At 40.2% G+C, this 110,427-nt stretch overlaps 1 protein-coding gene across 6 annotated transcripts; it reads left to right on the forward strand.

Annotated features, from left to right (window-relative positions):
* The first annotated feature begins 32,956 nt into the window (after window positions 1–32,956).
* On the forward strand, window positions 32,957–88,890 carry PLEKHA1 (pleckstrin homology domain containing A1). Of its 6 annotated transcripts, none has more exons than XM_063101910.1 (13): window positions 32,957–33,066; window positions 49,203–49,363; window positions 52,733–52,789; window positions 55,054–55,099; window positions 60,363–60,460; window positions 70,159–70,284; window positions 73,567–73,710; window positions 75,251–75,319; window positions 81,449–81,513; window positions 82,022–82,085; window positions 83,730–83,819; window positions 85,081–85,121; window positions 86,448–86,749. In XM_063101910.1, the coding sequence occupies exons 2-13, from the start codon at window positions 49,223–49,225 to the stop codon at window positions 86,656–86,658; spliced, it is 1,152 nt and encodes a 383-aa protein (XP_062957980.1). In that variant the 5' UTR covers window positions 32,957–33,066; window positions 49,203–49,222; the 3' UTR covers window positions 86,659–86,749. The 6 variants fall into 6 exon arrangements, with proteins under 6 accessions (XP_062957980.1, XP_062957975.1, XP_062957978.1 ...); XM_063101908.1 differs by lacking the exon at window positions 85,081–85,121 and adding an exon at window positions 41,524–41,610 and having other exon boundaries at window positions 32,960–33,066; window positions 86,448–88,890; XM_063101909.1 differs by lacking the exons at window positions 32,957–33,066; window positions 85,081–85,121 and adding exons at window positions 33,118–33,208; window positions 41,524–41,610 and having other exon boundaries at window positions 86,448–88,890.
* The last annotated feature ends 21,537 nt before the right edge of the window (window positions 88,891–110,427 follow it).

The following is a 110,427-nucleotide window of genomic DNA, read 5'->3' on the forward strand; positions in this document are numbered from 1 at the left end:
CCTACGCTCAGGGTCTCACAAGACTACAGTTGAGTGACAGCGAGCTGTGTTCTCATCTGAACACACGACTGAGGAGAATACATGTCCAAGCCCACTCAGGTTGTTGGCAGATGTGTTCTCTCCCAGCTGCATGACTGAGGGCCTCAGCTGCTACTGGCTGTTGGGAGAAGCCGCCTAGGTCCTAGTGGTCCCCTGCAGTTCTGGGCCATGTGGCTCTATCTACAGACATTTCAAAACATGGCTGTTTGCTTGTTCAAGGCCAGCAGAGAATCACGCTAGTGTGCTAAGACAGCTCTTATACAACTTAACATATCATGGTAGTGACATCTCATCACCTCTGCCTGACTCTCTGGGCTGGAAGTAAGTCACATGTTGTGCTCACACACAAGGGAGAGGATTACGCAATGGATCACCTTAGGGTGTGTCCACCAGAGCGTGTTACCCATTGTCTTTGGAAAGGTGATGTAGAGGTAACCCTGCTGTGCAGACAATGAGGAGGGTAAGTTTAGTGTAACCTCAGAGTTGAACACAGGCTGGGGGATCCACCTTCCCAGCAGAAGAAGCTGCTGTTCTGTGCAGGGTGACCTGGGAGAAAGAAAGGCAGGGGGAAGGTGTAAAGGTGGCCTGCTAGAAGAAGGGGGCAGAGAAACTGGGCATTGGGAACCTGTTGGCAGGTTCATCTCGCCCTCCTGCCAGCCCTGTTGCCCAGGCTCTGTCCAGCTTGCTTCTGGCCAGGTCCAGTCAATGGGAAGCAGCAAGGGGAGCCTGGAAGACAGAGAATGAGAGAGGCCAGGTCATTCCCCATCTCTGGGCATGGAGGGCATTTTCCAGCAGTGGCTCCAGCTTGCTTCAGCCCCTCCTCTGCCACCCCAGCTCACACCAGCAGAGGCTGCCAAAGTGCCAGTGTCCCTCAAAGGGCCTGCTACCACCACCTCATCCCTGTGTCCCTCCGGCCCTCAGGGCGGTGCAGACTCCCTTCACTGCCAGTCTCTGGGCTGCCCCCTCTCCCGGCTGGCTTCTCGAATCTTGCTTCATCTGTGTAGCCAGTTCTCTGCATTGTATTCATTCTGTTTGAAACGCCTAGAGTAGTTTATGTTTTCCAGGCAAGTCCCTGATATACAGGGTTCTGATGAGTTGGCAGATGTGGGTAGATGGTTGGAAAACACGGCCTCAATAATCTCTCCCATCCCTGCAGGGCCAGGGCTAGGGTGAGCCAGGTGGGGTGCTTGCTCAGGCACAAAATCTAAAGGACACCAAAATACTCATTAATCCAGATAGGTTGCATTTTGATGCAATATTTAAAAAAATTAAAGTCAATGCAAAAAAAAAAAAAAAATCCATAATGTAGCTAAATGAATTGTCACAAGGTAAACACAACCCGATCACCAGCACCCAGGTCAAAAGCTTTCAGTGCCCCGGAGGCCCCCGGGCACCCCTCCCAGTCACCCCCCCCAGTGAACACAGCCCTGACGTCCTCACCAGAAGCCAGTCTGGCCATTTAGTGTGAATATTTTATAAACAGAACCACACAGCATGCCTCCTGCATGTCTGCGTGCAGCTATTCAGCATCAGCTTTAAGAGGTTCATCCACTTTTCATAGGCAGCTTAGTTTATTTTCAAATTAGCACGATAGTTTCATGTCCTAAGAAACTAAATGTTACCTCTGTACAATACGTTGTCAGAGAAAAGTGAGAATATACAAAGAATAAGATAAAATGGACTGGGACTGCTGTCACTGAGAAGGCAGGTGGCCCTCTGGGATGACCTTTGGGTTCGCTTATAGTTTTCTTTCCATTCAAAACAGGATAATGCAACACACGCTCCTTAGAACCTGATTTTTTTTTTCTTTCAAGAGTTGAACAGGACAGTCTCTTTAATAGGGAGCACAGTATGTGAGGAGGAAGGGATGATGGATTTGCCTCACTTCCAAACTGACTAGTTCTGTAGTGTCAGAAAAGTCACTTGTCACCTACCTTCCATGAACATCGCTTCCTTGTCCACAAAAAGGGCATAAGCCCCCTGCATCCTGCATGTGACCAACCCTGATGGACCAGCCCTTGTGCAGATGCTGTGGATTGACTGTTCCCCCAAAACTCACTGGAAACTCAGTCTCCATTGTAACAGTGTTAAGAGTGTGGGAAATCCTATTATGATCATTGGAGGATGGGGGCCTTGAAGAGGTGATTAGATTGTGAGGACTGTACCCTTGTGAATGAACTAATCCGTTGATGGTTCAATGGGTGGTCATGGGCATGGTTATGATGGCATTATAAGGAGAATGAGTAAGAAGATTAGCTTTCTCTTGCTCTTGCAATTCTTACCACGTGACACCCTGATTGCCATGGGGCTCTATAGAGTTCCCACTAAGAACAAGGCCCTCATCAGATACACCTACTGGACTGTGGACTTCCCTAGCTCTGAACTGTAAGAAATAAATTCTATTTCTTTATAAATTACCCAGTTTGGGGCATTCTGTTATATGCAACAGAAAGGGACTAATGCAGCAGACATCTAGGGGCTTGGCATTACTGGCTCTAGAGAAAGTGCAGACTTGTGACATTTGACCACAGTTCTATAGGGTACCAGAGATGACAAGAAGTAAAAGCTCTGAAAAGCAAGTCTGCAGATAGACGTCTAAGAGGGAAGAGCCTGTTTGAAAGCATTGCCGAGACATGAGCAATCATCCACTTTCTACGGGAAACAACTATTAGTATATTTGGAGTATGCAAACACACCCCAGGAGTCTGCAAGAGTGGGAGAAACTTGTAAGACAGCAACGGCAAAAACATATCCCTAAGGCGAACAGTGAAGCCATGAGGGGTCCAAAAACCAGGGAGGTAAGAGGAAGGTGTCCAGAGGGACCAGGTGAGGGCCTGAAGGAGGGGGCTGCATCCCCTGCGTCCTGACCCAGCAACAGGAAGGCACAAGCATCAGTGGGACTTGGGGTGACAGGGAGAGGGGCCCTTTGACAATGACATTTCCACTCTTCATTGTACAGAGGGGGAAACCGGCCCAGAAAGCTGGAATAGCAATTCTGGTAGGAAACTGCTTACTAAGCATCTCTGCCCCGTTAAGTACGTGACACATGCACCGTCTCCCTGAATTCGTACAACCCCCTATGAGGTAGGTGAGTTTTCCATGTCTGATGAGAGGACACTGAGCTCCAGAGCGAGCAAGGTCCTTCCTCGTCCAAAGCCCCTCGGAGTGGCAGAGCGGGGCAGCCGACTCAGGCCTGGTCATGGGCCCATCCATTTCCATTTCTCTCCACAGCTTTCTATGAAGAGGTGAAATGTTTTAGGTGGCTTAATTCACGTATTTATTGAACACCTACTATCCGCTTGACAGACATGTGTGCTGAGCATCTGCTGTGTGCCAGCCCATGCTGTGCAGGGTGCTGTTATGTATAAAATGTCATTTGATTCCGACGGGGGTGTTGGGAAGGGGTGAGGTGGTCTCACGGAGGTGGTGGCACACAAATGGGCTGGAGGCTGGGCAGTGTCCTTGCAAGGGGGATTAGAGACAAACAGACCACGGGTGATGCTCAGATAGCTGAGAGCAGGCTCTGTTTCCAGAATCACAAGGATCACATGTAAACGCCGTCTGAGGGACACCCAGGAATCTGCAATGGGTCACACCCAGAAACGACTCCGGTCTGAAAGCACCCACGCCACAGCAGGGCTCCCCACTCTGCTCCACGCACCCAATCGTTCTTCTTACTGAGAGCTGAAAAAAACCCAGACAATGGTAACAAACCTGTGAATCTATTTTATCACATTGGCTGATGTTTAAAAAAACAAAACAAATTTCCTAGAATATGCAATAACCAGAACCTTAACAATGAGGCACCTCCTATGGTGAACCATTTGCTGTGATTCAGTGTCCACCCCTTTCCACTAGGGGGCATGATCTGCCTCAAAAAATGGGAACCAGAATTTTAGTGGCAGAAATTTTCAACCTAAAAAATTCACTTTGCAGCACTGAGTTTTCCTTGCTTAGTGGTTGAAAGTGAGTTTTTGTACCTCCCTAGTGAGGCTGTGTTCAAACATCCATACTGTGCACATCTCAAAATCTCTGAACTTACAAGTGTAAGTCTTGAGACAAAAATTCCTGAGAGGATCTTACAAGCAAGAACTTCTTAGACTAGAACTTTAAAACTCATGGTCACCATGCCTGAAGCAGCGGCCGTGACCTCTGGTCAACATGACATCTTAAATGCCACATCCGAAACCTTCTCTCTGTTTGCCTCTCCCGCCATCCACCTTTGGCCTCACCTCTCAGGCCCTCCCCTCCAACCAAGATGGCCCAGGATTCTCAACAACTCTTTTGGGTTCTAGAGTCAGACTGACCTGGGTTTGATTCTTGGCCCTGCCCATTACTAGCTGTGTGGCCTTAGGCAAGTCATCTATCCTCTCTGAACCTCAGAGTCTGATCTAAAATTGGCAATAAAATGGTGGTAAGCATTAAATATGTTGATGTGTGATTTGTAAAGCACCTAATGCATAGTAGGTGCTTAATGCAATTTATTCCTTTTCTTCCCTCATTGCTTGGCATAGTTTAGTACTTGTGAAGGTCAAAATGCATGCTGTGTGACCTTGGGCAAGTCCTTTTCCTTCTCTGGGCCTGCTTCCCCTTATGCAAAATAAAAAGATTGAACTGGATTGAGCTAGACTGGCTCTCTGCAGTTTTTTCCAGCTGCAATCATCAGGTTCTCTGATCTGAGTGGGGAAGGATGGAAGTGAGCGTTTGAGCCTGTGCACCGCGAGAAGGAGGTTCTGGGGAATGAGCTGTGTCTTATTTTCCCGTGAGCTCGTAAGAATGAGAATGAATTAGAAAGAGTAAGAGAGACTTTCCCCTCTCCCCTCTTTAGAGGGTCTTGCATGCCGTGGACCGCTGAGTCTTGAGTAGCAGGGAGGAGAGAGGAAGTGCTTGCTCTTGTCAGCTTAGGGTGAGAAGGGGAAGGGCTGGGGCTTGCTGAGCTGTTGGGTGAGCTCCCCAGGGATGGGGTGGGAGACGTCCCAGGCCCCATTATGGTGGAGTTTGGTTCCCAGGCCCTGGGGCCTTGAGAGCTGGGGGGTAGAGAAGGAGGTTCTCCTAGAGGAGACAGAGATGGGAGAAACCTCTGTGAGGGAGACCTGGGGGCAGTGCCAGCCAACATAACTTTCTATGATGATAGAAATGTCATATACCCAACCTGTCCAATGTGGTAGCCACTAGCTGTGTGTGGCCTTTGAGCACGCGAAATGTGGCTACTGTGACTGAGAAGTGAGTTTTTAATTTTATTTCATCTTCACTTGTTTAAATTCAAAGAGCCATAAGTGCAAGTAGAAGGAGCAGAGCAACAGCAGTGTCCACTTGGAGCAAGGACAGCTTCTTCCTGATTCTGGGACGCTTCAGGTCCTGAGCCTCTTGGTCTGTCCCCAGGGCTGGGACAAATGGGGCATCCATGGCCAGCCATGGCTGAGGCTCAGCCTGTGGCCACCCCCGAACTTTGCCTGGACTGCTGGGTGAAGGCCACCCCCTTCCCAGGGGCAGAGAGATGCTGTGCTGGGGAAGAGGTGGGTCCCAGTGCCAGGGAAGCAGAACTCTGCTCTGTATTGGGGTGCCATAGTTACCCTTCTCCTTCCACTTGCACTGACACTTTTTAAATTTAAATAAATTAAAATTAAATAAAATTTAAAACAATTTCCCAGTCACACTACTCACATTTCAAGTGTTCAGTGGCCACACATGGCTAGTGGCTACTATATGGGCAGGACAGATCTAGGACAAAAGGTTCCCATTGCTTTTCCTTGTGACGTTGTGCTTTGTCAACTTGAGCTTTGTGACTTTGAATGAGTCCTGTGACTTTTGTGCCTTCATCCCTTGACTCCATTTGTTCCTCAGGTTTACAGTGAGCTACTGCTGTGGGCCAGGCTTTGGGTTGGGGTTGCAAAGGTGAACAAAACACCCAGTCCCTGCCATCATGCAGCCTTTGGATTCCCAGCCTCTGAAGCTGTAAGAAATAAATTTCATTTCGTTATACATTACACAGCTTCCGGTATTCTGTTATAAGCAACAGAAAGAGAAGTCCACAGTCCAGGGGACTCATCTCGTGAGGGCCTTCTTCCAGGTTGGAACTCTCTAGAGAGTCCCATAGTGACCAGGGTGTCCCATGTCAAGAATGGGAAGAGCAAGAGAGCTAACCCGCCCACTTGCTCGCCTTATGAAGTCCTCAGAACCACGCCCGTGACAACCATTGCACCATCCACCCACGACTCCATGAATGAATCAATCCATTCATCAGGGCACAGTCCTCACGATCCAATCACCTCTTAAAGGCCCCACCTTCCACCACTGTATTGGGGGTTAAGTTCCAACATGAACTTGGGGAACATTCGAACCACAGCATTATATAATTCCATTTAGAACAAATGTCCAGAGGAGGGAAATGTACAGAGACAGAAAGTAGATTTGTGGTTGCTTAGAGCTGGGAGGGGAGGAATGGGGATACAGGAGGGTGAGAGCTCAAGGGCACAGTGCTTCTGTTTGAGGTGATGACAATGTTCTAAAACTGACTGATGATGATGGCTGCACAACTGTGCATACACTGAAAACCACTGACCCATGCCCTTAAATGGGTGGATGAATCGTATGCTATATGAATTCTATCTCAAGCTGTTGAGGGTGGAAAAAAAGCGTGGGGGTAACTGGGGGCTCGGGAGAAGATTTCAAGCGCAGACAACCACATGTGCAGGGGAGCCTGGCGTCTCCAAAAAACGTGGAAGAAGCCTGAGTGGCCAGAGCCCATGGTGCAAGCCGAAGAGGCCCGGGATGAGGGTGGCGCGGGCCTTCCGGGCCCCGGAGCTGCCTGAGGGATTTTGGTCTCTTTCTTGAGAGCAGTGAGGAGTGTTCAAGAGTTTTAAGCCTGGGTCTGCCCTGACGAAACTTACATTTTGAAAAAGTCGTTCTGGGAGACGTATGGCAAAAGGCACAGGGCAGGCATAGCAGGTGCGAGCAGAGTTCAGAGGCTTTGGTGGTGGCCGGGGCGGAGGCGAGGGGGCTGGGGCAAGGGTAACAGCCATGGAGAGGGTGTGAAAGGGACAGCCTGGGCTCAGTTCCTGCTTTGTCCAAAGGCAGGGAGGATCTCTTAAGTCCCCTGCATGCTCCCCTAACTTGCTCTGGTCCCTGAGTTACCACCCAGGAATGTGACTGTGGCCACTCAGGAGGCAGAAAGCTCCTCTGCTGTCACAGATTGCATGCACTCCTCCAGAAGTGGTGGCACCAGTTTGTTTAAAGGTAAATATTCCCAAAGGACACTGGCGGGTGGCAGTATAAATTGATGCCACGTTTCTGAGGTTGGCGTAGCAGCATCCAGTTTTAGAAAAGGGCTTAAGATGCTAACTCCTATAGTAGGTCGTGATAATAATGGCCCATGAATCACACCTCCCTGTGCCCACGCCCCTGACTTTGCTGCTTCACCCAGCAACAGATGGAGTCTATTTCTACACCCTCTTGAACCTGGGCAGGCCCTGGGACTGGCTTTGGCCAATAGAATGTGGCAGAAGTAACATCGTGTGAGTTCAGGAGTCTGGAGCTCAAGGGGCTTTGCAGCTTCTGCTCTGGCCCTCTTGGAGCCCTGGATCACATGATACAGCAGCCCAGGTAGCCTGCTGGAGGCCAAGAGGACACCTAGAGCAGAACCAAGGGCCTCAGCTAACCTCCAGCACCAACTGCCAGACATGCAAGTGAGGCCGTCTGGAACCTTCTAGCCTACCTGACCCTCCAGTGGAATGTAGCCTCATGAGTGACTCCAGAGGAAACCCTGCAAAGGATTTCTCCCGCCAACCCTCAGCATCAAGAATCATAAGAAATAATTTTTGTTTTAGCTACTGCTGTTTAGGGGCAGTTTATCACCCAGCAAGAGATAACTGAAATACTATATACACCCTTTTGATAAGACAAATCCACTTTAGGAGATTATACTAATGATAACAAAATCCAGAAAATAGTCAGTGACTTAGCTACAAAGGTGTTCCTTACAGCATTGCTTATAATACAAAACACCAGCACCATCTCAGACGCCCAACAGTAGGAATTAGATGAATAGGGTATATCTGTATACTAAGCAATCATTAAAAAGTTATTGTTGAAGCACTCTAGTGGCAAGATTTTCAGAATATGCTGTTAATTGGAAAAACGAAACAATTTTTAAAAGTATGAAATATGGTCATGTTAAAATATACATATTTGAAATATATTTTAAAATGAAATTGATGGGTCCAAAGGCAGGTGCAACTTCAATTTGATATTTTAAATTGTTCTGTAGGGACCATTAATGTTCCCCTCAGCAGGGAGGGGCCTTCCCACCAACCACCTGCAGCCAAGGCCCCTCAACAGACATATGTGAGAGGCAGGTCAATCCACTCTCTGCACTGACATGAGTTAACGCAAAGGTACCTTCAGCTTTTATTTCATTTAATAGGATTTCCTGGTTTCCTGGTCACCCAGAGACCTCTTTCCCTGACGCATCTCTCCGCCAGCCAAAGGGGACTAGGCTGTTCCTGGACTCACTTAGGACAGGGGAACTTCGGTGCAGCACCACGAACAACAAGCAGGAGGTTGGGTGAGACTGCAACTGGGAGCAGGGGGCTGTCAGGTTTCTTCCCCAAGCGCCCTAGAAAGGGTTCAGTGAGTCTCAAACACAGTGATTAACTTCTCTTTAATCCGCGCATCACTGAACAGCACGGCCAACTGCTGGTGGCTTGGCTTCCACAGCAGGCTCTGGTGAGTCACTCGATGTCTTACTGTGGCTGAGCGTGTTTTAAGTGGCAGGTGCAACTGTTCACTGTGTGCCCTTGAGGTGCCCAGGAAATGCATAGTGCTTGTCACCATCCAACACAAGCTAAATATTGAATCAACAATGCCTTAGTTAAGACAAGCAAGTATTGCTCAGAGGGTCTTTTCTCTGTTGGTTCAGTGCCAAAGTACTAAGTCCCCATTTCTTTTCCTTGCTGTCTGTTGGATGAGAGATGAGGGTCCCTGGGATGTGGGGAATCTCCTTAAGTAACATGAAATTTATTAACTCGTGGGTTATCAAGCAAAATCATTGACTGAACTGCAGGTGAACGTGCTGTGTGAGCAGCCCTTAGACTGCCATAAAGCCTGGGGACAGAGAGAGAGAAGGGACCCAGCTGTGGCCTGCTTAGCTCTTTTCTTCTAATGTGGGTCACTCCTTGAACTAGGACAGTCTGCAGGTGTTCCTTCTGTGCTCAGACAAACACTCAACTCAACCCTTGGAAGAAAGAGGTGGGAACAAAGGCCTGCTCGGGCATGTCCGAGGAGCAGAAACCACGAGGGAAAAGCTGCAGCCTTTTTCATGTTGCAAATACCGTTTCCTCCTCATCCTCTCTCATGTCATCTGTTACAATGAGGTAGGATTGTACAGATCTAGATTCTGCCCTTGTTTCCCTACCACTTCCTAGCTGGGTGACTTTTGGCAAATTGCTTAACTTTTCTGAGCCTCAATTTCTGGTCCTCGCAGAGCCATGGTGAGGAGGAAACAAAGTGACATGTGGGGGCATGGACTAGGCAGAAGAGTGGCCCCAAAGATATCTGTGTCCTAATCCCTGGAGCCTGTGAGTGTTACCTTATATGGCATATGGGACTCTGCAAATGTGATTATTTATCTTTAGTTGGGGAGACCTTCCTGGATTATCCAGGTCGGCCTAATACACTCACAGGGGTCTTTGTAAAAGGGAGGTGGGAGATCAGAGAGGCAAAAGGCTACAGAAGCAGAGACTGGAGTGATGCGGCCACAACCTGGGGACCGTGTGCAGTGCCTAGAAGCTGGAAGAGGCAAGGAACAGATTCTCTCCTAGAGTCTTCAGAAGGAACCAGCCCTGCCAACACCTTGACTTTGGCCCAGTGAAACTAATTTCAGACTTCTGGCCTCTAGAACTGCAAGAGGATAAATGTGTGTTGTTTGAGGTAATTTGTCACAGCAGCTGCAGGAGAGGAATACAGGCTGATTTATAAAGTCCTGAGAAAATGGAAGGATTTGTTGTAATGTAGCCAGAGCCAGGTGAGGCCCAAAGGGGTGAATGAGTGTGCCTGGTGAGCCAGCAGGTGTCAGCCAGCAGGTGTCAGCCAGCAGGAGTCAGCCAGCAGGTGTCAGGCAGCAGGAGTCAGCCAGCAGATGCTATTTGCATGAGCTGATTCACAGGGAGAGAGGGCGGGGCCTCCAAGGAGGTCTGTGAGCAGTTGCGTGGCTGGGAGCTCTTTGCTGCCTAGCCCTGCCTGGTCCCCCAGACTGGAGCCTGAGCCCAGTGAGGAGAGGCTTGGTAGACATTGTTTTCCAAAGGACTCCGACAGCCTCCTGTGTACAAGCTGCGCTGCTGCAGGGCCCAGGTGACAAGATGGGACACAGAAGGGGACAGGGAAATTTGCCCCATTTCTGCACACAACACAGCCTAGCTACAGCCTGGTAGACACTGCCTGGCATATTCTGGCACCCTGAGGCCACATATCAAGACGGCTGGCAGACCTCAACCTTGGTCACTGCCCAGGTGGCATGGAGAAACATCACCCTGCAGACAGCAGGCATCACCCAGAGATTTGAGCCAAAGACATGAAGTTCCCGTGCAGCTCCCCATTGCAGGGAAGTAAGCACAAGCCACTGGCATTTGGACTAATGTGCACTGCTGTCCACCCACTGATGAGGCCACTGCAGGGTCTGCCTGTTAGCGTCCACCAAAGTTACTTCTGGGACACCTGTTCCCTAACAGATCACTGACCTGGGTTTGCAGCAGAGGCGTCACCGTGCCTTACTTTTTGCAAAGCCTGGCTTATTCCCAGGAACTCCTGTATGATTCTCTGGGAAGAATACTTTCCAGTTCTAATCAGTCCTCTTCCTCTGCAACACTTATTCTGAGTCCACCTGGACACCCATCAAATGTGGTAGCAAGTGGGATGCCAGATGCCACTAGGCTTCTCATTCTGACTCTGTCTCTCTGCTCTCATATTTTTTCCTGCCACTTGCCACTCTCTGGGCTGATCTTGGCCATCCCGGCCTGTTCATTACGGCTCCTTGAGAGCGGTGGCTTTGCCTCCTTCACTGCAGAACGTCTGTCACTTACGCTGCTGCACCGCACACAGTGGCACTCAAACTCAGCTAATTAATTAGCTGATGCCTCATGGCAATGACGGAGAGCTGAGGACAGGAGTTTGGAAGTTGAGAGACACACACCACACATCTCCAGTCCACTGCTCCCTGGGCTGGAAGATCTCGGAGACTAGCCAAGTGGAAAAGGCACAGGGAGCCACAGAGTGATTTTTCTACCTTGATGGCCCGAGGGAGGGTTCATGGAAAGCTCTGGAAGAGCCAACCTGGCTCTCCTGCCACAGGATAGTTGACTCTTCCCTGGGGGTGCTGGAGGGACTGGGGGAGGAAGAGGGAGGTGGGAGCCAGAGGCCTTTCTCCTCTGGGGTCTTTTCCTTCTTTCTTCCCCCTCCATGGCCTTGTTTCGTAGCATCATTATAGATGGCACGTTCCCGTCCCTTCTCAAGCCTGGCTATGCCAGTCAAGCATTAAGGATACTTTGGAGAGTTCCTCCTGGTCGCCCGATCCTAGGAAAATCTCACGAAAGGATCTTAGTGTCGCTGTAAGTTTTCCTATAAACCTTTGTCAGAATGGTACATCTTGAGTCATCTAGAATTTCAAAATTTGTAGAACCAAGTGGGGAGAGGAAGGGAGGAGAGAGGCAAGAGAGAGGGGGACAGAAAAAGACAGGGAATCTCTTCATTTATATAAGGTTGTCTCCTTCTGGAAGCCAGTCTTCAAAATCCCAAATGCTTTTTATCTCTGAGTCTCTCAAAGACCTTCAGAGTCAATGCTTGTGTGTGGTGGGAACCAATATTCCTCCCAACCCATTGCAGACTGACACTTCTATGAAATACAGTGAAAAATGAGTGACTGGAAAAACAAGGACTTACAAAATACAACCTTACTGATCATGCATTTATAGAAACATCAATATCTATAAATGATTAAATGTTTATTCTCTCTTTCTGCAACTATCCCATGGAGGACGGATAATGGACATTTGTGCACTGGTACCAGTCCGTGGAGCACACTTGGAGTACGTAGTATATAGATCAATGGACAGTTGCCTTGCTTGCTTGTTTAAGGCTAGAATCCTGAAAGTGTTCTTTATTCTTTAGTATATGAATCTACAGTCAAAGTCTTTCTCAGTAGACAAAGGAAAAGAAAAGCAGCTCTGACGGTTTACTGTTCATTCTGGTCTTGCTATGGGGAAAAGAGAGCTCCCTCCAACAGATGGAGGGTCACCATCTCCCTGGTGGGAGACAGAGGGGACCACGCTGGGTTGTCCAGGACTGCCAAGAATGGCAGGGGCCTCACTCATGCTTTGAGGGGAGACCAGAGGTGCGGTTGGTTCAGAGACTGTGGATGTGGCCCTGTTCCCTCCATCTGTCCTGGCAGGGAAGCTGGCCCCATGGCAGGAGTCTTTACTGCCACGTTAGCTCTGAGGATCAGGATGGATATTTCCACCATGATTTCAAAGTCATGGAGTATCCTAAATTTATAACGTGGTTATGGGTAGTTAGGATGGCTTGAGTGTTTACTATGTGGTAGGCTGTCAAGGGATCACCTCCAGCTACCTTGTTAGGTTGTTTGCATTGTTAATGTCATCACTTGACAGGTAAGGTACTCCAGAGGGCCCTGCCAAGGAGGTGCAGCTGTGAGCGCAGCGCTGGGGTTTGAACAGGACCGGCTGGCTTCAGAGTGCCCTTATCTGCTCCATCGAGCCACCTCCCAGATCCATAAAAGGGGCTATTAATGACTCTTTGGGGAAAGATTCTCTGGCACAGGACTCCCCAGAGTCAAAGGCCACCTTTGTGCGTTGAAAGTATGTTAGGGCAAGAATTTGGCCACACAAATAATGTCATTTAGAGCAATGGTTCTCAAAGTTGAGCCAGCATTGGCCTCGCGTGGAGGGCTTGTTATGACACAGGCTGCTGGGCCCCCACCCTGGTCATTCTGACTCAGTAGGTCTGGGGTGAGGCAGGAGAACTTGCATTTGGCAAAGCAGCAGGTGGTGCTGAGGCTGCTGGCCCCTGGCTCATACTTTGGGAGCCCCTGGTGTAGAGACAGGCAGGACTGCGTGCTGGGACATTCCCTGTGAGGCTGGCTGGGGAGGCAGGAGGCCTGATGTGTCTCTTCTGTCTACTCCAGGGACCTTCCCACCATCCCTTTCTGTTTGACAGCTTGAAGTTTGTTCTAAGGGACTAGATTTAAATTCAGTACAGCCAGACCCGGTGAGCTTTGGGGCACTACAGACGGTTCAAGAGCAGATGCTCTGATACTTCCTTGGACTTAGTGTCTAGCCCAGGGCCGGGCACACAGTAGGTGTCTGCTAAATGCCCAGGTAGGTACTGTTGGGTTAGGAACTCCTTGAATCTTTGGGAGGGAGGAAGAGCCCATAATACCTTTCCTCTTCCCCGTATCATCTTATCTTCAGAATTGGGGATGTGCTGACCCAGCCCTCAAATGACAAGGGAAGGCAACTGGAAAACGAGATTCCACAGGGAAATGGAAATGTTATGCATGGTCTGAGCCGGCTCCCAAGTGCAGGCAATGTTGTTGAAATCATCTCTGTTTTTTCTTCAAAGTCATCTGTATTTTGCCCTCCAGATCATCATATGCACATTTGTTTTAATATCAAGAATTATGCTTGTCTCTCACCTTTCAAGTGTGATCATGTTCTGAGCAGGTCTCCTTTACTGTGTGTTCTTGATCTATCCCAGGTACCACCTGGGATCCTTGGTGGGCAGTGATGCTCTTAGTAGTTTCAGAAGCTCGGTACCAGAGGGTTCTCCTCCAGAGTCTCTGATCTGGGTGCTGCTGGCCTCACTGAGAGCTTGTGGGGCTGAGGGAGCCACTGCTGCTGAGTTACAAGCACACTCACCGGACACATTTGGTTTCTGCTTTGCTCCACGGGGCCCATGGGCCATTTTCCAGCTGCATCTTCCACTGCATGTGACCAGAAATATTTTCTGGTGTCTCACATTCCCAAAAGTAACCCAACCACAACTGCAGGACATGGGGAAAGGGAGTAGCCATCGCATGAATGAAAGAGTGAGACGCTTGTAACAACAACAACAATAATAATGTCACTTTTGTTTACATAAAAATAGCTGAGATTCATTGACTTCACTCTGATAGGCCCCATGCATACGTGCCTTAGGTACATCATTTCGTTTAATTCTTAAATAACCCCATGAGGTTCCAGGTTCTGCTTTTATCTTCATTTTACAAATGAGGAAAAGGAGGCTCAGAGAGGCTAAGAAGTAGTCCCTAGTCACACAGCTTAGCAGCAACAGAGCCAGGATTTTAGCCTGGGACCGCCAGACTCTGGAGCTGTCACCTGCTGCCTTGCTGGAGACAAAGGCCCACCCTGTTGTCATCCTGCTGAAACTGAGTTTGGGGCTGGCTTCAAACAAGGTAAGAGATATTGTGAGGACAGTTGGGAACTTTGGAAGGTCAGTGTCTTCCCGGGGATTGACGAAATTAATAAAAAGCTGCAGCCCACGGCCAATGTTTAAATCTGTCCTGGCTGTCATTTGCTCCATCATTACAAGGGCAAAAACCCATTATCTTCCTGATAGTCTGAAGTTGGTTGATGTATTTAAAAGACATTCTTGGTAAATTAAAGGACACTTTTGCACTCTCTTCCTGTATCAAAAGCCCATGGAGACAGTGCAGAAGGGCACTTTTGTCAAAAGGAAAAGGGAACGTGATACACTTGAGGTAGGACTATGCCTGCAGAAAGCAGGAGATGCCTGCTGAGGAACCCTCAGAAAAGAGTCTTTTATCTGCCGCTGGTCTGTCCCACTGCCTGGAATCCCCCATTAGAAATCTATTCTTTTGGGTTAAGACACTATTGTTTCTAGAAGTCTTCTGTTTCTAGCTCTTCTTGACAGAAAGAACTGTGTCTTATTTGGCTAACGTATCTTTGGGCCACCGAGCTCTCTCCCTAACTTCTCTCTCGCTGTGTAGCCTTTAGTGACAGATGTGCCAGGGGTGGGCAAGGCAGAGGAGAGGGTAAATGTTTGGTTCTCTTCCCTAAATTGCTCCTGACCTAACAGCAGAGACAAGACATGGACTTCAATAATTGCAATTCAAGGAGGTGAAGAGTGTAAACGAAGTAACATGAGGCTTCAGGGACAGATGAGTCTCAGCTAGTTGAGGAAATGATCCAAGCATGGAATTAAGTACAATTTTAGAGCAAGAACTACAAAAAAAGCAATATCTTTGAGGTATCCAGAGGGAGGAAGGAGGTGAGCATGATGGCATCCTCTCCCTTTATGACTGAGTCACCGTCTGGGGACCTGGCCCTGGCCTTCCCTTGCTGACAAGCAAAGGTCTCACCCCAGGAGCCCTATTACCTCTGGGTTGGTGTCTGTCACTTTGCAGACAGGAGGAAGCAGAAGATCCGGAGGAGATCTGTGGTTCCCGTGCTTGCTTAGATAGCAACTTGATACACAAGTCTTAGGTGGTCTGCAACGAGGAGAAGCACTCAGAAGCTGTGCTGAAGAGAGCACTTGACCTCTTGGAGACCAGGCCAGGAGACAGTGGAGACAGGTGGGCTTTTTATTGGTGACTGGCTAAGGAAGGACGACAGATACCCTTAACTTGCGATGACGTCCCTGAGTTGTGATGGGAAGTGAGGATGTTGGCGGTGGATCTGGACATAAGAATTTGGAGGATGAGACTGGAATTTAAAGAGTCCCAACAGCTTAGTGATAAGGCCAGAAGCAGAGCTGATACAGTCCCACCAGGCCTAGTTGCCCCAGCATGTGCCTGCCTGGACAAGATGTCAGGGTTATTCCCCAGGACCCCATGGGGATGGTTGAACACAGCCCTGGGGTGTGTTCTGGAGACCATGGCTAAGGGGTTCTGAAGAGACTTGCAAAGGGCATTAAGGTTTGGAAACTTAAACCTGTCATTCAAGGTTAAAGAGAGGGTCTTCTCAGTCTTGGGGTGTGTAAGGCGCGGTGGGTGTCTGTCAATACTAGATTTTTTTCAGCATGTGAAAGGTTTTCTCTTTGAGAATCAATGATCTTCCATTTCTACTCAGGACCCAGCAGGCTTCACTGAGTTCAAAGGGCAGAGAGAGGACTTTGAGTTAGAACCAGAGATAAACTTTCCTTTGCTGTTTATCATCAGAGAATGCTGACAAGCACCAGAAGGCATAGCAAAAGCAGAATTTAAAAATAACTACAATTAACTTAGTCCCATAGAGGTGCATAGTTCTATACATTTGAAAAGTCCTTTTTGCATAATATCTCACATTTTAAAAATTAGACTGAATTCTCATTATTAAGGCCCTATATGAGGTGAGAATTAGAAAGGAACAACTGCCCTAGGATTCTACGAAGTTAAGAATTTCCAGTTTGCTAGGTAAGCTCTAAGGAATAGTATATGGAGACCCCTCTCTTTCTACCTTTTGAGAATTCCTGGGAATGAACAAGCACAGACTCCAGGTATGAGAAGTCTCTGGATTTCCAGTATTCTCTGATCCCTTCTGAGTCCTTCCCTTAAATGCCTCTGTCACAAGCAAAGCAGCTTGGAGACCAGCCACCACTGTGGAGTTCAGGTTAAAGGTAATTCCAAGTGGCTCAGATCTCCACCCAGCTTGTGTGCACACCTGAACCCAGATTATTGTGAAGAGGAAGGGGAATTTGAAGGAGAAAAGAGAAGGAGAGGGAACTACAGGGTTAACACGATCTTCAGGTGCTGGTAAAGGTAGGGAATATGGGCACTTTGGGTCTAGTGTAAATCCACCACCTTTCTGGAAAATCAAAAGCCTTCAACTTGCTTACCCATTGGCTTGTGTTCTACAATATGCAATTTATTACTAGAATGAAGTACACACAGATATGCAATATCACATTATCTATTAAGGAAAATGTTGGAGATAACCAAATTATTCATTAATAGGGGACTAATCAAGCAAATCACAGGACATCCATTCAATTGAACTTGATAAGGTGGATCTGTATGTATTGAAAGGAAAAAAAATGTACAGGTCATGTTGCTGAGTTACAAAACAAAAAGTACATGGATGTAGTTCTTACGATTCCTCCCACTAAGTACAGCTAAATACCCTGGACATTATATATAAAACAAACTTATGAAAACTATGCAAGGTGGAGAGAAGGCAGCAAATTGGCTAGAGAGCTCAGGACCCGAGGAACGACATGATAATGAATTTCCTGATTTTCTTTTTGCTTTCTATGTTCTAGATGTACAATGGAGAATTTGGCAACCTGGAAATACCACTGGGTGTAGACAAAGAAAGCCTCCAGAAAAGCTTGCTCTTTAAAGCCCAAGGACCAAGAAAGGGTAGCCCAGCAACACAGAAAAGTCTTACACAGTAACCACTCTACTCCTGCCAAACACCACAGAAAAAATTGTAGCCCCACTTCCACTCAAGTCAGCGAAGCTGAATGGAAAGCCTAGACTTCCATCCTCACCCAGCTGTAATGAGGTACTCCAGTTCCACACCCTGCCCCCTCTCCCATTGGGGTGTTGTCAGAGCAGGCCAAGTAAGAAGATAAGACTTGCAGTAACAAGTTCCCCACTGTCCCATCCCATGGTGTTGGTGGAGAACACCCAAGGAGCTTGAACTTCTATTGCCATCCAGAGACTCTGAGGTGCCCCCTCCTTACTGGGAGGTATCAGAGGAGGGTAGTGGAAAGTTAGGGCTTTCAATGCTCAGCAGTTACAAAGCCACCACCCACAGTGTCAGTGGAGGCAATGTGGGGAGCAAAATGAGCAGCCCTGCCCCTCACAGCCAGGGTGGTATCAGCCAAGTCCTAGCAAAGAGCTAAAACTTCCACCCCTGTCCAGCAATAACAAGGAGTCCTCCTCTCTGGGTGTCAATGGAGGCCAAGCAGAGAACCTGGAATTCCTCCCTTACCTAGCAGTAACAGGGTGGCTCTTTGCCCCCCTCCAGAGTGGTGTCACAGAAGGCCTGCTAAAACACAAGAGTTAAGTAAGATCTAGAGTTTCATAATATTATACCCAAATGTCAAGGTTTCAATAAAAAGTCATTCATACCGAGAACCAAAAAGATCTCAACTTGAATGAAAAGACAATCAACAGACACCAACACTAAGATGGCACAAATTTACAATTATCTGACAAATATTTTAAAGCAGTCATCCTAAAAAGGCTTCAACAAGCAATTTCAAACATGCTTGAAACAAATGAAAAAAATAGAATTTCTCAGCATAGAAATAGAAGTCTCAGCAAATAAATAAAAGATTCAAAGAACCAAATGGAAATTTGAGAGCCAAAAAACACAGTAACCAAAATAAAAAACTCAATGAATGGGTTCAATGGCAAAATGGACAGGATAGAGAAAAGAATTGTGACCTTGAATATAGAAACATAAAAATTACCCAATCTGAACAAACAGAGGAAATAGACTGGAAAAATAAGTAAATAAATAAATAGAGCTTAAGGGACCCATGGAACTATAACAAAAAAATTGTGTCACCAAAGCCCAAGGAGAAGACAAAGAAGGTGGGGCAGAAAGTCATTCAAAGAAATAATGGCTAAAAGTGTCCCAAATTTGGCAAACAATGTAAACCTACAGATTCAAGAAGCTTACTGAACCACAAATGGGATAAACTCAGAGTAATCCATGTCAAGAATAATCACAGCCAATTTCTGAAAATTAAAGACAAGTAAAATATCTTGAAAACAGCCAGAAAGAAATGAGGCATTATCTGTGAGGGGAAAAATCAAACAAAAAACAAAACCAAAAAATAAACCCAAACCAAACCAAACCAAACAAAAACAAAAACTATTTGAAGAACAGCAGATTTTCCATCAGAAACCATGGAGACCAGAAGGAAGTGGCACAACATTTTTTTCAAGTGCTGAGAAAAAGAACCATCAACCTAGAATTCTGTATCCAGTGAAAATATCTTTCAAGAATGAAGAGGAAATCAAGAAATTCTCAGTTGAAGAGAAACTAAGAGGATTTGTTGCCTGCAGACATACTCTAAAAGAATGGCTAAAGGGACTTCTCTAAACACAAAGAAATGATAAAAGAAGGAATGTTGGATATCATTACTCCTCTGTAGCTAATATAAAAAAGAATGACAAGACCAAATGCTGGTGAAGTTGTGAAGAAACTGGATCTCTCATATATTGCTGATGCAAATGCAAAACGGTACAGCCACTCTCGAAAATGATTTCACAGTTCCTTAAAAACTAAATATGCACTTACCACGTGACCCAGTGATTTCACTCTTGGGTGTTTATCACCATGAAATGAAGGCTATGTCCTCACAAAAATCTGATTCTTTATAACTGCTTTATTTGTAATAGTCCCAAACTAGAAACAGCTATAATGTCCCTCAATAAGTGAATGATTAAAAACACATCCATACCATGGACTGCTATTCAGCAATAAAAAAGAATAAACTCTTAATACACACAATGACTTGGATGTATCTCAAGGTCAATCCCCAAAGGTCACATACTGTATGATTTCAGGTATGTATCATTCTCAAAATGTCAAAATTAGAAATTTAGAACAAATTAGCAGTCACCAGGGGTTAAGAATCTTGGGGGGTGGTGGTGGTGGTGGTGTTTGTGACTATAAAAGGGTAACAAGAGAGATCTTTGTGGTGCTAGAATAGTTCCATATCTTGATTGTGGTGGTAGTTACATGAATCTACAAGAATAACAAAATGGCATAGAGCTATACACACACTACCAATGTCAATTTCTTGGTTTTGTTATTGTACTATAATTGTGTAAGATGTGGCCATTGGGCAAAACTAGGTGAAGGGTACAGGCAGCCTGCCTGTACTATCTTTGCAATTTCCTATGGATCTTTAATTAAAAAGAAAAAGTACTTTAAAAAAGAAGTATGTAGAACGTTATCTCATCTTGTAAAATTACTTAGTTTTATCAATAGGTGAATGTATCTTTGTAGAGAGGTATTGCAGTGGATCGAATTGTGTCCCCCCAAAGTTTAATGTGTTGGGGGCTTGGTCCCCACTGTGACAGTGTTAAGAGAGTGGGAAATCTTATTATGGTAATTAAAGGTGGGGCCTTGAAGAGGTGATTGGACTGTGAAGACTATGCCTGGTGAATGGATTGATCCATTCACTGAGTAATAAGCTGATAGATTAATGGTGGTAATGGGTGTGGTACTGAGGTTCTGAGGGCTTTAAAAGAAGAACACACGAGGAGCTTTCTCTCTCTGCTCCACCCTACCATTTTCTGCCATGTGAGATCCCTGTGTTGCTGTAAAGCCACCACCAAAGAAGAGCATCATCAGATGTGTCCCCTAGACTTTGGACTTCCCAGGCTCTGAAACTATAAGCAATAAATATCATTTCATACAAATTACTCAGTTCCAGGTGTTTTGTTATAAGCAACAGAAATGGAATAATACAGGTATCTTAAAGAATTTTCACCAAATTTTTGAGTGATTATTACTGAAAGATGGCATTTAGGAGTGCTTTTTCACTTTCTTCTTCATATTTTATGTATTGCTTCAGTTATTTTAAATTTAAAATCTAAAATAGATAGAAGGGCCCTGATAGATTCTGGGAAGAGAAAGGGAACATGGAAAGAAGGACACATCCCATTTTGCCTTGGTCTGGGGTGGTGGCGGCAGTGTGGACTATGGTTAACTGTATGGATTTGAGGCCCAGGGATTTAGCCCCAGGAGGAATACTTGCTACCTTTCTTGTGGTGACAGCCTCTGAGGAGCCCAATACAGCAGAAATTGCTTCTCTGATCATTGATCAGAGGCCTGGGCAATTAACCTACCTCATTCCCTCACTCTTGAGGATGCTTCCAAATTCAGTCAATTTCAAATTCCCACTTAAGTCAGCAATTTTTAAATTTAGTTTTAACCCCAAATAGAAAAGAGACAATAGACATCCTTCTGTTTCTTTGGACTGGTGGATATTAATTCTCCCAATTATTAATAATAGTAATACAATCAGAATTTTTTGAGCCCAGGTGTGCTAAGCAGTGATAACAACTCTTAGTACATTTAGAAAGATCCTTTCTAAGCAAGTAAATTAGATAAACACATGCAGATTCAATGACATTATTTTTGGTTTTGATGAGCAAGGATTTGTTCTGATTTTCCCATTGGGGAATTTGTGCATGCAGGATTATAATATCAAAATGAACCGGGGTTTGGATATATATGTGTTTCTGTTAAGCTTAGCACTCTTTTGTGTCTGTTGAGACAGTCATGGTTGGCATGGCAGAAAATGCAAGGCCTTGCATCCTGGCTCTTCCACTTCCTAGATTCATGAGCTTCACTTTCCTCATCTGTAAAATGGGACACATACCTGGCAGGGTTGCAGTAAGCTCTAAGTGAGACAACACATGTATAGCAGGGTCTAAATCAGGGACTTGCCCACGTGGCAGTCTGGCTTCTTCCCACTTGTCTATGTGTCCATCAACAAAGAGGAGATGACTAGTTCAGAGTATCTTCATTGTCTTAAAGAAGTGGTAAAAGAAGTCTAGGTGCAAAAATACAAAAGGGTCTGTAGGAGAGAGTCAGGCAACAGGTGCAGGCAGACAGCTGGCAGAACTGACTGATTTTGCAATGAAGCTTTAATTTAACTAGAGGTTGGTCTCAGCTTTATCCTGAGAGCCTGTAGAAAAGGATGGGGGCATTGAGAAACCTGGGCTCTTGCCCATACTCTGCTTTCCTCTCTGGCCTGGGGCATGCCTTTTCCTGCAGAGGGGCCTCTTTATCTGTGTAAAGGTGCAAAGAGGGGCTAGTACTGCCTGGCTGTGTCCCAGTGTGGTCATGAGAAAGGGGCCAGCACTTGTAAATAGCTCCTCAGTGGGGAGTCTTTGCAGATGGGTCCTTGTTCCCTGCTCCAGGGGGATGCTGTGACTGACAGGGCCATCTCCTGACCCACAGGCTTACAATCAGCAGAAAGAGAGCCATGCCCCATCTCCAGATTCCCTCTCTTGGGTTCTAACCTGCCTCCCTGGCTTGCTGATGGCAGCTGCATCTTCTCTAATGAGGCAGATGATGCCCCCGCTTCCCCAGAAGAAGGTTGATGTCTGCCAAAGACACAGCCCCACTTCAGGCTGGGAAAGAACCTGGGCTGATCTCTTCTGGCAGCTCAGAGTGGGCACCTTCTCTAGTCCTCATAGCCCCAGAGTGTTGCCTTTGTTTCCAACATAGGCCCAAATGCACTTTCAAAGGAGCCCAAAGCTGCTTCTCTTCAGGAACTTTGTCCCTGGTGGGGACATCTGTCTGCCATTAAGAAAGGGCTTTCGAAGTAACTAGTGCTTTGCTCATACCACAAAGGTTAGGCGGAAGGGGGTTGGTCTTTGGGGCACAGGAGAACAGTCACTTACCACCATGTCTGTCCTGTCATTCATTTAGTGATTCACTCTCTCTATTCATTGTTCATTCATTCAGGCGTTCATTTGCTCCTTGAGGTTACTGAACTATCAGTTTGGTCATCCATTCATTGACTCATTCATTTATTCAGTTAGACATTCATTTGTTCACCAATCCACTCACTCACTCACCCATCTGTCCATCTACCCTCTCATCCACTTGCTGCCCCCAGCCCCAATCATCCTTTCATTTGGTCACTCAGTAGTTAAATGAACCAGGCAATCACGGATGCACACATACTGCAATGTCCAAAGCACTGTCTTCTGGCAGTGAGGAGGGAACGGCATTGACATCCATTGGCAAGTGACTATGTGCCAGGTATGATTGCTGATCTCTTGACATACTTGATTTTCACATTAATCCCAGAGGCAGGTATTAAGTTCTCCACCTACTTAGGAGGAAAGTAAGCCCAAAGAGACTGTCCTTTCTAGAGACAGTCAACCAGTTGGAGATAGAGCCAGGGTCCACCCCAGGTCTTCCTGGCTCTTCAGCCCGTTCCTTTCCCAGTGTTTGTTTAACGTCACTATTTATGGAGTGCTTTCACATTCCCTTGGTACGTACCACAATTCTGGGATCCATGTCATACTGCCCCTCCATGCGAATGAGGAAAGTGTGGCTCAGAGAGGTTGATGAGGTGCTGGAGACCACACGTTGCTAAGGAGACAATCTGAACTTGAACTCAGATCTTCTGATTGCAACGTTTTGTTCCTTTCACGGCATTGTGCGCTCAAAGAACTAGCCACATAGGGCAGCAAGTTGTGAGTGGCTGTGTTCACTGGGTGTGTGGGAAGCATGCTGGTTGTGGGCAGGGAGTGATGATCATGTGCTGTGGGCCAGGGAAGGATTTCTGGAAGACGCAGAGCCAAGCCCTGCTTGAAAGACAGCAGAGCTTTGCCAGGCGGAGAGCACCCCAAATACAGCAGAGATGTGGACTCTCTTTGGGGGCTTGGCTAGAGCAAAACACCTGTTTTGGGCAAAGGATGATCAGGCTGGAATGTAGGTGGGACTTCCCTTCCAGAAAAGAGTGCTCAGAGTCCAGAGGACTTATCCAACCCATGAATCTGGTCATGTCTCTCTTACTTAAAACCCTTCAAGGTCCCCTCTCTATTTCCCCAGGATACAGCCCATACCCTTTGCCTGCCTTACAGGGCCCTCCGTCCCTGCCATTCTGCCTGTGCACCCACCCTGCTCCCCGCAGTCCTGCCCACAGGGCACCCTCTCTAGGGCACCCTCTCTCTGACATGTCTGTGTAGGTGATTGGATGCACGGGCTTCTCTCAGCAATGACTCAGGGAGCAACTTTTGTTTCAAGGAACTGTATGGGCAGGCCCGCCACTCCCTGGCTGGCCTCCTGCATCCAAAACAAACAATCTGATGGGCGGCATGTGGGCACCAGAATGAAGTGGAGGAGGGCATTTCAGGATAAGCAGGAGAGCTTCCAGAGAAAAGCCTGTTTGCTGTTAGGAAGTGAAGATGAAGAACTCAAGAACGGGCTGGTTAGGGTGAGGGTGTGTGCTTTGTCTAATGGCCCAGTTGACAGCATCATAAAAGCCACTTACTGAGCACTTTCTGTGTGCTAAGCCCCATCTTCATAACCTCTACACAGCAGAGGGATCATTTGCCCAGTGAGGAAACCAAGGCTCAGAACACTTCAGTGAGTGGCTCAAAGTTACACAAGCCAGCAAGTGGGAGTTTGAACTCAGGTCTGTCTGGCACCAACAGCGTCCCTTTGCACAGCATCATTGGTCAAAAAACCTAGATCACAGAGCTGTGACCACTTAGGTCTTTGTAAAAGATCATCATTTTCATATTTTAAAAGCAGTTTTCCTAATGATGCTGATTATCTCTTTATGACAAAAAGCATAAATGGATGGAAAACTGTTGATCCAGAACAGTGGGCTGAGTATTGCTGTTGCGTTGCTATATTAGATGGAGGGCCATATTGATGGACTTAATTGACTTAAGTGAAAGACAAGACAGAGATCAGAGAAAAGGAATCCTGCAATGAATTCCGGAATGGCCTCCTCTGACCAGCTTCCTGGGCAGCTTCATATGCTCCACTGTTGTGTGGGGGGAGGTGTTGACAATGAAGGGATCAGGGCCACGTGGGAGTGCCCAGGATGGAGTTCAAGGTCATGCCAGGATTCCAGTCCCCAGTCACTTGTAGCTGGGCTCATGATGTCCCACTTAAGGGCTCCATTCTCCCAGGCTCCTGAGCCCATTTCCACAGCGCTCATGTGGGGTTCAGCATGTGATGCTGAGCCTGGAGGTTTGGATGGAAGTCACCTGGGGCTACTACCAGGAGTGAGCCCTGGGCAGCCGCACATGATGCTTGTGCTGAGTCCACTGGACTTCCTGTTGGGCTGTCTTTCGTGGCCTCTAGTCCCTTTCCAAGCCTGGAATTTGCCTAGTTTCTGCCAGCCTCTCTTCCCAAAGCTAGATTTGTCCCCAGACTTAGCCACTCTCCCTGGCAGGGGGCCTGTCTCCCAGAAACAGGCCACTACTCCTGGACTCTTCCTATATTATGAGTGCTGCACTAGGGATGGAGGCTGCGGAGATAATTCAGATGTGACACCTGCTCTTGAAGAAAGCAGAGTCCCTTGACTGTGTAGTATAGACACTACTATAATTTAAAAATGGGGAGCAGTGGGGTTACCGATGAGAGAGAACCTTTCTCCCTGGAGGCTCTGAAAGATTTCTCAGAGATAATGAGTTTTGACTGGGGTCTTGCTGTTTGCCTCTCAGTGGAGGCAGATTTTGATTGTGGGAGGTTGGGGGTAGGATAGGGCTGGAGGGAAAAGCCATGCTGGGCAGAGGAAGCAACATGAAAAAGACATGGGGGGAACCATCCAAACATGCATCAGCAGGTAAGTGGACAAACCGTGGTATATCCATACAATGGAATACTACTTAGCAATAAAAAAGAATGAACCACCAATACATGTAACGATATGGATGGATCTCAAGATACTTAGGGTGAGTGAAAGAAGCTACACATAAAAGAGTATATACTGTATAATTCCATTTACAGAAAGTTCTAGAAAATGCAAGCTAATCTATAGTAACAGCAGACCAGTGGTGGCAGTTGAGGTGGGGGAGTTGGGAGGGAGGGATGATAAAGGGGCAGAGGATACTTTTGGGGGTGATAGATGTGTTCATTACCTTGATCGTGGTGATGTTTTCACTGGTGTATTTATGGGTCAAAACTTGGGAAATTGTATTTACATATGTGCAGTTTATTGAATATCAATTATATGCCCATAAAGCTGTTTTGTTCTTGTTTGTTTGTTAAAGACACAGGAGGCTGGAGTAGCCTGGGTGTGGGAACCCCAGGAAGTTGAGTTAGACTGGAGCAAAGAGGCTGAAGAGAATTGTGGGAAGGAGTTTGGATTTTATGCCAAGGCAACTGGGAGCCACTGCAAGCTTTTAAACAAGGTGGTAGATCAGGTTTGAATGTGAAAAAGATTGCTCTGGAAGGAGGCTGGTCAGGAGTCCAGGCACAGACGGAAGGCCTGGACTACTTTATGAATAGTGAGGCAGAGAGGATTGAATGGGTTTAAAAGATGCCTAGGAGTCAGGATTGGCAGGACTTGGCATATCACTGGATATGGGGAAGGAGGACAGGAAGGAGTCAAAGGTGGTGATTAGGCTTATGTTTGGGTGACTAGAAAATGGAATGACTGAGATGACAATACACAAGGAGTGTGGCTCTGGGGGATGATGATGTCTTTTGTGACACTGACTGCTATCATTGTGGTTCTCCAGGTACTAGCAACAGCTGGGAGCTTTCCCTGAGACCACCTACCTGCTCTTCCTGGAGCCAACCTGAAGGGCTTTGCCTATTCCTTTTGCTCCTTTCCTGGGCTGAGATGCTAAAGTCATACCCACCTTCTGGCCTAGATCTGTCCTCATTCTGACAGGAAGGCAGACAAATACCAAGCATTCAGTGAGAGGTGTCATGAGAAAGGTCCTGGACCAGGAGAGGGGCCCTGAGTTTGTCTTTGGCTCTTTCTTCCTCTCATGTTCATTTTTCCTGTCTACAAACTGAGGCAGATAAGATCCTTGGGTCTCAGCCCTGGCTGTGCTTTAGAATCAGCTGAGTACCTTTTAAAACTACCGATGCCACAATGAGATTCCATTGCATATCCACGAGGAAGGCTACAATTAAAAGGTTGACAATATCAAGAACTGGTGAGAATATGGAGCAACTGGAACTCTCACACTGCTGGTGGGGGTGAAATTGGTGTACCGTTTTGGGAAACAGTTTTGCTGTTTCTTATAAAGTTAAATGTACTTTTACTATATGACCTAGCAACTCCCCTCGATACTCAAGAGAAAGGAGTACAAATGTCCACTAAAGACTTGCATAGGAAGGTTCATAACAACGTTAGTCAAACAGCCCAAAACTGGAAACACAAATGTCCATCAACAGGAAAACAGATAAATTGTGCTTTGTTTACAAAATGGAATATTACACAGCAATACAACACACAATGACATAGATAAATTTCACAGACACAGTGTTAAACAAAAGTAGTTAGACCCCCAAAAGTCTATAAATACTGTATAATTACAGTTATATGATAGAAGTTCAATAACGGACAAAACTAGTCAACAGTGACAGAAATCAGAATAGTGGTTACTTCTGGCTGGCATAGGAAGCCATTTGGGGTATCAGAAACATATCTTGCTCTGGGTGGTGGATGCAAGTTTCTTGAGCTTTATACGTAAAAGTTGTAGATTTTACTATGTTTAAATTATGCCTCCAAACAAAATAAAAAGGAAGGAAAAATAATAGTGATGCCAGCTCCTTTTGACCAGAGATTCTGATTGATCTGGGGTAGGGTTTTGTCCTAAGAATTTTTTTTGAAGCACTCCCAGTGATTCCAATGAGCACCAGAGCCTGAGACTCACTGGAGCGAACGATCTCCCCTCTCCAAGGTTCCAGGACTTGGTGCAGAAGCCAGCTGCCAGGCTTATCGTGCAACGTGCAGGCTGCACTGTCGGATAAGGAAATAGGTGCAAAGCTCTTTTATCTGAAGGAAGTCTTGCATGCAGCACTGCTGCTGAAGTCTCCAGCCCGGGGGCAGTCTGGCTGTGTCGCCATGCCACTTCTGAGAGCCAGCCGCCGCGTGTGCACCTGCCCCGGCTGCTCTTGGCTGGCGCCCAGGAGTGGCGTCCCTTCTCAGCCCCTCGAAAGCCCCGCTGAGGAGGCAGGAAAGCCGTGATTCCAATAAACCGCAGTGGGACTGGGCGAATAATTGTGAATGGGATTGATGCTTGAGACTTCTGGTTCTCACAGCTGCGGAGGTGGGGGGAGGGGGAGCGGGGATCGCCCTGGGATTTCTGAGAATTGTTCTTCGCTGACTGCAGCTTCCATTGTGGGCTCTGATTACAGCTTTTGTTTCGCCATCAAGTGCAGTTATTAAATGCCAGTCGGGAACAAAGAGGTGTTTACATGCCGGGGGTCGGTGAAGGCATGCTATTTTTAGAGTTGCCCCTGCTGTCAGTTTGGGGGTGGGGCGGCGGTGGGGGGAGGGGGCAACCTAGGAGCCTTTAGGTGAAAATGAAGTGTTTCTGGAGGAGCCGGTGACAGTGAAAATGACGACGCCATCAGAGTCCTGCTCTAGGCGACCTACCTCAATTTATTTTTATGTTTATTTATTTTTGTGACCTTATGAGAGGGGGTGGAGTGCACTTGGGGAAACAAATCCAAGCCCCCCCCTTACATCCCCGACTTACATCCCACGTCAGGCACCCTTTACTTCCCCAGAATGAGAACCACATGGCCCTGCTGTCCAGCTATACCAAATTCCCCCAGATCTTAGACCACAATTCCATCCCAGTCATCTGGCATATTTGTGAGGCCCACAGCAAAGAAATTCTAGAACCTACCCACTGCCCAGGCAAGAGATTCTGAATGTGTTATTGCCTTGGTCAGGCCCGCTCCAGAATTGGGCTAAACCAAATAATGCAATGGCTGACATTGATGGAGCAGAAGTATGTGCCAGAGCTTTACAGTCAGTTTCATTAAGACTCATGATGAGGCTCATGACGTAGGAAATATTATCATCTCCATGTTACAGATGAGGAGATGCTGCTCAGAGAAATAAGGTAAGGAGCCCACGGTGACTCAGCTAGTCATGATGCAGACGAACCCCAAAGCCCTGGCTCCTTGCCCTCCTTTTTTTTGGGGGGGGGGCATGACATCCATGGTGGAAGCTGTGATGTCTGTGCTTCTCTTCTCTTGGGGATCAGAGCATGACACACGCTCAGCCCTCCGGAACACTGGAGGCATTGGTTCTCATTGTTGAATGTAAATAAACTCTCCTGGCAAATGGCAGGATAGATGAGAGAAAGTGGTGGCCTTTGACTTAAGGAGGAACGTGGCTAGGGTTGGACAGGTGAGTGGCAGGGGTCTGAGGGGGGATTCCCACAGGCTGAGGAGCTCATGAAGCCCAAGATGGAATAGTTACCAGATCCTCTTCCAGCTTTGTCTTTGATAGAGCCTTCACTTTCTAGAATGTTCTCCACCCCAGCACAGCAATTAGCAACCCAGCTGTGGCCCTGGATTCAGAAAAACCTTGACTTCAGAAAACCTTGCTTTTTCAAGTTTTCATACCACATTGGAGCAAGAGTCCACATGTTTGGGTGATAACAGGCATTCTGTGCTCTGCAATTTAGGGCTTACCAGCATCCCAGACCTGACACGTGGTCAGGGTAAGTATGACCTAACCAGGGTGTCTGATGGGGCTGGAACCTCACCAGACCCCAGAGATCATAGGGTTGTGGGGGACCTTCAGGGCTCTGGTGGCATTAGTTAACTTTACATCATGTTCAATCCAGATATTCAGTGTCAGGCTCCATTTATCATTGCCTGACAATCCTGTGGCAGGAAAGACCTGATTCTGCTCCCTACAGATCTTGGAGGCAACCATCTCCCCCAACTTCCATTTTTTTTTTTTCTTTTCCTTTGTGAGCCTGGAATTCCAAACGGTTGCTGACCTGCTTGGAAATCCTACTCTTGCACCTCAGTAAGCAGGAAACATGGACAATTCTTCACAGCTCCTTCCTGAAAGATTGTGCCCCACCCTGAGATGCAAGAATTAGCTCCAGAAGGAGACTCCAGTCACCTGATTTGTAATCTGGGAGGGTCACTAAATCCTGGCCTGCTTTGGGTAATTCCCGAGAATCACCCTTCCTATCTCTTGGTTGTTGCCAAGTGTGTGGGAGGGCCAGAGAACCAGTCCCCTGACTCCTCAACCACAAAAGCAAACCCACTGACTCCTTGCCCAGGTTCTGGTTCCATTTTTACAGTGAAAACTGGGGAGGAACTGTTTTTCACTCTGTGCTACCCAGTTTCTGGAGGGAACAGAAAAGGAACAAAGCTGGGTTTAGGGAGTGTTTGGTTCATGTTTAATTCTTGTCAATCTTGGTTCTGATTTCAAGCTGGAACAGGAGTTTCCTTCTGGAATTGCTCCCACTGATTGACCTCTGATTCTGACTTCATCCATAAAGGGGGCTTGTGACAGTTGTCATTCAACAAATATTTCTGTTCTGGGCACTAATGATGCAAAAATGAACAAAACAGATAAAATTCTTGTCTGTATAGAACAAAACATAAAATTTCTGTCCATGAGATTACATTCTAATGGGACATACAGAAAATAAACAAATAAGTGACTGTGGGAAAGTGATCATTGATAAGGAGAAGAAAATAAAGCAGGGAAGGGAGCTATTAAGTACCCGTGAGGGGAGGGGAAGTCAAATATTGGAGAGGTGAACAGCACTCAGTAACTTTGTGGGCCTTTGGATAAATCGCATGACTTCTCTCTACACTGCTCTACTTTCTGTTGCCAAAGGGGCTGAAGTCTGTCTGGATGATGCAAGGCCCAGCGCTAAGCATGTAGAAAAGACTCAAGAAACATTTTTGAATGAAACATCAAAGTACTTTACATGTTCAGAGCATGACAATGATGTTTTAAAGGTAATTTGCAGATCCTTAAATTCAGATGACTCCTTTTTTCTTCATATGACAAGTATCTATGGAATATTCCAGCATTCTTCAGTGCCTTCAGTGGGTCCTGAGTGTTCTTGGTTTGCTCCCAGGCTATAACTTCAACAGGGGAATATTCCACATACTTCCTATTTTTTTTTTTTTAATAACACTGACAACACTGTTGTGTAATAAACCTCTCCATTCCTCCTCTCCCCACCCCCCCAAAAAAGGACAGAGGAAATGCAGAGAGGTTTTTTTTTTTTTTTTTTAAGTTTCTGAGTTTACTGCCTGATCAGGAGCTATCAAGTTCTGGTTATACACAACTTCAAAGTAGCCCTGGAACTAATTTGCTGTGTGTTTTTGGGCAAATTGGGTCACTTCTCTGGCTTTCTTCATGTATGTAAATATGGCTCTCAATGCCAAACAACCTTTGGGATTTGTTATGCAAAAAAAGAGCAATTTTAAACCATTCAGTCAATGATGTTAAATGGTAATAACAATGAGGAGAAAGATTCCCTCTAAGTGAGAGGCTCTTTGCCTCAGTGGTCTGATCTCAGGGCTAGGGTTTTCAAATCAAATAAAAGATGCTAAATTTGAATTTAAATTTCAGATAAATAAGGAAGTCTTTTAAGTTTAAGTATGTCTTAAATATTCCTTCTGGGATCTTTCAGGATTTTAGAGCTGGAAAGCTAGAGACTTCTTTCAGACCTTCTAGCCAGGGAAAGCAAGCTCAAATGCCTAGAAGGATCAGACAGGTGGCATCCGGATTTTTATGTGAAAACTCTTTTTAAATGCCAATCACGCATTCAGTTAAATCAACAAAACCCCGCTGTGTGTACCAAAGAAAGAAATCTGCTCTGGCCACTTTATAAACTATGATGAGACCAAATCCTTTTTCAGCCATTATACAGATGAGGAAATGAGGACCTCAAAGAAACAGGTGTCAATAAAGCTGCACAGATAAGGTTTCTCAAAAGATAATAGAATTATCACCTTGGATGAAAGGCAATTCACAGGAGCATTCAATGCAGTTTGCAAAGTGTTTTCACCTTCATCAGCTTATCACACTTGAACTCAGAACATTCCATAAGGTGGGCAGGGTAAATTATACCCATTTACAGCTGGGGTCACTGAGCATCAGAAAGGCAAAGTGTCATCCTCTGCCTAAAGTCATATGGGTAAGTCTCTACAGGTAAGTCTAGCACTGTTTTTTATTATGCCTCTGATTCAGATGAGATAATAGGTAAGCTTTCTTTAGGATCTTGATAGAGACAAACTCAAAATCTGATTTTATGCTCATAAACAGAAGCAAGTCAGATGGCCAGGCTAAGTGCCCAGACTTTTAATTCTGTTCACAAATTAAGAAGGGGTTAAGTTGTCAGGATTCCTGCCATGTAACCAGTCTCACTGGCATTTATTTTACCTTGTGTTTTCTGTACTAGCAGTTGTACAGCTTGTCCTACCTCTGGACATTGATTTGTCTCATGTCCATCTTCACATAGGAAGGATATTCTGAAAGGTGTTGATAAAGATTTTGAAGGGGGAAAGATGTGATCTAAGGCTGTGCTGGGAGAGGAAAAGAAGAAGGACAAAAAAAGGAACAAATATTTACTGGCAGTTTAGTGTGTGCCATGCACTGTGAAAGGTGTGGCATATAAGTCTTTCCCAGCTCTTTGGATTTCTGAATATTTCTCATTCTTCGGGTTTCAGTTCAAATATCACTTCAGCAGAGCACTTTCCCTGACCACCCTCTCTCAAGAGGCCTCCCCTGCCATTGCCTTTTGAACTTGCTCAGATTCTCCATTGTATTAAAATCTGTAATGATCGCGCCAGACTGCAGACTCCATGAGCTTCTGTCTCATTCTCAGGTGTATGCCTAGTGCATTGGCCCATAGTAGGTGCTCAACAAATGTGTTGCATATTATGAATATTTATGCTCTATCTGTCTCAAAAAAATTTCGACTAATCCTTCTTTAAGTTTCTCTTAGGGTATTAACACCATCGTAAGAAGGAGGTGGGGCTACATTTCTAGGGAGAGAAATGGTTAGGAGCGAAAAATTGGAGCGCAGGGAAGAGTTTTTCTCTAGGTCACACCGCAGCCTGTGAACTTATGCCCGCTGGACTGATTATAGGACAACTTGCAAACAAATTATCTGCAAACTAACGAAGACTATTTTTAAAGATCTCTATGCCTTGCAGCTCTAGGCGATGACATCAGAGAACCTGGTGTTCTCCCTCTTAGCCAAGCCCTGTGGTCCTCAGAAACTACGGATCCCAGGATGCACCTCGGCCCAGGGGCCCAGCGCTCCGCGCGCGCTCCTCCCCGACGCGCCTGAGGCCGCTGCCCCTGGAACCAGGAAGATACCCGGTACCCGGCTCGCCACGCCACTAGGACCCGCGCGGGGCCTGCCGGGACTTGTAGTCTCCGCGGACCGTGAGTGCCGGCTCTGGAATCTCAGCCGCCGTCTGGGGGCTGAGGCGGCGCGTGCGCGCGTGCGCAGTGCGCGGGCGGGCCGTCGTGGGCGCCGCTCCGGGCAGCTCGGAGCTTGTGGGAGCCGGGGCCGCGGCGGCGCGGGTGCTCCGAGCCGAGGCCGCGGTAAAGTTTGCGTGAGGCGCGCGGCCGCGGGGGGCGGGAGGGGCCCCGGGGCCGGGCGCGGGGCGGTGGCGGCGGCGGGGCCGTGGAGCGTCGTGCTGGCTGAGGCGAGCGGAGCGGCGGCGACTGGGGGACGGCGGCGCCGGTGAGTGCGGGGCCGGCTCCTCTCCTCGCGCGCCCGCAGCACCGGGGCGAGGCCGCCGGGCCGGCTCACCTGCGCGGCGGGCGGGGGCGGCGTCCTCTTCCCGCGGCTCTTGGCTTGTTTTTCTGACCCGAGCCCTCGGCAGCGTCCGGCGGGGAGGGCCACGGCAGTGGCGGGCGCCTCCGAGCTGCTCGGGTGTCTGCCCCGAAGTCCAGGCGCGCCCTCTTCCCTCCGAGAGGTACCGCTCTGGACGAGCTGCGTCCGGCCCGATGTCCGGGGATTCCCGGCGGCGACGCCCGGCGGGGTGGCTCCGCTCCAGGGCTGCGCGCGCGGGGACTTCACGGCCAGGGGCATCCTTTCCCAGTAATGTGAAGCTGTCACCTCAGGACTCGCCCGGGCAGAAGACGACCCCGACCTGGGCCGTAGCATCGTGCAGCATTGGTGATGCACCTTAGGTGCACGTGGCCAAGGGGAGAGTTCAAAGTGACTGGCCCAAGGTCACGCAGGTGGGACCACGGAGGCGATCAGAGCCCAGGGCTTTCGAGGCCAGCTGCCAACCGCAGTGCTCTTGGGCCGTCCTGAGCGGTTTGTGGTTTATTTCAGATGCTCTCTATTGACCCTCCCGGGAAGATCATCAGAGGGGAAAGTGTGGTCTTAATGAAAGTGGTCTTGTGATGTCTGGTGTTTACTGTCCTTGCTGGAGTTGTAGTTATGCTGTGCCCCCGAGCAGAGCATCTGTCGTGGCCTGGCCAAATAAAGAAAGGTACTCGATTGCTCTGTTGGGGGCAGGTCCCAGAACGGGTTCAAGGTACATATTCAGGCAATTTATGCCATTTCTATTTCACCTTGCAATCCTGTAATTCTTTTTCTTCTTCTTCTTCTTATTTGACAATTGACTGTTGTCTGTTCTAATAAGATTTTCTTTGCTTTAATGAAGTCATTGCCCTTTGTGAATTAGTTTTCTAACTAGAAAATCTTATTTCCTGTGTGTTTAATGACTGGAACAAATAGCGCACTATGAGGTTTATACCATTGTCTTTTATCTTAGAACTACTGACCAATCTGCTTTATTTCCCCAAAGTACTCAGCTTGCAAAGTTTCTGTGTTAGTTTATTGTCACTGAAACAATTTACGGCAACATTTGGGTAAGCGTTGTGTGATTCAGAGAAGAAATTTTAAAAAATCATTTTGTAAAGCTATATATTTTTTCACTACCTGAAGAACTTGAAGAACTACTATTTTGAAAATAATAAGATTCATTCTGACTAAAATGCCTGTTACTTTTCATACTCTTAGTTTTTCATATTGACATACTTGTGGCAAAAAATATTTCCCCAAAGAGTTTGTTTAAATATTCCTTATTTGAACCAAATCTACCTAAGGGAAATTACATTTTAGAGTACTGGTACTTTTAAACAAGAATATTTAAGCTTGGCGGAATTTGAGTTAATAGTTAATTTATTTTATAGTGCTATAAACCCTACAGTGTATCCATTGACGGGTTTCTCTTGAAGAATATACCTGTATAAAGGTATATGGCTGTGAATTTTTCCTTTGGGGTAAGCAATGGATAACTTTTGTGACAGTAAGATGACGTGATACACACACACACACACACACACACACACACACACACACACACACACACACACTCTCTCTCTCTCTCTCTCTCTCACACTCACACACTTACACACAGAGCTTCCTATCTTACTTCTAAATTAGTATTTTTATTGTTGCTTTGGAAAGGAGAGAAGTAGCAGGTTTGTATCTTTCTCTCCCCCAGTTTTATCAGTGTAGCAAAATAGGAAAGAGAGGTGGTGTGTAAGTTTGAGTTTGTCGTAGACTAGGAAAGACAGTGGAACAGGATAAGTATACAATTGTGAGGAAACTGCCATGAGTTCATAAGCCGGAAGGACCTTTATAGAAGTGTTTAAGGATGTTAAGAATAGCATTGTGTGTTCTTTTCTTTAAAAAGTCACTGTGGGCAATGTTCAAACGTTGGTTGGTAACTTAGGATATAATGATATTGAAGACTCCTGGGAAGATACTTGGGAAAGGTGGAAACATTGTACATTTTAAAAACACGTTTAATAGAGCTTTTAAAAAGTGTCCTTTTGATTTAAGCCTGAAAGTTCTTAACTATTATTTATAGTCATGCTGCAAATCCCACAGTTGTTTTGACTGTGTGATAATTTGTAACCCAGAATGAAATCTAAGAAATAATTTATTAGCATAATTTAAGTCAGGCTTTGACATTGACATATTGCTCGATGATGTTAAATAGTTCTTGTTTAAATAACTCTGTCATTTAAGAATGGGAAAATAGTTTTCTAAATAGAACGTAGTAATTATTCGAATGTGACGGTAGTTACGCTGTTTTTATTAGATTGAAAATGTCAGGTCCTAATAGTACTAACTGCTTTAAAGTATTTCCCATTTGATTCCAGCTGTGAGCTGAGATAATACACAAATAATTACTTTTTCACATGCTTGAACGGTTTGCTTTTGGTAATATGAAAATATAATTTTAAATTTCAAGATTTTGTAAAATCTCATTTTATATCTGCAGTGATACAATAAAATGGCTTCAGTAGGCGTTAAATATTAAAACTTAGTTTTAGGTCTTTTGACCATTTGTGAGTACATAGCATTTAAGAAATTTATTGACATGGTATCTGAAAGGAGTTCTTGGGGAAGAAGCTTTTGTTTGCTTTATATGCTTGTGTATAATGCTTAATTATTTTTAGAATCATAAAATATGGGATATTTTGATATAAAATAAGATTTCCTGTTGATATTTGTTACAGCAGTAGAACTCTGTTACAATTAATGAGTAACATTAAACCATTTAACTCTAATATTTTTCCTTGTTGGTGCTGTGTAATAAAGAATATGCGAGTTTGTAATTCCTAGAAGATATTCATGCCAACATATGTTTGCTGTTTATTTTAGTAAGCCTTTCGATTAGTTGAATTTCTTTGATTCATGAAGATAGTATTTTGGGGATTTTATATCATAAGCTTTCTTTGAACTGGAATTTTTGTTGAATGTAAAAGAAAATTAGAGTCATTTAGGATATATTTTAAAAAATTAAATGTTTCAGAGTGAAATATTATTTCCTACATGGAACTCTTATTAGATTTGTTAGTCTAATATCTTTATTCTTCAAAAAAGTTGTGGTTTTAGTCCTTTAGGCAACTTACCCTTATAGTTTTACCATTGAACTCTAGATTCTGGATTCAATTTAACCTCTTGAAGAAAGGATGGTCACAGGCACTAGAATTGGAAGTGATCTCAGAGAGCCTGTAATGTAGCATCTTACCCAGTACAGTAAATCCCCCATGAGAATTTCCATGTCAGGTGTTCCCTCCCATTACTAAGGGTAGTAGTGCTGTCCCATATGTCATCAGGTTATTGCGCTGTCCACGTTTGGTGAGAACAAACATAACATGGTTTTAATTTTTAACATTCATGCTTACAACTATGCTTTGTAGGATCTTTCCCTCTCTCCCTCTCCCTGCCTCATGACATCATGGTTAAATGATAGCTATTCTATCATTTACAGCTATTAAAAGCTCCAGTCTAATCTATTGCAGTTTAAACCTTCAATTTCATATTCAGTTTAAAGCTCTTTTCTTCCCTTACCCCAAGGTCAGGCCACTTATTGCCAGAAGCACTTAGGATAGGGAGGGATGCTCCTGGGATTCTTCTTTCCTTTCCCTCTTCTGGGATCTGCTTGGACAGGGACTAGTCAGAAGAGAAATGGAAAGAGACAAGTATTTCTTATCCAGTAGTATTAAAGCCCTCTCTTGATTAAGAGTGGCAGGCCACTGATGTCCACTAAAAGGCAACCAAACTGGCATTTTTTGGTGAGATCTTGCAGAGAGATTCCTGCTGCGCAGTTCCTGGATGAATTTTTCTCTGGCTAAACCTTTCTCAACCTACACACCCATCTGCTTGTTCCTGCCCTGTCAGTCCACCCCCTGGTTCCTGTGCGCTTGCGGGGGGAGGGGTGGGGATCTTTTCTCTCTGCAGCCAGATTTTTTTAATAATGGCGAGACTACTTCAATCCAGTTACTTCTGCAGTTTCCACTCACCCTACTGGAAACACATTCTTGTGATGCTAAATGGTGGCATGCGGGCTGCTTAAGTCTACCTCCTTTTTGTGCCCTGTTTTTCATTGATTCTCTTTGTCCTCCTGCTCAAATAGGCACAGGATTAATCACTCAGTGTAGTGCATAAGCAGACATCAAACTGGAGAATGAGATGCCAGTCTCCCCTTCTTGTAGGCACTTCGGATCTTGGTGAATGATTTCTCTTGGAGGTCTCCTGCCAATTTTTTTGAGTGAACACCCCATTCCTTTCCCTGTGTTCTCCCTGCAGACATGGAAGACTTCTCTTTCTCTCTTTTCTGTCAACTGCTTATATAGAGAGGAGGATGGCAAGGTGGAGGTTAGGGTGCCAGAACCCTGAGGTGTGTGTAGGAGGGGGTTTTGGGGGACGGTTTACCTCACTCCACAAATATTTGATCCTTGATGTCTATACCTCCTGAGCTTTGTGTTTGCCATTGATTCTGGGGCAACAGAACTAGTCCTACTCACATCTATTAAATAATAGTGAAGTCCTTTGGGCCCACTGAGTTCTCATTGTGTAGAATTTAATTTCTCTTTCTTCATTTCTCTCTTTCTCTTTCTGATTTTTGTTTTGTTTTCATTTTTTGGCTTACTTCCTGGTTTCTGACTGATGAAATGTTAACTGTAAATATGTTAATTTATGACTGATTTGTAGGATCTAACTATATCTTAGAGCATAAGTAGAGCTGAAGAACAAATAAGTAGAGCTGAAGGATAAAAATTTGAGTTTTAATAGTATAATTTTATCTGCTCTTGCCTCATACTAGCTTTACTAAGAATATAAATTCAAACAGAAATATAGTGTTTGAACTTTTTTTCTTCCATCATATAAATCTATTAGGTGATTTCTTGTCTGATGAGGAAAAATCAACTTTCTGTCTAGAAACTTAAACATTAATAGTTGATGCAGTTATTATGGGTTACTTAATACTTCATTTAATAAATAGTTATTGAATGCCTTCTATGTGCCAGCCATTGTTTTAACATTGGAGAAACAACAGTAAATAACAGAAAAAAATTCCTGCCGTCATGGAGCCTACATTCCAGCGTGGGGAAACAGACAAGCAACAGGTAAATAAGTAAATAATATCGTTTGTTAGATATTGATAAATGCTAAGGGGAAGCATAAAGCAGGGAAGGGAGATAGGATGTAGCAGTACAGTTTGGAGGGTTTGCAATTTTAGATAAGGTCTTAAGGGAAGGCTTCATTGAGAAAGTGACATTTTAGTTAAAAGTCCCTGAGTGGGGAGCTTGTCTGGTGAGTCCAGTGGCCAGGTGAGTTGGGGTGGGTGGGGGGAGGGAGTGGATTGGGATAGGGTGAGGGGTAAAGTGAGGACCGTATGTCTCTGTAAGGGCTTTGAGTGAGGTGGGATCCTATGGAAACAATGGTTCTCAAATTGGCTGAATGTTAGAATTATCTGGGAAGTTTTAAAAAAGTACTGATGCCTAGATTCCATCCCAGAGTTTCTGATTTAATTGGTCTGAGAGAGTCCAGCCTAGGCATCAGGATTTTGAAAAACTCCCAGGTAATTATGAGCAGCAGCCAAGGCTGTTATCCACTGCACTGACGAGTGTTGAGCAGAGTGAAGTACTGCGTAGTACTGAAGAGTGTGGCTCTAGAGCCAGACTCTTGGTTTGAATCCTGGTTCTGCTACTCCCTAATACGTGATCTCGGGCAAGTGCCTTAGTTTTCTCATCTGGAAAATTGCTGTTACAGGACTAAATAAACTAATATTTTGATATTTAATATTTAAATATTTAGAACAGCACATGGCAAGTAGTAATATGTGTAAGAGTTTATTGAATAAATACTTGAATATGTATTTTAATGTGGTCACTTTGGCTGCTGTGTGGAGAATAGATTGAAGTGGGACCAGAGTGGAAGCAAAGAGGCTCAGGCTCTCGCAGTAATCCAGGTGGGAGGTGATGGTCTCTTGGACTGGAGTGGCAGAAAATGGTGAGAAGTGGTGGGATTCTAGGTGTATTTTGAAGATAAAACCAATAGGATTTGTTGATGGACTGGACATGGAGTGAGAGAAAGAAAGTGTCTCTCCAAGATGTTTTGCCTGAACAACTAGAAGGGAGTGACCACTTACTGAGATGGAGAAGATCAGGTTCTCCTGAGGGGAAATTTGAGGTGTCTGTTAGATAAGTCAGTAGATTGTAGAGCAGGCAGTTGTGCACATGAGTTTGTAGTTCAGCCGGAAACACAGTTTAGACCTATGGGAATGAGTGAGCTCACCCAGAGTCTGCGTATGTGATGTATGGAGAAGAGTCCACAGGCCACTTCCTGGGACACGCCAACATTTAGAGGATGAAGCTTTCCTTAGGGTTTCTGATGTGCTCTAGAATGAAAGAAAACCGTCATCCTTTCATTGTTTTCTTTTCTTTTTTCAAAAAAAACTTATTGAGATATAATTCATCCATTTAAAATGTCCAATTCACTGGTTTTCAGTGTATTCACAGTTGTGCAGCCATCACCACAATTGTACAATATTTTTATCACCCCAAAAAGAAACCCCTTACTCTCCCATCCCTAGGCAGCCCTTTATTTCCCTCCTATCCTCCTATCCCTAGGCAACCATTAATCTGTACTTTGTCTTTATGGATTTTCCCATTCTGGATATTTCATATCAGTGGAATCATATAATAAGTGGTTTGTTTAGAGAGAAGTGGTATCCATTAGTACCTAGCTTCTAGATTCATTAGATACTGTATCATTTGGTAAAGATGGGGGCTATAAGATCTCTCCATTATAAAGATAAATTTTTCTTTTTGTAATTAGTAAGAAAACTGTAGGGTGATATTTTGAGACTGTGCAAATATTCTGTTCCCTAACAACATTTCATCTAGTGGTTTTAGTGTTCACTGAAGATGCTCGATTAAATCAGTGATTACATTGGGATTGCAAAGTGGTAATTTTCTATTACTATCATATTTTCAAAGATCAATGAGTTCATAGTATTTCTTTTTTTTTTTTTTGTCTTTTTCGTGACTGGCACTCAGCCAGTGAGTGCACCGGCCATTCCCATATAGGATCCGAACCCACGGCGGGAGTGTCACCACGCTCCCAGCGCCGCACTCTCCCGAGTGCGCCACAGGCTCGGCCCGAGTTCATAGTATTTCTAATTAAGATGCAGTGTACAGTTTTCCTTTTGTGTTTATACCTCTTTTCTCTTGCTATGAAAATCTTGATTCCTAATAACAAATAAATGTTTTATATTTTATTAATTTTATTTAAAATATAACCAATAGTATCAACATATTTACATTATCCTATAAATGTACATAAGTCCCATCATATACATAAAATAGTTTCAGATTATAATACCAAGTGGAGTGCTGGATTACAGAATAAATGCATATGTGATTTTGTTAAATAGTGCTAAATTCACCTCAATTGACTTTTACCGTTTTGCATTCTCACCAGCAATGTAAGAAAGTTCTTGTTTTCTTACAACCTCACCGATATAATGTGTTGTTAAGCTTTTGAGTTTTTGACAATCTGATAGGTGAGAAATGGTATCACTGTGTGGCATAGGTTTTTTAAAAAACTTTTCTATTATGGAGAATTGTGAACATCCACAGAAGTAGACAGAATAGTTTAACCCCATGTACCCATCATTTAGCCCCCACAACTGTCAATCCAGGCTATGCCTCTCCCATTCATTCCCTCTTCTCAAATTACTTTGAAGCAAATCACAGATAACATTTTACTTTATCTCTATATCAGTAAATATTTCTAAATGATAAGGACTTCTTTTCTTTGATAACAACCACAAGACCACTGTCACACCAAAAATATATATCTATTTCCTTAATGTCATCAGGCAATATTCAGATTTCTATTTTTTTAAAATATGTCAGTTTATTAGAAACAAAACAAAACAAAAAAACAAAGCACAACAGGATTTAAATAAGGTATACATGTCGTGATTGGTCCAGATGTCTTTTAAAGTCTTTTTTTAATTTATAGGTTTTTCTTGCAGTTCCTTTTAACCTACTGCTTTTGAATTTAATTTTGAAGAAACCAGTTTTCTGTCTTAGGAAATTCCTTACAGTGTTGATTTTGCTGGTTGAATCCCTGTGGCATAGTTTTTCATGTTCTTCCTCTGTCTTCTATATTTCCTACAAATTGGTTCTAGAGGCTTGGTCAGACTCAAGATTTTTTTTTTTTTTTTGCAGGTGTTTCCTCCATCCCTGCAAAAGTATTCATGGATGATGTCATTCTATGAGGAAGCACATGAAGTCTGGTTTTCCTCTTTTCTCAATGTCAGTGGCAATGCCTGTATCTCTATGGTTTTTCGGATTTCCCTTATGAGTGTGGTTGAGCATCTCTTTATATGTTTAAGGGCCAATTTTATATCTTTTTTGTGCAATGTCTCTTCATGTCTTTTACTCATTTTTCTATCAAACTTCTGATATCTTTGCCTTGACATTTTTTTGCAAGCTCTTTAAATGTTAGGGAGATTAGCCCTTTGGGATTAAATTGTAGATATTTTCTCTTGGCTTTAACTTTGTTGATCATGTTTTTGCCATGCAAAGCTTTTAAAACAATTATTCATAGTCATTTATCAATGAGTTTTTTAAATTGCTACTGGATTTTTAATGAACTTTTTGAAGTTACACACAATAAACTGTATCCATTTAAAATGGTCATGTCTGCATTCAAGACACAGAACATTTCCAGAACCCTGAAAAGTGTCCTCATGTCACTTACAGTTCATCCTTCCCTCTACCCACAGCTCCAAGCAACTACTGATTTGCATCCTGTCCCTATAGATTAGTTTGCGTTTTTTCGATTTTGGATGTCTGGCTTTTTTCCATTTAGTATAATGATTTTGAGATTCATCCATATTGATGCATGCATCCATAGTTCCTTTTTATGGTACAGTGGTATTCTATGGTATAGGTGTACCACATTTTGTTTATCTGTTCACCTGTTGATGGATATTTGGGACTTATAAATAAAACTGCTGTAAGTATTTCTCAGTCTTTATGTGCATATATGTTTTTATTTTTCTTGGGTTAGTAAATACCTAGGAATGGAATGGCTGGGTCATAAGATAGGTTTGGTTGTATTACCAGAACTTTTCCCAAAGTGGTTGTACTGTTTTATATTCCCATCAGCAATGTGTAAATTTTGAATGCTCCACATCTTTGATGACATTTGGCGTTGTGTGTGTAATTTTAGTTATTCTGGTGATTATGTATTGTATCTTTTTTTTTTTTTTACACTCAGATTATTGAGGTATGATTTACATACAGTAAAATTTACCCATTTTAGTGTACAGTTTTGTAAGTTTCGACATATGCATTCAACTGTGTAACCACCACCACCACAATCAAGATGTACTATTACAGCACCAAAAAAATTTCCTCATATTTCTTTGTAGTTGATCCTTCCCCCTATCTCAAGCCCTGGTAACTGATCTGTTTTCTATCACTATAATTTTTATTGCTGTTTTGTTATTTATTTGTTTGTTTTATTTTGCATGCAGTTAAGTTCACTCTGTGGCATGTAGTCTTATAGTTTTGACAAATGCATAGCCATGTATTCCACCACAATTAAGATACAAAACAGTTCTATTACCCTTTGAAGTCCTCTCCTCCTTTCACCCACTAATCTGTTCTCTGTCCCTATAGCCTTTTTGGTCTGGCTGCTTTCACTTAGCAAAACACATTTGAGATATATCCCTGTTGTGTAATCATGTGTCACTTAACAATGGGGATATGTTCTGAGAAATGCGTTGTTAGGTGATTTTATTGTTGTGTGAACATCACAGACTGTACTAAATAAACCTAGATGGTGTAGCCTATTACACACCTAGCCTGTTGCTCCTACCACTGTGCATGTATGGTCTGTTGTTGTGATATGGCATATGACTGTATATCAATAATTGATTCCTTATGCTGCTAAGTAGTATTCTGTTGTATTGAATGTACCACAGTTTGTTGTATTCATTAATAAGTTGAAGCTTTGACATTTGGATTGTTTGCCAATTATGAATAATGCTGGTATAAATGTTTGCATACATTTGGGACTTTGTGTGGACATAAGCCTTTGATTCACTTAGATAAATACCTAGGAGTGAGATTGCTGGATTGTATTGTAAGAGTATCTTTAATTTTATAAGAAACTGCCAAGCTGTTTTCCAAAGTTGGTATATCAGTTTGCCTTCCCACCAGCAATGTGTAAGAGTTCATTTGTTCCATATTTTTGACATTATTTGGTATTGTCAGGCTTTTTTGTTTTTGTTTGAATCATTCCAATAGGTATCTCTCATATCACAGTATCTCATGGTTTTTATTTGCAATACCTTCCTGACTTATGATAATGAGCATCTTTTTGTATGCTTATTTACTATCTGTATTTCTTATTTGTTGACTTGTCTGCTCACATTTTTTGCCCGTTTTCCTATTTGGTTGTCTTACTGAATTGTAATAATTACCTGCCTGTTCTTGGATATCAGTTGTTTGATAGATATATGTGTACTGAATATTTTCTTCCATTCTGTGGCTTGTCTTTTTATATATTTTTTCCCTTAATATCTCTATTCTTTTTTTAAATTTATTTTTTGAGTCAAAACATAATTGATTATACATATTTAGGGGTACAGAGTTGACTATCAGTATTTGTGTATAGTATATGATGGTCAAATTAATATTGTTAGCATGTTCATCATTATAAATCATAATTTTTATTTGTGTCCCTTATCCAATTATTCCCTAACCCCCCTCCTCTTCTCCCTTTTCCATCTCTAGTAACTATAGGTCTGTTCTCTCTTTCTGAAGAAGTTCAACATTTTATTGTGGTCCTTGTTTCCTCCCTTCCTCTTGCCCCTTCCACCTTCCTCCCTCCCTCTTATGTGAGGACATGTGGTAGTTCTCTTTCTGTGCTTGGCTTAATTCACTTAACATAATTTTCTCCAAGCTCATCCATGTTGCTGCAAGTGGCAGAATTTCAAACTTTTTTATGGCTGAATAGTATTCCATCATGTATATATACCACATTTTCCTTATCCAGTTATCTGTTGATGGACATTTAGTTTAGTTCCATATCTTGGCTATTGTAAGTAGAGCTGTGATGAACATGGGAGTGCAGGTATCCCTTTGACATGATGATTTCCATTCCTTTGGGTGTATACCCAGAAGTGAGCTTTCTGGATCATACTGCAGTTCTATCTGTAGTTGTTTGAGAAATCTCCATACTGTTTTCCATAACATACTGTTTTCCATAATATGAAAAAATGCTCAGCATCATTAATCATCAGGGAAATGCAAATCAAAATCACATTGAGATACTATCTCACCCCAGCTAGATTGGCTGTTACCAAAAAGGCTGAGAATAACAAATGCTGGCAAGGATATGGAGAAAATGGAACTCTTGTGCACTGTTGGTGGGACTGTAAATTAGTACAGCCATTACATCTTTTCATTTCTTAAAGGTATCTTTTGAAGAACAGTTTTAAATGTTGATTAAGTTCAATATATCAAGTATTATATGGTGCAGGCTTTTTGTATCTTATCTAAGAAGTCATTGTCTACCTTCCAAGGTCATGAAGACTTTTTTCTGTATTTTCTTCTAGAAACTTCATTGTTTTAGCTTTCACATTAGGTTTGTTATCCATTTAGAATTTTTTTTTCACATGGGTAGCCAATCATTCCAGCACCATTTCTTGAAAAGACTGTCCTTTCCCTATGGAATTACCTTGCATCTTTTTTGAAAATCATGGACTATGTAACTATAGGTCTCTTTCTGAATACTATTCTGTTCTGTTGATTTGTAACTACATATTTACAAATTATACAGTCTGTATTGGTACAGTTTTATTGTAAGTTTTGAAATCAAGTAGTGTAAGTCTTTCTACTTTGTTCTTTGAGAAACAGATTTTTTTGTTGACACATGGAGGTCCTACATATCTTTGGTTATATTTATTTTTATGTATTTTATGTTTTGTGATGCTATTCTAAATAGAATTTTTAAAATTTCATTTTCCAGTTCACTGCTAGTAAAAACACAATTGGTTTCTGTATCCTATAACCTTTTTAAATTCACTTACTATTCCTAAATTCACTTATTACTTTTAATAGTTGACTTTTGTAGTTTCCCTTGGGTTTTCTGCAAGTAGAGGCATTTACTTCTTCCTTTCTGATCTTTATTCCAATTTTTTTCATGGCCTTATTGCAATGGCCAGTACAGTGTTGAATAGAAGTGGTAAATCAGGTATCATTTCCTCTTTCTGATCTTAGGGGGAAGTAATTTGGTTTGTTACCACTAAGTATGATGAAACTATGTGTTTTTCAAAGATTTCCTTTATGGGATTGAGTAAATTCTCTTCTAGTTCTTACTTGCTGAGAGTATTACCATGAATAGGTGTTGAATTTTGTGTTTCTTCTGCATATATTGGGACAATCATATGGTTTTCCTCCTTATTCTGTTGATGTTTAGAATTATAGTGATTTTCAAATGTAAAACCAACAAAAATCTTTATATATTGTATTTATATTGTATATGCCTGAAGGTTTTTTTGTGGCTTAAAAGAACAATTTATTATCTCTCACTGTTCTCTGGGTTGATTGTGCTCATCTGGGCAGTTCCCTCTTAGGATCTCTCATGCAGTTGCAGTCAGATGGCAGCTGAGCCTAGAGTCATCTGAAGGCTTGAGTGGGCTGGATGGTCAAGATAGCCTCCTCACTCACTCTGCTGGGATGGCTGGGACAGCTGGTTGTGGGCTGGCCCCCTCTCTCCATACAGCTTCCCCATGGGATGAGTTGGCTTTCACACAATGTGGCAGTCTCAAGGTAGTGAGATTTCCTAAATGGTAGCTGACTTCTCTCAGAGTGAGCATTCTAAGACATTGAGTTTTTTTCAGGCAGATAATTTATATAGCCTAGTTTTACAAACTAAGAAGTAAGTTAAATGCATTGGGGCAGTTATTGTAGAAACTGCCTAGTAAGAAACATTAAAACATCATGTAAGTTTATTTTTTTAATTGAGGTAAAATTAGCATAAGATTAACCATTTTAGTATATACAGTTTAATAAATTCACAAATGATGCACAACCACCATCTCTATCTAGTGTCAGAGCATCACCCATATCTGTTTAGCAGCTCTTCTCCATTTCCCGTTCTCCCGAACCCCTGGCAACCATCAGTCCTGCTTCCTGTCTTTCTGTATTTCTCTATTCTGGATCTTTCATATAAATAGAATCATACAATATCAGTATGTAGCTTTTTGTTGCTGGCTTCTTTCACTTAGCATAATGTTCTCAAGGTTCATCCAGATCGTAGTATGTATCACTACTTCACTCCTTTCTATGTCTGAATAGTCAATTGTTATGTATATACCACATTTTATTTATCCATTTACTCATTGATTGACATTTGGGTTTTTTCCACCCTTTGGCTATTGTGAATAGCACTGCTGTGAACATTCATGTACAAGTGTTTGTTTGAATACCTATTTTCAATTCTGAGTAAATACCTAGGAGTGGAATTGCTGGGTCATATGGTCATTCTGTGTTTAACTTTTGAATGACTGCCAAACTGTTTTACACAGCTGTTGTACCATTTTACATTCCCACCATCCATGCAGGAGGGTTCCAATTTCTCTGTGTCTTTGTCAACACTTGTTATCTTCCTTTCTTTTAATTATAGTATCCTAGTGGGTGTGAAGTGGTATCTCTTTGTGGTTTTGGTTTACATTTCACTAATGACTTATGACATTGAGCATTTTTTTATGTTCTTGTTGGCCATTTATATGTCTTTGGAGAAATGTCCCTTCAATTCCTTTGCCCATTTTTAAACTGTGGTGTTTGTTTTTTGTTGTTAAGTTGTAAGAGCTATTTATATTTTCTGGATACCAGATCCTTATCAAATATATGATATGTAAATATTTTTTCCCATCCTGTAGGTTGTCTTTTGACTTTCTTGATGTCCTTTGATACACAAAAGTTTTAAGTTTTGTTGAAGTTCAATTTATCTTATTTTTTCTTTTGTTGTTCATGGTTTTAGTGTTATATCTAAGAATTTAGTGCTATATCCAAGGTAAAAAAGGTTTACACCTGTATATTCTTCTAAAAGTTTTATAGTTTCTGCTCTTATTTTTATTGAGTTAATTTTTGTATATGGTGTGAGGTAGGGTTTCAGCTTCATTCTTTGACATGTGGATTCCAGTCATAGAGCACCATTTGTTGAAGAGGCTGTTCTTTCTCCATTGAATGGTGTTAGTACCTGTGTTGAAAATTTGTTGGGCATAGATGTATGAGTTTATTTCTGACCTCTCAATTCTATTTCATTGGCTTATGGCTATCCTCATGGTGGTACCACCAAGTTGATAGTTTTTACCTGTAGTATATGTTAATATAGTGTATTAATTTTTTTAAGCTTTGTTTACAGGAAATTTTTCTTGAAACTTTGGGTAAGTTCATTAAAGAAAATAATTCCTCAAAGTTTAGATTTATAACAAATACATGCTAAAACTTAATGGATAGTTTTATTTAAAACTTTTTGGTGTGTTTTACCATTTCTCTGACTGCATACAGAATAGTGATGTAGATATACAGTATATCAGGGTGCATTGTAATTTAATTTTTACTGTGAGTTAAATTTACCTTAAACCTTTAAATGAAGGACTAATTACATAAGTGCATCCTGCCAAAAGATGTGATGGTGCTGACTGTAGAAGTACCAGAATAGAAACAGCTGTCTTCAGATTTGGACTATGCATCACATCAGGAAGGAGTCACATATCTATAGTTTCTGGGGAACAAGTGGAAACTGCTTTTTTTTAATGGAGGTCATAGGTTTTAAGTTTAATCAACACAACAAAAGTTTTAGTACTTTAGAATCAGAATATGATGTGCCTTTTAAGTCTCTTTTAATCTCTTAACGTCTCTCTTTCTCTGTTTTTCCTGTAGTAATTTATTTGCTAAAGACATTTGAGTTTGTACTTTTGTTTCCCACAGTCTGGCTTTTGCTGATTGAATCCTTGTGGTGGAGTTTAATACATTCCTCTGTGTTTGGTGTTTCCTGTAAATTTGTTGTTGGATATTAGAGGATGTAGTGACTTGATCAGATTTTTTTTGTTATATATTCACTTTATAGGTGATTGTGTCTGTCATCCATCAGGAGGCACGTGATACCTGCTTCTCTCTTTTTGTTATGCTAGCTAAGTTTATTTTAATTCACTTTAGTTTTAACAATTCAAAAGGTTTTATAGAGACATGGTGGTATAGAACTTAAGATATGGGCTCGAGAATCTAAGAATCTGGGTTCAAGTTTTGATTCTTTACCTACTAGTTCTGTAATCTTGGAAAGTTTCTTTCCCTCTCAGTGTTAAGTTTCTTATCTGTGAAATGAGGATGACATGCCTACTCTCAGGGTCATTTTGAATGTTAAATGAGATAATGCATGGAAAAGAGCATTGAGCAGGGCCTAGCATATAGTAAGGGATAAATAAACATTAGTTATTGTTGTTTTTTGAATTTAAAAATATTCTGAAATAAACTAAAAGCTAGATCTCTATTTGTAAGAGAGAGAGTTAATGTTTGGATAGTTAATTTTTTGGCTCGCCTCGGTTTATTTTAGAGAAAAAGTAAATAAATTATTCAATTAAGGAGCTCTCTTTTGTCTCCATCAATGTGAACAGTTATTTTTAGTAACCATTCATAATAAGCTTAAGTTCAAAAGTGATTTCTGCTCATGCTTCAGATTTGGTGTGTATTCATATTAACTGGCCCCACCTAATGTAGGCTCCTTGTTGAACAGACTGTACTATAGCACATTTTATGCTTGAAGTCCACTGAGAAATACTTTTCTTTTTCATAGGGAGTTTACTGTTAATGTTTTTATTTTACAGTGTAATGTTCAAGCCCAGAAATGCCTTATGTGGATCGCCAGAATCGCATTTGTGGTTTTCTAGACATTGAAGAAAATGAAAACAGTGGGAAATTTCTTCGAAGGTACTTCATACTGGATACCAGAGAAGATAGTTTTGTATGGTACATGGATAATCCACAGGTTTGTAAAATCCAAATGGTTACCTTTTAAAAGCATAGGAAAGTTTTGTTTATTTAAACATTTGACATACAATGCAGGCTTTAGGATTTAACTTCCTAAATAGTATATATCCAGATTTATTTCCACTGGCTCCACTTTCCTTGCCCTGCACTCCAGACCCCTACTGTCTTGTTTGAATTTCAGAAGGTGAAACTAAGTTTATTTGGTAAAAAATTTATGCCTGTATATATGTTTTTTTTTCTCCTTGAGAGAGAAATGCTATCTCTGGTGGAAAATTTTTATTTAGGTTGAAGATATGGTTGTCTAGGATGGAGACTGCTGTTGTGATGAATAAACTACTTACACTGCTTGATATACTTGCTCACGTGTATATGCAGTCATTTCATCTGGCAGTGTCAGACTTGAGTGTCAGTATTGTAGTGACATTCCATGAACTGAAGTGCATTTTGATTTTATTGTTGTCTTGCAAATCATTAGGGCAAATGTCATACATTAAAAATTAGAATCCCAGTTTTAAGATCTGCAAGACACCTGAGGTTAGAGATCATCTGTTGAGTAGTTTTAAACTTTACCTGTGGATCTCTTTATCTTTAAATAAAAATTGTGATGAAAGTTAAAAATGGAGATGTATGTTGCAAGGAAGTATGTGCAAAGCAAGGGATGAATCCCTGGCAAACTTCCAGCTGAACTTGTCCAGGGGGCTTCTTGTGCAGGTAAGGAACATACAGTCTATGGAAGAATAGGGACTTGTAGGAAGTTCCATTCTGCTTCATAGAACTAGATCCCCTGATAACTAGTCTAATATTCTTCACTACCTTATACTGATTTTAGATTAGACAAGATACATGTGCTATTGTGTGTATGATTGCTTATATAGAATTTGAGTTGTAAAGGACCTTACTATTAATTCAACTTCCTCCTCAATACAAGAAACCCATCTATCCCTGGTCTTTATTTTAGCTGTTGTTTGAACTACATATTACTAAAACGTACTTACCGTATTTGGGGCAGCTTCAATTATTGTTTTTTTTGTGACTTAAAATGTAATTCCTTGTATCTTCTACCTATCAATCCTACTTTTGCCCTCATCTCATAACACCCCTGATAAAGAAAGAAAATTAGTTTAATTTACTTGTCCTTAGGGAGCCACTTCTTCCTCTGATCACTGCTTTCCTTGCCACTAACCATTGCTTAAAAAATCTATTCCAGTTTATTACTAGGAATCAGTTTGGGGCTTTCTGTGTATTGTTGAAGAGGTTAGTAATGGTGGAGAATTAAATAATTAAGTAGATGTAGTAGGAAGTAAATTTGAAGAGACTTAGAAAAGTATTTAGCAAAATGAGTTCAGGAACTCATAAATAACAAATGGCTTATTTCCCTTTTTATCTTAAATGTCATATTAGTTTATTATTTCTTGTTCATTGTCAAGTAAAAAGTTTTGAAACCCATTTTTTTCCAGTTGAACTTGACAGCATTCATGTTGGTCCATAGAAACTGGGATATTTTAAATATTCTTTATCTCCCATCCACTTATATTTCCCTGTACTGTTCTACTGTTTAATCTTTGACCCTTTATGTCATGCTTTGGTTTCTCATTTCTTCCCCACACAAAGGCTTAGAGCTCTATTCAGCTAGTTAAAATAATAGACGATGAAAGACTTAAAAGAAAAAAAAATATCTTGAATGGAAAGGTAACAGTATTTGAAAAAAATCACTTTGGTAGTATTTAGGGATTTTTGAAGACATTTTTGCATTTCATTTCCTTATCCAAAATTTAAAAAAATAAAAAATATAAACCTCTATACATAAAACATATGTAAGAATACAACTAACCTTTTAAAGTCACACATTAAAAAATTATAATTTTACTTTTCATATATACTTATTATTTATATTTGGAAGCTTGTACATGGTATACAGGTTAAAGCAAACATAAAGCAGTTTTACTATACATAGGAGTGAAAATTTTGAAAAGCCCTGTCCCTGTCAACAATAACCAGTTTGTGTTTGGGAATCTTAAGTCTTTGAAATGTCTAGGCTTCCAGCAAGCTTATAGAGGTCTGAGAAAGTTACCTCCTAATATTTATTAGAACAAGTCCACAGATTTTTTTAAAAATATATACATTATTATAAAGTCAGTTAAAAAGTTGGTCCTGCTTAATTTCTAGCATTTTAAAAATCAAGGTTGTTTTAGTTTTACTTTTGAAATTTTCTATCAGTCTTTTCATTTATATTTTTTTATTTTTCCCAGATTCTTTTATCTGGTTTTCTTTCCTCTATTTTTTCCCCTCTATAATGAATTCAATTTATTATAGTATGTATTAATTAATTGAAGTATAATTTTGATTACGGATCTACTCACAAGCCTTCTTCATTGGTTTCCAATTCTCAGCAGTATAAATTCTTTGCTACTTTGTTTTTTATTTAGGTCCTCTATGATTAGATTCTCTGTTTAAGTTCCCCAACTACTGTTTTCTGCTACAATCCTGTATGACACTATGACAGCCCAGCTCAGCCATTATCCCATCCTAGTATGGGGTTTCTGTGTACCCTCAACTGCTTTTTGTAGCTTGATTGTTTTCTGTGCTTGGAATATTCTCTCTCCTGCTCTTTGTATTTCAAAATTTTCCTTTTAAGTCTAGCTTAAATGTTGTTTGTTCCTTCAGAGTCTTTCCTGATAGCTTGAGCCAGAAATGATTCTTCCTCCTCATAATTCTTTACCCTTAGCTCTTTTGTGACACAAACCACATCCCAAACTTGTTAAAGGAAGAGTAAAAATATTTTGTGTGAAAGTACCAATATATACATTCTCTGCATATGATTTAAAGAGAATCAATAATTTTTTTTTTTTGAAAAGAAGTATCACTGTAGATTAAATATGGTATAACAAACACTAAACTATTTAAAAGGGGGAAAGTTCAATCCATTTTTTTCAAGAAATATATTTGAGAAAGAAATTTTAATGGAACAAAGTAATATGTATAATCTTTTAAAATTGTGTTTATTTTATGTCTCTAAATATTTTTTCCTGATGCTTTCAGGAACAAAATTTGATCGTGTTTATGGCTTCTTCAGTTCATGAAAAAAGTATATTGGTTTAGCTATGATGAAAAAAATAGCTTTTTCATAGTTTTAGAATGCATTATAATGGAACAGAGTAGGATTCAGTCTTGTTATCCAAGTTGTCAACTTGTCAACTTGATTTCAGCTTTTCAAACCTGATAAATACTTGAACTGAAAAAAGTTGATTTGTAAAATGTGATATTAAAAAATCTAATTTTTTAACTTTTTTAGTATATCTGGAACATTACATTATAAAATAAATATGTAATGGTGGGTATTAACTATGCATTAATGATTTGTTTCCAGAACCTGCCTTCTGGATCATCACGTGTTGGAGCCATTAAACTTACCTACATTTCAAAGGTAGTCTTTATATGTTGTCTTATATTCATGCATGAAGTAAAATCCCTCAGAATGGGATTGTGAATAGAAGTAGCAGTTTCTTTCCCGGAAACTGATGTTCAGGTTCATATCATGCTGAAAACAGTACCTGATTACTATATTTAGGAAGTGCTTTAAATTGATAAAATTAGGGAGAATATGAATTTAATTTACAGGATGTAGCAAATTGCAAAAGTTAACATTTAAACTTTTATGACCAGGTATATGAACATCAGAAAGGGAGCAATCAGTTAGCAATCAGGTTCTATCTTGAGAAAGTCTGGAGAAGATTTTTTAAGTCAGTGTCATGTTCGTTTAGACTGTTTACAATTTTTAAATCCTATTGCCTTTGATATTTTGTTTCTTTGTTTTATTTTAAGGAAAATGTGGACTATATGTTGAAAGGATGATTTTTTTCCCTTTTCATTTTATGTCCATCTCTATTATTTTATGTTTTCTCGTTTGTTGATTTGTTTGGTATTTTTGCAATATTATTTTTCTTTTCAGAGTTTTTCAAAAGTTTTCAAAAAGTTTTTTTCTCATTTTCTTTTTTTAATGTTTTGGGAACTGAGATTGAGATGCTAAGGTGCTAGCCCTGTGGGTTTTTTTGTGTTTTACACAAAAGCAATAAAAGTTTGCTAATTACTTAAAATATGAGATTTAAAAGGTAATAACAGTATTATTAAATAATATGTGTACTATTATGCATATAATATGATCTGTTGGCAAAGGTGGACCACTTTAACAGAAGACCAATTGACAAATATGCCTCTATTTAGAAGACAGATATTTTTATAAATAAAATAGTTATCAGTACTGCAATAGAGCTATTTATTCTTATTAACAAAAAAACTTAGACCCTGGGCAATAAAGATTACATATTTAAAATGAAACATTTAAAAGTCTGATGTAAATTTACAAGAGACAAATACTGTTTAAGCTTACTTCAAGTGTTTCTATAAATTAAGACATTTTAAAAAATGCTTCAGGGTAGTTCTCGTCTTAAATTTTGTGGAGATTATTATTAGGAGACATAGCATTCCATTGTAAAATAAACTTTAGACCCCCAGTTTGCTTGATTGCCTATAGTTCATGTGTAATGTAATGTCATGTAAATATACTGCCAAGCATTTTTTACTCTCAACAAAGTGATGTGGGAGGTCTATTTTATTGAAATAGGCAGTTGAGGGAGGGCAAGATTGCCCAACAGCCTATATCTTTTAAATTGTTCATTGCCTGGTCTTTTTAAAAATGGAGCTCTTTCCTGAAATAAAGTATTAACTCAGTAAAGTAGGTGGGGTGATCGGCCAGCTGCTTTCCCCTCCTTCATTGCTCCTCTTTTCAAATATAACCTCTTTGCTGTGCAATTCTGTCCACTTTCATCCCTGTCCTACAGCTCACTGAAGTTTGAATTGTACAGTTTGTACTCTACTTTAGACATGCCACTTTTTTTCCAGAATTTATTTCTGGTACAAACTTCAGTGTGACTCAGAGCTGCGAATTTGTAGTTGGGATCAGTCAGGAACCCCAAACTTAGAATTCCTTTAGTAGATACAAAACAGATGCTACAGTTATGAGCTCTGTCCCTGGGCAACAGCATAGCAATAGTCATGAATGGGCTTCCAAGAGCTACTTCCTTTAAAGGGCTAGCAACAACCAAGTGCAGCTAGTTGCTTTGCCTTCTGAAATGAACTATGTGCTGCACTTAATAAAATGACCCCCTTGTACTGTATCTCCAGTATAAGAGAGGATCGAGTACCATTTTGATTTCCTCATAGCAGATTAGTGCTTTCTGAATTTTTGGACTTTAAATACACAGTCTCCCACTTACTTACCACCATTTTTGCTTACAGTTCAGAGCTAACTTAGAAATATGCAATTTGGGAAGAATTCATAGTTTGTGTATTCGTTGAGGGTATTTTGAAAATTATGATAAACTAGAAATATTTATATGTGTGACATAAAACCTAATGGTTTACTTTCAATTTCTTCACATTTCTTTGAAGAAAAAACAAGTTTGTTCAAAGAAAACATGGGTGTGTCATTTGTTTTAAACATATCACTGTTGGGACCCAGATTCTATGTTTAATTTGCTGTTCTTTTTCACTTGCCTTTAAAGTTTAATTTTAGATGTATATGCTAAATGTGCATGATTATTAGAAAATCATACATGTGAAAGTTTACTCAGTAGTTCAGGTTGGTAGCATATGAAGAAGTGAGTAACTCATCTTTCTTTTTCTTGTTAGGTTAGCGATGCAACTAAGCTAAGGCCAAAGGCTGAGTTCTGTTTTGGTAAGTGTCATATTTTATTTCAGTTATTTTAAATTAGACTGATATAATTACATCATATTGTAAAAGAAAATAGTCACAGAAAAGCACACATAACAAACCTATGGCTTAATGAATTATTCTAAAGTGAATTCCCTTGTAACCATCATCCAGGTGAGGAAATAAAATGTTGCCACCCATCCCCCCTCCCACTCTAAGCCTCTTTCCTGTCACAGCCTCCTTCCTCCACCCATATGTAACCATTATTATGACATTTATAATGATCACCTCCAGTTAAATTATAAGTAGTTTTTAACTTTCTACCTTATGTTACTCTGTATCAAATACATAAATAATGAAAAGGAAGGATTTGGTCTCCAGCTTGTGGGTAATGAGAAATCTACAGTTTGGGGGTAGGAGTAGGTGAGGGTATCAGGTTAGTTTGTTCAACAAATGTTTAGTGGCTGCCTAGTACTTGCCAGACACTGTGCTTGGCACTGGGGCTGTGAAATGATTAAGCAGCAGTTGCTGCTCTTAAGGATCTCGCAGGCTGGTTGTCTCACAGGCAGATGCAAAACCAGGTCCTTATCATTACACTTATCACTATTAGTAAAGAGAGGGGTGTACCATCTATTAAGGAAGCACAAAGGATGAGCTTCAAATTTTTGTTGGGGAGCCACACTGGATGAGAGACACCTGAGTTGGTGGCCTGTTAAACTCCTGATCATCCTTTGCCAGTGGGGATAAAGGTGGGAGGAACACTTGGACAGAGGTGTGCAAGGGAGAAAGGCGTGGAGTGTGTGGAACTGAAGCTGGAGGGAACGGTGAGAGGCTGAAGAGGAAAAAGGCAGGCGGAAGTCAGGATGCATTGTGTTGACAAGCAAAACATTTTTTATTTTGAAAAAGGGAGGAGAGAAAGTTGAGAGCATCTAGAAAGCAGGCATAAGACGAAAGGGGCTTGTTTGTTTTGCTGTATGGGTAGGAGAATCTTGATGCAGGTAGATTAGTTGAGTGGCTGTTGAACTGCTATACTTGTGTAAGGGCCTGAATCAGGGTAGCGGCAATGGGAGAAAGAGGAAGGACGAAAAACATTAGAAGGAAAAGTGCAGGAACTAGGTGGCTGGATATGTGAAAGTTGAAGGGAAGAGAGAGGTAGCAGGGAAGTTTGCTTCAAGGAAAGAAATTAGGAATTGGGAGAGCTGATTGATAGGGTGAAATATTTGGTAGGGAGTTTGAAATGGTGGGGGAACTTACAAATGGAAATGTTCTAGTGACAGTAATTGAGGACTAGATGGAGCTTGAAGACCAAGAGTGGAGAAATTTGAAGTCTGCTAAAATAGTGGGTGGTAGTTGAAGCTGGGAGAATTAATATTCTCTGAGAGTATGTTAGTGTACATTAATGGTGGAAGGGACAAAAATTAGTAGGAGTGGCCAATTGACATCAAAAGAGACAGTTTTACATTAAAGCAAAAAAGGTACTTTTTGGGAGTAGAATTGATGTTAATGGTCTTTGCTCTCTTTTGTTGATTGCCAAGGGCAGGTTTGTTCTGTAGGCAAAATGTTAGGAATAGCATTTGATGGCAATCGTATGTATCCAGTAAGAAAATAAGATATGAGCGGAATGAAATGTAGCTGTTCAGGGAGTCCTCTATATGCTTTTATCACTACCAAGAAACTATTTAAAAAGCTACATGTTTATTAAAATTATAATATTCAGCCTTCTGAATGAAAGGCTGTTGGGGACAAGTCAAGTAACAGAGAACTTTGTATTTTAAAATGTATAATGCACATGCTTTTGACAAAAATTTTTTATTTTAAATCTCAAACTTATAGTTTGAAGGAATAGTAATATAAGTAATAGATTTGACATTCATAATTATTGGGGTATTTAGAATGGGTGATTTTTAGTTGGAATCCAAGATTAAGATTAGCCTTTTATTGATCTGTCAATTGTTTATTGGTCCTCTGTTACTAGTGGTAGTAGAAAAAAGATTTATAAAATGCTTGCCGTCAGAGAGAGGCACTGGCTTCTAAAATAGAATCACAACTTCCATGCAAAATGACAGTGTATCTCCTCTCAAATTGCTCCAAAACAGAACAAGAAACATTCAAGTTGTCTTTGATGAAGGTAGCAGACATCTGTAACCCATGGTATATGAAAATGGAAAGTAGATGAAGGACTGGTAGATAACTTAGCAGAGTAGAGGACAAAGCCAATGAAAAGCTAACCATTTCAGTGTCCTGTCCCCACCCCAACTCTAGATAGCCTTAGGTATGGGACATATACTTTTTCGGGAAGCAACAATGAAGAGGGACAGAAAACTGGGACTTTGTTTGATGTCTATGTAAGAAAAAACCTCTAGTCCCTGCCTCCATCTGGTTCAGTCAGGCAGCTGCCCTTCCCCATCCCAGCAGGAAATGGGATGTGTGGTATCTCCAGAAATAGAATCAGTGAGACTCTGTACTTGGGGACACCAGTCCTAGAGGAGGGAAAGAATGAGGCATGAAACTGAAAATAGGAGGATTAAATGAAAGTATGTACACTGAATACAACCCTGTCCTGCATCCAGCCCCAGAGCACTGGGCAGCCAGGCTGATGTGGGATAAGAATCTGAATACCCTAGAGAAAGATGCATTGGTACTGACATCTGGGCATTTCTACTAGAAGGTCTTGCCATACAGTGAGGTTCACCATTCCAAAACCCCACAACAACCCAAGAGAGCTTTAAATCAGTCTTTTTAGTACCTCATTTTAAAATATGAATAGACAGCCCAGGATTACTTAACATTTGAGGAAAGAGAATTATCAAATAGAAAAAGGAGCATGAGACAGTGCAAAACTCTCAAGAAAAAGTCAAAGAAATCTGAAAGTAGAACAAAGGTAAAGATAGATAATGGGAGAGAAATAAGAGAATTAGATCTCCAACAAGGAAGTCCAGCATCTAAGAGAGAAATAATAGAATAGAAAAGCAGTGGAAAAAATGGACAAAAAAATAATATGATGAAATGCGTCATAACCACTTGATCCATAACCAGTTGATCCTAGGTTGTGAGATTTTTGTTTGCAGGTAACCTAGCATTTGTGCTTCAAGTTTTATCCACTTGATGTATTCACTCTGATGGTTGAAGTAAAGAAGTACTCAAGTGAAAAGGCAGGAAGGACATAGGGCTCTAAGGATGCCCTCGTCGTTCATGATGAAACCTTTGCTTTAAAGTCATGGCAAATTAGAGATGTTTTAGTTGTGTTTTTTTGTTGTTTTGTTTTATTTGAAGTTTTTTTTTTTTTTGCTTTCCCTGTCTCCCCTCCCCCTGATATTGTTAACACACCGCTTTTCAGTATTTGCTTTACATTTTCTACAATACTTCCTTACTTCTTGGAAATCTCCAGATGATGACAGTGAAGAAGAGGAATGTTTTTGCTGCCCCAAACACTGTGCTAGTTTCTTTACATATATTATTTTCACCCTTTAAGGAAGTGGTGGGAGGCATTCCCATTTCATAGATGAGAAAGTGGAGCTTAGGGAGTTTAAATGATGTTTATAAGATGATATTGCTTGTAAGGGTATAAACTAGTCAGATCTGATTCCTGGCTCTGATTTTTTTCTGTATCATATCACTATGCCCTTCTTGCCATGAAATAATTCTCAAAGCACATGTGCTTTTATTCAGACTGTGAGGTGTGCCAAGGGTCTTTTTTAAAGGTATACATGCCTCTCTTCTCTTCTTTAAAAGAGGTCCTTTTATAAATAGTATTCATTCAAAAATATATGTATTTTTAATATATTACATATATATTATATATAATGCATTTACTTTGTACCAGGTGTAGTGTATTAATAAGTGCTTAGATTTTCAGATTCTTCAGATGTTCTAGGCAGATGTCCAGAGTAACACCAGGGAGAAGAAGCCATGAGGAGAGCTTAGCTTCTGCCTAAACTGGAAAAAGATTATAAAAGGATGCCTTAGTGATTGCTAGGAATTAAAAACAAAAGTTACTTATTGACATATATAATGTCCTAGTAAGTTACTAATTTATCTTAATACAGATTTATGGCATTTATAATTTCTCTAGTGTCTGGAAAGTTATAAAAGAACAAATTTATAGTGTGTTAAATTTCTTACTAAGACTATAATGTCCTAGTAAGTTACTAATTTATCTTAATACAGATTTATGGCATTTATAATTTCTCTAGTCTCTGGAAAGTTATAAAAGAACAGATTTATAGTGTGTTAAATTTCTTCCTTCCAGACTAGTTGTTTTGTAACACTTCACATGATATGCTTTGACTTCCTTTCTAAAACCCTCATATCAATTCAAGGAAGCTCTGGTTTAGGGTGCCTTGGTCTCAGTCCCAATTTCAAAGTCTTGTGTGCTTGAGAAATAACTTTTTTATGAGGATTTTCATTTTCCCCTTCCCTTAGTCATATTCAACTGGATGCTAGTATATTACTTAAAATTTTGGTGGAGACTTTTGGAAGTTATTTTTATATTTGAACAGTTGCAACAGTGTTGCTATTCAGATGCCTTAGCTCCTAAAATAATATTTATGTTTTTTGAAATAAGTTCACATGATGTATAATAAATAGTTTTAATTTAGGAGTTGACTATGATAGTTTGTAGACAATATATGTGCAGATGTGCTTTGGTTTATGTAAGTAGATAGTCCTTAAAGGCATACTAATAAGTTAAATTGCATAAAAAGTTCCAAATACATTAAGATTTTAAATATAAAGAAAATTCATAAGGGATAGAAAAATAAAGGCATTTATTTTTATAATCTTAGGGAGATTTTCTAAATATTATATGAAATCTAGAAGCATTAAAGAAAGAGATTGATAGGGCTGACCCCATGGCTCACTCAGGAGAGTGCGTTGCTGGGAGCGCAGTGGCACTAGGAGCGCCGAGGCCGCGGGTTCGGATCCTATATAGGGATGGCTGGTGTGCTCACTGGCTGAGCGTGGTGCGGGCGACACCAAGCCAAGGGTTACGATCCCCTTACCGGTCACAAAAAAAGAAAAAAAAAAAGAAAAGAGATTGATAGAATATTTGTGTTTGATCAGAGATACCATGAGCAAAGTGAAAAGACATTTGACAGACTGGGAAAAGCAGTTTTAATAAAATAGAAAGATTAATATAAAAACTCCAATAAATTAATAAATAAATGAATAAACAGGAGAAATATGAGTAAAGAAAATAAACAAAGCTCACAAAACAAATACAGATGGCTAATAACATGCAAAACTAATTTGTTTCAATGTTTTGGGTGTTTATTTTTTCTCTCAACAGTTATGAATGCAGGAATGAGGAAATACTTCCTACAAGCCAATGATCAGCAGGACCTGGTGGAATGGGTAAATGTGTTGAACAAAGCTATAAAAATTACAGTAAGTAGTTGTATTTTTTTGAAAAATTTTCAATATCTGGAAGTAATCTTTACATTTTGAAAATATACCTACCGAATGTCCCCAGCTTACCAACAGTTTGCATACTCAAGCTTTGTTTAAAAGACAAGTGTTCAGAATGTGAATATATTTTCTTGTAACTGTTGACTGTCAGCCTTTTAATCAGCTCATGAAGGCCTTTTTTTTTTTTAACTCATTATGTACCTAATAAGGATATATGTTATTGTAGATTTTTACCACTTCTTACAATAATGTTTCTAGGGGAAAAACATAGAGTTCTTCCTTGAGGGTACAAGACTATAAAAGGTTTCCTGCCACCTACCCAGATAATAGGAACAGGCTCTCCTTTCTTCTAAGCCATAACTGGGACTAGTGTTACAGGGCAGGAATTGAAGATAGCAGTAGGATAGGGGGAGGTAAAGGGCTGAGAAATGAGGTACAGGGACAGGGTTTGGATCAGAAGAGTTGTGGTAGCCGGAGGGTCCTGCCCATGTGGCCCTTGGGGAGTTTGTCTTAGGTTCTAAACTTCTTCCTTCATCCCCTTTTTTCCCTTGAGTTCAGGGCTTAGTACCCTTATCCACCTTTCCAGTGCTACAACTTCTTGCTTTCAACCTCGGCTTCTCTTCTTTTTTGGTTTTCTGATGAACATTAATATTTATTGATTATTTTTACTGTACCAGGCCTTGGACTGAAGGTTTTACTTAAATTTCTGGAAAAATGAAGCTTAGAAGGATTGAGTGACCTTAAAGTTTCATAGCCGCTAAGTTATGGAGCTGGGAGCCCAGTCCAGTGTTCTGGACTCTGGAACCTGAAACTGAAGCACACAGTTAATGCTTCCTGAACAAAGAGCCCTCTCCTTGCTCTTTTGTTCCTAAAGCGAAAAATCTTTTCTGAGTTTACTTCTGCTGCTGATGAGCAAGTTGGTGTGTTCTGTTCCCTGATTGTACCTTGCCTCGCCTTTTTCCCCTTCCATACTTGTAGGGAAACACATAGTAGCCCCACCTGGAAAGGAGCTCCTATGTGAGGTTTGTGTCAATTGAAGTGTGTTTTTTACTTAAGTGCGGTTATTTACTGACCCTAAATGACTTACTCCAAAGAACATGTGCTCTGAAAGTCAGCATATGTTAGTCACTTGTTAGTTTTCATCTAAGATGAATGATTCCATATTTATATCACAACACAAGAAAGAGTTAATAGCTTAATCTGTTCTCAGAGTTAAGTCTAATTTTTTGTCTTGCACCAGAACAGCTTGTTACCACATGACAGAAAACGCCCACGCACTGCATCTGATCTGTACATGAAGCAGAAGTTATTTTAGGTTTGTGCAGTTTCAAGAAAGCAATTTTTTGAACTGATTCAGAAGTACATATTCTTAAAAGGTTTTAACTGATCACTTTTAACTCTTTTAATAAATATTCCCTACTTGAAAAATTTCTTTAAAAAGACAATATCTAATAACTTCACTGAATTAATTCTTTTTTTATAATTTGCAGTAATAAGCAGCACTTGTTTCTTAGTGCTTTAAGAGAAAAAGTAGTGAAATGGTCTGAGGCTTTTTACCATTTTGGGAGGTTCTTGAACTACTATGTCCAATTTATTAATGGTATGAAACAACCTAATACAAATGACACTGTTAAGTTTTTTAGTGTAAAGGAAAAGCAGTTAGGGACTGGGTAATGTTTTAAAGCGTGTGGACTTTTAAATACCTTTTGTGGTCTTGTAGCTTTATTTTACATGTTGAGATTTTTATAGTTTTTAAGATAAATCTGTTGGTAAATGATTTTCATGTTTCTATAATTCACATTTAGAAATTAATGCATGTAAGATAGAAATCCTTAGCTTGTCAGTAAAGTGGTTATAATTACATTAAAGTGAATATAGAATTGATAGCATCTACTAAAAATCAACTGTAGATAAGTACACATTTAACTCATAGGATAGCAATGGAAGACTTTCCCGTGTTTTAATAAGATACGTTTTATGTTAATTTTATTCTTCAAAAAAATCTTACCAGTTTTAATTTCATATGCATTTTACACATTGAAGTGTATTAGTGTGTGAAATCTAATATGTCATACTTTCCTATGGAAATTGCTGATTATTTACATGTAGATTCTTTGAAAAATTAAAGTTTACAGTTTAATACATGTGCAGTTTACCTTCCTATGGAATCACTCTAAATGACATTTTGGTCAACTATGTAATTTAGTGGTCTGCTGCATACTATGTGACATATAAACTTAAATTTTTTTGGAAATCCAAAATTAGGGTTTGGAAGTGTGGTTTCAATATACAGGTGGTTAGAAGGTAGTGGGTAAAGAATGATTATTTAACTACTTCCTAATTATAATACCTTGCCATTGTAATGCACTATCTATCCTTCGGCAACGTAGTCTGGGACTTTCTTTACTTTTCTTAAGTCTGTGTGGTTGCCATTTGAAATTCTTTTTCCATTATTTAAAAAAAAGAACAAGAGCCAAAAGCAATAGTACAGGAACCACCCCTGAAGGGAATATCGATGACTAGAGTTTGGAAAATTGAATTTTAAAGTATGCTTTCAACTAACTATTCATTTATATTAATAACAGTATAAATATTCTGGTGTTTGATCCCTTACTGATTATTAAAGAATATTCAAGATGTGTATGCTTTATTCCTAAATGGAAATCCATTATTTTTTAAAAATAAGTTTTTTTTTCCACTGTAGATTTTAATTCAAAAATCAATATTAGATTTCAGTCAAAAATTAGGCCTTTGAAGTTGTGGCAAAAACACCACAAATTTGATTTTTTTAAAATTTTTTTTTATTTTTTAAGTGGCAACTGGGAGCAAGTAGAAGAATAAGCTGAATACAGGATTTTGGTCCTAACAAAATGGTCTGTGTGCCCAGAAGTGTTAAGCCTTCCACTTTGCACTAGTATTTTTCAACCAGCAGGTCAGGTTAGAGCCCTCAGAAAGATCATAAGACCCAGGAGTTTGTGTCTGAACATTTTATTTTATCTTCTTCTTATCTTTTTAAATTTAAAGGAATTTATTAATTTTTTAATGGAAACATTGATTGTACATATTTATGGGGTACAGAGTTATAGTTCAGTACACGTACACAATGTGTGATTGTCAAATCAGGATAGTTAGCATATTCATTGTGTAAATTTATCATTTTTTTGTGATGAGAACATTTGAGCTCCTCTCTTCTGTCCATTTGAGAACATACAATAAGTTGTTGTTAATTATAGATGTGTAGTACTACTGTACACCACTAGAACTAATTTTTCTTGCCTAGCTGTAATTTTGTGTCCATTAACCAACCTCTCCTTATTCCACCTCCTCTGACCCCTCCCTTTCCCAGCTTCTGGTAACCACAATTCTGTCCTCTACTTCTTTTTTTTTCTTTTTTTTTTTTTTGTGACCGGTAAGGGGATCGCAACTCTTGGCTTGGTGTCGTCCGTACCACGCTCAGCCAGTGAGCACACCGGCCATCCGTATATAGGATCCGAACCCGTGGCGGGAGCGCTGCTGCGCACCCAAGCGCCGCACTCTCCCGAGTGTGCCATGAGGCCGGCCCCTGTCCTCTACTTCTAAAAGTTCAACTTATTTTTTTTCAGCTCCCATACATGAGTGAGAACATGCATCATTTATCTTTCTGTGCCTGACATTTCATTTAACATAATGTCTTCTGGGCTCATCTATTTTTGCCACAAATAACAGGATTTCATTCTTTTTTGTGGTTGAGTAGTATTCTGTCATGTTTGTTTACCACATTTTCTTTATCCATTTATCTGTTGATGGACACCTTAGTTGATTCCATAGTTTAGCTATTGTGAATACTGTTGCAATAAACATGGGGGTATAGATATCTCTTCAGTATGCTGATTTTCTTTTCTTTGCATAAATACCCAGCAGTGGGATTGCTCGAACTATATGGTAGTTCTATTTGTAGTTTTTTTTGAGGAACCTGCATACAGTTTTCCATAATGGCTGTATTAATTTACATTACCACCAACAGTGTATGAGAGTTCTCTTTTCTCTGCATCCTTGTCAGCGTTTGTTATTTTTTGTCTTTTTGATAATAGCCATTGTAACCAGTGTGAGATGATATCTCATTGTGGTTTTGATTTGTATTTTCTTGATAATTAGTGATATTGAACAATTTATTCATATACTTATTGGCCATTTGCATGTCTTCTTTTGAAAAATGTCTTTTTAGCTCATTTGCCCATTTTTTAATCAGATTATTATTTGCTGTTTAAGTTCCTTGTATATTCTGGATATTAATCCCTTATTGGATGAATAGTTTGCAAATACATTCTCCCATTCTGCTGGTTGCCTCTTTGCTCTGTTAATTGTATCTTTTGCTGTACTGAAGCTTTTTTGTTTGATGTCATCCCATATGTCATTTTTGCTTTTATTGCCTGTACTTTAGAAATCTTCTCCATAAAATTTTGTTCAGACCAATGTCTTGGAGCGTCTCCCCTGTTTTCTTCAAGCAGTTTTACACCTGAGTATCTTACATTCAAGTCTTTAATCCATATTGAGTTGATTTTTGCATATGGTGAAAGATAGGTGTCTAGTTTCTTTTTTCTGCATATGGATATCTCCGTTTCCCAGCACCATTTATTGAAGAGGCTGTCCTTTCCCCAGTGTATGTTCTTGACATCTTTGTCAAAGGTCTGTTGACTGTAGACACGTGGTTTATTTCTAGGTTCTTTTTTCTGTTCCATTGGTTCATGTGTCTGTTTTTGTGCAAGTACCATGCTGTTTTGGCTATTATAGCTTTGCAGTGTATTTTGAAGACAGGCAGTGTGATGCCTCCAACTTTGTTCTTTTTCCTCAGGATTGCTTTTGTGGTTCAATATGAATTTTAAGATTTTTTTTTCTATTTCTGTGAAGAATGTCATTTGGTATTCTGATAGGGATTGCATTGAATCTGTATATTATTTTGTGTAGTATGGTCGTTTTGATAATATTAATTCTTCCAATCCATAAACATGGAATGACTTTTCATTTTTTGTGTGTCCTCTTTAATTTCTTTCATCAGTGTTTTGTAATTTTCATGGTAGAGATCTTTCATCTCCTTGGTTAAATTTTTTCGTAGCTATTTTATTTTTTTGATAGCTATTGTAAATAGGATTGCTTTCTTGATTTATTTTTCTGCTGGTTTGTTGTTGGTATGTAGAAATGCTACTGATTTTTGTATGTCAGCTTTGTATTCTGCAAATTTACTGAATTTGTCGATCAGATCTAAGAGTTTTTTGGTGGAGTCTTTAGTTGGTTTTTCTGTATATAAGATCTTGTCATCTGCAAACAGGGACAACTTGACTTCCTCTTTTCCAATAGAATGCCCTTTATTTCTTTCTCTTGCCTAATCGTTCTGGCTAGAACTATGTTGAATAAGAGTAGTGAAAGTGAGCATCCTTGTCTTGTTCCTATTCTTAGAGGAAAAGCTTTCAACTTTTTCCATTTTAGTATTATGATAGCTGTGAGTTTGTTATATGTGGCCTTTACTGCGTTGAGGTAATTTCCTTCGATACCTAATTTGTTGAGAGATTTTGAAGATAAACATCATCCCTTCATGAAGGGATGTTGAATTCTATCAAATGCTTTTTCTGCATCTATTGAAACGATTATATGGTTTTTGTCCTTCATTTTATTGATGTGATATATCATATTTATTGATTTGCATATGTTGAACCATCCTTGCATCCCTGGGATAAATACTGCTTGATTATGGTGTATAATCTTATTTATGTGCTGTTGAACTCTGCTAGTATTTTGTCGAAAATTTTTGCATCTATGTTTATCAGGGATATTGGCCTGTAGTTTTTGTTTTTGTGTCCTTGCCTGATTTTGGCATCAGCATGATGCTGGCCTCATAGAATGAGTTTGGAGAATACCCTCAGCTTTGATTTTTTGGTGTAGTTTGAGAAGAATTGCTATTAATTCTTCTTTAAAAGTCTGGTAGGATTCAGCAGTGAAGTCATCTGGTCGTGGGCTTTTCTTTGTTGGGAGACTGCTGATTACTGATTTAATCTTGTTACTTGTTATTAGTCTGTTCAGGTTTTCTATTTCTTCTTGGTTCGGTCATGGTAAGTTGTGTGTATTCAGAAATTTATCCGTTTCCTCCAGATTTTCCAATTTGTTGGTGTATTATTGTTCCTAAGTCTGAACGTTTTAGGTTTCAGTCTTGAAGCCCTGTCATTATTCTCTGTGAATTGAACATCGATTTTTTTCCTTTAACTTTTGAGAAACCTGCAGCATTTTTATTAATTTCACTCATGAATACTTAAATGTGGTTTGTTCATATTTTTATTCTCTAGTCATTTTAAAATTTTCTTTTCCTGCCATTAGATTTTCCTGCTGTTAAGATCACATGCAGGGCCGACCCCGTGGCTCTTTCAGGAGAGTGCGGCGCTGGGAGCGCAGCGGCGCTGGGAGCGCAGCGGTGCTCCCGCCGCGGGTTCGGATCCTATATAGGGATGGCCGGTGCACTCACTGGCTTAGCTCGGTGCGGGTGACACCAAGCCATGGGTTGCGATCCCCTTACTGGTCACACACACACACACACACAAAAGATCACATGCAAATGCCTGTCAAGAATACATTCAGATCTCTCACAAAAAACACAGGCACATAAAAACGGGTAGAAAGCAAGGGAAGGGGAGAAAGGCAATAGGCAAAGAAACAGCATATTCAATGTCTAACGCTATCTGCTGAGTGAGATCAGTTTTCTGTGCTGATTTTGGGATGAGAGGGTCCTGATAATGTTTATCTTCATGGCTAAATTTAGACTAACTGAGAGTTACCTACAGTTTTTAAGGGAGTTAGTTACCTATATTCATTGGTATTTTGCTTATATTTTTCTTTTTCTTAGGTAATAAGATAACAATTTAGATAACTTTTGTTGTTAAATGCAATTCTAAGTTAATTATTCTACTCTAACATTGGAATTATGCTATATTTAACATTTGATTTTTTTGAGTGTACTTCAGAAAGTTTGTGGAGAAATTTATATTATCTTTTAAATTCTATTTTTTCATGAACTTTTTGAAGTACCCTCATATTATAAGGACAAATTAGAAGCAGTGGGCTTAACAGTATAGTATAGGCAAGGATTTTTAACATACTGTCAGTTTTGGAAGAAAAATGGAAAAACCAATATAAATTTTAGTATGTTTTTAGGGTGATATTAAGGATTTTTCCTTAGGTAATTCCCATGTCTGGCTAAAATGTAAACTTCTTGAAAGAGGAAATAATTACTGCTTTTCTAATGGGTCACCTCTTAGCAGTACAGTTCATCTAATACAGTTGAATAGATAATTTTCTCTCTGGTTTCAATTTTTCTTATGCTGTTTTCTGTTCACAATGAGGTAAGTGGGCCACATTTTCTCTGTCAAAATAATATAAATACATGATGCTGTTTATTAGAAAGTACCATGGGCTTCCTCAGAGAATTCTTTCAAGATATAGTTCCTTCTAATTTTATTTGACAAGTAAAATTCTGTCTGTTGTTGTGTTGCCTTTAAAAAGCACGACAAAATGTGCAGCCTTTTAGGAGAATTCAAGAGATATTCAGGATTCACTTCTCTTCCTTTCCTGTTTCTTTCTTTTGTTTTGGGGTGTGGAGAAGGAGGAGAGGGAATTTTAAAAGTCACCCAAGAGACAAGTCATTTATATCCGTTTATTATGATTGTGTGAGCTGGGATCTACTACAGCTTACCATCTTCTCATATACACATAGAACATGTTTACTTAATATTTTGCAAAAAACTTCTCTGTAAATCCTTGTCTACATTGCATACCTGCTTTTCTACGAACCTGGTGGGAGTAGCATCATATAAAAAGAGAGCACAGGTTTAGAGCAGTGTTTCTCAAAGTGAGGTTTATGAATCAACTACCTCAAAAACATCTGGTGTTCCTGCTGAAAGTACAGTGTTTTTGGCTGTACTCGAGATTTATGGAATCAGAATTTCTGGGTACGGAACCCAGGAATCTGAAGATTTTAATAATGATCCTGTGTAGTACCTTATGCACATTAAAGCATGAGAATCCACACTGCTTTGGAGTCACACTAATAAATGGTTTGAATCTTTGAATATAATGTAAATGGGTACCCTCTGTGGTTCTGCCAGTACCCTTTTAACAGGGATTAGCTATGTGATAGGCAAATTATTTCATTTTATTTATTTTTTTTTATTTTTATTTTTTTTAAATTTTATTTTGTCGATATACATTGTGGCTGATTATTGCTCCCCATCACCAAAACCTCCCTCCCTTCTCCCTCCCCCCCTCCCCCCAACAATGTCCTTTCTGTTTGCTTGTCATATCAACTTCAAATAATTGTGGTTGTTATATCTTCTTCCCCCCCCCGTTTGTGTGCGTGTGTGTGTGTGTGTGTGTCTGTGTGTGTGTGTGTGAGTGTGAATTTATATATTAATTTTTAGCTCCCACCAATAAGTGAGAACATGTGGTATTTCTCTTTCTGTGCCTGACTTGTTTCACTTAATATAATTCTCTCAAGGTCCATCCATGTTGTTGCAAATGGCAGTATTTCATTCGTTTTTATAAAATTATTTCATTTTAAATGAAATGTTTTAATATCACTCCTTCTGTGATTGTCAATAGTATTTGTCATAATATCCCTGAAAGACTGTAAGATCCCCAAATACCCTTTAAATCACTGGAGAGAGACTAAATCATGTTCAGTATTATAATTGAGGCTGAGTATATTTTATTACATTTTATTCATAGCCTTGAAATATTTATAATTCAAATACAGATACATTGTTAAACGTCTGTAGACAAAAATCATGATTATTCGAGTACTGTATTCCCTGAGTAGGCCACATAAGAAAAGCTAAAATAAATGTTAAACATTTTTGATACCTCTGATTCTTTGATTCTGCTTTAGTGAGGTGTTAACATAGGAGATTCTGCTGTTACCACAATCACTGTTTGTTTATCCATGTGAGTGATTTATCATTGATACAAGTATTGGAATTTTTTCTTTAAATTCCTAGAAAGTTTTGTTTTACTTTGAACATTTTGATTTTTGATTTTATTAGTCTTTTTTTCCTGCTGATTTTGGATTTATACAATAAGTCAGTTTTCAACATTTACTGAATACTTGTTTTTGGTAGACTTTGTCTAGAAGCCAGGAAAGATTGAATATGCCACAGTCCCTGTCCTCGGGATCTTGCAGAATCATGCGTTGTAATGGAGGAAGGGGAAGATAACAGCAAAAAGCTGTATAATCCAATGTTAAGAGCTCTAATAAATGGGGACTAGAGTTGTAGTGGTTAGGTTTGTAAGAGTTACTCGGATTTCGCTGGAATGTAGTATATAGCCAGGATCTAACCTGTCTTACCTCTGCCTCTGAGCCTCTCTTTCCTTTCCTTACCTCTCAAAGGGGGTACTGCCCCTATGCAGGAGTAGTAAATAGGAAAATATATGAAATAGTACTGCCCAAGCAAGCACTTGTAAGTGATGGCTGTGTTATAAAGTATTACTCTAACAGAAAATTAGTGTAAGAACTTAAAGGAGTACATACACATGCGCTACAAATAACATATGTATATTTGTCAGTTATATACGAACAGACAATTATTTGGAAATTCTTTGATAAAAAAGGGTCGCATATGTAATGCTGGTTGCAAAATGATTCATTTTACTTACCATTTCAGGTACCAAAGCAGTCAGATTCACAGCCTAATTCTGATAACCTAACTCGCCAGGGTGAATGTGGGAAGAAGCAAGTATCTTACAGAACTGATATTGTTGGTGGTGTACCAATCATTACTCCAACTCAGGTAAAAATTAATTCTTTATTGTGTGAGAGCCTAATTACTGTACATTGATTTTTGTATTGTTATCAAAATAGTATGTCTTTACTGGATTATTACAATACCCAGTTACTACAAAAACTTTTATTTTTGTTTCTTATTTCAAAAGTAAATGTTTATTGTAAAAAACCTGGAAATCACAGATAAACTAAGCACTTTTCATATTTTTTCTGAGCCTTTCTTCTGTGTATTTCCACACACACCCCACCCCCGAGGTGGAGATACAAGTTATATACTAGATTTTGTAAACAACTTTTTTCACTTATATCATGAGCATTTTCTAAGTCATCGGGAATTATTCTACATCATTTTTAATGACCACATAGTAGTTCTGCCATGGATTTACCATAATTTACAAATCCTATGTTGTTGGGCAAATAGAGTTCTTTTTCCTTTTTCTTTCATTTTTCCTTTGTAAACAATGCTATGATGAACATTCTTGTAGCTTAAACTTAAGAGACAGATGATATTTTTTAAAGGGTAAATTCATAGAAATAAAATTGCTGAGTCAAAGAGTTTGCAAATATGTGTGATTTTTTAAACCTGTTATTTCTATAACCAGGCCTAGGTGAGCTAAACAGGACTAGAATTTTGACTTAATTCTACCCCAAGAGTACTGATGTGCTAAATCAAGTCTCATTTGGGTATTATGAAAAATACAAATTTATAAACAATTTTTGATGAAATTAAAACTTTTGTATGAGGTTAAATGTCTTTGTTGCTATCGAGGGAATGAGTTTGTAATGCAAATTAAATTACTGATAGTGGAGAAACCAAGAATTTTAATGTGAGTGATTGGTATTGCCAGTGTTGGACATTTTCATTACCTGTGTGCCTTTTTAACTTAAAAGACTTTGACGTTTTATAAACTTTTTAAATCGAATGGTGTTATACCCCATATTTTTTCAGGTCTCTGCCAGGGGAGGGTAATTAGTGAAAAGAGATTTTACAACATTAGTTAATAAACTATAGATTGCTATTTTTATTCTTGGCAAAGGGTATATTAATGAACAAAAATCCCTGCTCTAATGGAAGCTTACATTTTTCACCCAAGTTGGATACATAATAAGCTAAGATTCTGTGTGTTTTTTCACCTGTATTGTGACTTGCATTGACATACGGAACAAGAGTATTTATCTGTAGTTGTCCTAAAATATTGTACTAGTTTATATCTGTGGCTGTTTTAATTTTGTGTAGAATTAAGATTGTGTTGCACTTTAATTTTGGTATAGATATTTCAGTAGGTTCTAGGATTTTATGGGAGCTGCCATTAAAAAAAATCCCAATGAATTTTATTGCTTTATTGTTTTGCAGTATAATTTTTTAAAATTACAAATTAGCATTTACTCATTTATAAAAGTGTTTAGACAATATAGTATCAAGGAAATGTTAAACCTCATTTTCATGATTGATTTATTCAGAAAAATTGGGTAAACAGTGAGTTAGGTACTAGGATTACAAAGTTAAGTACATAATTAATGTTGTTGACTCATCTAAATGTAGAATGGGTTCAAAATTCCTCAAGATATGTATGACTCAGGACTTAGTTTTTCTCTTGAAATTTAGGAGTTCTTGAAAATACACGTTGGGCTTATTTGTGGGATTCTAGATTATCACATGTTATAAATAAACAGAAAACCAATACTTTGAGAAATATGGAAAACTGGGTATAGTTTTTTTAAATCACTGGACTTACATGTAAAACATAAAACTATAATTCTTTTAGAAGAAAGGATAGGAGAAAATCTTCAGGATCTAGGACTAGGCAAAGAGTTTTTCCCTTGATATCAAAAGCGCAATCCATGAAAGGCAAAAATTGATAATTTAGACCTCATCAAAATTAAAAATATTTCTGTGAAAGACCCTGTTAAGAGGATGAAAAGAAAAGCTAGAGAAAACAGGGATTAAATATTTGCAGACCACATATCCAACAAAGGATTTGGATTTGGAACATATAAAGAACTCCCGACAGTAAAAAACCAAGAAATTCAGTTAGAAAATTGGGAGAATTCATTAACAGACATTTCACTGAAAGAGAAAAGATACGCAGATGGCAAATAAACACACGAAGGGATGTTCATCATCATTAGCCAGTAGGGAAACGCAAAGTGAGACCCCAGGGGGATATCATTGCACACCTATCAGGATGGCTAAAATAAAAATTAGTGAAAACACAAATGCTGACAAGGATGAGGAGAAATTGGATCTCTTGTACATTTCTGGTGGGAATGTAAAATAGTACAACCACTCTGAAAACCAGTTTGGCAGGTTTTTTTTATATATATATATATAAAAGTAAACTTACAGGACTATACAACTCACCATTTACATTCCTAGGCATTTATCCTAGAGAAGTGGAGAGTTATGTTCATACAGAAACCTGTACATGAATATTCACAGCAGCTTTATTTCTAACAGCCAAAAGCTGGAAATAACCCAGATGCCCTTTAATGGGTGAATAGTTAAACAACTGGTAGTACATCCATACCATGGAATATAGCAATAAAAAGGAATGAAGTATTGATACAAGGAACAATCTGGATGAATCCCCGAAGAATTATGCTGAGTGAAAAATGCCAGTCTCAAAAGATTACCCACTGTACGCTTCCACTGAGTTATATTCTCAAAATGTCAAAATTATGGAGGTGGATAAGAAATAAGTGGTTGCCAAGGGATTAAGGGTAGGAGCTCTATAGGGGAAGCACAAGGGAGCTTTATGGTGGTGGTTACACAAATCTACACATGTGGTAAAATTGCATAGAACTGTCAGTACACACTTAGACAAATCAGTGCATGTAAAACTGGAGAAATCTGAATAGAGTTTGTGGGATGCACCAATGTCAGTTTCTTGGTTTTGATAATGTACTCTAGTTACGCAGTTTCCCTGTTGTGGAAAACTGGTTAAAGGGTCTATAGGACCTCCTGTACATTTTTTGGGGGGTTGGGGGGTGCAACTTCCTGTGAATCTATATAATTATTTCAAAATAAAAAATTACACCCTTCCTCCCCCAATCTGATGGCAGGATTTTTGCAGAACAAGAGAAGTGAAAATGTGTGTTGTAATCAGTGATGAGAAAGTTATGATTAAGTATCTGAGATTAATTAGAAAACTCTTCACTACAAAATCTGTGTTCTTAACTGAACTAAGATAAATCTTAAGATTTTCTACTAGGGTAACAACATGAAATAAAAGTATGCTTTGAAGCTAACCAAGCAAGAAAAGAGTTTATTTATTTTGCTTCATTTTAGAAAGAAGAAGTAAATGAATGTGGTGAAAGTATTGACAGAAATAATTTGAAGCGATCACAAAGCCATCTTCCTTACTTTACTCCTAAACCACCTCCAGATAGTGCAGTTATCAAAGCTGGATATTGTGTAAAACAAGGCGCAGTGGTGAGTAGCTTAAAATGTGTGAAATAATGAAAAATGAGTATGTACTAGCAAACTCTCATATCAACCTCCAGATTGTTTGCCCTATTTATGAAGGACCCAAAGTGAGAGACCAGCGTGCTGAGAAGGGGAGTCAGGCAATAGAATAAATGTTTATAACTGAGTGCTGTTATTTACTGGGTCTGCGGGTGTGCCTGTTACCACTGACCTTCAGTTTAAATGAGCTTTCCTAACAATTTAAATCTATTCCAGAAAGTTTTTCTGTTGATCCTCACCTCCTCACCTCAGGAGAGGGTCGAGAAAGAGCTCTAGAGGGGAGATGGCAGGCTAGAGGCATGGAGAAGTGGGACATGGAAGGATCGATCCTTACTTGATTTGATATTGGGCTGACCTCAGTGGAAAGCTCTGTGACCTTGGGCTACTTACTTAACCTCTCAGATGCTCAGTTTCTTTTTTAAGGAAAATTATCTTATAAAACCTACTGTCTAGAGTTTTTTTTTGGAAAGATATACATAAAAGAGGTGTAGCCCTTTGCACAGCACTGGCACTTAGCAAGAGCTATTATGGGTTAGCCCAGATATTCCCACACAGTCTGCCCCATGATGGGAATGTCTGCAAGAGCAAGTAAATTTAGCAGTATTTCTAAGTGTCCAAAGTACCTTTCTAAAATTTAAGCCATTCTTTCTGTGTGAACTAAATCTATAGAATTTTATGAGAAAATAAACTTGAAAGTTTGAAAATAAAAGAAAAAAGTGTTTGCGAGCAAAGAAATATATAAAACTTTACTTGCAGTCCTGTTTGCATTCTCATCACTTTGTGGCCACTCTAATTCCCTTACGTCAGCCAAGGGAAAGTTTTTTAAGTGCTGTTTGACCTTCTTTAGGCTAAGGGAAATGAAGGCTTGGGCTGGAGGTTTCTCACTATAGAATTCTGCAGGCAGAGTCAGACTTCTTATCAGGCTATGACACTGAGTTGTATGTTAATTAGGGCTTTTAAGGAGACAGTCCTTCCCTTTTTGTTTTACATCCAAAGTACCAGTCACTTAGAGATCTGTCAGTGCTTTCACGAAAACTGTATTTCATTGACAAAAGATATTTGTACAAAATAGGTTTATTTTATTAAATATTTACTGCTTTAATACTACGTGTAACGTACTTGTAGAAGGATTCATGCATTTCATAGACGGAGAAACTTGATGTGGTTTAATAACATTTCCTGTGCTTGCTCTTTACTTTGGAGGGGTGGGGAGGAAGGGGAAGTGCCTTTTGAAAAAAATTGTTAGAGCATTCAAAATAAGAAGTCATATCATAAAAATCATATAATAAAGCTGAAAGCCGGCTACTAAAAGTTGAATTTGAAGTTCAATGCCTGGGTAGCAAAAGAGAGACAGGTTTCATTTATCTTCTCACTGAGGGAGGGTAGTGAGGTTTTTCAGTGCTTGGCATTTCTGATTTGTGGGTTTATATCAAAATAATTAAGTGCTAATTAACATTTGACATTCTTAGAAACAGAAGTCTTATATCTGTTCATTCATCTTTGGTAGATGAAAAACTGGAAGAGAAGATATTTTCAATTGGATGAAAACACAATAGGCTACTTCAAATCTGAACTGGTATGTTGCTGTGTCTTAAATGTTGCTTTAAAAATATTTGAGAAGTGTTATGTTGTAGTGATTATGTATAATTTCTTGTGCTTTTCTCTATTTTTAGAATAATTACATTCTAGTTTTGAGAAGTACCTGTAGTTCATTTTATTTTATTGTGATGCTTTTGGTTAATGGTATTTTTCTTAAATACGTACATCTTAAATAAAACAGACTGTATTTTCAAAGACGCATTCTACCCTGAAAGATCTAAAAATATCAGAACCCCCCAGTCTATAAATATTCTCTAAAGGAGCATGAAGGAGCTGGTGTAGAGTTAAGTCTCTGAAAGTCAGCATTTAATCCTCTGTGTTTCTGCCTCCTCTTCTCAGCCTTCTCTTGACATTTTCTTTTCCTGTTTCAGATTGACTCTTAAGTTGCTTCACATAGGTGTTTTTGTCATATTTGAAGGTAGAATGAAAGATTGAAATTCCCTCTTTCACTTGTTTGGTAGCATCCTTATTTAAAATACTGTTGTTAGGTTACTGAGTCCTGCAATAGATTGTTGGATAAGTTGAATGCAGTTCTGTACTTTACATGTCTGTGTTTCCTCTTATTATTGTTTGGGACCTCTGAGAAGGGGGATCATATGCTTTATTAGAATGAAGGCACCAGAACAGCATTGTCCAATAGAACTTTCTGCACAGGTGGAAATATTCCATATCTGTGTTGTCCAATACCACTGGCTACATGTGGCTGTTGAGCACTGGAAATGTGGCTAGGGTGACTGAGGAACTGACTATTTCATTTTATAACTAAAACTGATTTTATTTCATTAACTTAAATTTACAAAGTTTTGCATGGCTAGTAGCTAGTGGCTACTGTATTGGACAGCAGAGCTCTAGGTGATAAGAAGGGAATATTCTAAGATTCTCCTTAGATGTCAGCTGTTCTGGGAAGCTTTTGGATTCTGGGTTAAGGGTCCTCTCTTTTTATTTCCATGGTATCCTGTGCATACTTCTATTATAATGCTTCCACTATGTTTTATAATCACATGCATACTTATCTTTGTCACTAAATGAAATGAACTTCTTGAAGGTAAAGATTCTCTTGCACCCTTTTGTGAACATAGGTCCTGGCACTTGGTAGATAATCAATAAATGTTCTTGAATGAATGAAAAATGACATAGCATATTAAGAATAGCTATTTTAGCATGGGGGCCTTTCTCATACTTCAAAGTGTAAGAGCCTCAACTTGAAGTAATAGTACTTGGTTCAAAAAGTACCAGCCTTGGTGTCTGAGAAGGCTACACATGTGCTTAGTTAGCCAGTTGACTCACTGATTTTAATTAATGATAAATGCTCTTGGGAAGAGTCATTCATGCAACAGACATTCACTGAGCTCTCCCTGACCCTGGCACACTGTTATGGGAAATGGATATAAAGAGAAGAGTCAGTGGTAGTCTCTGGTTTCAGGAGTTCTGTTTTGCCAGGGAAATTGCCATGTGACCCCATCACCAACGATAGTTTTAATATAATGAGACAAGAACTATTATAGAAATAGTTACTAAATTTTGAAAAGCTGAATGCTGAGCATTATGCTGTAAACTATGAGAGGAAGAATAGTGAATTATCATAGGAGGTAGGGGAATTACACTTCATGTAATTAGGAATGTGTTAAATATTTAGAAAATGCAGATAAAACTGAAAACTTTAAGTATATTTATAATTATTGGCCTTTATCAATACTGAGATGCACAGTCTTCCCCCTCCACATTTTAACATTTCTGAAGTATTAGGGTTGCTGGAGGTGAGGGGCAGCAGGCAGCTGCTGTGCTGCAGTTGTTACTGCTTGCATGTGCACGGCACCTCTGGGTAAGATCTAGAAGACACTAGCATCAAAATGTGCAGAAAAGGATGCTGGCGGCTTGGAAGTAGGTACCAGGGACACGATGGAATGTTCTTAAGAAATGCTGCATCACCAGCACTCTTTTTGACACAGAGAATGGCATGGAGCGAAAAACATGGACGTTGATGGTTCCAAATCAGAAATGCTTCAGAAGAGCTGGAATTTGAATGTGAAGTTTTAAAAAACCTTAACCAGTTAATTTTGTTTTTCTTTTTTATATATGCACAAGAATAATATATGATAATTTTTAAAAAATATAAACGGGCTCTTTTACAGAACCGTTTTATCATGGAAAAGTGTCAACATACAGTAAGTAGACAGAATAGTATATGGAACCTTGTGTACCTGTCCCCTAGATTTCATAATTATCAAAATGTGGCCCATCTTGTTTCTTCTGTTTACCTACTTCCTCCTTCATATTTTGAAGCAAATCCTAGGTGCCTCATCATTTCATCTGTAAATATTTCTGTATATATCTCTAAAAGGTAATTTTAAAGTTTCTTCAATAAGTATAAAAGATTTAAGTGCACAACTGAAAAACCGATGAAAACATCTGCAGCACATATTGGAGATAAAACGTTAATATTCCTAATATATAAAGAATCTTAAAAATTTAGGGGATTCTTCATCATCCTCTTTGCCTTCTTTTTCTTCCATCAATTCTAAATAAATCAGACCCAGATTTATTAGGTGAGGCAAAGCAATGTAGATGTCTCTGGTTGGGGGGCCAGGAGTAATCAGCGTAGCCTGGTGTGGGCAGTCAGAGCCCAGGCTGGATGAGGAGGCCATCCTCTTGGAGATTAGCCCAGCATGGGGTAGGAGAGGACGGCCTCCACAGGGGAAGAGAATAAAATCAGGATATGCATTAGGGTAATGGAAGCCAAGTTTCTTGCTGGCAAAGAAGGGAGTAACAAATATGGAAAAGGAGGAAGTATTGGTGTTAGATTGGAAATGGATATATTGATTTGACTTTTAATATACACAGATAGATGTAGAAATATAGATATAAATGTATTCATGTGTTTATGTATCTATATGTATATAATATACTCCCTAGTGGTGTGCACTGAGAAAATTACCATTTTCCACTGAGGAAAACCTGAGCTTCATGGAGAAATGGCAGATTCCAGAGGTGGGACAAGAGAAATAAATGTAAGATGAGTCTGGAATGTCTTGTGTCAGAAAGCAAGGAAGTGCTCACAGAATGATAGGGATATGTAAAAAGACCCAAAAGCCAATTTGAAAATGTTCCTCTTCATTAAATTTGTGACAATTTTAGCATCAAAATAAACGATGATTACAGATTACAGCCCACAGAATAAAATAGGAATCCTTGAGCCCATACAGATATAAATAAAAGCTTGAATGGGGACTGAATGAATGTATGATGAGAAATGAGATCGTTACATAGTTTCAACATACCTGTCTACAAAATAGATATTAAATGCAAGGGAAAAAGAGTAACTTTATAGTGAAGAAAACCTGGCAGATTCCACTTTAATCAGGTAGTCAGATGATTAAAATGAACTTCATCGGTGATGAGAGAAATTGAAATCATTGACCACGTGACAGGATTGCGTGAGAAGAATGCAGCATCACTTCTGTGATACTCCTGCCAAAGGTGCATAACCTGAATCTAATCATGAGGAAACATCGGCCACACCCAAGTGAGGGACATTCTACAAAATAACTGCCTTGTAATCTTCAAAAGAGTCGAGGTTATGAAAGTCAAGGAAAGAATCAGGAACTCTTCTAGAGTAAAGGAAAGAGATGTGACTAGAAGATGGAGTTTTCTGGACTCCATTCTGGACTGAATCCTTTTGCTCTAATAAAAGACATTTTGGGGCCAATTTCCCCAAAATGGTTGTGCTGTGATTATATAAGAGGATGTCTTTGTAGGAAACGCACAGTAAAGTATTTGGAGTAGTATGGGCCAGGTCAGCAACTCACTCTGAAATGGTTTGGGAAAATCAGTTCTTTGAGCTGCATTTTCAGCTTTTGTCTAAATTTGTGATTGTTTCAAAGTTTAAAAAAAGAAAATTGAGGGGAAAATATTTGGTAGGAAAATGAGCAAAAGACATGAATAGACAATTTATTTTAAAAGGAATTAACATGGCCCTTAAATTAAAGTGGCCCTTATTTTATATTAAAATATAAAAAGAGATTCAGCATCACTCATAAATAGGGAAATGCAAATTAAAACTTCACTGTAGTATTACTTATCTATCATGAGAAGGCCGTGGCTGAACGAAGAGACTGGCAAATGTTCTCCTTCAAAAGCAACTATAAATGTTGTTCTGTAAGTAAAATGAACCAGGACCCCTTGGGGAAATGACTGATTTCAGAGCTGGGGAAGGTAAAGTACAAGCTGAAACCTGAACATCTAGTTGTGCCAGAAAATAAAGAAGTGGCCCAGAGAATGATGGGGACATGTCAGAAGGACACAGAAGCCAGCTTGAAGGGGTTTCCAGTGTCCAAAACTCAGACAGTTTAAGCAACAGAATAAATGACAATAATGGCTTATAACCCATACAATAAAACAAATCCTGAATGAATAAATGGAAAAGGAAAAGCATTTCCTTAGAGTAAAATTTCAGCTTAGATGCTGGTGGATTGAAGGGGTTAGAAAAATCACCATTTGGCAACAGCTGTGCTAATAATGGTTTCAAGTAGGAATCCTCAATGTTTGGTAAAACTAGTGTGTAAAATTATGATGGGAAACTGGGTATTACATTGGTTCCAACTATTTCCCCACAAGATACTTAACGCTGACAGAGGGAAAAAGTAACTTTACAGTTACTGGCAAACGTGACTTTAGGCAGGAGATCAGAGTTAACACACTAGTAATGGGACATAGCACCATCATATGCCTCCTGATAATGATGCACTGAGAACACCATGTCATGTCTGTGGTTTCCTGTCAAGAATATGTAACCTGACTCTCAGCACAAACATCAGACACACCCAAACTGGTAGACATTCTACAAAATAACTGGCCTGGACTTTTTAAAACTCTTAAGATCATGAAAGAGAAATAAGGACTGAAGAACTGTTCCACATAAGGGAGACTAAGAGACATAACTAAAGAAAAGGTATGATCCTGGATTGAACCCTGGATCAGAAAATAGGTAGTAAAGGTACATCGTATCTACAGCTTGCCTTCAAACATTTCAGGAAAAATAAATATACTCATATAAATATTCATATAAACATTTCAGGAAAAATATATATACTCACATAAATATTCATATACACATATACAAACAGTGATAAAGCAAATATAAAATATTAACATCTTAGAAAACAAGATACAAGCAAGGCTTATAGAAATTCATTCTACTATTTTTGTAAGTCTCCTATAGTCTGAAATTATAGGTATTTCAAAATAAAACTAATATTTTGTAAAACTTTAAAAAAAGATTTTAGATTAAAAAAAAGTGTTCAGTCATAATTTGGTGCTACATAATGGTATGTCTTAATCTGACAGTATCATATTTAATGAAATATGTAGATTGTACTTCATGGAATGTATAGCATAAATGCTGTTAGCAACCAGTTATGTCTCACATTTGTACCTTATGTTTATTTTTGTAACCTTGGGTGAGGTACTTACATATCCAATCCTCAGCTTTCTCAGGTGAATAATAGTTCTGTGTATGTATTGTAGGGTTGTGAAAGTGTGAGATAACACATTTAAATCCTAGCTGATGTTTCAGCACTTAGTAAATGTTCAATAAATAGTGCTTGTTAAAATAATGTATTCATATAGAAGTGATTAGTAAAGTGACAGATTTAAGTCACAGAAGCTGGATGTCCACTGCTCTGGTACCTTGTATGTCAATGTGACATTCCAAAAGAGGAAGTACTGCATTTTCTGGTGCACATGGGTCCATCGGGGAAAGTGATGGTTAGTGGATTTTAATAAACTACAGTGCCATTAAGGCCAGAAATACTGTGAATAAGGGTTACAGGGTATTTCAAAAAGTTCGTAGAAAGATCCGTATTATCTTTTAATTCTGTTTTTCCGTAAACTTTTTTGAGTATGCTCGTATATGAAGTTTCCTTGTTTCAAACAACAGTGTATATAAGGCTATAGTATTTGAACTGTTCTGATGCTGGATGGTTTAAGAAGGTATATTTATGTTTTAGATGTGCTTCAAAATAGAAGCATAATTTTCATGTAGGTCTCCAAGTAAGATAAGGATTTTAAGAGTAAATGTCATGTATCTGTTTGTTTGCTTTTTTGCCAGGAAAAGGAACCTCTCCGTGTAATACCACTTAAAGAGGTTCATAAAGTCCAGGAATGTAAGCAAAGGTAAGGAATGGCTCTTACAGAACTTACTAATTCAAATAGTGCCTTAGTTTAATTCATGTGTTTATGAATTTTTCTTTATTAGTTTTAGTGTTATTTTTAATGGAAAGGAAAAAGCTTATAAACAACGTATATCATCAGATTTGACAAATCAATGTATTATTAATTTCGCATTTCAAAGGTGCTGCAGAACAGAGCTTTGAAGGAAAATGTGTTAGCTGTGCCAGTATTTCTTTGAGCAAACTGATTTCTTCACAGTTAAAAACTTTGAACTTGAAAGTTGCTTTAGGATCCTTTTCTAAAACTATAACTACCTAAAATATGTAAAATGTAATGTAAAAAAACCCCAAATAGATGGAAAAAGATTTTAATTTGGTTTTGTTAAGTAAGTGTTTTACCTCTAATATTTATTTATTGACATACGTGGTACTGGGTAAACAAGTGAAAGAAAAACTATCAGACAGCTGCTATTTAAGTACAATTGGATAATTTTTCTTTTTTTTAATGACAGTGACATAATGATGAGAGACAACCTCTTTGAAATTGTAACAACATCTCGAACTTTCTATGTGCAGGTAAGATACTTATTTGGAGATTATAAATCCTCCTAATAAGACATTAACAATTTTAGAGGTAAAATAAAGATAAACATTGCTTTTGAGATTAAAACTTCCAACTTAATGAAAGGTTATATATGGTAGTTTATGTGTTCAGGAAATGGTGGTATTCTTTGTTATTAATTAGTGAAACAGGACCAAGTAGTATTTGGAGGAAGGGGAATGCTATTTTAACTTAGATGTTAAATGTGTGACTTCAAGTTTTGCACATATTTTAGAATTTTGATTTATCTATTGCATCATTTCTTAGTAATTTTGGGGGGCTCAAATACCCATAATAAAAATAGGCAGTAGATCTTACAGTTACACTAATGGTAGGCATCCTGTACTTAAGTTTAAAATGTACTTTTTGCTTACCACAGTGAATCATTTAAACAGAAAGTTTTTTAAAGAACATTTGTTTTTGTTTTATAAAAGTTACATATGCTTATTGCAGAAAATTTGGAAAATGTAGAAAAACATTAAGAAAAAAGTGGTTTATAAAACACATAATCCCATGTTTAGGCAACCATTCTTATTTTTATGCTGCCTTTCTTAAAGCATATCTTTTATAATAGGTGGGGTCATACAAAGTATATTATTATGTCCTATTTGTTTTATATATTGTGGTCATTTTCCCACATATTATTAAACATTCTTTGAAAACCTTTTAGAACGACACCATACTCCATTGTATGGATGCTCTGTTACTGAACATCCATTTACATAGTTTTCATACATTTGCTATGATAAATTATGTGGTAATGAACATCTTTGTGCATAAATTGGCCTGAATTTCTCATTTCTTTAGGATAAGTTTCTAGATCAAGATTAAATATAAGAGTATGAACCTTTTTATTTTGTCAAATTAATTTCTAGAATTGCGTTTCTGTTAGCAATGAGTGAAAGTATAATCTACCTTTGCTTGCTTCAAGATTTTTCTTTTAAAATGTCTTTGTTAATGTCATTGGTTTTAAAATATTATCCTGTACCTTCACATTTTTTACTTCTAGATTCTAGAACTAGATTCTAGAAGTAAGGGACTCTAGAATTCTAGAATCTGGAAGTAAGGGAGCAGTATCTCTGCACCCTTCTCAGGGCCTTTTTTAACTGGATTAATTTTATAGTAAGGTTTTAGATTCACATTGGAAGCCATATCAAGGAATATGATACTTTGGAATATGACTATCAATATTTCTTTTAGGATTTAGGGTACTACTGGGAATTATTTCTAGAAAAATATGTAAAATGATGTCAAAATGTTTTAAAAATTACACAAGTACATTAAAGTACATAAAGTACAAGCAGCAGATTTTGACAGTGTAGCAGTATGTACAGCGAAATGAGAAAGACCTTTGACTGCTTCCTCTCATTTTCTCTGCCCGAGTATTCATTATTGATACTTTTTGATGTGTCTGATCTTAAAGCATTAAATGTCCAATTCATGGCTCTGTGTAGCAACTTAGCCAGCAAAACCTGGTTTGAAAAATTTGGGAGAAACTATTGCCTTAGGATGATTTTGTTGGTGACAGTATGCGTTACCAAAATAAGTACGTTGGAATTACAGAAGCAGTAGGTGATTTTGAGGAAAAATGAACTGAATGAGTCCTTTCTTCCCTTTAGGCTGATAGCCCTGAAGAGATGCACAGCTGGATTAAAGCAGTCTCTGGCGCTATTGTAGCACAGCGAGGCCCCGGCAGATCGTCATCTTCTGTAGGTTTCCTGCTCTCTGGGGTGATACTCCTGTGGGTCATTCCCATCCTGTTGTTTTTCTTCCTCCCCCCTAATCCTTCTGGTTTCTTTCTTCATTGAGATTGATTTGCATGTTGACTTTCATACCAATTGGACTTGCAGAAAATAATGCATTTCTAATTTAATGCTTCCTTGTAGTGTATGTATACATAACTTTCTGTGCATTGTATTGTGTTAAATGCACAAGCAGGGCAACTAAAGAATAAACATTTCCTTGCTTTGTTTTAGGAATTCTTACTTGTCAGTAGGTCTAGGTTTGGTATAATTTGACAGGTCTGTGACCTCGCCATGTAAGGCACCTTTAGTTGTAGCATTACACAGTTTAGTGAATGTCTGTTTCCTCTTTGCTTCCTCTAATTTCAGTTAAGGTTTTTTGGCTTTGTTTTTTGTACTTTTAATATGCCATAAAACCACTGAACAGCTGGAGCCTTAAATGCAATTTAATGCTCTCAGCCTGTATTTTTCATTTCATGTTTTCATTCTCATTTTCTAGTGGGTTGATTTAAAAGCCTGCTTCTGAAAACTACCATAATTATCTTTATGGTAGTATGGTAAAATCGAAACAACTAAACCTTCTATTCAGAAATAGTAAGAAAAATGTTTTTTATTTATCATATTCAAGTACATTATAGGAATTAGATTTGGCTTTTGAATACATTGGCCACTGGTCTCTTATCTGAAAATACAAATTTTAATGAGGAATAAAAAATTGTAAAGTGTCTTAAAATGTTGCACTGTCATTTGCAGAAAGTAGTCTAATATATAGCATGATAGTGTTTTTTTAACCTAGATTCATTATAAATGCTAGATGTTGTGTACTTTTAATATTTTTCCTGGTAGTAATATGGTAATGATATTCCTTTGATAGTTTTGTGGTAGTTATAACTACAGATCAGTAAATAGAAATCCATTTTTCTCACTTCTTAATTGTTTAAGTCGTTCTTCGTATATCCTGTTTGGAATATCTAAGAAGTCACTTTCATAGGAGTTAACTTTGTAACTGCCTATATTTTATGTGACTTTTTCAACAGTGAAGTATGAGACTCTCTGCAAAAACAATGTCTGTTGGGAAGAGGAAAAGTTGGAGAAGGGCGTTTGTGTTTTGTGCTTTGTGGTGGGGGCAAATTGGACTATCTAGCTGTGACTATCAGCAGAACTTTCTCTTTTCCTCCCTCTCCCCAGTATAGGTTAACTCTAATCTTAGCTTTGCACTGTGTTCCAGATGCGGCAGGCCAGAAGGCTGTCGAATCCTTGTATACAGAGGTATACATCAAGAACTGGTGAATGCAGAATGTATGTGGGCTCTCACGCAAACGTGCCTTCTTAGTAGAGGGCCCGGACTTACTCACTACTTACAACTGATCATAGAAAGTTGAGTTAACCAAACTGCCTTCTGCAGTTATCATAACTGATTTTCTCAACACTAACACAAACTATTTCACTATAGACATCAGGTTGGATGTGTGTATTAAAAAAAAAAAGATTAAGAAAATACAACTTTACTAATGGAAAGAGACATTACTCCAGCTTCTAAAAATTAATTTCCTGAATTGCTGCAAGAGTTTCATTTTCTATATTTTATGTATTTTGAGATTTTTTTATACTACAACACTTGAAATGTACCATTGTTCTAATAATATATGCAAACTCACGCATGCATATGCATTGGATAAACTGTATATTACTATAGTTTGCATGGCATTTTAAACCTCTGGTGAAATTTAGCCATGTGATAGGACTCTATAGTGTTTTGGTAATTTGTAGCACTTTGTTTTCAAAGCCACTAGTATCATAAGTGAACACAATATAGTAGGAACTATATGGCAATGCATTTAGAATGGTCATATTTAAGGATATCCTCAGATTTTATCTAGTTCGAAGCATATTTAAATTAATGTTCACAACTGATAATTATTTTACCACAATTTTAAAAATGATTAAATACGTGCTCTTTGTTACCTTTAAAATCTTAAACCAAATGAATGTATGATATATTCAAAACTAAATAAATGAGATTAAATACAAAGTGAAGACTATGCTTTTATTGGTTGCAGTGAAATTCAGGGAAGCAAAAACTAAATTTTGTCAGACTACCCGACAAAATGTTTGAAAAATGTTGATTCCTGCTTATTGAAGAAATATGGCCTTCATTTTTATATTCTGCATTTTCATTTTTTATCTTTCTAAAATATTTGGGATCATTTTTAGTGTTGATTGAGAATATGCTCAAATAAAATGATAAAACTGGTAAGCCCCCTTTTAAACACAGTTCAGTTGCAATTGGAACACTATATTTCAGTCTAGGCTGGCTGAGTCTTCAAAGTGTCATAAGCTGCCAAATTCTGCTTTGGTGACGGAACTGGTTTCCTAGTGGAAATGGTTATTGGCTGTCTTTGCTTTAAACTCACTCTTAAAAATGCATTGCTTTGGGAAAGAACTTGCACATTTATGCTGCATGGCTCATGCTTCTGCTTTGTGTGTGCGTGTGTGTATGTGTTTTGTTTGTTTTTCAGAGAATCAAGTCTCACACTGAGTTACTAACCTTGTCGTTAATGATTGACTATGTCTGACCACCACTCCTCTTTACAGGAGCATTCCAACTGTCCTTCAGAATCCAAACACACTTTCCGTCCTGCCAGTGCAGCAGCAGCCCCCTCACATTCCACAGCCTCTCGCAGCAACTCTTTGGTCTCAAGCTTTACCGTGGAGAAGCGAGGATTTTACGAATCTCTTGCCAAGGTCAAGCCAGGGAACTTCAAGGTCCAGACTGTCTCTGCAAGAGAACCAGCTTCCAAAGTGACTGAACAAGCTCTGCTAAAACCTCAAAGTAAAAACGGCCCTCAGGAAAAAGACTGTGACCTGGTGGACTTGGATGACGTGAGCCTTCCAGTCAGTGATGTGTAGGATGGAAGCGTGTGGAGCCTGCTCCCCTCCCCCATCTCATTTCCTTTCATGAGGCGTCTAGCCAAAGATGATAAAGGGTGAAGTGGTTTTTAATGCATATACTGCCTCTTAGATGTACTCTTTATAAGCTGGTAAACCAAGAATCTAGGGAGTGGCCAAACTGAATATAATTTTGTTAAAAAAAAAAGAAAAAGGAAAAACCTAAGTGTCTCAGTATCATCTGTCTGAAGCTTTGTGTGTTCTTATTTGGGTGGTAAAGATGTGTGTGATATTTTTTTCCTAGTGACTTTGATAGTTTAAATGTTTAACAACTTAAAACGTTAAAAATGCTTATTAATTATTTTGGTCATTTAAAAAATGCTACTAGGACTTCCTATTAAATGTTTAATATTTACACATTCTTATTGGTTGATATTATCAAATGAAATATTGCCAGACTAAGATACCTAAAATCATGATGTCTGTGGTGCTGTAAAATGTATACTACAATGTGGACTGTTTTGAAATCAAAATCATTTTTGATGTCCTGGATCTCAAGATGAGTGGTAAATTTTGCACAGAGAGTATTATTAGACCATTGGTGAGGGCTAAGGGTTGTACTGGGGTAGAGAAAAGGGGAAAATTAGAATTCAAACAACTGCATCTTAGACATTTGTTTGAAAAACCTTAATCAAGACTTGCAGCAGTCAGTGCTTTATTTAGTGAAAATTATTTGGTAGGAAATTTGGGAGAAGATCTGATTTTTTTTAATCAAAGTTTTGTAAATAGTTCTTATTGCTGTATTTGGATCAGTGAAAGACCTCAAGTTTATATGTAAGGACATAATGGCCCTTAGTCATGAAATTGTTGTGGCCTCTACTCTGTCATTAATAACCTATATTCAAGTGCCTGTGTTTTTTCATCTTGTTTAGGAATATTTTGAAATTAATGTGCCCAAAAGTCCTACATGATTGGTTTTAAACATTGGGATAAAATTAATTTTCAGTAGCATAGTTTAAAGTGTTAAATAAGGTAGCATTTTGTGTTAGAGATACCAGAATGCTGGTATTCTACTACCTGTGCAATATATATGTTTTAAAAAACAAATTTGAGTATACATTTAATCAGTAGGATATCATAAATATAAGCACCTGTCTAAAGAATCCTTAGTTTCAGGTGTTGAATTAAAGACTGGTTTTTTGGGTGAGTACCATTTTTGTGGTTCAATCTTAAACATTTGCTTTAAGAAAATGGTCTTGAATTTTACATGCTGCTATTTTTATATTTTGCCATTTTACAGTACTCTTGTTTTGAATTCATACATATCACTGTTTCTCCCTTTCATTTTCTAAGATGACTTTTTTGTCTGAGAGAAAGAGAGAGAGAAATTACTGACTGCAGTGGTGGGGTCCAGAGGTTAGGATGATATGATATACTAGAATTACACAGTATCAGTTTAAAAATCCATATGCATAAAGAACGCACCACTCAACGTTTTCTGTTCATAAGCTAATGTATTTAAAAAGTTATGTTTAGATTTTTTTCTCTTGCAGCTACATTTGAAAATGATAGAATGAAGAGGGTTTAACTAGTTATTTTTTCTGCTGATATACATTATAATGGCTCTTTTGAAAGTTACTTTTCTATGAACACACCTAAGAAACCTTGTATAGACACTTTGCAATATTCAGGAGCCTAATGCTGTTTTCTTTGGTACAGCTTCCACATTGCATGTCCATTTTAGCATATTTTGGTATTGGCAATTTGATATATTTCATGGTGGCAAATTATTAGCTCTATTTTGGGACTTTTTATAGAACTACCCTTATTAAATAGCATAGGAAAATGTTCTTGTGATTTTCAGGGTCTCCTAATATTTATCTCAATTCTTTTATAAGTCAATGGAAATTATTTAATTATTTTAAAACTTACACTTTTCTTGTAAATATGTCACATCTGAATTGTCAAAAAATTACTTTGAATACCTTAATATTTGCTGCATTTTGTTTTTTGTATATATATTATGTCTTCTTTCAGGATGGGAATATGCGTATCTCCCAATGTTTACTGTTACGTCTGTTATCTTTATATGTCATATTGGTTGAACACTGTAATGACTTGAGAATAAATTGCTCGAAATTCATTCTAACATTTCTCATTTTGTTTGGTTCAGCTCTTGTGTGAATGTGTAAGTGAAACCAGTACAGAATGTGTTTGGTTAATTGACTTGAATTTACATATTTAAGGACAGTAATTATTTGATAGCCTTTGAAGGAATAAGACATTTCAGATCTGTGAATTTTTAAGGCATAGCTTTTCATGTGAAATTGTATAAGGAAAGTTTTTTTTTTTTTTTTTTTTTAAAAGAACTTGCTTATTTTACTTAATTAAAAGACATGTTCTCAAAAGCAAAATTAAATATGTTGGCTTCACAGCATAGTTTGAATCATCTGGGCTGCCTACAGAGCTTGGTTATTGGTTAGACTGGGCACGATGTAAGGCTGAATGCAGAGGACATTTTGGTCCCCAGGTGGGCTTTTGAGATGCACTCATAAAAAACCACGTCAAGTGGTAAGGCTGCTGTTTGCTACATTTTCCTATTGACAGTAAATGTTCCATGTCTGCTGTGAACACTGTACCCAGAGCCTAGCACAGTGCCTGGAGCACAGGTGTAAAGCTTAAGTACTTCTTGAACGAGTGAGGACAGGACACTAATGTAGAGTGTATGAACTTTACACTTTGGAGAATAGTGTATCCCTATTCTCTTTGAAATGTAAATCATTCTTTTGAAATTCTGGAATATTCTCTGTACAAAGAAACTTTCAATGATTTTAGATGTCTCCTTTTACTCCTTGTGTCTAGTCCGTTGTCAAATCCTGCTGCTTTTGCCTCATATCTTCATACCCTATCCTCTGAAATGTAGCCAAGAATGACTTTGAACCAGGGTCTCTTCTCACCTGTTCATGTCCCATTGACCTCCTGTGATACCACCCTTTTCCTGTCATTGCCCAGGGCAGGCATCAAAGTGATGATCTTGATCTGTTGCCTTTTTTTTTTTTTTAACGAAAGCTTAGTTAGTCCAAGCTCCTGCCGTGAGTGCTAGCTGAAAGAAATTGAGACCCCCAGGAAGGAAGAAGAGCTACACTGGCCCCTGGGGCAAGTTAGCAACAAAGTCGGAACTTTTGGCTTCTCACTGTTCTTGAGGATATCATTAAGATCTTTACCTTGGGGTTGGCGAGAGTAACCAGGCCAAATACACCAGCTTCCTAACACCTTATGGGCGTTCCTTCTCTCCCAAATGTATCCACTTAGTGTTCTGTTCTTTTTCTCCTAATATCTCACCCCAAGGCCATTTATTCTCTGAAATATCTTAAAAACCATAGGCCCTCAGGTCTCTGTTCATTCAAATGACTTGTGAAAGTCACCCACGAAACAGCAGCTTTTCTTAGTATGTGTGATCTAATTTGCTGCTCCTACCTTGGAACTTATTTGCCCTAGAATGCAAGGACCTTGAGGTTTGGGTCTGTGTGTTTCATCTGTTAGGTTTTCTATGGTTTCTATTACACCGTGGATATTTTATGTTTGATAATCCTATACATAATATATTCAACGCTTTTAAGAAGGGAAATATTTAACATTAGTATTATTTGGGAAGAGTTTTAATTATTTCCAAGATCTTCTAAGTTTAGCAAATGAGGTTTTAATTTTTTATTAGGTCCTTCTTGTCCATTTAGTTTTCTAAAAGATTGAGATTTTCTTATCCAAAGTATCATTGCATGCATAAACCATATTTCTTTGGTTCACCACACCCATGAGAGACAATTACAGCCTGGGTAATAATTTGGCCAGAGCCTCCCTGGGCACCTCATTATTACCATCAGGTTTGTCTCCTATTGCTGTGGTCTTGATGCTTTCGTGTTGCTCCAAATAAGTAGCTGTGTTTTATGGAAGAATAATTTTTATTTAAAGCTTATTCATGGACATATTTTGTCCATTTTTGAAAAGATCTTAAAATTAATTTGACTATTAAAATTAGACTAACAATACACAGTTAAAGCAAAAATATTGCCTTTTACTTATTAAAAGTTTCTTTCTGCCTTAGTTTCTCACGTTAATCTGTGTGCAGTGGCTGCCTTAAATTAGGAGTCATGGGGCCTCGGTTGAACTTCAGCTATGCCATGTCTGACTTTAGGCAAGTGTCTAAGCCTTTTGGACTCTCCCTTTCTACATTATGTAAATTTAACTGATGCAAGCTAATTTTCTTCCCTCAAAGTATTTTAAGTGTTATCTTAAAGAAACCCAAAATGAGACAGAAAAGCTCTAAACTTTTTTGTTGCTTTAACCAAAAAGAGATCCCTTCCTCAGTTTTCTTTTTACTTCTAGCTGCAGTTCAGGAATGTTCTTTAAATGGTGCTCGTACCTTTATCAAACGTTCTATTAACAGTTGGTGAGGCAGGAAATATTTGTATCAAAAATGCAAAGATCTAACAGCTTAATACCAAATCTTCCTTGTGTTTGGTAAGGTTTGGCAGTACATATGTGTGCATGTGTGTTTGGAAGTTCATATATGACATGAAGAAAAGTACAATTACCTAGATGGATTTGTATTTTCCGTTTGCTACCTTCCATGTCCTCATGATCCATGTCTATTTTTTAATGATTTATGAAAATCATATTTTTTAAACCTCAAGTAATACGTGTATTGAAAATACTGCTGAATCGAGGTTAGTGTTTACAATTTTGATTGATGAAATCCTAGTATTCCATTTTTATGACTAAGTGAATAGTGCCTTATATTCATGTGGTAATAGCGCCGCCTTCTGGTTGTATCATTGCTAAATTTAAAATAATTTGGAGTCCTTTTCAGTTTGTTTATTTCACCTGTATCATATAAAATTAGCAAAGATATGTGATTGCCTAGGATAGCTTTGGAATTAAATTTAAACTAACACAAATTACTTTTTAAATTAAACTTTTTATTTGGAGATAATTTTAGATTCACATGTAGTTCTAAGAAATAATACAGAGAGATCTTGTATACCCTTTACTCAGTTTTCCCAATGATAACATCTTGAAAAAACTGTAACACAATATTATAACCAGGATATTGACACTGGTACAGTCAAGATACAGAACAGTTCCATCATCACAAAGATCCCTCAGTGTTGCCTTTTTATAGTCACATTTGTCTCCCATTTTATAAGTTTGGAAACAGACTTAGTCACATGCCCATAGTCACATTAGGTTTAAGATGAAATCTTTTGAAAAGTTTGGTCTTTTAACCACTATGGGATTACTGCCTCAGTAGGAGTCTTGAAAACTACTCCTTACTTTTATCGTATTATCTCCAGATTACTAAATGAGTCGAATTTTCCTTCAATCTGTTTTTAACGTTCTGGAGCCCTAATATTTCACACGACAGATTTACTTATACATGCCTTTAAATGCTAGTTAACATTTGAGAATCGGTAATAGGTAAGCCTCCTGATCATAACTTCCCTGAAAGATTTCAAGCCCTGACATTTGACATTATATAAATTAATAAGGTCATCAAAATAAATAATAGTATTTAAGTAAAATAATTAGATTAAAATAGCTTTAGGATGACAAACTCTTGCGCTGGCAACAGTTGTAGAGACTGGTTATAAAGATAATCACTTGGTGTAGGTTAAGAGTGAGGTGTTTTTCCATGTGAAGAAGATTTGACTTTCTGATAAAGTCTGGTTGAAATCATTGTCTTCAGTGTAGAGCCCGGAGCACAAGGAGGCCTAAGAAGGTGATGAAGACGACCACAGGAATTTGTGGTCGTCTTCAAAAGAAGTATAAAGTGCAATATGTAATAAAACCTAGCATGGAAAACTACAGTGGCCTGGAAAACTGCACATCCAGAGGCTGGGGTAGACAATGAACTGAGGGCTGCGTGAGAGAAGCATTGTGGTGCACGGGCCTTTAGAAGGTCCCTGAAGAGAAAAAGGCACTTCTGTGTAAAAACTACGGGACATGACAAATTTGTAAGTGTTGATTGGGGATTTGAAGGGTCCAAGTTGGTGCATGAAATTTAAGTCGTTCTTTTAAAGGTTCATTGCTTCTTTCTCCCTTCCAGACTATGGTACTTGTACCTCTCACGCTAGTTTTCTTTAGCAGGGAGGGAGGAAGTGGGGTGGGGAGTGTGGGGAACTTTCCATGATTCAGGAGCTTACCACATCAGCCTAACTGTTTTTGCCTGTCTGTGGTACCTTCGTCATAGGAACATAATCTATTCCCTGTGGAAACTTATTTACTATTGTTTCCAAATAGGGGCCTTTGGTCCCAGTGACATCTTCTTGATGACTTTCACATGCATCGTGCTCACGGTCTTCATGTTGTCACTCACCCTTTCTTCCCACTCTTTTGGCCTGTCCATATTTTGAAGGTGGAAGATGTTCCAATGGACTAGATGTGGAAATGAGAGAAATTATTATTGGAATGAAAAATTTGGAAGTCTTCATTCAGCATGTTGGATGCTGCTAAGAGCCATCAGAGAGACTGAAGATGAAGGAAGGAAAGAGGAGCAGGGGATGCGCGGTGGAGCCCTGCAACCTCAAGAGCTCTGAAGCACAGCCGTCAGTAGCTATGGCAAATGAGCAGGGGTGGCCGCTGAGTCAGGGGGACAGCAAGCGTGGGTGGAGTCGTGGGAGCCAAATGAAGAAAATGAGTCATGGAGGAGGGACTGCCAGCTGTGTCAACTGCTGCTCACAGGTCAAGCTAAGAGCAGATTGGGAGATGCCCATTGCATTTGGCAATGTGGAGGGAGGCTACTGGGGACCTTGACAGGAGCAGTCTGGTGCAGTGGTGTGGGCACAGAACTATCTTGAGGAGTTTTGCTGCAAGAGGAGCCGAGAAAATGGGATGGTTGCTGGTAGCAAAAGCGGAGTCTTTTTTTTTTTTTTTTTTAATGATAGAAGAAATAATGGTTTATTTGATGAATGACCCTGTAGCAAAACAAAGATTGATAGATTGATGATGCAGGAGACAGGAGAATTCTTGGAACAGGTCCTGGAGGAAGTGAGATGAGGTAGAAGCCAGTGCACACGTACAGGGCTTGACCTGACGTTTGTCTGTGGCGGCAGCCGCTGGCTAAGTGCATAGAAGTGCAGCGGGGACGTCTCTGACAGCCCGTCCGCCTCAGCCTCAGGAGCCAGGAAACATGACCCTCAACTGGGAGTGAGATGGGAGAGGGGGCACGAGAGGCTTAAGGAGAGGACAGAAGAGGGGCAGTTGTCTAGGACTGTGGAGAAGGGATGGACTAGGGAAACTCACTCTATGTCCTGGGCAGCACTGAGAGCCCGCTTGGGCTCTGGGGTGACGAATTACAGTAGCAAGTAACAGGGGTAATTGTAGTCATTTTTGTCACGCTCCTGGCGTTAGTGGAAAGGCCTTTAGTGGTTCCCCATTAAGCATGATGCTGGCTTTTGGACTGAAATAGAACTATTTTATACGGTTAAAGAAGTATCCAAATGTGCATAATTTAGTGATTTTTTAAAAATGAAGAATAATGGTTGAATTTTGCTAAATATCTTCATTATCTAGGGAAATCATCTTTTCCCCCCCTCTTTAGTTTAATTGATTTGGTGAAAAATGTTAATCCGTTTCCTGATATTTAACTATCATTGTATTTGTGGAGTAAGTCCCATTTGGTCATATTCTTTAAATCTGCTGCTTGATTCTGTTTCCTGTTATTTTATTCGGGATTTTTGCACACATGTGAATGACGTTGGTCTGTATTTTTCTTTCGCGTGGGTGAAGTCTTTGTAGGTTTTGTGATATTATACTGGCTTCATAGAAAAAACTTGAGGGGCTTTCTTCTTTTAAGCTCTTGAATTATCAGGAATTAGAATTATCCACTCTTTAAAAAGGTGGTGGACTTTCCCTACGAAACCCTCTGAACCTGCTGCTCTTTTGAGGGGCTGCCTCTGACAACTACCTTATTTCCTCTGTGAAAATTTATGTAATTAGGTTTTCTATATTTTCTGGTGTCAGTTTTGATAAATTATATCCCTAGAAAATTATACATCTTATCTAAGTTTTCAAATGTCTTTGCATGGAGCTGAGCAAAATATACAGACCTTATGTAAAAAGAAACGCATTATTGCAGACCTCACTTTGTCTTCAACTCAGAATAAACAAACCTCGGTGAAGATGTTGTTTACACGGCAAGTTGTGATATCTTCCAGTTTTTACCTTGCACCAACATGATCACAAACATTGACATCAGAATAAGGTGACAGTACTCAGGTGTGAGGAGGCCATCTAAATCAATGTTGTGAGTCTTACAGATGATCAAAGTTCAATGTGAAATGTACAATTGCTCGTAAGGAACCTGTGATCCCCGGAGAGCATGTCCAGGTTTCCCATTCGAGAAACACTGTTCTGATGAACAGCGTTTAACCTTGTGAGCCGGTGTTCAGGGTCCTTGTTTCTGCCCCCCACACAGTGCTTGTGTGTGTCTCCTACGCTCCAGTTCAACGTTCTTTGTTTCCTGGTTTCCCCGCCTCCCTGCCATTACTCTGTCTGCTCCTTTTTCCTTGAATGCCCGTTCCTAATAATCCTCAATTCCACCCACCCTTCAATTCTTCTTGAGGTGCTGGGATGGCTTTCTCACCTCTCTCACAACACAAGCCATGATGACCCCAAACACCCGATTCCCTTCTCCTTCCCCATGCCGACGTTGATTCATTCATAGGAGTGGAATTCACTTCCAGCGTTTGCTCTTAAACTCTGGGCTGACAAAAAGGTTTTTCTCTCTCCATGGCGGTCCCTTTTACAAGCCAATGACTTTAAAATTTGAAAGAGATTAGAAAATGGTTACAGCCCAAATTTAGCTCTTTGTTGATAAGATTGCCCCAAAGGAGAAGTAAATAAGATGGAAAGCAAAATTTAAATAGATCCTGACAGTAATGGCCATGCTGTTAAGTATCACACAAATGCAGTGGTTTCAGCTGTGGGTCACGGGCCCCTTTCATACACATGCATGTTCAATTTTACATTTAATTTCAGGGGACTCACAATCACCCAGTGGACTCCTCTTAGCCTGAAGTGAGAGAAATTAAACCCTAACCCCCTAAGGTAGTGGGGTCACATTGATAGCTTGACATTGGCAGTGGGAATATTTACACCACGGAAATTGGCAAATGCTACAAATTGGGCTTTATTTATTGTTTCGTTGATTGTCTAGACGAGGGGTTGGCAAACTTTTTCTGTAAGGGCCAGGTAGTAAATATTTGAGGCTTTGCAGGCCATACAGACTCTGTGACAACTGCTGATTCTGCCATACAGAGCTAAAGAAACCACAGACAATACGTAAACAGATAGGCAAGGCTGTGTTCCAGTATGATTTTATTTGTGGATACTGAAATTTGGCTTTTTTGTAATTTTCATGTGTCATACAATACTATTCTTTTGAATTTTTTTTAACCATTCAAAAATGTAAAAAACCATTTTAAAATTACAGCAGTACCAAAACAGAGGATGGACTGAAATTAAAAAATAGTGTATATTATTATTTGTAACTCATGTGCTACATATCCCTCACATCAGCAAAATTTATAATAAACCTATTTTTTCCCCCAGAGAATTGGTTCTTGAACATTTACCAGCACATCGCTGATGCAAGTTGTTTGACAGATTGGGGGAAATGACAGCGTACTGGGAAGGGAGGCAGTTTCCCTCCCCAGAAAACACTGGTACTGGGGGCAGTGTGAGCTTGCCCCTAGGGGGATTTGCCGGCAGCTGGCTTGGATTGCAGGAGGATTTGCTAACAGCTGGCTTGGATTGCTGCAAAGGAAGAGACTGGGCTCTTGCGTGATATGAAATACCTTGGGGATTATTAGAAATAACTCGGGAGACTCTGAGGTGGGGTCAAAGTCCTGCAATCATAAAGGAAGGGCCTGTGAACTAGTGAAATTTGTGCATCTATAGACTAAGGAACTGGAAAATCCCAGTTATAGAATATTTTTTTCTATCTAGAAATATAGTATATTTTTCCACGTAGCCAAATCTTTATTTAAATCCTTTAGTAATTGTATTCATCTATGGGGGATCTTCAAAAAGTTCATGAAAAGGTTAACATTATTTTTCAATTCTATTTTTCCGCAAACTTTTTGAAGTACCCTTATAGCTCTTGTATATTTTTTGTTAAGTAAATTTCTAAGTAGTTCTATTTATTTTAAAAATATTTTAATTGTTATATATATATTTATTATACATATTTGTGTGGTACAAAGTTGACCATCAATAGTTATGTACAATGTGTGATGGTTAAATCAGGATAGTTAGCTTATTCATCATTATAACATGTAATCATTTTTTGTGTCCATTAATCAATTTCTCATTAACTTCCCTTCCTCTCCTCACCTCCCCTTTCTATCATCTCGTAATCTCAGTTCCATTCTCTCCTTCTAAGAGTTCAATGTATTAGTTTCTCTCTCTCTCTCTCTCTTTATTATTTGTTTATTTATGAATTCAGCTCCCACTTATGACTGAGGAGATGCACTATTTCTCTTTTGGCTCCTGGGTTGTTTCACTTAGCATAATTTTCTCCAGGATCACCCATGTGGCTGTGAGTGGCAAAATTTCATTCTTTTTTATGGCTGAGTAGTATTCCATTGTGCATATACACCACGCTTTCCTTTTCCAGTCATTCCTTGACAGACATTTAGGTTGGTTCCATAGCCTGGCTATGCTAAATAGAGCTACAGCAAATGTGGGAGGGCATGTATCCCTTTGGCCTGATTTTTAGTTATATTGAATGGTGTCTTTTCTCTATTACTTTTTTTTTCTATTATTTTTTAACCACTTATTGCTGATCTATAAGGAAGCTAATGCTTGTACAAATTAATTTTTGAACTACCACTGTACTGAATTATTGTTTTTTTAGTTGATTCCCTTGTATTTTCAGTAATGCAATAGTATCATCTGTAATAAATGATCCTTTTACCTCATTCTTCCCAATTTTTATGTTTTGTACTTCTTTTCCCTGCAGAATTGGTCAGAATTTCTAGTGCTAGACATCCTTGCTTTTGTCTCAATATCAATGGGAATGTCTCTGGTGTTTTCTTATTTTGTATGATGTTGGCTGTTGACTTGAGAATTTCCCCTCAGGAATGGCTATGAAATTTTACTAAATGCTTTTTTGTAACTTATGAGATGATGTGATAAATTATATGAATGCGACTCAATACCGTACCATTCTTTCATTCATATTCTGTTCTTTAACACTTGCTTATAATATCTTTAGTAGTTCCACACCTGTACTCGAAAGTGATTTTGATTTGCAGATTTTTTTTCTTTTTTTTTTTTTGCAGGCAGAGAAGGGATGTTATCTTTGACAAGTTTTAGTATTGGGATGTGCTTACTTTGTAAAATAAATTGGGGAGTTTTTAATTTTTTCCCTTGGTTTATATCAGTTGAAAGAACATGAAATTATCTGTTTATCTGAGGTTTCAAAGAATTCCACCATGAAAGTATTTGGCTTCAATTTTTTTTCCAGAGTTGGTTTTTGTTTGTTTTTAACAAATACTTCTTTTTCTCCGGACATACTAGTCTGTTTAAAGCATTTTCCTTTTGTCAAGTTAGATTTCTGAAAAAATTTCTATTCCATTCCTGTTTCTACTCTTGTCTCCCTACCACCTATTCTCTAGACAACAAGCCCTCACATTTGAACTATCAGATCACCTCTCGCCTGCATAAAGACCTCTTACAGTTTTCCACTGATGGATTTCCAGTGCTCTGCAGCCTATGGTCTATAAAGGCCCTGCATGACATGGTTCTATCTTCCCTCCAGCTCCCTGTGACCTTGTGTTTGGTGTCATCTTCCTGCTTGGAGTGACCGGAGGGCCCCCAAGAAGAGGAGCTAGCACACACGTGCTGAAATTGAGTTCCATTATGATTTTGGAAACAACTCCATACCAGCTTCATTGTTCTGGGATTTTTACTGACATAGTACAGGTTGGCTCAGAATTGATTCCTGTCCTTAAGCTTAAAGGTAGAATGGCCATTAACAAATGCCTCAAAATGTCTTTGTTTGTGCTAGCCAGTTTTTTTTTTTTTTTTTCTGAGTAGAAGAGATACTGAGCTTAATTAAATTCAATCACTATTTTTCAAGGTCTTCCTATGGATGGAAAATTTTAGCTGGACTCTGGTATATAAGAAATAAGTGAGGCAGACACACACAAGTTACCTCTATTGCAAGGCAAACAAAAAGAGGACGTATTGATAGAACATGCTCGGTTATGCTGCAGTAACAAAAAGTCTCAGAGGTTTATAACCATAAAGGTTCATTGATCAATTTTGCTATCCATCCCTTGTGGGTGGCCATGATTCTCCTCTTTGCCATTTTCACTGTGGGACCCAAGCAAATCGAGCAGCCTCTATCTGGAAAATGTTTGGTGGTCATGGCAGAGACAAAGATACACTGGCCAACATGTCACATCACTCCTAAAACTTTGCTCAGATATGACACATGCCACTAAAGCTCACATATTATTAGACAGAGAAAATGACATGGTCAAACTCGACATCAAATGGGCAGGGAAATATTACGTTGAACATACAGGACTGGCATTTTACTAAGTCAAAAATGATTGAATATCTCAATTGCATATGTTTTAACCTAAAATAATCCTTCTATAGGGAGGGCAATAAATATTTGAACAATGTAATCTATTCTATAGCAATACCAGCAAAATTGCAAAATATCAATAGGGACAAGATTTTCTTTAAATTCAGATGAGGAAACAAAATTTTGATTTACAAATTCTGCACACTTGAGATAGCCACATATGACCAACCCTTCCATATGTGGAAACGGGTAATAAAAGCACAAGGTGTCGCATAAACCTTTTCATTGGGTTTAGGGGTGCTGGTTTTTGGATTCCAGCTTGAAGGAGCATGTATCAATAAATTAAAGTGTGCTGAGTTCTTGCCACATGCCCGTCTCTGTGCAAGGTGATGGGATAGGCAGTGGAACAGACCGACAGACAAGGTGCCTGTCCTCAGGGAGCTGAGAGTGTAGTTCCTGCCCCACCATCAGGCATAGAGGATTTGTGGCTAGCTGGTGTCGGGGGAGGAGGAGGTTGTGTGAGCATGGGGAGCACTTGTAATAGAGCTCACGTGACCGCTGGCCCAGTTCATTTCCCTGCAGCTGTATCAGCACCACGCTCTAACCAACTGAGCTAACCGGCCGCCTTCCCTGCAGCTGTAGAACTCATGGCAGTTTGCTTCTTCAAGGCCAGCAGGAAAATCTTTCTAAGTTCAGGGCCTGCGCTCTCTTTTACAGGGCTCACAAGATAGGTCAGACCAACCCAGGGTACTTTTAATGAACTCAAAGTTAAATTGATTAGAGACCTCAATTATGTCTGCAAATTCCCTCCATCTTTTGCATATAAGGTAACCTAATCACAGAAGTGACATTTATTACATCCACAGGTCCTGCCCACCTAAAGGGGAGGGAGTTATATGGGCAGAAACTTGGAGGCCACCTTAGAATTCTGCCTGCTATAGCATTAGGTCTTTTTAATTTTAGCCAGTCTCGTAGGTGTTTCTCACTGTTGTAATCTGTGTTTTCCTGATGTCACTGGTCATTTCCTCTCTCGTGAAGTCTTTGCCCCAGATTTTTTTCTTAGTGGATTGTTTGTCTTTTTATTTTTGAGTCATATATTCTGAATATAAATTTTGATAGACACAGTATTGTAAATATGTTCTCCCAGCTGATAGTTTACTTTTTCATTTTTGTTAAATATAAATTCTTCATTTTAATTGTCATATTTAGCAATTTTTTTTCTTTTGTTTCTTCTTTTAGTGGCTGATAGTTTTTGTGTCCTGTTTATGGAATCCCTTGCCTACCCCAAGGACATAAAGATATTTTCCTATCTGGACCCTTCTCTTGAATGCTTTATTGTTTTTGCTTTTGAAATTTAGGTCTATGATCTACTTTGAATTAATTTTTGTGTCTGGTGTGTGTATGGGACCAAAGTTCATTTTTTTCTCCATACAAATAGTCAACGGATACAGAACCATTTATTGAAAAGACCATTCTTTCCCTATTGAATCGCAGCTGTGCCTTTGTTAAATCAGGTGACTGCAGGCACTTATGAGTCTGGTTTGGGCTCCCTTTTATTCCGTTGATCTATTTGTTTATACCAAACTGTCCTCATCATTGTCAGATGATGTTGTGATATCTAAACCCCATCTTCAAAGGTATCCTGGGAGTCACTGCCTCTATAGAGAGAGTTTGCACGGCCACTTCCTTGCACCAGGAAACAGAAACACTGGCCGTGAGGTCTGGGGAAGATGAAATTGGGAAAAAAGAGAGTGATAAACCATGTCCAGATCCCAAAAGAGCTTTTCTAAAGACTCAAGGGTTCTGTTTTAAAAGATGTACGGATGTCCTGGGGGATTTAAAAGCATGGGAAACCATCCTCATTTTAAAATGTCGGAAAACAGATTTGGAACCAGCTTTTCGTAATTGTTTGGTGTAATTGTTCGGTGCTAAGCACTTTGTGCACAGGCCGATGCACAGAAGCTAGTCATGGACAGAGTTTAGAGTTTATTAGCAAATGGGAGCAGCCCAGATGCTGAGCTCAGAGCGGGGAAAGGCTGAGTTTGAAGTGCCTGAGGAACAAGGCGTGACCAGGGCTGGCTGGGAGCCGGCCTGGTGCTGCTGGGGGGGCCTCAGAGAGGGAGCCCCTGCTTCAAGGAATGCATGCCGATGGGGGGGGGCTGGCTTTCTTTACCTTTTCTTCCTTCTATTTTTCATTGCTCCACTCCCCCAGTATTAACGGTTAGCACAGAAAATAAAAAGCAGAAAATATCACCTATCATCCCTCCACCCTGAATTAACCACAGTGAACCCTGGGGCTGAGTTCCTTCCAGGTTTGACTCTGAGTATCATTTTCTTAAACAACCAGGAGCAACACTTTGCACAGTTTTATATCCTGCATTTCTTGCTCAGTGTATAAGCATTACCCTGGGAGTCTGATTTCCTTTCAAATCTCAAACCAGGGAAGTTCATCCATTAGTGAGGATTTCCTGAATTTCCTTGGAACGATCACAGTGGCTGGGCTTGGTCTTCCTGAAGCTTAGGGCGTTGAATGATTTCTCCCTCCCTGCAGGTCTTCGTGAGGAAGTCCAGTGCAAATGCAGAGACTCAGCTTTGGGGCCTCATTTCTCAAAGTGGTGATTATTCTTTTTAAAGGAATAGAGTTGTTTTTATAACTGGGTGCCAGGCGCTGGGCTAAGCTTGAGCATCCAGCGACTGCCCACAAGAAATGAGGCCCACAGGGGAGCGAGCCATAAGTCTGTGCAATGCAAGGTGACAAGGCTCTCACGGAGGGTGGTGAAGGGGCTGTGGCACTGGCCCAGTGGAAAAGTACCTCCGCCATGATTCATCAGGACAGTGCGCTCCTGGTGCCATGCCATCGCCCTGTCTGGGAGTGCAGACACCTGACAGCTGAAAGTCACATCAAAAATGGAACCAAGTTTAAGGGAAGAAAGTCAATGAAAATTGAGATGAAAGTGCTACACCTGGCTTCTGCTGCAAGTGTCAGTTCAACCCCACCAATGCGAGACTAGTGCCTGATATGTGGCTGGCACTACCTGGGCACAACGGGTGAGTCAGGCTTCCCGGACCAGGCAACTCCCACCTGCGGGGGGAGGACACTGTGCTGGCCCATCTGGATGCAGATTGGCTGATTAAATAACAGTTATGAGTAAGACAAAGAAAATTCTCAGTGCCACTGAATTTTACACGTCTAAGGGCATTGCCCTGGCTGTGGAATAACTGAATGGTTTAAGCGTGTATTCACATCGTGTCAATACCTAGAGATGATCTGTCTGTGGTTCTCAGCTCTGCTGCTCATAGGAGTTCTTGGGGGTAAAGAGGGGGAAACGCTTCAAATTAGAGACACTAGGGATGCTCAGTCATATCTCCACCTCCAGAGTTTTTTAACAGCTTATTGAGATTTAATTCAAATAACATACAACTCACCCACTGAAGGTGTACAATTCAGTGATTTTAGTATATCCATAGATACGTGCAACCATCACTATAGTCAATTTAAAAATATTTCCATTAGCTCAAAAAGATATACCTGCACTCTTCAGCTATTCTGTCTCCTTATCCCTGCTCCCCAGCCCTGCGCGATCACCGATCTACTTTCTGTCTCTGTAGATGTCCCTGTTCTAGACATTTCTTATGCATGGAATGATGTAACATGTGGGCTTCTGTATCTGGCTTCTTTCATTCAGCACAATGTTTTCAAGGTCCATCCATGTTGTAGCTTCATTCCTTTTTATGGGTGAACAATATTCCAACACACTGAAATTCCACATTCTGTTTATTCATCGGCTGATGGGCATTTGGATTGTTTCCACCATTGGCTATTACGAATAATGCTGGTGTGGACATTTGTGCACAATTTGTTCTGTGTGGACACATGCCTTCATTTCTCTTGGGTGTATGCCTAGGAGTGGGAATGCTGGGTCGTGTGGTAACTCTTTGATGAATTGTTTGAAGAACTGCTAGCCTGTTTTCCAAAGCAGCTACACCATTTTACATTCCCGCCAGCAGAGTATGAGGGTTCTGATTCCTGCACATCCTCGCCAGCACTTGTTATCGTGTGACTTTTTGCATCGAGCTGCCCGAGTGCATGTGAAGTGGTATCTCATTGTAGTCTTGATTTGTGGATCTGCTGGTGATTAGTGATATTGAACATCTTTCCATGTGCTTCTTTGCAATCCTAGAGTTTTTGATTCAGTCGACCTGGATTATTCTTTTAAAAAAGTTGTTTATTTTGAAATAATTTTTGGTTTAGAGAAAAGTTGCAAATACAGTACAAAACTCCTGTTTACCCTTAACCCAGATTTCCCAGATGTTATCTTTTGCCACACTTGCTGTATCACTCTTGTTCTCTGAAACATTTAAAATATGTAAATTGTAAACCTACAGATCTTTTATCTCCAAATACCTCAGTATTTTTTTTTAAAGCCAAAACCCAAAATTTTCTCTTATGCAACCACACTAACATCATCAAAATCAGGAAACCAACATTGATTCAATACTGTAATTTACTGAATTTAATTAAGTTTTGTCAGATTTCTGAGTATCAGCATTTTTAAAAAGCTCCACAGATGATTCTAATGGACACCAGGGATCTCTGTCACCTCCTCTGGCAGACAAGGACTGTGAAGGCCAGAGAAGAGGCTGCCTTCCCCGAGGTCACCCAACAATTCAGGGTCAGGGTGCCTGACCCCTGGGGCACCTTTTTGTGACTTATGAAAAGATAGCTCTCCGGGCTGAGCGAGATAGGCAGCCGGTTTGGCAAGGGGACAGCACCTTTGTCACTGTGTCATGCCTCCGGCCCCTGCACGCTGTGCCTTCTCCATCCAGGACAGACTGAAGAGGAGGGGAAAGGGGCTCCTTAGGGCCTGGGATGGTGAGCGTGTCTTCTGTAGTGAGACATGTGCCCTTCATTTCCCCCTGGGAGAGCCCGTGCTTGACACTGGAGTGGGGAGAAGAGGGAGCGGGCTGCAGGCAGAGGGGCCGACTGTGTCTGTGTTGTCCTCCACAGTCCCAGCTGCTGAAATCCACGCTGAGTGCTACTTCCCAGCCCGTCTTCCCTCCTGCGAGACCCTGCTGTGGGACTCCCTCTGCTTCCCCCATCCCTTACTCAGACCAGCTTCCGCCTGGTCCTGGTGGTCTTTCCGGCACAGGAATCTGACCACATCCCTCTCCTGATTAAAACCTCAATCCTAGATGAAGCCCAGGTTCCCCCACAGTTAGTCAATGGTGACGGTGGCTGTCCCTGCCCTCGGCCCTGACTCCCAGCCACTCTTAAATACTTGGCTCTGGAGTCTCTGTGGGGAAGCCCCTCTGAGGCTGGTTGTCTGCTCCCCCAAACAGAGCCTTGCTTCTACCCCATGATACCACCCAGAGTGTGTCTATCGAGCTGTGCACATGGGCAGAGAACCAACAAGAGGTAAATAAGGGGCAAGAGTGGGGCACAGACCATTCAATTTAGTGTCTATTACCCAAAGCGGGGTCTCTGCACCAGCAGCATCAGCATCAGCTAAAACTTGTAAGAAATGCTAATTCTCAGGCCTTCCCCCAGACCTATTGGATCAGAAACTCTGGGGGTGGAGCCCAGCAATCTGCACTTTAACCAGCCCTGAGATTTGAGGACCACTGGCCTAGTCACAGTGGCCACAGGGAGGTCCAGGCAGGGCCCAGGATCAATTCAGCCATCTCTGGATCAAGTAATTCAAGGTACATGTTCTCTACAGCTAGCGAATCAGGCATATCAATACATGTTTCTAATGTACCTTCTATGTGCCAAACAAAGGAGACAGGAAGATGCACCAGGCAGGGGAATGTGACTGGGTGAGCGCATATCCCAGGCCTATAAAAGGCCATCTGAGCAGACCCTCAAGGGGGCACTGGGTTTGGGGTTGTACTGAAGGGAGCGAAACCTCAGCCATCAGCTACTTCTTGTCCAGGTGTTTAGAATGGTCACTAGGAAAGCTCAATCATCCTGTCTACATTCCACAGCTTTACACTGCTCATTGTTCCTGTCCATTTGGGGATTAAAAACAAACTTGGCTGTATATGTAAGAAAATAACATTGCAGGTTTATAGAGAAAGAACCTGGGCCTTCTAGGTCTAGTTGATTTAAAATGTTGACATCCAAGCGCCTCAGAGATCGTATTGCCAAATGAGCTTAGTAAATACTTTTTAATGCTTAGAGAACTCTGATCTTTTGTGCTTACTGTAATCCTATGTAATTAGAAGATGAAATCACTCACAGGTTGAATCCCACCCCCCTTTTGTAATATTTCTTTTTACAAGCACATTTAAAATTCAGGCTCATAATTTCCTTGATTCAAAGTCAAACAATTTTGCCTAAAAGGCAGCATGTTCTAAATGTGACCTTGCTCAGCTTTCACACTGCTCTGAAATAACAGAAAATTGGCAAGTTGTCATTCATTACATTTCAGTAGCTCCTGTGCTTCTATTTGAACTTGTGCCCATCTGATGTTTCATCATTGAGAGTGACAAATTGGTCACATGCCATGCACTTTAATTTTCTAAAGCAAATATGTTGAAACGAGCCAATTAATGCAAACATGGACTGTTGGTCTTAGACAATTGATTTAGAAGATAGGTTAGTCTAAATTCATAAAACATCTGAATTATAGATCTTAAAAATATACATAATTTAAAGGCTTGAAAAGAAACATTGAGCAGCAGTCAGGCCTCGGATTTTTTTTTAGGGGCCCTTCTTTAATGAATTGACATGAATCTTATATGACGTGATATTAGAAATGCTAATACTTCCAATGTGCCTCAGAAATTCAAAAATATTTAATACAAATATATATAGCAAAAATATTTTAAACATCCTTGCCTTTGCACTATTTTTGAAGGAGGAGTTTGCATCGAAGAGGTCACACTGGAATGAATGAATTGTTACAAAGCTATTCCTATTGGGTCACATTAATTACATCTTCAATTTAATCCAAAGTGCTCCTCAACCTAAAATATGGTAATATATCTATATTTAAAAACGTGTGTTACTGAATCCGTTTTTTTTCAACCCATCATCCATACTGCAGCAAGGTGATTCTGCCAAAACGCATCTTCTTAAAAGCCAACTGGAGCTTCTCATCAGCACCAGCGTGAAGACCAGATTGCTTAGGAGGCCAACTGGAGCCCCTCACAACCTGGCCCAGGGTCCTCTGCCCTCCAGCTCCCTCTCCTGCCCACAGGAGCCCTTCCTGCCTTCAGCCACACTGCACAGCTCGGAATTTCCCCACCTGGGTGGACTCATAATATTGACCCCAACCGAGAGCTTCTTCCGCTCTGTCCACCCAGCAAAATCCTCCCCATCCCTCCCCATTAAAAGCCCGATCTCCTTTTAATGTCCCGATTGCTACCCCTCATTGAATTTCCTCCTGTCACCCTGCATTTGTTTTCTTGCCCAGCTCTCATTTCTTGTGGCTCAAAGGGTTCTCTCATGTGGCTATTTAAATATAAATTAACTAAAATTAAATAAAAATAAAAATTCAGTTCTTTTTTGCACTTGCCACATTTGAAAAGATCAGCAGTCACACATAATTAGTGGCTATCCTCTTGGACAGCACAGGTAGAGAACATTTCCATCATCGCAGAAAGTTGTAGACTCTGAGCTCCTTGGAATGGGGCTCAGTCACTCAATGCTGCCTCTCTGGTGTCTAGCCGAGTGTGCAGCCCACGGCAGATGCTCAAGAAGTTTCTCTTGAAAAGACCACAGTGAACCGACATGGGACCGTCATGAGGGAAGCACGACCACATGCACCTAACGTCAAAGGAGGTCATGACCTTCCGATGCTGGGGTGGCAGGCGGGGGTGGGAGTGTGCCTGGCCTTCAGAGAAAAGGGAGTCAAAATCAGAAGTTGTCTTTTATCTGGCAGCACGTCCCCAGCCAGGGTTCTGTTATTATAGGAGGGTGGGAATGGATGTCTGCTGCCCTGGAACTAGAGGACAACCCGGCTCCAGGGTCAGTTTGGGTGAAAGCATAGAGGACTTTGGAAGTCAGGTAAAAAGCTTGGACTTCATTTTTCTGGGATTGAGAGACCCTGGAAAGTATTGAGTAGGGGAGGGACAAGATTAGAGGAAGAGTCACAATTATTAATACAGCTCCTCACATTTTAGGGCCTGTGAATTAGGAAAGGAAATGTGAGCCCCCAACCATTCTGGGTCCTTTGCACATTTGGGAGAATGGAGGACCCCCAGTGAGGACAGAGTGGGAGACCTTTCTCCTACTGAGCAGCACAGACGTGCTTGCCCCGTTCCAATTCAGAAGCCTCATTTCCTGATTAAGGCTTTGGCAGCCGCGGCGCTTCATTGTTCATTATGCAAGAATAGACTTGACTCTGTTCAAAATTAAAGCTTAAACGCTGTAAATTAGAGCCGCAGAGGATGGCAAGGGAACTCGCCTGTTTGGCTTCAGAACTGTCCCCTTTTCTCTGGAAAAAACCTCTCTAGGAATCTATGCCAAGACCTGGGGAGTGAGAAATGAGTTTTCATGATGTATCAAAAAATGAGTTTTTAAAGAGACTTCTAAGTGGCATCAGAGGGAGAAGAATCTAGAAGAGAAAAAGAGCAACACTTAGATCAAGAGGATTACTTCTAGATGGGGAGCTGTTAGGACTGAGGGGAGATCAACGACAGGACCGTGTTGCCAGATTTCGACTGATTCGTTCTGTTTCCTTCCACGAGTGCACACACACGGCCTGCACGGAAACACCAGGCACACATACGACCCCTCCTGCGGGGACTCCTCAGGGATCCCATAATTCTTCCAGCAGGACTTTTATTTCTCTCAGTGTGGAAAGATTTGTTGGGGCCCCTCCGTCAAGTTGTTTGTCCTCTCGATGATCCATGTCAGAGTCAGAGCAGGTGCAGAGAGCTGCACTTACAAATGGAAGATGACCCTGTGATCGTACCATGCAGTGCCTCTGCCACGTGTCCTTTCTAGAAGCCTGGTATTGCGAGCTCTGCTCCTCAGGCACACCTGTCTCTCTGTTCTTCGCTGGGCTGTCCCTCTTCCTGATGAAGCCACGTGCATGCTCCCAGCGTCAGGGGGGTGCCATCCTCCTCCTCTAGTAGGGTGGCCACGTGGCCTCTGGCTTGCACTCATTGATCACCACCACGAGTGCCTCTTCTGGGTAGTGAAGCATCACAGGAGTGGTTCTGGTTTGACAGATGCTTCCCGAGGACACCTGTGTGCCCTGGCACTGGGCTGGCATGGGGGCATTGAGGCAAGGAGGACAGGGCCCCTGCTCTGGGGATGAGGTGGCGAGGGCAGTACCAGCGACACAGAAGGAGCAATGGGGTGAGAGGCCAAGGAAATGGCACTGAGCAGGGATGCGAGGCTGGAGGGGGAGTGTGCCAGACCGGACCGTAGCCAGCAGGAGCAAAGGGTGTCTGCGTCTGTCTGCTGGGAGATGTGTGGTCTCTACCCTCTTCCTGGGGAAGCTTCCCGAGGTTCTTAAGCACCTTGCTGAGTCACAGCATTAAGGCCAGTAGTGGGATTTGAACCCAAGTCCCTCAGATGACACGCGTCCTGCCCACTTCACTAGGTCACACTAGCCCACACTGGAGGAGCCAAGGGGTGTCCCAGGCAAAGGGGACAGCGTGAGCAAAGGCTCAGAGACTTGAAGCAGGAAGGTATGTTCGGGAAAGTGAAAGCTCTTCAGGCTGGGGACGTGAAGTGTGTGTGTGTGGTGTGGGACCGGGTGGGGAATGGGGTCAGGGGGTGAGGGGGACTCAGTGGGACTCCAGAAACTTAAAACTCTGACAGCGAGGGGGGAGGCGGTTGGAGACAGCGGTGGGGAAGCTGTGGTCACCCTGTGTTGTGTTTTCAGTCGGCGGGTCCACTATGCAGTCTGACCGCCCGGCTGGAGGGGGGCAGGGGGCTTGCAGGTTCATCAGATATCCTGGCTCCATCACTGCTTCATGTGTGATGTGACACCCGGAGGGTCACTTACCCTTTCTGGCCCTGTTTTCTCATCTGCAAAATAAGGGAATTAGACGAAAAGTAGTTTTCACCAATTTATTCACCACCACGTGCCCCTTTTATTTCCTGTGCCCCTGGGCTGCAGTGGGGAGTCTTTGTATTTACTGCGACTTCGCTAATTAGGCCCCCCTTTTGTTTTTGGTTAATCACAGCCAGACCCTAACTCAGGGCTTCTAATCAGCAGAGGCATCTGCCCCTGCGTGTCCGGGGCCGAGTGAATTCTGGGTCAAGGTCTCCCTCCGCACAAGGATGAGGTTGTGGCTTCATAAAATGTTGCTATGGGGCCTGGGGAGCCAGGCTGGGGACCGTGGCTTTCTCCTGCCCAGGCTGCTGTGGTTTCGCTTTGCCAGCCCGTGGTCAGACGGACCCTGCTGGGTCGTGGGTGCTCACCAGGCTCACAGTTGGGAGGTGCTTTGAGGGGGGGCTATACACGTATTTGAATTTTATTTCTTAATCTACTTTTATTGGAAAAGTAACACGTGCACTAGGGAACAACCCAAATATAGAAGAACTTAAAATCCCTCCGTTTCCTCTCCAAGCTGTCCTATCCCAAGGTCAATACCCGCTGCGCAACAGCCCTTGGGCGCCTCTGCGCGTGGAGGGGCGTACGCGAACCGCTTCCTCCCCGGGGGCCTTCAGACACGAACTATGCCCACCTGCTCAGTGCTGGCCCAAGACTGCCGCCCGGGCGCAGGGACCCATCTCTGTGTCGCCCCTGCCCCCTCCCGGCGACTCCTAGACTCGCATCTGTCCAAAGGATGCACCGAAGACTCAAGTGGGAGCACCGAAGCGAGCTCTTCCACTTGCTAACAAAGATCTCTGAGTGCGAGCAGGCGCACGGCCCCTCTCCCACCCGAGACCGCCCCACCCTGGCGCTAGGAGCCGCCGATGCTGAGACACTCCGGGCACGTGCAAGCTCGCGCGCCACCGACGAGTGTGCACGAGTCGACGCGAGGCACGACAGCCTCGTGATTTCTGCTCCTCGTTTTTCCACTTGACCGTGGGTCTGGGCGCGGGCTTTGGGCCAGCCCCGCAGACGCCGCCTTCTTTGTACGGCTGCACGGGGACCCCGGTCACGATCCCGAGGGCTGGGC

Source organism: Cynocephalus volans, chromosome 7 (assembly GCF_027409185.1).
Source record: "Cynocephalus volans isolate mCynVol1 chromosome 7, mCynVol1.pri, whole genome shotgun sequence".
Classification (NCBI taxonomy): Eukaryota; Metazoa; Chordata; class Mammalia; order Dermoptera; family Cynocephalidae; genus Cynocephalus; species Cynocephalus volans.

Excerpts from the sequence above, each read along its gene's own strand:
- PLEKHA1 (XM_063101905.1), top strand. The coding sequence starts at position 49,223 with ATGCCTTATGTGGATCGCCAGAATCGCATTTGTGGTTTTCTAGACATT. Across the intron at positions 52,790-55,053 it reads AACTTACCTACATTTCAAAG|GTTAGCGATGCAACTAAGCT; the intron begins GTAGTCTTTATA and ends TTTTCTTGTTAG. Across the intron at positions 82,086-83,729 it reads CTCGAACTTTCTATGTGCAG|GCTGATAGCCCTGAAGAGAT; the intron begins GTAAGATACTTA and ends TCTTCCCTTTAG.